Source organism: Ischnura elegans, chromosome X (assembly GCF_921293095.1).
Source record: "Ischnura elegans chromosome X, ioIscEleg1.1, whole genome shotgun sequence".
Taxonomy (NCBI): domain Eukaryota; kingdom Metazoa; phylum Arthropoda; class Insecta; order Odonata; family Coenagrionidae; genus Ischnura; species Ischnura elegans.
The window spans coordinates 117,753,595-117,897,773 of NC_060259.1; positions in this window are offsets into that span (position 1 = coordinate 117,753,595).

Here is a 144,179-nt window from a genome sequence, read left to right on the forward strand (position 1 = left end):
TGCGCGAGTAAGGCGTCTCATGGGTCGCCCCTGGCTTGATATTTGGCCAGAATGTAGGAAAGAGGCTGCTTTCTTGCTGCGTTTCAAATTAGGGGTACCTTGATGTGGATGATAACAATATTTTCAAGTTTGAGTGAAATACAATGTTGGAAGGCAATTGTTGTAAATAGCTGTTGAAGGACAGCAAATTGCTATCCAGTTATGCATGCAAATATCCAAATGTTTTCAGCGGAAAAAATTCAAACATGATCAAGCAGTTAAGGCAAATCTTGTGATTAGGGAGAATGCTATCCCAATTTTTCATAGGCCATACTCAGTACCTTTTGCCTTAAAAGGGGAAGTTTGTAAGCGATTGGAATAAATGGTAACCGGTGAGGTTCTAAGACCTGTGAGACACTCAGAATGGGCATCCCCAATAGTGTGTGTTCCAAAAGCAGACAGAGGTGTTAGGATTTGCGTTGACTTTAAGGTGACCTTAAATAGGGTTTTGGTCACAGATTTCTATCCCTGGCCCAAATTAGATTATGTGTTTGGATCATTGGCCGGGGGGACTGTATTTTGTACGCTAGACCTCCAAAATGCATATTTGCAGTTAGGCGTTGGACTAGAATCTCTGAAGTACCTTACCATCAACACTGATGATGTACTTTATCAATTTACCCGCCTACCCTTTGGCATCTCTAGTGCTCCAGGTATTTTTCATTCTGTAATGCAGGAAATTGTCAAGGGTTTGCCCATGGTTACATGCTATTTGGATGACTTATTAGTTTCAGGGAAAGATTTCAGAGATTGCCAAGAAAGGGTGGAAATGGTGCTGAACAGGCTAAATGAATATAATGCGAGGGTTAATATGAATAAATGTAAATGGTTTTGTGAGTCTGTGGATTATTTAGGTCATACAATAAGTGCAAAAGGTGTTTGTCCAATATCACACAAAATGAAGGCCATACTGGAGGCTAAGGTTCCCCAAGAAGTATCACAAGTGAGATCCTTTGTGGGAATGTTAAATATTTATCATCGCTTCCTGCCTAACCTTTCAAGCCTACTAAAACTAAAATCATCTGGTAAAAGAGATACAACTAGACTTTTGAATGTATCCAAGCCTTTGGTAAATGTGAAGAACTCTTATTGGGCCATCCATTGGTGGTGCATTACGATCCTAAGTATCCCATAGTGTTCGGTATCAGCTGATGCATCACCATATGGTTGGCGTTGGAGCCGTGCTGATTCACCTGATTGATGGTGTTGAGAAACCAGTGATTTTTGCATCCAGTATATTATCCAGTGCTCAACAAAATTACTCCCAGTTAGAAAGAGAGGCATTGGCATTGATTTTTGCTGTGAAGCATTTCCATAAATATTTGTATGGGCAACACTTCACCCTAGTGAGTGACCACCAACCCCTGCGGCACATTTTTGCACCAGACAAAGGGGTGCCTACAGTTGCTGCGGCTAGGTTGCAGAGATGGTCCATTGTACTATCAGCATAAATGTATTAAATTGAATACCGTAAGTTAACCCTGCTATGCCCTGCAGATGCATTATCTCGATTGCCAGTACCTGAGGAGAATATAGTGGAAAATGTGTTTAGTGTATTGCCTGCAAATTTTCCCTTGATTTATGTAGAGGTGGCCAAGAAACTAGAAAGGATGTGGCATTGTCTAAGGTATTGGATTCTACAAAGCGCGGATTGCCAAATTTGGTCAGAGAGCCAGCAATTGTCCCATTATTCAGACATAGGTATGGTATCTCCATAGAAAATGGATGTTTGTTAATGGGGTCAAAGTTGATCATACCCCTCAAATTGCAGAACGACATGCTGAATTTATTGCATGGGTCACACCCAGGAATTGTGAGAATGAAGTCTCTTGCTCGTTCATTATGCTGGTGGCCAAATGTTAACAGGGATATTGAGGAGACGGTGAAAAATTCTGAAGCATGCCAAATTGTAAATTTTCAACCACACTGTTCGCAAAAGGCATCATGGCCCTGAGTTGATATTTGGGGCAGATTACATGTTGATTTTTTTGTTATACAAAAGAAATATTTCCTGGTTATTGTTGATAGTGAGAGCAAGTGGACTGAAGTGTACCCTATGGCAAATGGAACTGATGCTAAGAAAGTATGTGAAAACTTGAGTACATTATTTAGCACTTTTATATATGTGGAGTTTAAGTTAGGCATATATAATATATTTTCAAAAATAAGATATGTTTTGTATCTGACACCCAGAGACAAGAATTAGATTTTAAATTCAACATTGGGGCGTGATAACCGTAATTCTTATCTGATTTTGATGGGTCAAGTTTCAGAACGTTTAGAAACTTAATAAAAAATACATGTATGAAGTTTCAGTACGGCCAAATTAATAGTTTCAAAAATATGATATGTTTGGCACCTGACACCTAAGCCAAGTATTAGATTTTAAATTCAACATTTAGGCGAAGCAAACGTAATTCTTATCGGATTTTGATAGGTCAAGTTTTGAAATGTGCAGCAAAATTAATAACAATTTTTATGTGGAGTTTCATTTCGGTACATTAAATAGTTTCAAAAATATATTTTTTTACCAGGCAACCAAGGCCAATTAGAATTGCGATTCAACATTTGGGTGTAGTAACTGTATTTCTTATATGATACTGATGACTCAAGTTTTAAAACGTTCAAATATTTAATAAAAAATTACATATATAGTTTAAGCTCGGGAAAATTTATATTTAAAAAAGTATGATATACTTTGTTTAGGACACCCAGAGCCAAGAATTCGATTTCCAATTAAACATTTGGTCATGGTAACCGTAATTCTTATCGGATTTCGATACGTCAAGTTTTAAAACGTTTAAAAAATTAATGAAAATATATAATAAAATATATATTCATATTCATACGCGTAGTAAATTAGAGTTAATGACAAAGATAATAATATCCAAAACACCTATTTATTTATTTCACTCCGCGTAGTGAAATCGAATTCAAAACAAAGATTTTCATATCAAAATCGCGGAGTAAAATAATTAAAAAAGTGATATGCATATGACAATTCTTTACCCGTCATAGGGTCGATTTTACTGCGCAGAGTGAAAATATTAAATATGTGATATGGATATGAAAATCCTCGTTATAAAGTCTATTTTATTACGCGCCGTGAAAAAATTAAATATTTGAATTGGGTATTAAAATCCTAGTTTTAGAGTCAGTTTTACTACATTTATAGAGTCGATTTTATTACCGGGGATGAATTAATTAAAAATTTGATTTGGATATGAAAATCCTTGTTATAATATAGATTTTACTACAGTAGTTAAAAAATTTAAAAAGTGATTTGGATATGAAAATCGTTGTTAAAAAGTAGAATTTACTACGAGGAGTAAAAAAATTAAAATAAGATTTGGATATGAAAGTATTTGTTATGAAGTCGATTTTACTACGCGGGGTGAAAAAAGAAAAAATGTGATTTGAACATGAATTCTATGTATATATGAATATGTATATGGATATGTTAATTCTTGTCAAAAATTCGATTTTACTACGAGGAGTGAAATAAGTAAAAATGTGATATGGTTATGAAAATCCTCATTATAAAGTCGATTATACTACCAGGAGTGAAATAAGTAAGAATGTGATTTGGATATGACAATACTTGTTATAAAGTCGATTTTACTACACAGATAGAAAGTATAAGAAAAATGTTATGGATATGAAAATCCTTGTTATAAAGTCAATTTTATTACGCGAGGTGAAAAAATTCAAAATTTGAATAGGGTATTAATATCCTGGCGGTACTCTGTTTTACTACTATTATAAAGTCGATTTTACTACCAGGAGTGAAATAAGTAAGAATGTGATTTGGATATGACAATACTTGTTATAAAGTCGATTTTACTACACAGATGGAAAATATAAGAAATGTGTTATGGATATGAAAATCCTTGTTATAAAGTCTATTTTATTACGCGAGGTGAAAATATTAAAATTTTGAACAGGGTATTAATATCCTAGTTGTACTTTGTTTTACTACTATTATAAAGTCGATTTTACCAAAAGGAGTGAAATAAGCCAAATGTTATGGATATGTTAATTCTTGTTATAAATTCGGTTTTACTACGAGGAGTGAAATAAGTAAAAATGTGATTTTGAAAAGAATATCATTGTTATAAAGTCGATTTTACTACACGCAGTGAAAAAAGTTAAAATGTGATTTGGATATGTAAATCCTTGCTATAAAGTCGATTTTACTACGCGGAGTGAAAAAATTAAAAAGTTTGTACGGTTATGAAAATACTTCTAATAAAGTCGGTTTTAGTACGCAAGGTGTAGAAATAAAAATGTGATTTGGATATGAAAATCAATATAATAGAGAAGATTTCACTATGCGGAATAAAAAATTAAAAATTTGATTTAGATATGAACATTTTTGTTATGAGGTCAATTTTACTACGCGGATTGAAAAATTAAAAATGTGATTTGGATATGAAAATCCTTGTTATAAATTAGATTTTACTACGCGCGTTGAAAACAGTGAAACCATGATTTGGATATGAAAACCCTTGTTATTAAATCCATTTTAATAGGCGAAGTGAAAAAATTATACATGTGATTTGGATATGAAAATCCATATTATAAATACGTTTCTTTTCGCGGAGTGATAAAATTAAAGATCCTTGTAATAATCTTGAATTCACTGCGAATAGTTGAAAAAATTAAGACAGTTATTTGGAGTATAATATCCTTGCAATAAACGCGATTTACTGCGATGAGAGAAAATTGAAAAAATGTGATTTGACGGTTAAATCCTTAAAAAATTTTGAATTCACTGCTGACGAATTACAAATGAAGACAGTTTTATGGAATATAATATCCATGTTATAAACGCATTTTACTGCGAGGAGAGAAAAATTGAAAAAATGTAATTAGACGATTATAAATCCTTGTTATAAACTTGAATTCACTGCGAAGAGTTTAAAAATTAAAACAGTTACTTGGAGTATAATGTCCTTGTTATAATCGAAAGCGATTTTAATGCGAGGAGAGAAATTGAAAGAATGTGATTTGACGATTATTATCCTTGTTATAATCATGAATTCATTGGAAAGAGCAATGAAATTAAGACAGTCATCGTGGATTCACTGCGAAGAGTTTAAAAATTAAGACAGCTATTTGGAGTATAATATGATTGTGTTATCGCGATTTTACTGCGAGTAGAGGAAAATTAAAAATGTGATTTGACGGTTTAACTCCATGTTATAATCTCGAATTCACTGCTAAGAGTAAAAACATTAAGACAGTTATTTAGAGTATAATATCCTTCTTACAATTGCGATTTTACTGCGAGGAGACAAAAAATTTAAATGTAATTTGACGATCAAGTTCCTTGTTATAATCTTGAATTCACTGCGGAAAGATAAAAAATTAATAATGTTATTTGGAGTATAATATCCTTCTTACAATCGCGATTTTACTGCGAAGTGAGAAAAATTCAGAAATGTGATTTGACGATCAAAATCCTTGTTATAATCTTGAATTCACACCGAAGAGTAAAATGGAGGAGACAAAAATTTTAAATGTAATTTGACGATCAAATTCCTTGTTATAATCTTGAATTCACTGCGAAGAGATAAAAAATTAATAATGTTATTTGGAGTATAATATCCTTCTTACAATCGCGATTTTACTGCGAAGTGAGAAAAATTCAGAAATGTGATTTGACGATCAAATGAAAGTTAATCACAACCAAGTTGATTTTGATCAATCAATTAGATTGTAACCGAAGAATATTTGATTATTTCCAAAGCAGAAAAAAGGAACAGTGTGCTAATCCGTAATAAGGTCTCATGCATCGCCAAATGTGATGATGTGTTGGAGGATACCTCATTCGTGATTCTCCCCCGTGATCCAACGGAAACATTCCAAAAAAGTGCTAAAAAAGCTTTATCTTCCTGCTCTAATTTTATAAATTAGCCCCTAAATTAAATATCATCTTTAGGCAATTGCCTGGTTTTTCACCAAAATATAATATTAATAGCCCCATCATTTTGCCACAGAAACTTCAACACCTCATACGTTACCATCCAACTCCAAGCTAGTTTCATTTGACGTTAAAAATCTATTTACTTCTGTACCTGTACAAACAACTTCGTTACTTATGAGAGACTTACTGAGATACCACAACATTAAAAACAGTCTTGTGTGTCTTGTAAACTTCATTGTCTAATGGAACAGCGTGCCAGCCAAAATTATTTTTTGTACAATAAGAATATTTATCACCAAACAGACGGCCTTGAGATGTGGTATTCCCTTTCACCTGTAATAGCCGAAATATTTACGGACAATTCAAATCGCCAATTATTTGATTCGGGCATTCTATCTCATCTAACATCTTCTGGTACCGTTATGTTGACTACATCATTTGCCGCTGGACCGGAATTGTCATACAATTAGATAATTTTCTGAATCTTTTAAATCCTCGACATCCTAATATTACCTTCGTAGTAGAAATAGAATCCAAAAAGCAACTAAACTTTCTCGATCTCTCCATATCCACAGTTGGTGACAAACATGAATTTGGTGTATACAGAAACCCTTGTTATGGTGATACAATCATTCCGAGTTACTGATGCCATCCAACCTCCCAAAATGTATCCTCCTTTCATTCTATGTTACATAGATTGGTCAATCTACCTCAAAATACAGTCAATTTCAATTGTGAACTTTCCACAATGAAATAAATTGCTATTTCAAATGGCTACAGCTTAAATACTTAAACTAAAATCCTTCAGAGAAAGTTGAAAACGCGATCTATTTCACAGCTTTGCTCCCTTCCCCCATCATAGAGAATTCTAAAAATTGGTGCCGGTCATTTTTTGTGGGAGACGTTTCCAACAGGCTTGCAAACAAATTCCCCAAAAATAAATTCAATGTTTCTTTTTACAACCCTTGCACTCTCGGTGAAGTTCTGTGTCGTAACAAAGACAAAATAGAACCCATCCATAAATCCGGCATTTACAAAGTTAATTGTGAATCATGCAACTTGAGTTTCATTGGTCAAACATGCAGAAGTTTTATTATCAGAATGAAAGAACATAGAAGGTGCAGGAAATTGGGATGAAACGTCACCTCTCGCCAAACATTTGGTACAGACTTTTCATTCTTGTCATTTTCCACCAGAATTTTCTCCACCCCTTCAGTAAGGGCACAAGGCTTGATGCTTTAGAGAAATTTTAAATAGTAAAAATTTAAACAAATATTCTTATTAGATCTTAGATGTTCCCGTGGACATACCCCGTTGAGACGGTCTAAGGCTCCGCACCGCGGTGTCATAAAACGTCCGTTTTCGCAGTAAAATCCTGGGGGTGAGGGATTGGAGAGTAAAGAAGGTATAAGTCTCAGCTCGTATCTTTCTGGTAGGTCTTTTGTATGATTCCCGGGAAAACAATTCACTTTTTCGAAGTTTGAACACTCTTAATAGAAGCATGGTCTTCGATCGTATCCAAAGAAAACGAAATGAACTTCCATGAAACGTGCACTCAACTCGGCTAAAATACTTCCAAAGTCTTCACCACAGACCATTTGAGAATCGGTGTCTTGAAGCAAAACATAAAAACGGTGAATGCTGTGCGTTAAAACCCATACAGTTTCAATAACATTACCGCGTCGCGGCTAATCCAACTCCCGACGCGCGCAGACGAACCCTGCCGCGCGATCGATAAAACAATGTAATTTTCGGCGTTGCAAACTTATTTCCAAGATAACTGCATAAACACCTCAAGAAATCTTCAAAAAATGCTCTCATATAACTTACTTTGCGTGACTTTGCCGAAAAATCATTTGAAACTCTACCTCAATGTAGAACTTTGTCGCAAAACAGTATCCGCCATTTTGTAACTGCACGGTAAGAATTTATCGATGATATTCTTAAAGATTACGGAAAACTAAAGAAGGAACACCATTCCAACAGATTATGTGGTTTTTTATTCTGCAAGAATCCACCTACAACTTCACCTTCTACTTTCTTTGAAAGATTTTCAGAGAAAATTGAAGACGGGCGTTTTTATGGAACGTTGCTCACGTTTAAGCCTGTGTATCTCAGAATCGGGTAGGATCTTTGTCAAATGAAGTGCATATCCTTAAATTTCAATCAGTTTTGAGTATACCTGCGAAGTTTCAAGTTTATAACTCAATAAAAGTCATTTTGTAATTTTGTCCGCTTTTTCCGATTTCCGCCCACTGTGCGATATCCCACGGTCAAATTTGCATCAAAATATTTGCATTAAAATTTGATGCAATTAACGCGCACCCTGTCCCACGGTCAAAATTTCATCCAATTGGCTTTTGGTACTGTCATTTGTACAAAACACCGTTTTGTCCAAATGGATAGGGCAGGTTCTAAATTTTCATCCAATAGGATGAAACCAACCATTCACAGGGCCCTTGACGAAAAAGCATCGCCAAGCACTGACACAGAGGCCACATAGGTTAAGCCGGTGTCCCACGGTCAAATTAGCATCAAAATTTTTGTCCAATTTTGATGCACATTGCAAATATTTTGATGCAACTGGACGGGGGTGTCCCACGATGCATATCATTTGGACGAAAAGGAAAAGGAAAAAGACGATATTTATGTAAACAAATTTGGAAGATTATGGACGTGAAGGATTCTGTCTTTTTTAGCAGGCGAAATTGTCTTAACAGGCCTCTTGAACATTAAGGAGGCGAAAAAAAAGAAAACAGAAGAAATGCTGAACTTGGCCTTGGCTGGAAAGGCGGTATGAAAGCGCTGGAATAAGCATGCTAAACATGATGGAGAAGGAGTTGGTCGCCGATGTTTCCGTATATTATCGAAAATAATTGACGATAAGTGAGGATATTTGCATGTCCCTTATCAGCAAGGCTGAGGGCAGAATAAAACGGAAGGATACAAACGTGAGGCAGTTTATTCCCGCGGTGAAAATATTATTAATAATTAGATGGATATTGTGGATGAGAAGATTCATGAATAGTGCTGTAAACGTGCATTTAAATCACATTTTTCCTCTCCTGATCTAGCAGTTGCTAAAATATGGTCCTTATCCTATAATAATAGTGATAGAAACGGGCAGCGGTAGTGTTTCACAGGTATAATCGTCATTTCATATTAGTCATTTCTCCAGCTGCTCGCTCGCTCGGATTGCATGCCGGCCACAAAGATAACCTGTAGAATTCGGTCTCGATACCTTAACCCATTTACGGCCAACGTTGCGAAAACGCAACATTATTGAGAAATGCAAAAAAAATGTTTCAATTGAATTTTATGCATTTAGAATTCACTTTTTTCGATAAAAATAAGTTTAAACTGATTTTTAATGAGATTATAATGACATTTAATAAGTATTTCGATATTTATAAAAATACTCAAAATGTGTCAATTTTCGAGTCTCCTGTTAAGCAAGATAAATAATTTTTCCTAAGAGTAAATATTCCCTTTATTAAGTTTTTTATTCGTCCATGTGGACGTAGAAATTTCAATTAATAGATACTAAGGCTAATATTTCGTCAGGGAGTCAACATTAAGCTAAAATCAGATCCGGAAAATAATGTTGCGTTTTCGCAACGTTGGCCGAATCCGGTATCTATAGGCAGTTATGCAACCCGCATTACTACATATTTCCGTCTCGTAGGAATATGCCGTTTTTACTGTCGGATATAATCCTACGCCTTTTTATGACTCGTATTTGACAGATATCGTCATATTTGATAATTAAAATTCTTAGATATTATATTTCCAATGAGATGCTGCATTATTTAACCAAATCCAATCCAATATAAAATAGAGATGCATTACGGCTTGAAAGAAATGAGTCAAAGTGAATATTTTTACAGAAGATAACGTATTTTCCAGTTTTTAATTGGCATTTTTATCACCACAGATTGAATTACAACAAATAATGACTATTTATGAATTACATGAAAGCATTTCGGGTGCAATGGAACACAAAACTTTGTTCATTCAATCCGAATTAGTCCTTCCTTACTTCACGATTCAGCGACATCACCGACTTCCAGAACAGGATATTGGGTGAATTAAGACGATAAGGCGTAGATTTGGTTCGGAAATGATTGAACCAAAACATCTTTATATAAATAAAAAATAATTTACACTTTTCAGACAATTCCTGTCTGAACAAAAATGACAGATTTGTAAATTATGACCTCAATTTGACGACTTGAATTAAAAATTATTACAATTCGGAATATTTGCGCATAAATTTTGAAATAATGAGCAAATGGTACCTTACTTTGGTCACAACAGTACATAAATGTTCTTTTAAAACAAGCCTTTCAGATTTTGCTTTTAACTTTGGTGCTTATGTTATTCGGACGGTTTTAGGGTTCAACCAGGCGATAGAAAATTACTTCCTTCGAAATTTAGGCTTAAAAGCAAGTGTTATTCTGGAATTTCTCAAGGTTATCCCTGATCCCCGAATCATCGTTTGTTTTTCAATAACTTCTTTTCATCTTGAAGAATATTTACTGTTTTGAAAGAAAAAGGATTATTTGTCACTGGAGGCATCCGTGAAAATATATCGGAGGAGTGCCTGATAGAATATAATGAAACCATCGACGTGAGACCGATAGGAACATAAAAACAAACATTTGATAAAGCCGAAGGTATTGTTCGATGGAATGATAACTAGATTGTCCCTGTAGACAGCAATACAAGTTTTTCGCTTCCATTGGGCACAGGGAAAAGTTTCAGCAGGAAAAAGAAAATACTATTTCACATACTATTCTATGTTAATAAAAGAAAATACTATTCGTGTTATTGGGGAGTATGGTAAATACATGGGAGGTGTGGACCTACTTGATAATGCAAATGCAAATTACCGCACTAGAATTTAGGGGAAAAAAGGTCCTAGCTCATCAACTTACTGGACAGCGTTTGCACTAACGCCAGGAGATTGTACATGTTATGCAACGAAAGTATATTTCACTGGTAGACTTCAAATCGTATCTAGTAGGGACTCATCTAAAAAGTGAAGTAAATCAGTCAGTAGATGACGTACCCCTGTACAATTCGCGTCAATAAATATAGAAAAAGTTAGGCCATGTAATTCATCGCGGATTCGTGAAGCATGAAAGGACGAATTTGGCCAAAGAGTTTTAAAAAAATCCAGTAGTTGCCGAAACAGTGTAAAAGCCAAACCATGTATGAATGTTCGAAATTTTATGTTCCATTGCACCCAAAATGCTTGTGTATTTCATAACTAGCCATTAATTGTTGTAATTCAATCTGCAATGATAGAATTACAATCAATGAAAAAATGTGAAATGCATGCTCTTCTGAGAAAATTTTCGCTTTGACTTATTTCTTTCAAACCGTAAAGCATGTCTATTTTATAGTGGATTTAGGTCAAATAACAACAACACCTCATTGGAAAGATAATATCTATTGATTTTATTTATCCAATATGAGGATATTTGTCATGTACGAGGCATAAAAAGGTATAGGATTATATCCGACAGTAAAAACAGCATATTCCTATGAGACGGCAATTTAATGTAATGCGGGTTGCATAACTGCCTATAGATACCGGATTCGGCCAACGTTGCGAAAACGCAACATTTTTTTTTTGCCATAAGCAAATTTTTTTGAAGGCCCATATTTTCAATTTACCTTATTTAGCATGTTATTAGGGAAATTGAAGAGAAAAAATTATATATTTTCAAGTATTTCTTTACTCGGCCGGTAATGGGTTAAGTAAATCTTCTATTATTTCCAAAACACCCCTCCTTGTATTGCGATTCTAAAGATCTCTTCCTTCTTATTAAAGATCAACTCATTATTACGGATTTCCTAGTTGAGAGTTTCCATCGCCTACCGAGACCAATTTTCGCTCATTTTTACTTTTAGGACCACACCAGGCGATGAAATAGACGATCACGAACGTATATATACACTTGAAATAGCGTTTTGTGAATTCACTTCGCGGTATGGTGACATTATAAATTCAAAACTAAACCATTTAGTATTCAATGCAGTACTAATGAAAAATCTCAACCGGTTTCGATATATTCAGGTTTATCTAGAGGTTTAAGATAACGCTAATGACCTGAACAGAAGGAAACCGGTTGGGTTTTTAATGCATACTGTGTGGAATACAACAAAGTTTGCAAATGAGCATTTTAATTAATAAAATATATATTATGGACACAAAAATAACCTTTGTTGTATTCCACACAGATAACTAATTAAAAATTCGGGAGAGAAGACGTTGAACCAGCTACACAAAATCATTAGTGAAATGTATTAGACAGGTGAGATACGAAAGGACTTCGAGAGGAACATTATAATCCCTATTCTTAAGAAGAAACGAGCGGAGTATGCATTAAAAACCCAACCGGTTTCCTTCTTTTCAGGTCTTTAGCGTTAATTGTATTGTATTCGATCGCTTCTCAGAACGACTTCAATTGCGTTTTGGTAATCTATTGAAGTAAATACGATAGGCTACATGCACTGCTAATGGGAAAATCCACAACCGGCTTCCCTTTCTTTCAATCCGAAGTGGCAAGAGACCCGTTACCCGAAAACATGCCGGACCTTAGGGACGTGGGAAGTGCTCCTTAGTCGGGACCTTTTGTTATCTTAACTTGGTGCACCACCCAACTTGAGTTTATTGCTTTCCTAGGGGCGGTCTGACCTGCAATTGAAGCTACACGTGTTAATAGATGAGGTCTTTACCCTCCACCCGCCTCCTTTTGGACGGGTTGTATTGTAGGTCCGCCGCTAGCATGCATTTTCGCACAAAATCTAAACATTTCACATTCTCTTTACGGGGTCCAACCCTACCCCTGCAAGTTATCTGAGGGAAGGGCCACATTTCCATGGCTCTTCTTTTTAACTCCGTCCAAATAGCGGTCAAAACATTTCGGTACCCTTCAGTTTCTCCTTTTCTGTCGATGTGAACGCATACCCATTACTAATTGAGAAGTCCTATTTTGGCCACAGTTTTTGTGTTTAACAGTGATCTCACAAAGAAGTTATAGGGTTGTGATAACTAAAAAATGTGATTCAGTGATTTATTAGTTCCTGACAACCACATAAATAAGGATTATTGAGCAGGTATACTATGTTTCATTTATTTCCGTTTCTAGTTTCCGTTTTTTTAAATTGGTCTGAGACGAGGCACCGCACTATTTTTTAGATTTTCCCTTCTAATTTATATTTAAACTTTGTAGAAAGAAGACTGTTGTGTAGCTTTTTACAAACCTGTGTAATTATTTTTGACTGTCAAAAATTTCATGGACATTTACGCGGCGAGAACTGCAAGGAAAAAATCCCTTGAGAAAAAAGAGAAAACCATAGTTGCTCGAAAAAGGAATTTGAATGCATATCTAGGGGGTTGTTTCAGATTACACGGAGATGAAAGGCAAAACTTGAGCTTATTAATTTTTTGAACATGAAATTTTTTTATTCCGACGAGAGAACATGGCGAGCTAGTTCACAATCAATCTCTTTATTTAGAGGAATGGCCACTGGTTGAACAAAATTGTTGATTCCCCTGATGTATTTCGCAACCTTCCAAGCACCTCGGGTTCGTATTTTCCTATCATTTTAATGGTGACGTGGGGTCCCCTGGGATATTGTTCTAGTAGTCTTATTTTTTAACAGGTACTTCCGATGTACAAAGGGGTAGGACAAGTAAACAATTCACTGACGTTACTACGTACTCCAAAATTAGGAAAACGAAGTTGCTTGAAGTCAACTAATTTGCCGGAGTAGAAAAAGAGTTAGTCGTTCAATTCTCAACAATTTTGAGATCTCTGTCTTGCGGATTTTTGATTGATCCGGTAAAATTTAAGAAGTTCTGCTTAGATACAGCGGAAAATTTTGTGAGACATTATGGATGGTTTTACATGCCACCCACGGAGCACGAAGTATTTATGCATGGTGCAGATGTTATCGAGTCGGATCTTCTTCCTATTGGAGAACTATCGGAGGAGGCCCAGGAATCTCGCAATAAAGATATTAGAAAATACCGCGAGAATAACGCGAGAAAAATATCTCGAATTCATACGAATGAGGATACTTTTTCGGTGACTGATCCTGACATCGGACCCTTTTATTAGTACATTAGGAACTGACTGAACAAATGTCGGGGCCTTAAAGAACTTTCGCAGGAGGTTCGTGATCTCTTGGTCTTGCAGGAGTCTCATAATTCTGCGAGCGAATAGGAGAGGAGAGGGATGGGTGAGATTGAGAATAATCTGATGATGAATGATTATAATACATAATTCGTAAAGTAATAAATCATTAACCATGCTTATAAGACAATAAAAGAGTCACTTAAATACTATTTTGACATTTATTGAAAAAATAATTTTAGTCCATACAGAAGAACCTCACGAAATCTGGAAATCGCACCCCTTTAACGAATGTCAAGGAACAAAACAACCCTACTTTTAGCCTTTTTTGTTTATTGACTAATTTCAAAGATCATTAACTCATACTTCATAACTAATTATCATTTATTTTCATGTTTTATCATGATTTGCATTCGTCTATGATGTCAGCGTTACCGCGTGACGGAGTATAATATATCCTTGTTATAAAATCGATTTTACTGCGAGGAGAGAAAAAATTATGAATGAATTTTGACAAATAAAATCCTTGTTATAATATTGAACTCACTGCGAAGAGTTAAAAAATTAAGATAGTTATTTGAAGTATAATATCTTTGTTATAATTGCGTTTTAAATGCGAGGAGGAAAAAAAATGTAAATGTGATTTGACGATAAAAATGCTTGTTATAATCTTGAATTCACCGCGAAGAGTTAAAAAATTAATAATGTTATTTGGAGTATAATATCCTTTTTCTAATCGCGATTTTACTGCGAGGAGAGAAAAATTTAAAAATGTGATTTGACGATAAAAATCCTTGGTATAATCTTGAATTCACTGCGAAGATATGAAAAATAAATAATGTTATTTGGAGTATTATATACTTTTTCCAATCGCGATTTTACTGCGTGGAAAAAAATATTTACAAATGTGATTTGACGATTAAAATGCTTTATATAAGCTTGAATTCACTGCGAAGAGATAAAAAATTAATAATGTATTTGGAGTATAATATCCTTTTTCTAATCGCGATTTAACTGCGAGGAGAGAAATATTTTAAAATGTGATTTGACGAATAAATTCCTTGTTAAAATCTTGAAGTCACTGCGAAGAGATAAAAAATTAATAATGTTAATTTGAGTATCATATACTTTTTCCAATCGCAATTTAACTGCGAGGAGACAAAAAATTAAAAATGTGATTTGACGAATAAAATCCTTGTTAATACCTGAATTTACTGCGAAGAGTTAAAAAATTAAGATAGTTATTTGAAGTATAATATTACAGTAAAAAGTATAATAAGACAGTTTTTCAGAGTTCATATATTATCCTTGTTGTAGTCGCGATTTTACTGCGAGGAGAGAAAATTTTAAAAATGTGATTTGACGATTAAAATGCTTGTTATAATTTTGAATTCACTGCGATGAGAAAAAAAATTTATAATGTTATTTGGAGTAAAATATTTTTTTTCTAATCGCGAGTTTTCTTCGAGGAGAGAAAAATTTAAAAAAGTGAATTGACGATTAAAATGCTTGTTATAATCTTGAATTCACTGCGAAGAGATAAAATATTAATAATGTTATTTGGAGTATAATATCTTTTATTAATCGCGATTATACTGCGAGGAGAGAAAAATTTAAAAATTTGTTTTGACGAATAAATTCCTTGTTATAATCTTGAATTCACTGCGAAGAGATAAAAAATTTATAATGTTATTTGGAATAAAATATTTTTTTTCTAATCACGATTTTTCTTTGAGGAGAGAAAAATTTAAAAATGTGAATTGACGATTAAAATGCCTGTTGTAATCTTGATTTCACTTCGAAGAGATAAAAAATTAATAATGTTATTTGGAGTATAATATACTTTTTCTAATCCTGATTTTCCTACGAGGAGAGAAAACTTTATAAATTTGATTTGACGAAAAAAATCCTTGTTATAATCTTGAATTTACTGCGAAGAGTTGAAAATATAAGACAGTTTTTGGAGTATATTATCCGATTCATAGTCGCAATTTTCCTTCCAGGAGAGAAAAATTTAAAAATGTGAATTGACGATTAAAATGCTTGCTATAATCTTGAATTCACTGCGAAGAGATAAAAAATTAATAATGTTATTTAGAGTATAATATACTTTTTCTAATCCTGATTTTCTTACGAGGAGAGAAAACTTTAAAAATTTGATTTGACGAATAAAATCCTTGTTATAATCTTGAATTTACTACGAGGAGTTAAAAATATGAGACAGTTTTTTGGAGTATATTATCCGATTCATAGTCGCAATTTTCCTTCGATGAGAGAAAAATTTAAAAATGTGAATTGACGATTAAAATGCTTGCTATAATCTTGAATACACTGCGAAGAGATAAAAAATTAATAATGTTATTTGGAGTATAATATCTTTTTTCTAATCGCGATTTTACTGCGAGGAGAGAAAAATTTAAAAATCGGATTCGACGAATAAAATCCTGGATATAATCTTGAATTTACTTCGAAGAGTTAAAAATATAAGACAGTTTTTTGGAGCATATTATCCTTGTTATAGTCGCGATTTTTCTTCGAGGAGAGAAAAATTTAAAAATTTCATTTGACGATTAAAATCCTTGTTATAATCTTGAATTTACTGCGAACAGTTAAAAATATAAGACAGTTTTTTGGAGTATAATATCTTTTTTCTATACGCGATTTTTCTTTGAGGAGAGAAAAATTGAAAAATATGATTTGACGAATAAAATCCTTGTTATAATCTTGAATTAACTGCGAAGAGTTAAAAATATAAGACAGTTTATTGGAGTATATTATCTTTTTTCTAATCGCGATTTTTCTTCTAGGACATAAAAATTAAAAAAGTTGATTTGAAAAATAAAATCCTTGTTTTAATCTTGAATTTACTGTGAACAGTTAAATAAATAATACAGTTTTTTGAGTATATTATCCTTGTTATAGTCGCAATTTTTCTTCGAGGAGAGGTAAATTTAAAAATGTGAATTGACGATTAAAATGCTTGTTATAATCTTGAATTCGCTGCGAAGAGATAAAAATTTAATAATGTTATTTGGAGTATAATATCTTTTTTCTAATCGCGATTTTACTGCGAGGAGAGAAAAATCTAAAAATTTGATTTGACGAATAAAATCCTTGTTAAAATCTTGAATTTACTGCGAAGAGTTAAAAATATAAGACAGTTTTTTGGATTATATTATCTTTTTTCTAATCGCGATTTTACTGCGAGAGAAAAATATAAAAATATGATTTGACGAATAAAATCCTTGTTGTAATCTTTAATTTACTGCGAAGAGTTAAAAATATAAGACAGTTTTTTGGAGTATATTATCTTTTTTCTAATCGCGATTTTTCTTCGAGGAGAGAAAAATTTGATTTGACGAATAAAATCCTTGTTGTAATCTTGAATTTACTGTGAACAGTTAAATAAATAAGACAGTTTTTTGAGTATATTATCCTTGTTATAGTCGCAATTTTTCTTCGAGGAGAAATAAATTTAAAAATGTGAATTGACGACTAAAATGCTTGTTATAATCTTGAATTAACTGCGAAGAGATAAAAAATTAATAATGTTTTTTGGAGTATAATATCTTTTTTCTAATCGCGATTTTACTGCGAGGAGAGAAAAATATAAAAATATGATTTGACGAATAAAATCCTTGTTATAATTTTGAATTTACAACGAAGAGTTAAAAATATAAGACAGTTTTTTGGAGTGTATTATCTTTTTTCTAATAGCGATTTTTCTTCGAGGAGAGAAAAATTTTCAAAATATGATTTGACGAATAAAATCCTTGTTGTAATCGTGAATTTACTGTGAACAGTTAAATAAATAAGACAGTTTTTTGAGTATATTATTCTTGTTATAGTCGCCATTTTTCTTCGAGGAGAGAAAAATTTAAAAATGTGAATTGACGATTAAAATGCTTGTTATAATCTTGAATTCACTGCGAAGAGTTAAAAATATAAGACAGTTTTTTGGAGTATATTATCCTTTTTGTAATCGCGATTTTTCTTCGAGGAGATAAAAATTTAAAAATTTGATTTGACGAATAAAATCCTTGTTTTAATCTTGAATTTACTGTGAACAGTTAAATAAATAAGACAGTTTTGGAGTATATTATCCTTGTCATAGTCGCGATTTTCCTTCGAGGAGAGATAAATTTAAAAATGTGAATTGACGAATAAAATGCTTGTTATAATCTTGAATTCACATCGAAGAGATAAAAAATTATTAATGTTGTTTGGAGTATAATATCTTTTTTCTAATCGCGATTTTACTGCGGGGAGAGAAAAATTTAAAAATTTGATTTGACGAATAAAATCCTTGTATTAATCTTGAAATTACTGCGAAGAGTTAAAAATATAAGTCAGTTTTTTGGAGCATATTATATTTTTTCTAATCGGGATTTTTCTTCAAGGAGTGAAAAATTAAAAAATTTCATTTGACGAATAAAATCCTTGTTGTAATCTTGAATTTACTGTGAACAGTTAAATAAATAAAACAGTTTATTGGAGTATATTATCTTTTTTCTAATCGCGATTTTTCTTCGAGGAGATTAAAATTAAAAAAGTTGATTTGAAAAATAAAATCCTTGTTTTAATCTTGAATTTACTGTGAACAGTTAAATAAATAAGACAGTTTTGGAGTATATTATCCTTGTTATAGTCGCAATTTTTCTTCGAGGAGAAATAAATTTAAAAATGTGAATTGACGACTAAAATGCTTGTTATAATCTTGAATTCACTGCGAAGAGATAAAAAATTAATAATGTTATTTGAAGTATAATATCTTTTTTCTAATCACGATTTTAATGCGAGGAGAGAAAAATTTTAAAATTTGATTTGACGAATAAAATCCTTGTTATAATCTTGAATTTACTGCGAAGAGTTAAAAACATAAGACAGTTTTTTGTAGTATATTATCTTTTTTCTAATCGCGATTTTATTGCGAGGTGAGAAAAAATTTAAAAATTTGATTTGACGAATAAAATCCTAGTTGTAATCTTAAATTTACAACGATGAGTTAAAACAAATATGACAGTTTTTTGGAGTATATTATCCATGTCATAGTCGCGATTTTCCTTCGAGGAGAGAAAAGTTTAAAAATGTGAATTGACGATTAAAATGCTTGTTATAATCTTGAATTCACTGCGAAGAGATAAAAAATTAATAATGTTATTTGGAGTATAATATCTTTTTTCTAATCGCGATTTTACTGCGAGGAGAGAAAAATTTAAAAATTTGATTTGACGAATAAAATCCGTGTTATTATCTTGAATTTACTGCGAAGAGTTAAAAATATAAGACAGTTTTTTGGAGTATATTATCTTTTTTCTAATCGTGATTTTTCTTTGAGGAGAGAAAAATTTGATTTGACGAATAAAATCCTTGTTGTAATCTTGAATTTACTGTGAACAGTTAAATAAATAAGACAGTTTTTGGAGTATATTATCCTTGTTATAGTCGTAATTTTTCTTCGAGGAGAGAAAAATTTTAAAATGTGAATTAACGATTAAAATGCTTGTTATAATCTTGAATTCACATCGAAGAGATAAAAAATTAATAATGTTGTTTGGAATATAATATCTTTTTTCTAATCGCGATTTTACTGCGGGGAGAGAAAAATTTAAAAATTTGATTTGACGAATAAAATCCTTGTTATTATCTTGAATTTACTGCGAAGAGTTAAAAATATAAGACAGTTTTTTGGAGTATATTATCTTTTTTCTAATCGCGATTTTTCTTCGAGGAGAGAAAAATTTGATTTGACGAATAAAATCCTTGTTGTAATCTTGAATTTACTGTGAACAGTTAAATAAATAAGACAGTTTTTGGAGTATATTATCCTTGTTATAGTCGCAATTTTTCTTCGAGGAGAGATAAATTTAAAAATGTGAATTGACGATTAAAATGCTTGTTATAATCTTGAATTCACATCGAAGAGATAAAAAATTAATAATGTTCTTTTGAGTATAATATCTTTTTTTCTAATCGCGATTTTACTGCGAGGAGAGAAAAATTTAAAAATTTTATTTCAGGAATAAAATCCTTGTTATAATCTTGAATTTACTGCGAAGAGTTAAAAATATAAGACAGTTTTTTGGAGTATATTATCCTTGTTTAAGTCGCGATTTTTCTTCGACGAGAGAAAAATTTTAAATTTTGATTTGACGAATAAACTCCTTGTTGTAATCTTGAATTTAATGCGATGAGTTAAAAATATTAGACAGTTTTATGGAGTGAATTATCTTTTTTCTAATCGCGATTTTTCTTCGAGGAGATATAAATTTAAAAATTTGATTTGTCGAATAAAATCCTTGTTATAATCTTGAATTTACTGCGAAACGTTAAAAATATAAGACAGTTTTCTGGAGTATATTATGTTTTTTCTAGTCGCGATTTTTCTTCAAGGAGAGAAAAATTTAAAAATTTGATTTGACGAATAAAATCCTCGTTGTAATCTTAAATTTACTACGTAGAGTTAAAAAAAATTATGACAGTTTTTTGTAGTATATTATCCTTGTCATAGTCGCGATTTTCCTTCGAGGAGAGAAAAATTTAAAAATGTGAATTGACGATTAAAATGCTTGTTATAATCTTGAATTCACTGCGAAGAGATAAAAAATTAATAATGTTACTTGGAGTATAATATCTTTTTTCTAATAGCGATTTTACTGCGAGGAGAGAAAAATTTAAAAATGCGATTTGACGAATAAAATCCTTGTATTAATCTTGAATTTACTGCGAAGAGTTAAAAATATAAGTTTTTTGGAGCATATTATATTTTTTCTAATCTGGATTTTTCTTCAAGGAGTGAAAAATTAAAAAATTTCATTTGACGAATAAAATCCTTGTTGTAATCTTGAATTTACTGTGAACAGTTAAATAAATAAAACAGTTTTTGGAGTTTTTTATTCATGTTATAGTCGCAATTTTTCTTCGAGGAGAGAAAAATGTAAGAATGTGATTTGACGATTAAAATGCTTGTTATAATCTTGAATTCACATCGAAGAGATATAAAATTAATAATGTTATTTGGAGTATAATATCTTTTTTCTAATCGCGATTTTACTGCGAGGAGGGAAAAATTTAAAAATTCGATTTGACGAATAAAATCCTTGTTATAATCTTGAATTTACTGCTAAGATTTCAAAATATAAGACAGTTTTTTGGAGTATATTATCCTTGATAAAGTCGCGATTTTTCTTCGACGAGAGAAAAATTTAGAAATTTGATTTGAGGAATAAAATCCTTGCTGTAATCATGAATTTAATGCGAAGAGTTAAAAATGTAAGACAGTTTTTTGGCGTGTATTATCTTTTTTCTAATAGCGATTTTTCTTCGAGGAGAGAAAAATTTTCAAAATTTGATTTGACGAATAAAATCCTTGTTGTAACTTTGAATTTACTGTGAACAGTAAAATAAATAAGATAGTTTGTGGAGTATATTATTGTTGTTATAGTCGCAATTTTTCTTCGAGGAGAGAAAAATTAAAAAATGTGAATTGACGATTAAAATGCTTGCTATAATCTTGAATACACTGCGAAGAGATTAAGAATTAATAATGTTATTTGGAGTATAATATCTTTTTTCTACTCGCGATTTTCCTTCGAGGAGAGAAAAATTTAAAAATGTGAATTGACGATTAAAATGCTTGTTATAATCTTGAATTCACTGCGAAGAGATAAAAAATTAATAATGTTTTTTGGAGTATAATATCTTTTTTCTAATCGCGATTTTACTGCGAGGAGAGAAAAATTTAAAAATTTGATTTGACGAATAAAATCCGTGTTATAATCTTGAATTTAATGCGAAAAGTTTTAAAATATGACAGCTTTTTGGAGTATATTATCGTTTTTCTAATCGCGATTTTTCTTGGAGGAGAGAAAAATTTAAAAATTTGATTTTCGAATACAATCCTTGTCTTGAATTGAATTTAATGTGAACAGTTAAATAAGACAGTTTTTTGGAGTATATTATCCTTGTTATAGTCGAAATTTTTCTTCGAGGAGAGAAAAATTTAAAAATGAGAATTGACGATTAAAATGCTTGTTATAATCTTGAATTTATTGCGAAGAGATAAAAAATTAATAATGTTATTTGGATTTTAATATTTTTTTTCTAATCGCGATTTTACTGCGAGAGAAAAATTTAAAAATGTGAATTGACGATTAAAATACTTGTTATAATCTTGAATTTACTGTTAGGAGTTAAAAACATAAGACAGTTTTTTGGAGTATATTTTCCTTGTTATAGACGCGATTTTTCTTCGTGGAGAAAAAAATTTAAAACTGTGAATCGACGATTAAAATGCTTATTATAATCTTGAATTCATTGCGAAGAGATACAAAATAAATAATGTTATTTGGAGTATAATATCTTTTTTGTAATCGCGATTTTACTGCGAGGAGAAAAAAATTTAAAAATTTGATTTGACGAGTAAAATCCTTGTTATAATCTTGAATTCACAGCGAAGAGATAAATAATTAATAATGTTATTTGGAGTATAATATCTTTTTTCTAATCGTGATTTTACTGCGAGTAGAGAAAAATTTAAAAATTTGATTTGACGAATAAAATACTTGTTATAATCTTGAATTTACTGCGAAGAGTTAAGAATATAAGACAGTTTTTTGGAATATATTATCCGTGTCATAATCTTGATTTTCCTTCGAGGAGAGAAAAATTTAAAAATGTGAATTGACGATTAAAATGCTTGTTATAATCTTGAATTCACTGCGAAGAGATAAAAAATTAATAATGTTATTTGGAGTATAATATTCTTTTTCTAATCGCGATTTTACTGCGAGGAGACAAAAATTTTAAAATGTGATTTGACGAATAAAATCCTTGTTATAATCTAGAATTAACTGTGAAGTGTTAAAAAAATATGACAGTTTTTTGGAGTATATTATCCTTGTTATAGTCGCGATTTTTCTTCGAGTAGAAAAAAATTTAAAAATGTGAAATGACGATTAAAATGCTTGTTAAAATTTTGAATTCACTGCGAAGAGATAAAAAATTAACAATGTTATTTGGAGTATAATATCCTTATATAATCACGGTTATAATCACGATTTTACTGCGAGGAGAGAAATATTTAAAAATGTTATTTGACGATTAAAATGCTTGTTATAATTTTGAATTCACTGCGAAAAGATAAGAAATTAATAAGTTTTCAACTTTCTAATAAATAATTTTCATGATGTGTTTGCACTCCCAGGAGTTGATTTTTTGTGATGGTGGATATAAAATTCCACATGCCTAGTAAGCAAAATGTTTGCACAGATATGCGTATAATAATCGTGATGGGGGAGAAGAAAAAAGTTGCATTAAAGGATATTCTTGGCGAATAGGCCAACCAGTTTCACAAGCTCAAATTTGGTTACTTAAAAATAACATTAACCCATACCCCAAAGGCTCTAAGTACTGAGGGCCCAAATTAAATATTAATTAAAATGAGAGCTAACATTGAATGGCCGTCCAAATAAAAAAACTAAATACAAAATTAACTGAAATGAGGCCCTTCAAACAAAGAAGCACCTCGATTTATTTTGGAAAAGAACTCCTTCAAACATAACCATAACCCTGATCATTCCTGTGTTAAGAAATCTGTCACGGTCTCCGCCGCGACTTCTGCGTACGCCCACCAGCTGACGGAAAATTTTAGTTACGGGGACTCTTCGCGATCCGACTTGCGTCCGAGAAAACAGGTTCTGTCGGACCTGGAAATACAGGGTGGTATCCAGGAGTAGTAGGACTGTTTATTTTTCCGCACGGGCAGGAAGATTGAGGGGGGTCTGCAAGACCGAATGTTGTAGGGGGGAGCCTTAGGAACAGATTTTGATGTGTGGCACTCGCCTGTGTGCATTAATTGAGTGTGGACTACTGTTTTCGTGACCTCCCGTCCCGCACCCCTCTCCCCCCCCCCTACTCCCCCTCCACGCCTCCCCTCCCGGGAGCCCTTCCAACCCTGCGACGTGCGCAGTCTGAACAGACACGCTCCGAGGCAGTCCTCTCCGCCACGCCTCCTGCTTCGCCCGCATCGGGTCCCATTTAAGTGCAAAGAGCTGTTTCTCTCGATGGCGTACATCGCCATGTGGCTTCAGAGTGGATTTTCTTTTCCTCTCCCAAGTTTGAGGGTGCAAGCAGCAGAATATTTACTTTGGAATAACAGGAGTCATATTTTTGTTTTATTTTATTTTATCTTACAAAGTGTGGTAAGATAAAGAGTAAATGTTTTCGGGGAGTGTGACCAGAGTGAGTTTGTGTTAACTTAAACTTCCTGATTGGAGGCATAATTGTGAATTGGGGAAACTCCTTACTATTCCCAGAATGTTGGTGAAAGGTGAATTTATATTAAATCCTGGTGAAAATAAAACTTGCATCTGTTATACTTCATTTCGTCATAAAAGGTGGTGACTTATCTTCCTTGGTGGTGCATCCAATGCATGCACCTGGCGCCCTATTAATAAAAATATAAATATAAATTGTCCACCTCTCAACCAAGGTTTTGGTGAACCGCCCCATCTCTACCAGCGGCGGTTCGTTCACTGGGTCTGAGCTATGCCTGGGTAACATAAAAGTTCAATTCCGTAACTCGCATAACTTGAAATTGTGGGATTTTGCGTCGCAAATCCACTCATCTATACGCACTTTAATTTAGAGTATTAAGCTATTTTATAGAATACTTTTAAGGGGACACCGCTTGCGTTAAACGAGCAATACGCCGGGATAACAAACTAACCACGTCAGACTGATAACAAACAAACCACGACAGAGTCCTCTGGATGGCAGTTCTCTGCACTACTCCCTCATAGGGTCCCTCAACTTTGTAGTGTGTTATCAACAATCCGGAGGACTCTGAGACTGAGAGCCACCGACGCGCCCTCTTAACTGAGTTCCAAAACTATCCTAAAAACGAACTTCGTCACTCAGCTGAATGAAACACATTGCTCTCTCAGCACTATTGAAATTATAGTTTGAACAGTTTGAGAACTTCTAAAGAAACTTTCAGTACGAATTTTTGATCGGAAGCAAAATCTTGGAAAAATTCTTTGTGTGATTCAGGAACAAACTTTTAAAAATGTTATCCAGCTCACATAAAAACAGCTTGCCACACTAATAATTTCCTTAATTTTCTGAGGCACCTGCAGCTCGATTCTGTAAATGTGATATCTGCGTTTCGCGTGCTTTGAACCACAGTGGAGTTCTCACGCCTCTTACCGTGAAAGACGTTCGAGCGATTCTGAAAGCCAGAGTCGTGAGATGTTTGACAGATTGCGAACGATCACATGAGTTTCCTATGTTGGTAGCAGTGCGGATCCGAAGAACGAATCAGAATCTCCGACACAAACTTACTTCAGCGGCCAACTGCAACTTCAGTTAGGTACCATAGAGGAACATATACAATGCTGTGGTAGATTCATTCTCAAAGGAGATAAGACTTCTTTACTCAAATTTGAGAGAAGTCTTTTCTTTTAAAAGTACCTATTAATGATAAGTTACGGTTGCTTAGTTACTTAACGTATTCGTTAGCTGTTCTCATTATTTCAGTACATAATTTTAAATGCGCTGCGGTGCATTTTATATGTCTGATAGTGCAAGCACATGCCACTATTCATGATTTATACTGGTGAAAATGTTTCTGGCGCGAATACGAGTTGATTATTAACAGTTTCTATTACAGGACGAGATGTTTACATGTCTTAGTATTTCTATTATGTCAACTGAAAAAAGTATCATGCTGGTCTTGTTACTGAACGGCGGCAATAATGCATGGAAGAGATGGAATGGATGATTAATGTTTACCTTAACGTACTAAAGAATGCCCCGGCAAGCCATCTAAACGTCTACGAATGAATCGTGGTGTGAGCTCAGTGACAATATCCATCGCATATCCTCGAGATACGTCTTAAATACGAGACACCTCTTAAATACTCTTCCCGCATCTCGAAGGGATTGTTGATATCGCGTATCTGCCGCCGAAGTATGTGCATCTACTGCCTCCGTCGACATTGATGCTCATGCAACACTAGCGGAGCTATGTAAAGAGCCTCCACTCTCCTTAATAAAAACAAATCGAAGGCTTGAACTTACGAAACAAATATCAAATAAATCTGTTAACATTCAATACCGCACAATACTTTTACAATTGGTTCTACTCCAAATTATTATGAGCATTATAAGTTGTGAGTATTTGACTTCTACATTCTAGCAGATGCACAAATATAAGTTAATTGTCAAACCCTCAGCGCAAGGTTTAACTTCTCTCCAACTTCAATCCCAATAAAAGCCAATGAATTTAAATACTACGCGGATGTAAATTTAACTTTACGCATTTCTTTATTTGTTTTTAATACATATTATTAATGGGAAGTGACAATATAAAATAGCCACCATCGTAATTAATGAATAATGTGCTATTAATTATCAATCACAGCGTAAATTCACAATGAAAAATTAGAGCGCATTGACGCGACGAAGCTACCACGGGCCCTCTTGGCGTGAATACTTTCAGGGATGCGGCAGTGAGAGTGACGTCACTAAAAAGTTTCAGATTCGCTCCAGCGTCAAAGCCGTGAATACATTAACAAAATCCGCTTGTGACGGTCATATCACATTTACAGAATCGAGCTGCAGGTCTATGAGAAAATAACTGTACATCACAATTAGCTGTTTCAGAATCGATTCATGCATAAAATAAAAGAAAAAAAATAGTATTCCTAACAAATGAATTCTGTGCGGGCCGGCGATAGTATGGAGACAGAGGAGTGTAACAATATCGTCAACAAAAGGGAAAGATCATACTGTGACGTAACAGAAACCATTTCACATTACACGTAATAAAGAAAATAAACGTCCGTCAGTGTTTTAACAGAGAATGAACTCAACCAGCCATTAATTGACATGTATCACAAATAAATAATAATTAACTTGCATTAAAAATAATAAAAAATCACTATAGGTTCCAAAAAAACAATACATTTTTTGATGTTTTATTTAAAACGCTAATTTAAATTTAAATATGGCAACTAACTGTGCGGACGATTTTTTTAATTTTACCCCAAAGTAAAACTGAATGTTTTTATTTCCTGTCGACATTGCGTTGACGATGGGCGATGTGGTCGATTTGGTTAGACGCGGGAAAATGAGAGGAAATTTGACACGCCCTATTTTCGAGATGTTGGTGAAGGACCATGGGGCAGGAAGATGAGATTTGAGGACGAGAGGGAAAGGACACGTAAGGAAGTATCATGATCGCCTCAATCCCTCGACTCGTTATCCGCGCGACAAGCGAAGAGTCGTCCGCGGATGGGAAATCGATGTGGAGTCTTGTCTCTCGTGAAGGCAGCCTCCACACCCCTTTCCCTTCTATCGGACATATCTTCAAAGAGAGAATACCAAAGAGGATGAAAGACGGACCTCTTAACCCACGAATGCCAACCACCTCCTGCCCCACAGTCTCCTTCTCTGTATCCTGATAAAGTCCGTCGAGTCAACCAACCCCGGGATAACAAGATGGGTATGGGAAAGAGTGCTGAATATGCTTATGTAGGCGCACAGTGACTACCGTCTAAAAAAGAAAATCAAGACCCCCGATTTTTTAGGAGCTTTATCGTCTTAAACGAGGCTGTCAATTTCAATGCAGCAAAAAGCATACGAAAGAGAATTTATTTCTACGTTGAATGATTTACTTAAAAAATCTTTGGCTCCATATTATTTCCTGTACAATTTTTTTTCTCAAAAAAAGTACTCGTTTTTATGCGCAAAATCTAGTTGTCGGAATTTCAACGCTGGGTTTTCCCGTAGTTTCCGTTCCAATACCTTTTATTTTAGATGTATGAAGCCAAATATGGTATTTACAGTTTGTGTAAATTGAGTTGTTTACACCACTGAAATTGATGGACTTCATGCAAGCAACGCAAACATCTACTAACTTCTGAGCCAATGGGCCAATTGAATTTTGATTGGCACTGTTGTATGCCGCACTATGAATGTAATGCTAGTACTTATAATATTTACATTAAATATCACTATTAACTTCAATATATCTTATTAATTATATAGATAATCCACTTTACAACAAATCATTTATCGTTACAGCATGTAGGGAATGTAATAATCTTAACGTTTCAACTAGAAACTCATCATCAACGGCATCCTATAAGAGGAGGCTACACAAAGCACTTTTCACTTCACAACTAGCTGGTAAATATAATTGACACTGAGCCGCGCCTACGACAAAGTGATATGTAGTAGTTTTTCGCGGGGTTTTCACGCCCCCCTTATTGTGTGGGCGTATTCCTGCAGTGGGGGTTTTCGCTGAAGGATACTACACCCTTATTCTTATGTTTTTCCCACAAACAGAAATCTTTTTTACACAAAAATTTCACACATACTTGTTTATCTGTTTTGGCATTTCACTAATAGTGTATGTAGTATATCTTTTGTATTGTAAAGGTTTTTTTTACCATGTTTGAATGTGTTTCCAATAACGCTATCGAGGGGTTAGGTGGAAGAGGGGACATTTTAGTCTCATCCTCGCCCGAAATAAGGCATATTATTATTATTACTATCCGTACCGGCAGCTCTGTCGTGGGAGAGGGAGGAGAAAAGAGGCGCGCGTTCATAGTTGGCTGCAGGGGCGTGGACGCCGGAATCGAATAAAAAAGTGATTCGCCTTTGTCTAAGAACAGGCATGAAAACATCACAAAGCTATATGAGGATCAACGGTTTTCAATGGAATTGGAATCTTTCAATGTCATCACAAAAGTTATCATCCGTCAATATGATACATTTTATTCACTTTACGTTGGTTCTAGACATGCTAATGTGAGTTTAAGTACCCGTACAATCCAAACTGGGTGATGTTAGTTTTATGAGATTTTAGACATAAAATGGAACAAAAACGGCGTTCAAAATATAAGTCATATTAGAATCAATAGGGATCATACGGACTACATTTAAAGCAGAAGGCGAGCATCACAGAACCAAGGATACAGGATTTAAACGAATTTCAAGAAGCAACTAATTGAAAACTAAACTTCCTTAAACGTCGTTACAGGAAGAAATATTATTTAAATTTGTGATTTTGGGACAGATGGAAGGCAGGAGACTACACAAGGATTAAAAGACAAAAAGTTTTCGGCGCGATTTGGTGGACATATATATAACATAATAAAAGAAATTGCGCAATTCCAGACTTATTTCTTTCTACCGACACAGGTTTCGGCACATAATGCCATTTTCTGGGCAATTTATCGGTGGTAAAACTCGATACGATCGCTCCATTACGCCTTTCACCCTGACGGCGGCCTGGCGAAAAGGAAAGGGTCACCGTGAAATGCATGCGAAGTGGTATTGGTCCTTATGCGACTAAAACAGAACTTTCGGCGCATCATACCATTTTCTTGGAGACAAAAACTTGTTCAAAAGCTCATTCTCACTTGCTCACTTGATTGTTCAACTAGAAGGGCTCTTTAGAGATTGAAAATACGTATATATTTTATTATTCGAGTTTTTTATCTATCTTTTTCTATCCATATATATCTTTAGTAAATAAAGTTATCCATCCATAAGTATCTGCCATCACAACAAACACACTACGCACACAGCTCAAACAGATACGCTCCATAAATATTGAAATGTAAACTGGCTAGTTGTGTTGAACTTTGTTTGCCGGTCCAGCTAAAATGCATTATCATTAGCTTCAGCATTTTACCATTCTGTGCGCGGTAGGGTACAACGTTAGGGCGTTTAAAAAAATCAATTCTGATTTATTTAAAATGACTTCATTATTAAAATGGTGACTCTATACATCTAAGTTAACATATTAATTTATGAACGGATTTATTCACGGTGAAGAAATAAGCTAGGGAGGTGGCGGTGGTTGTGTCTTCGTGTCCTTTCGGGTAATTACTGCCAAATCCCGGTTGAATAAAATTCCTACTCTTAGTAACTACCATTTTCACTAAATAACCAAGTACACTCGTAGTTGAAATCGTTTTGAGAATCCAAGAGTAAAACAAATAATCGCAATTCGATTGATTATTATAGTTTTCAAATTTCTACTAATCGATTACAAAAAAAGAGGGAAGATAGAAGAATGAAAGCGCAAACGCTTTCCTACTAGTGGGTGTGCGTGTGAGAGGGTTTTTTTGATCGGCAAGAGGAACCCAACACCCGTGGCGTATAAATTACGCCGCGCGACCCGCCGCGTACCAGCAGTACCATCTGTGCACCTTTATATCTGCACCACCTATAAATGTACAAGTTTGAAATAATTTCTAAAAATAAAGATAAATTTTTAAAAAAATCGACAGTTATCATATCAGTTATCATAGCATGTATCGTGGACAAAGCGCGCCACGCGCCCGGTCGTGTAAAAATATCAGGCGCGCCCTCTCGAGTGTTTACTGTTAGGATCACCGCTTGGAACAATTTAGATTCACTGAATTTTCTGAAAAATATAAGATTATTGTTATGCCTTCTCGAAGATCGAGGGCGTGCCTTTCCAATTTTACCGGCCTCAGAGAAAAGTGTTATAAAAATGGAACGGATTACGCTATCATAGGCCGGTATTGACGCTGCTGAGATGAGTCTAAACGATCAAGATCGAAGTTTAAAGAACCAAGTTTGGATCGCAAATCAAAGATAATGGCTCGATCACGATTACCTTGATTTTCACTATTAAAAATCGATTTTCTTTTTTAATCTAATTAGATTTTCTATCCCCATGTAGAGCGATCGTATTTCTTTCATAGAAATAAGTCTTTTTCCTTGAAAGAACATAAGATTTGGAGTAATTGACCTGCCTTTATCTTTGGAAAACTTTAACAATAACCCTAATTAATTCATTTTAATTATGCTATTGAATTAGTACCGTTTCTCCCAAGTCATAATATTTTATCGTAATAATACTTAATGAGAGCATGGCTGGTAAAGAGCACATTAACTTTCACTGAAATCGAAAATGGCTTTACTGCTGATTGCTATTATTCAATTTAGATTACATTCCTTGATTTTGGATTGCGAACTTAAGGGCACATTGTTCGAGGATATTCTGATTCATATATTCTAAAATTTTTGTGGAAATAAGTTCCCTTCTATGAAGGAGAAAAGATTCGACGTACCTGACCTATCTTCCATAATCGTAAGAATACTCTAATAATACCCCAATTCATCCATTTTAATTTTGCTTACGAAAAATCCTCGTATCACACAAATCATGGCTTTAAAACATAATTACACTCAATGAGAATATTCCAGGAGAATGTAAACCAATTTTTAAAAGATAAAAACACATTTTTATCGACAGAATTTCTAATAACCATCGGGTCAACAATGTGAAATGTCGTGGTATAAATACTTTGTTCATCCAAATATAATTTACCCTTAATCCCATTCCTTTAATTTCTTACAAGTCCCTAAAGCTATGCACAAACCTAATTAGCATGCTTGCCATATTCTCATTCAGCGCACTTAAGAGAAAATTTCTGACTTAAAATAAGCAAGACAAATTCTATACCATATTTAAACCGGATGAATTGCTATAGTTATTAAAGCATTCTACCGATTAAGGTAAGTTCTGAAGTTGGATTATTGAAGATATATTCTGACAGTTTCCCCTCCCTTCATAAACTTCCCTCTCCAATTCACAAAAAGGCCTACACCCTTGCATTCTATCCAAAATAAATCCTACTCTTTTCCTTCCTCTACCTCGTTTACCCAACATTCTTCCCATCTAACACTGTTTTCAACATTCCTTCCCAGCTAAGCACTAACTCCATCCATACATTGTCTCCTCCGTATCTCATCTAAAAGCTGACTCTCATCACCCACCATCTCCAGCACTTCGTCGTTTTTCCTCCTCTCCGTCCAGTTCACCTTCTCCATTCTTCGCCACACCCACATCTCGAATGCCTCCAATCTTCTCTCGTCTTCTTTTCTCAGTTTCAACGTTTCCACACCGTAAAGCGCTACACTTCAGAACAAACTCTTCACTAACCTTTTCTTTAAACTCTTACATAACGATCCTTTCTGAAGCTCCTTCCTGTTCATGAACGCCTCCTTTGCTAATGGAATTCTCTTTCTGATGTCCTTACTGCTGTATCCGTTTTTCGCCATGTGTGCAGGCCAAAAAGTTGAATTAGAGTGATAATGAAAAAACATCAAGTTCCCTCTGAATATAAAAAGAGAGTCGATAACATACGAATTGTATCGGAAAAGAATGAGGCAAGCTGAAGATGAGGGAGGGGGGGAGGAAGGGTTTTGGATGGCATTGCTGGGCGAACGGAAATTCGGATGGCTTTCCATAGAGTTTCAGCATTGGTTTTGGTTTGAATGATGCCTAATATTCATTTCTTTACTTTGAATAAATTTCTGCTCTCACGGAAAACCCAATTCCATGTATCACTGTAAATTATAATTCATCAACAATTTTCATGCAACTTTCGCATTGCTCCTCAAAAAGAGAAAACTACTATCTTTTGCTCTCATGGCGGTACTTAAGGGGGCGCCCTAGCGTTTGAATTTCCCAATTTAACGGCTCACAAAGGCCTCTAGCCGCAGCGCCGGGATATGGAGACGGAAGCAGAAGCGCCTCGAGGGAGAGAAGGGGGGGGGGGAAGAGCAACTCCCGTCCCAACTTCACCCGCGACGACTCCGAGGAGAAATTTGATACTCAGGATAAACTTGATACGGGTCGTTGGAACAGGGTTCGCAGTCGGAGTTGATATGTGACACCTAAGTGGCGGCGAGCCAATTAAAAATATTAGAAGCCAACTTCTGGTTCCTCTTTCATGCGCTAAAAAAATAGGCCTGTGAATGCGAAGGTCCTTTTGAGTTTACACCTTTTCCGAAATTGTTGGCGATGATATCTTCATTACGTAAACATGCATGTCGTCAACATAACATCTCCGACCTCGGTGTCGGCTGCGTAATGTCCTCGCCTGCCAAACAAGAAATCGCGGGTTCGAGTCCCACCTGGGTAGGTTTCCCCTATCCAGGGCTTGGTTGTTCGTGTGAATAATTGTTAAAATTTTTGAATACTCAATACAAAATGGCTCAATTTGAACTGTATTCGGTGGTTTTGGAATAAAAATAAATTTAAAAAATTAAATTTCAGCATTGAATTGTGGTTTATGATGTTATTTTAACGGAATGTAGAGTCATTTTACGTAACGAAGACATCATCGCTCGCAGTTTTCGAAACGGAAGGGAAAAACGGGTGGCAAACGAAAAGTGGAGAGGATTCTCATTTGATATATACTTACGTGAAATATATTCAACTATAATAATTAATTATTAATAAAATGTAACAATATATGTCAGCTAGCCTGCTTGAAAATCACACTTGGATGCGAAAAGCAACAGTTACTTAAGTTAGAGCTAGAAATGTTTTTTTATTTACACCGATGAAAAGAAGCAATAAAACAGAACATTATGAAAAAAAACTCCGTGGGAGAGCCGAAACCTGCATTTAAAGACAAAAGTAGTACTTAATTAATAGTTGAACTTTGTGTCATCATTTTTTCTGATATAGCATTCATCAGAAATCACCTCGCAAACATTTTATATTTTGAAAATGCAATGGAAAGCATGAAATTATGTATGAACCATTATAAATTAACAAAAGTATTCAAATCTAGGAAGAAGCATTTGTGAAGCAATCAATTGGGAAGAAGCATTTGTGGGAAACTCCGTGCGAGCCACCTCGTAGAAATCACCTGTATCGAAGATAAGCGATCCTCAAAATGGCAAAAACCCTTCATATAACGAGGCAATAAAGCAGTTAGCGGCATTTATACAAACGGACAGGTATGCTTTTAGTAGAAAACTTTTTAAACGCTAAATAAAAATCGTAAGACTGAGGTAGGGTTAACGGTCACAATAGGGGTTACCGCGGTGGGCCTGCCGCCACTCTTGAGCCCTTTCCAATGTTTGAGCTGATGGGAGCTATGAAAGACCTAGGAGAATGTGGTTAGCAAAATGCGGGTACATTGCGGTAAGATATGGGTTCTCCAAGAATAAGAAACTATTTCCTTGCAGCCGCGCTCTTTCCGAGACAAGCTTCTGACTTGCCAGCGCAATCGTCGAGTTCGTAACATATATCTCATGCATATAATCGTAATTTGTACATTTAAAAAATAAAAAAATAACACATATGGAATTTATAATGTATGCAAGTGTAGAAAACTGTAATGTCGTCTCATCTTTAGCGAAATATCCTCAACTATAACTAATGCTGAACAAATTTCCGCATCTAATCATCGCGTCGGGTGGTTGGACACTCAGGCACATAGCTTGATAGGAGAGGTGGGGTGGCAGGTCGGTGCAAGATTTCTCTTTTGAGAATCAAAGTTGATAATTTTTTTGTTATGCGGTGTAAGATCTTATGCGTAGCAATGTGAATAAACATGAAGTTTTTCTCTCACCATGTTATCACGACGTGAAAAATAAAACATTTTCATCGTTTCATAAAAAATAATAGAAACTATCAATAGAACAGAAATTTTCACTACTGCGGAATCTATTCATATTCATTCTTGCTATGGCATCCTTAAAAATTACTCATTTTAAAAGAAAACGCAACTGTAGACATGCACTTCTGATAATTTTATCAAAAGATAAGAAAACATTATTGAGATCAATTAATGTTAACCCTAGAAGTGCACACTTATTTTTTCAATCATAAAGTGCACACTGGGGTCCAGCGGACCCCATAACTTTAAATTTTTTTAATTTCAACCCCCTGAAATTTTTTTACTATTAATATAGTAAATATCAATAATAGAAGTGTTTCTTACACAAATATGTAAATATAAGTTATTTAAACATATTAAAATGAAAGTAAAAAAATATTTTTCATTCTAAAGACATAAAAATTCTTTAAGAAAGTCACCAATCCTACTTTTATTTACTCTTACGAATGTTTTAGATGTACAAACAAATAGTTTTAACAGCTTAAGTATTACATTGTGTAGTTCAAGTAAAAAAATGTTTCATATTTTTTCTTTCCATAAAACGTATTAATTTTAACAATTGAAAACAACAAAATTTTCCAGTGTATTTTTTTAAATTTTTTTTCACAAATTTCATTAGGACTTCCTATTGCTCCAAAATGTACATTACTATTATTTATTTTACAGGTAAAATATAAATTTTTAGAAAAAAATGCTTTGTTGTTAATTTCTCACTCCAGTACAGGTAGTACACAGATAACTTCGGTGCTCGTCACACATCGGAGCGCGGCACGATGAGCATATAATTCTTATTTTTCTGTCTCTATTCCTTGGGCATGAGCTGCATCGTATTTTGCTGTGAAGGATTTCAGGTTTATCAATTGCTGATATTTCAATTTTTCAAATTTCTGCAGAAGTATTCCTGATTGAAGAACGCAGGTTTTTTTTTCAAAATCCGTTGATGCAAATGAGGTTTGATGAGTGACAAAGCCAAGTTTTTCAAAAATGTTCTCCGATTTATTTTTTCATTACTATCAATATGAGAGTAAAGAACCATTCCGTTTATACCAGCTTGGTCTAGCATGCCATAGAAAATCCGCATTGGCCATCGAAGGGTTTTTCTGGCTGTTGTATATTCATGACACAGTTGATCAAATGTGTCTGTTCCTCCTTTAGTGGCATTATACATGCAAATAATCTCGGGCTTTCCATTGCCTTCATTTATAGCTCCATCCAAATGAAAAGATGACAACAAAAGCACTATTTTATTTCTTTTCGGTGTGAAAGACACCAGGGTCATGTCAGGGTCAAAGGCAATTCGTGAAGATTGAACAACAGCTTCTTGTAAAATCCACTGGAATTTGACGCTTGTTTTTACGAATGGTGCCCACCATCATTATTGAATAATCTTTTAGCATCTTCTTTACAAGCTCAACAGAAGTGAACCAATTGTCGCACGTAATATTTCTATTCGTGCCATGAATTGGTGCTGACAATATCCGTACATAATATGTCGGAACAGTTTCATCTGGATTGGTAACTACTTTTCCTATGTAAGGATAGGGATTTACCATGTAAAACGTTTTTGCATCATTTATCCTTACAATTTTTATGCCATACTTATCTGGCTTTCCTTTCATATATATCCGAAAGGGGCAACGGCCTCAAAAACCGAGAAGTTGTTCATCTACTGTACTATACTCATGAGGAGTGCAACATTTCTTACAATTATCTACAAACCCTTCCCAAATTTTACGAAGTGGCGCAAATTTATCGATCGTTCTGCGCTGCATTCTCGTGTTTTTATCATCAAAACGCAAGGTTGACAGCAAAAACAGGAATTGGTGAAGAGACATAGTGCATTGATACAACGTAGATCCAAACTCAGTTGACCACAGTTCATACAAATTTGTGTGGCACGTCTTCTGCACCCCAGAAAAATATGGAAGTCCAAAAAAAGGCCTCAATCTCCTCAACATCTACATCACCGTGGTACGATTGAGGAATTGTGACATTTTGACGCTGCCGTTGTATTTCCTCATTTGTGTGCGTCATTATTTTATTTCGTAAAGTGCTATCCAACAGTAATTCCCAAGCTTGCCGGGGAGTTTTGACGTCGTGCGCTGCTCCTTTTGATCCAGGCAGATCCGAAACCAAATTTCGCTCTCTCTTTCGATCTCCAAATGATTTCAAACGTCAATGTTTGATGAATAGTTTACTATTATGAGTAATGTATGTTCAAAACTATTGCTCTACAATCAATTCCATTGAAGTATGTTCGTACGTCTTTCACTCCGAAGTTCCTTAATTATTTGCAAAAAGGAAACCAAGATATTTGACAAAAAAAGTTGATGTCCTCAAATATCCCAAAGTGATAAAAAATGATAAATGACATTTTAATTACTATAAACATATAAATACCATTATAACAAATGTATTTGCAGCAAAAAAGGCAATAAACAAATGTGTTAATTTTTTTTGCAATTTCAAAAAAGTTTCATGAAGTGCACACTGGGGTCCAATGGACCCCAGACCATTTTCAACATTAAATTATAAAGCAATAAGCACGTTGAAAAAATCACCACACACATGAACCTTTTACTAAGATATAAAAGGAAATTTACATTGGTATGAGCTTTCAATATTTTGTGCATTACAAAAGTTACAGCAAAGAAAAAAACTCCTGGGGTCCACTGGACCCCAGTGTGCCCTTCTAGGGTTAATTTGACAGAAGTCTCTGTTTGTTACACGTCCTCCTTTTCCAAGGCTTTCATTCTTTTCGACGGCGTCGTTTCCCTTGGGGCTTGCTAGACACTTCCATCGCTCTACAAAAAGAAATACGCCAAACGAAAGAACGTCGATGCGACCTCAAAATCAAGCAGCTAAGAAAACCGCCTGCCGGTGTTGCTGTTGAGGGGAGGGCCTGCGCGCCTCGGAAGGGAGGGCCAGGAGGGGAGGCAAAGAAGTGAAGGATGACTCGCGGAAGGAGGAAAGGTGTTTAGGATGACTCGAAACGACTGCGCGTTATCGAAAAACTGGCTGCAAAGTCTCACAATTTCCCAAATTGTAGCGTTGATCTACGACGTGTGGCATACGTGCAGCCTTTGCTTGAAGTTGAAGGATTATATTATGCTTTGGCTGGTTGGATTTTCTTTACGCGATTTAGCGACGTGGTGATAGTCATTGAAAAAAATCGAAAATCGTGAAATTGAGCGTCAAGTATCTCCAGTGGGAAACCTGGTAAAAGACCCGTCTTTGTCTCAAGGCACAGATTTAAGCCTTGAAATATTCTGAGTCAAGAAACCGCTATGTACCTATAATGAGCGAAGCACAAACTGGTTAATAGAAAGGGTCTGCATCGTCTTCCGCGACCGTGCTAGGGCGCCCCCTTAAAAATCTCGCGTGAAGTTTTTCTTGGTATAGAATCGAAAACTCTAAAAATAGGTATCAGCAATGACAATAAATGAAACCATTACATTCAAATTTATAAGAGTATAATACATGCAGATATAGTGCTAGAGTACTAGTATATTACTCTAATATTTGTATCTAGTAGAATGTATCGTACTTGACAACAATGCAACCGTCGCATTGCCCGACAAAAAAACGAAAACTATCACGCTCAGCCAAAATCAGAAAGTTTGAAAACTCGCACGATATTTATATCGGAAAGAGAAGTTACATACTTCACGAGACATATAAACAATACCCTTCACCATAAGTTACTGCAAATTGCTCCTTTATGGATGCAAGGACGCGACGTTGGTACATAAATTCCTGTGGTACCTCGTGCTGTGGCAAATAAAGAAACTGGACTTAGGAATATAAGGTCATGGAATTCAAAGATAATAAAGATCCCTTCTGTACGGCAGCAATGAAGAGGCTCGAAGGAAATAATACGTGGTGGACATCATAATGAGGGTATGGGAGACTGCAATATATTTTAAGACCCTTGGGACTTCGGGCTAAGTGGAAATCTGTTCAAAAATAACCGTCCAATGATGTCACTCCAACCGGAGTTTATCATCTGAAATCCATTTGAGAGGACTCATTATCGGATGCAATACTCTAAGAGCTCTTATTGGATCAGGAATCAAAGTGGAAGTCCTTCTCGTGGATTAAATTGCCAGAGCTCCACCAAATGTAGTACTAGCTAGCTCTGCGGCATGGTCGCTAACAATATCATAATCAAGGATCGAAGTTCTACGCATTAAGACAGTGGGTTGAACTCGATTTATTATAAAGAAATGCATTGAGGTCATAGCAAAAATGCAAACCGATATAGCTTGCTACAAGCGATCACCATACAAGATTAAGCGCACACATTATTGTGATGAGATCCAAGTGATCTGTTCTACAAGTGCTTCTTATAAAAAAATTCAGGAAAATGTAAAATTTAAAATATTAAGGCCCATAGGACATAAAATGTAGTAGGTATCGCCAATTGTAACTACGCAAATCTTTTCGATTGAGAAAAAGGTCATCACGACTTACCAAGAAACCATTTAGATACCAAAAATCCATCGTTATTGCAATGCCTTAAACGCATTGAGACCATAGGTTCTTTCAGTCACTCAAACAAACTTTTATAGTACCTGTGCTTCCACAGGACAAATGGAAGATATTAACAGCATTACATTGGACATATACTCCAAGAACTATTTAACCATTAAAAATTATTGCCTCCGCAGCCTCCGTCTTATCAGTCGCATCATTTCAATACACATTCGAGGAAATAATCCAAGTCACTTATTTAACACAATGAAATGCTTCCCAAGCTTTCATAGATTAGACAACACTGACTAGTTTGCTTGAAAAAGGTTGAACAGATTTTCGCAAGACTAGTATTTTTTTTAAACGTATAAACAATAAGGTTTTACGACGACTTTCTTATGTCACTCGCATGCCGTCTACACTATGTACATAATTAATCTTTCACTCATCCCGCACAATACACTTTTGCTTGTCTCCACGGATGGTACAAAAATCGAGAGAAGTAAGAACATCTGCCTTAAGTAGCTGCCAGAAAAAAAGTCAGCCTTTTAAAGAAACATTAACATTTTCTCCTAAGAGAGAGCTTCGTTATGTTGGCATCGAATAGAAAAATGATGGAGTTAGTCAAAATATCAAAGTTTTTCCATAATTAAACCTTGCGTTGGTCATTGTTCTCAGGATTATAATCCTAATCTTCATCGGTATCACACCCTTCCATCAATAGACTTAACAGTTCTTCACCATTGGGTTTCACTATGAAATGTTGTTCACCATGCAATGGGAGGTAATTATGCAATGTTATTCAGCAATAAGTGGCAGCTGCATGGATATACAATGGTGTAAGTCAGACTCGCTTCACTACGGTTCGCAAAGATGTGGGAACTGTTCTGAGGGCTCTCCGTATTGGCTGCTACCTGTCCATCCGAAGTGTAAGTACGTCTCATGCCATTGCGTTTCCAGACTATTGGCTATTATGGAGTCGGTTGCCTTGGATAGCTCAAAATCAATAACAATTGATATGTTTCTAAGCAGTGGCGGCTGGTGGTAATTTATCTAGGGTGTGCATTAGAGCAGATATAGGATGATTTAATTATATTATGTTAATCCTAATCCATGAGCGTCATATTTCGTCGTAATAGAATACATAGCAAGCAAAACATATCACTGGTACACTCTACCCTTAAAATTGCATGAACAGAAATAATATTAGCATGTATGAAAATAATTATTCTCAACACACCTTTACAAGTGACGGTAGTTGAAATTCATTCTCTTTTCCTTACACCCTATGAGGAAGTAGTGAAGAAAACGGCTATACAGATGGCTCTGTAGACGGACTAGGATCCTGGGCGCAGGTAGTGTAGGTGGCGGCTACACCACTACACTACCTGCTAGTCAGTCACAAAACATGCGTGTGCGCATTCGCATGGTTTTGAGTCTGCTCCCATCACCTCTTTGAACAGCACATACCCCCCCCCGCTTACCACGTCCCGCCAGAGCTCCCAAAAGCGATCGCACAGACCGAAAATGCGCCCGGCATGATGCCACGGGATCGCACACTTGTAGAGCGGTGAATTCGAAAAGGAGATAGCTGTAGCGTTCGGAGGCTCATGTTTCTTGCATATGCAGACAGTACTTTTATCCTTCGCGTTGCAAAGGAATGGTTTTCTTTTATAATTTATTCATCTTTGGGTGTGCACTAGCTAACATGCGTATACGCACGCGCCGCCACTGTTTCTAAGGCATCCAAATGTGACGTAACACGGTGTGGCATTTTTTAGTGTTCCCCCCCCAGAAGTTTGAGGGGAGAATTCTGGCTGGTATGCTGTTGACTCAAACCCAGGGGATGATGTTTTGCGGAGCAGCCGGTCAACAGGAGCAGTGGCGCAGTAGTTGAATTCGCCTTGAGTACCCCCTCCGCCGCTTGGAAAAACCCCTCCCCTCAAAATCCTGTCTCGTCTTGCAATAGTCAAGCGCTCTTCTGCTCGTGCCCTGGTCGAGGACGCATATCTAGTGAGACATGGCAAATTTTGAGCAATTATTCGGCTGGTATTTAGCTGGCAATGTTTCCTTTGGCATCATGAATTACTATCATTGTTTTCTGTAATACTTCTGATTTTTGAATACTCTACTTTGAATAGATATCCAACGGTATTAACTCGTAAATTGTTTTTGGCTACCTTTTTCTTGTGAGCTGTTTTTCTTGTTTGTGGAGTCTTTCCCTGATCCAGCTTGTGACCGACGGTTGGAGTATTTCCCTTGTCTGGGCCTACGTGAAAAATCAACTAGATTTACGACGTAACGTCACAACGGAGTGAGGAAGGGGTGGGGGAAGGGGTGATGAATGGCCCTCATCACTTTTACACATGATTTTAATATACGCTATCATTCTGATTCATTTTCTGAAGTTCATTTGTTGTTTGTTTTAGTTGTCTTTTTGATTCCTCAGCGCCATTTGGGTCGTCACCTTGGTGACAGAAAAAATAAAGGCTTGTTATGCCAGAAGCCATATTGAGCGCAAATTTGAAAATTTCGCATTGAGGCAGGAGAAACCGCAGACTGAACTACCAAGTGCGGTTTATAATCTATCGAAGAAGAATTTGGCCCAAGAGACAGTCTCAGTTCTTTCAAAAGGGTTGAACTTTGCAATTGCGCCTAAATACCTACCAGCGGAAGACATCATTGCAGGAGCAGAGGCTGCAATACGTCTACTTTCTCCAGACAAGGCTGACAGCATGAGACATGAAATTGTGCGAGTGCTTCGACGTTCAAAAATGCCTAACTTAAATTTACCAGCAGCTGAACTACGTTACTTGAACGAATTGAAGTGTGATAACAACATCCTCGTACTTCCAGCTGACAAAGGCAATGCAACGGTCATCATGGATAAGGAAGAATATGGCAAGAAAGTTGTCTCCCTTTTGGATGACGATACTTACGAGAGACTAAATAAAGACCCGACAGCCAGAATCGAGCGCAAAGTGAGAGAATTGATCAAGAGGTTTTCAATTCCCGAGGAAAATCATTGGAAATTAATGCCCTCCGCATCCAGAGCTCCACGCATATATGGTCTACCAAAAATCCATAAGGAAGGTACACCTTTGAGACCTATTGTAAATACCATTGGTTCGTCGACCTATAAGTTAGCCCGTTATCTCTCAAGAGGCATCCAGGATTTCGTTGGTAGAACGGATTCCTTCATAAAAAATTCGGCGCATTTTATAGAGATCCTGAAAGACCTTCGAGTGACCGAAAGAGATATTTTAGTCAGCTTTGATGTCAAGTCGCTGTTCACCAAAGTTCCTGTCCCCGATTCAGTGGAAATTTTAAGAACTCTTACAGGTGATGGACTACCAGAAGACTACCCAAAATTGGTAGAATTCTGCCTTAGAAACAATTACTTCGTTAACAACGGGCAAATAAATGAACAAAAAAAGTGGCGCGGCAATGGGTTCCCCACTTTCAACTGTGATTGCCAATTTATATATGGAGTTTTTCGAGAAGAAGGCACTTGAGACGAGCGAGAAGAAACCATCATGCTGGTTGAGATATGTGGATGATACTTTTGTGATCTGGCCACATGGAAAAGAAAAACTTGAGGAATTCCACGTACATCTAAATACAGTACATCCAGACATTAAATTCACAAAAGAACTCGAAGAAGGAGGTTGTCTCCCTTTCTTAGATGTACTGGTCAAAAGAAAAATGGATGGAAGCCTAGGCCATTCAGTGTACAGAAAGAAGACCCACACAGACAGGTATCTGAATTCAACATCGCATCACCACCCACAACAAAAGGCCTGCGTCATTAAAACGCTAACCCACAGAGCCAAAATCGTGTGTGATGCTGAGCATATCAGTGATGAAATGCAACACCTTATGTGGGCACTGAAAGGTAATGGTTATAGTGTCTCTTTCATTAAAAGAGCAATGAAAGAAAAACACCCTCCTCAAGATGACGGCCACAAGGGGAAGAAGCCACTTACATACGCTAAAATTCCATACATCTCCGGGGTCACCGATAGAATCGCCAGAATCCTCCATAAAGGCAACATTAAGACTCGCTTCTGCACCGTGAAGAAGATTCAGAATATCCTACCTTCACCGAAGGATAGCCATCCTCCCCTTCAATCTATGGGAGTGTATGAGGTTCCCTGCTGCTGCGGCAGAAGCTACGTGGGACAGAGCAGGCGTTCAATCTCCCAAAGGCTTAAGGAGCACGAAAGGGCGTTAAAATTACATCAGTGGGACGCATAAGCTGTTGCTGAACATTTTGCCTCCAGCCCTGGGCATAGAATAATGTTTGACGCTACATGGGTATTGGCGAAGACGGAAGAATATCATCCGCGTCTTATACGTGAATCCATCGAGATAGCGAAAAGGCCTAATAACTTTAATAGGGAGGATGGGTATAACCTCAGCCGTATATGGAGAGGGTTCCTAGCACAATATAATGACCAACACCTATCGCCTAAAATTCAAATCCGGCACAACAATGGGTAGCGAAATACATATATAAGCTCGGGACGAGAATACATTCCTTCCATTCTCTTGATAACGCTCCCAGTAGGAGGAGTGAAACGTTGAGTGAAAATGTTTTCTACACAGCAATACCCGAAAGCCACCACCAATATAGATAAAAGAAGCTGTGAAAATCTTCAGACGAAATTTTATATTCACATGTTAAAATTTGGATACTATGAAATAACGGCAACCCGTGCCCCATGGGCCCTAAGTACTGAGGACCCTGTATTGAGTTTTTTGGAGCAGAAAAAGTGCTAATTCTATGTAAAACGTAAAAGTAAAGTTCTCTACAGCCGATTTTCTATTTGTTTTGACCTATCTCTAATCGTTTAGGAGATATCGTCCGTCGTAATACACTCCATCCCCGGGGCGGCACCCCGCACCGCGGCGCCGCTGAGGTACGGCCCGCACCACTTACTAGACACTTCCCCTCACCCCCTCCCCTCCCTCGCCAAAGACTGTCCTCATGATGACAATATTTACATGCTAGTGGTACAGAATTGAATAGGTTGTTCCTCTTGTGTCATGATTAATGTTGTTTAAGCCTACAGTTTCAATTTTAACTTTGAAGTACCATCCTAGGCACTGGGTACCGACCCCTTAAACCCTAATTTTTTGCCACCATACGGCCGCTAACAATTATTCCTAAGGAAAATTTGATGTAGATACCTTAGTCATGTCTTTATGTTTGTAGAATGCTTTCTTAGGTGGATCATTTTTTCCCTCACATGTCCGCGTTTTCAGAATGAATTTCATTATGTTTTCTGGATGCTAGTGCAAGTAATAGCCATGAACGCTATGTGAGCCGGAATTGCCGTCTTTCTAGCTAAAATAGCATAGGCCAACATTAAATTGAAAGGTTCATAAAAAAGAGACCGCATTTCCCATAAGATATTTACCACACGTAGGTACCCTTAGCAACGCTTAGAATGAGGCAAATAAGATGAGCAGCAATAAATATATGACTACTTGTCTTTGATAAAAACCTATGTTACACCTACGAAGAGTAAAAAAAAGTCACCCATAACCGCTAGGAACGACCAAATGAGCGTGAAAACGAAACGTAATAACCCCCAATTACTTCCATCGCCACTTAATTTGGCCATTGGTAGCTCAAACGTCACCCGAGAACATAGGCAACGACTTCATTAGATACGCGGAGTTCTTGAAGGTCAAGGACAGATTGAAAGCGTAAGAGGATGGGCTCAATGGGAGGCTATTTCTCGGACAAGACGACCGTATGTGAGCTGTTCAATTCTCATAAAGCCACGAGTATACGTCTACATGTTATGAGTACAACATTGACCAACATATGCGTTTCATTGATTTCCAGCAAGCTTTTGATAGTGTTAATAGAAGAAAAATGTTGAAGGCATTGGAGGGATTTGGAATACCAAAAAAACTAATTAAGTTGGTAAATATGACTATGAAAGGATCTCAAGCCAAGGCCTACATCGGGGGTAAGACTAGCGAATCCTTTAAGATAAGAACTGGAGTAAGACAAGGAGATTCTCTATCAGCAGTACTATTTACTCTGTGTCTACATGAAGCCATGAAAGAACTGGGGTTAGAGGGGACAATTTTTCATAAATCTACTCAGGCATGTGCCTACGCCGACGACATAGTTCTAATGGCACGGAATATGGATTCTTCGAAAAAAAATATTCAAAATCTTGGAGCAGAAGAGTAAGAATATAGGGCTCAGAATCAATGAGAGAAAAACGAAATACATGAAAATGTCGACCACGAAAGACTGAAGATGGACTCAAAACGTTACATTTGGGCAGTACAACTTTGAAAATGTAAAATATTTCAGCTACCTAGGTACTAATTTAAACTGTAAGAATTCAATGATAGAAGAGATAAACAAGAGGATAATTGTTGGAAATAGGGCTTACTTTGCTAATATTAAGCTCCTGAAGTCAACTCTTCTATCCAAGGAGATGAAATTCAAGATCTATAAGACACTTATCAGACCGGTCGTGACATATGGAGCAGAAAAGTGGAGCATATCCGCTGGAAACGAGCAAGCTATGCGGATATTTGAACGAAAGGTTTTGCGAAAGATATATGGTCCCGTGACAGATGGGGTAACTTGGAGGATAAGAACAAACAAGGAAATAGAAAATATTATCCGAGGCGAAGACATAGTGAGATTTGTGAAGACCCAACGGCTAGCTTGGCTAGGTCATGTAAAAAGAATGAGTGAAGAAAGGATGCCTAAGCAGATTCTACATGGAAATATGGATGGAAAGAGAAAAAGAGGAAGACCTAGGAAAAGATGGATGCAGGATGTGGAAGAAGACATAAAGGCTATGAGGGTTGTCAGATAGTGGGAGAAAGTACAGAACAGGAGAGAATGGACAGGCGTCTTGAGGGAGGCCAAAGCCCTTACCGGGCCGTAGTGCCGAGGAAGTAAGTATAGTCTACATGTTCCAGCAAAAGAGAGTTAAATCGTTCCTTCACGTTAAATCGCTCAAACACAAAGAACGCAATTGCTTATTCTACCGTCCTTATCCAGTGGGTGCTTATAATGCCCTAAAGATTCTCATCGTAGGCATTGACCTATACAAACGGAAGATTAGAAAATATTCTGCGATGTAAAGTTAGTTTTTTCGGGAGGATTGGGGAATGGGGTTTATTTCGCTGGCAATGAGGTAAATGTTGAAGGCGTGAGATTGAACAGGAAATAAAAGGCAGAGTGTGGGTGGGAAGAAGCATATGGTGGGGTAAGTCGTAAGCGAAGGTAGAATTAAAAAGACGATTGGATTGGATCGAAAAACCAGTGCATTTCGATGGAAGAAACATTTTTTTATCCCCCTCTAAATCATAAATTATTTTTAAAACGAAAATACGCAAAAAATGCTATACAAGAGGTCTGGCGGTTTTATGGTAGGCGACAGCATGAGAAATGTGTGAATTTGAGAAATTTAAAATTTTCCTAACGATCACTATAAGGTGAGGAGAGAAACGAACTGAATGAATATGCAACAGAAGGGGTTACAAGCAAGGGCGTACTCACGATCAAAACAACAGAGAAGGGGGGCAAGCCATGGTCGTTCAAGTTAATAATAATTATTATTATTTTATTTACCCCTGCATTTTGATTTTACAGCAGAATAACAAAGATAACAGAGAGAAGGAATTTTAGGTGTAAAATTTTAGCAATGAAAAAGGTGAATAAAATCAACATTTAAAGAAAATTATGACAGCGCTTTATTTGTTTTTAAAATTATTTGCTTGAATAAATGCTATTTTTATTTTAGTAACATGTCTAACATCGAGAATCATCGAGAATCCAGACAAGGGAGACGCCAACTATCGGCCGAATTCGAAAGTAGAGCTTCGAGGGAACCTTTGGTGGCTAGGCATTTACCGCAGTAAGCCACGTTGATCAAGCATTGGTATTGTTCGGTATTCTCTGATTTCTGTAGTTATTTTGACATGAAGCTATCATTACGTCGTAAGCAATATATTTTATCCATTGATATTGTGCTTGAGGCTTTTTTCGTTGTTGCCCCTAGGTATCTATATACCTCTTCATAACCAAGAAAAATCTTCCTCGACATATTTCAATTGATACAGAGGGATGCCTCGACGATACTTAATACCACAGAGTTGTGCTCCTACTACGCCTATGCTATTATCAGAACCCTAACCTCGCTGCGTCGGCCATATTGTCAGCGCCTGCAGCCCCGCCATCGGTGATTTGAGTCTCGAATACTACTATCATTATTCGTGGGGTTACAGAAAATTTGTTCAAAACTTTCATTTCAATCCAGTCTTGATTTTCCTTGTGTAACTTTGCGATTTTTAGTTCTGGGGGGTGGGCAATTGCCCCCCCCACTGGGTACGCCCATGGTTGCAAGGATATTAGGCTAAACTTCTTCGAGGAACTTGATGTCTGAAAGAAAATGCGAGGCTAGTCTCCGGGTTTCAGCATTTGCATTGATTTTGATGATGAATATAATTTATTTCTTTACTTTTAAGACATTTCTGCTGGCATGGAAACTATCGAGACTATTTGTCACCATCACTTTTCACTATCACTATTAATCATTTATTGAAACTGTTCATACAGCTTTCGCATTGCATGAAAATATCGTTGTAAGCAAGTATTTTAAAACTCATACCATATTTTTACCGGCAAAATAAGGTAAATAATTAATAAGAGATAACCGCAATAAAATCCACTAAAATAAAATTGCTAACTGGTAAATTGGTAACTTTTGCTTTGTTTAGACGCAAGATCGTGACGTTAGTGCGCATGTAAATCGTATAATAAAGTAGCAAAATATGTATGCGAGCAGTAGCAGAAAAATATTTTTCCCAAATTCTCGGTCACTTAAGACACATAGTGTACAGAAAGGAGAGGGAACTCTTTCAAAAATGTATGCAACTACTTAAATTATGAACGGGTAATGAAAGAATTTTTTTTAATTCATCAAGAGTTTTGAAGTTTTTTCAAGTACTTCGAAGAGGACTTTTTTGTACCGAATAAATAACTCGGTACAAGCTTATAAAAATAGCAGCACAAAAGAAGCGACTAGAGAGGTATTTTCATTGCTGTATGTGGATGTAGGAGATAGGTAATGCGGATAAAAGAATGGCGCTAATTTATTTCTTGACAGTGCCATAGAAAAATAATCAGCGAAAATTAATCATTTTACTTTGAATGACGTTGTACTAAAAATATATAGTTATTATATATCGTTATAGTACAATCTCAATTATCAGTGAGGATATCGAGAGAATTAGCAGTTGGTCGCAGACTAATCATTTACTTCTGGATGAAAGGAAAACAAAAGGATTAATTATTGGGATTACAGAACAAGACTTTACGATAATCCAGGCGCGGGAAGACTAGTGTCTTTACTAGAGAAATGCGTGTAGCGGGGGTGAGTATTTCTCTAGCTCTGATGAGTCGATGTAGAGATCTTAAGAATTAACGCCTCGCATAATGGGTTTAAGGCATACAGCTAAGGGTTCCATGAAACATAACACCGACGTTTTTTTTACAGTTTTCTCATGTGGAAAATCGATAACCCCACTGAAAAAAAAGCTCAACAATCAGCCACCGAATCAAATCCGCTCATCTAGTACGTAGTTGATTCGGTGGGTGATTCTTGAGCGTTGATGCAGTGGAGGTTGCACCCTCGGTTCACCGTGTTGTGGCAAATAAATAAAAGGGACTCGTGAATATAAGAGCTAGAAATTTCAAGGGGAATAAAGAATCCTTCTGAACGGCAACAATTAAGAGGGTCGTGGAAAATTATATCTGGGGACATCATAACGAGGGTAGGTGGCGTGAAGACCGCCACACATTTTACGACCGTCGGGACTTGGGTCTAAGTGGGACTCCATTCAGAAACAACGGTCCAATAACGTCACTCCAACTGGAGTTTATCATTTGAATTATCGCCCACTGTGTCTCCTCAGGGGCCCACACTTGGACCACAGTTTGTCAAAGCTTATCCGAAGCAACCCATTCGTAAAGTATAAAATCCCAAGATCAAATCCTGATGGAGTGGAATTGTTCCATATTGAAATAAACATTTGAAATTTTCCGCAATTATGAAATTTATTCCGACCTAGGTTTCGTTGTTACTACCAGTGGCGCAGCAAGGGAGGTGGTTTTTGGGGGATAAACCACCCCCATAACTCAGAGAAATTTTAAAATTTAATCCGTTTTACTTAATTGGATAAATATCACTTAAAGAATAGTGTAAGGATTAATAAAATATCCCTCAGAAAGCCGTGAAACTCACCATTTTGAACCATTCATCTTATTAAATTTCTGGTGGAAGGCACCCGCACCTCCCGTATTCCACAACCCCAGTATTAGTTGCTCCTAAAACCCTCCATAACCTTAATTCCTACCTGCGTGCCTGGTTACTACATCGTCTTCAAGATAAAAAATGTTTTGTACCTTTCCACCATTTTGTACCTTGAAGATGATATAGTAATATTGAAACCTAGGTTGGCATATATATATTACAATCGTGAAAAATCGCAAGTGTTTATTTAAACTATTCTGGTAGCGCAAGACCAATCAAACATCACCATCTCGGAGGTTAAGTAGTATTGCTGATTGTGCGTGCGACATTCAATGTCCCACGATGGGCAATGATACGAGATCCCTACCCTCTATCCTAAACAACCTTTGCGTTGATTCGCTGAGTTAATGAGCGAGGAAACGGAATAATACTGCATTTTTATGAATCCATAGCGACCTCAAAATGATAAAAAAGAAGATATTTGGCAGTGAAGAATAGTCTCGGGTTTAAAAACGGGTAAGATTTTCCAAAAATATTGCCCTTAATCGGATACATTGGATCAAAAGTCGCGGAAGACATCGGATCTGGATCCAAAATTATAAATAATAGCTTCAGTGAATGCAACGCCCCATAAGGGTGGAAAGAGTTCCGATTCTATCTTCGAATGCGCCGTCCTACTCATGAACCGTTTTGTTTGAAAGCTATCGCAGAGGTTGTCATTACACTTTTTTTTAAGATATTCGTCTCGAATCGGCCAAATTTTGAGATACGTGTTGTTAAAACGTAGCCATCGATATTAAGGATTAATAGAAGGCTATGCAACAAATGCTGGAAAGCGGACATTTTTTTAAAGCAGTTAAAAAGCGAGCCTAGGGGCAGCACAGATAGAGCGTACCAGTGACGCACTACGTCTACATAATACCCTGCGAGCCACCTCTAGGGTGTGTGGAAGGGGGTGATCAATCTCTGGCATGCAGTATGCAAGAGGATTCCCAGATTCACACCACACGGTCATAAAAACGTTGCGCTTACGAACTAATTATGCATCCACATTCATGCGAAAGACAACACTTGCCGACCTCTCATCAAGTCAATATTTCTATGAAGCTAAAAATGCTAAACATGCTGTTAGGAATACTGGGAAAATTCATAGACATGCATTAAGTTATGCGTAGGTTAGTAGGGCCACCTTAATGTATTGGCTATATACGCTCTTTTTATATACTCTCTTATACGGCCCGGGATTAGGGATTATTTCGGATAAACGCCGAAAGCAAAACTCTAAAAAGTTTGTCTCCATGCTTCTGGGTTTCACCGCGTGGATTTTCTTTGCGACGACAGGTCGACCTGAAGACGACGGTTGGAATACCGGAGAAACTGTCGTCGCAAAGAAAATCCACGCGGTGAAACCCAAAAGCATGGAGACATCGTCTAGACAACGCCGCGGAAAACTACGCATCAACCCTAAAAAGGTATAACTCCGTGGGAAAGAGGGCATAAACGCCCGCAGGAGACGTGGCGTATCCGTGACGGTCAACAAAACCACACATCGCTCACCGCACGGAACGTTTCCAAGAATGCAGGCCGCATCGGAAAATAAGCTACGCGCCGTGTGATTCTCGATCGAGCAGTCATTTGACGTCCACCGCTGCCGGTCACTAGCATGACGCGTCCGCCCATGACATCCGACGCCACTCCGAGGACGCCTGTTGACATTAGACGACAGAGATGCGAAAAAGAGTGCTCGAGTGTCAAGTAGAGAATTTGAAACGCGCAACTTCAGTACTATAGTGATAAACGGGAACGGATACCAAATGAAGCATTTGCTGATTAATTAATAATAAATAACCTGACTAGCCCCCCAGTGCTGCCTGCTCCGTAGTCAGGTCTGGCTTATTGGACATAGCCAGTATTGCAGCATTACAACCATATGACATAGAGAACAACCCAACAGAGCAGGGCGGAACCACCCATATGTCATCGGAGGACAATTGTTTACATGCCTTGGTGTTACAGTACCTTAATATGAAATGTATTTTGACTCACATCTGTCCCGCGTTTTTTGCTTTTCCTTGTTTACGGCCACGACTCCATGAAATGTAAACGAATTTTTGCAAGCAGCTAGCCCTCACGGAGAGCTGCATAATGAGCTTTTTTCGACGATATTCACACAAAAAACATCTAAGCCGATGTTAATTTTATTGCGAAAAAAATCATATTTTACGTCGATTTTTATTCAAACAAAACATACATATCGACATATTTTCACCCCGTAGCCGCGAAAAATGGATTATTTTCATCGTTTGTACAGTTTTCAAGGTGAAACAGATGATTTGGCGACTTGTGCGGAAGTGTTTTGAATTTTTCCCATTCCATCGGTTTTCCTATTACCTCGGTGTTAGGACCAACTTAGGTCCCCGGGTGTTTTTTTTTAGCATTTGCCATCAGATTACCGTGAATTTAAAATGACGGTTTTCAAGAATACGTATCCCGAAATAAACGAATTCTCAGAAACGGAAACCGATTTAACCGTTAAAGGCACCCATGCCTGACCGAAATAAGGCTCTCCTAACTCCCACGGCACTGGTAGAGAGCAACTTAAAAGAAAGAATGCGAAATATGTACGAATGGACACCACTGCAAACTTCATACCTATTCATTTCCATGATTCTACTTTAATTTATGTTGCACTGAAATAATAAAATTTTAAAATCGCAAAAATACACGAAAAGAAACGCTCTCGTCATACTTTATCAACTATGCGATTTGTGATTTTTCCGTTTCTTTCCCCGTTTCATGCACAAAAGCCAAAAATCGCTCGTTTCTCTTTAATTTCAATAGTCTGTAAAGAGGCGACCAACACAGCAAATCCATTTGAAGCTACAAATGCATAGTGGCATTGAAATAAAAGTAGCATATGAACTTAGAAAAGAAAGGTCATTGACAACGAAAAGCAGTAGAAAGTCAAACTGAATAAAATGCACTCTATTAAAAATCGAGTTATTCTGGGCCACGAATCAAAACTAGACGCAAGGAAATATTACAATTCTAGTATTTACTAGAATATTTATAATTCATACGAATTATGCTTGGTGCTGCATTTACATTGGTGAGTCTTCTACAGCAAGCGTTAAGGCCTGTTTACACGATACATTAACACATACGAGTTAATGTACGTTTGCGTGAATGATTTTTGTGGACCGGAACGGAACATGTACGAATGCATGAACCAAATTAGAACAGATTCTATTTTCTGTGCATGCATTCGCACAAGTTGGGTGGTTACACGGTGAATTTTGGCGTTCATTCTCGCGTTCATACATTTAGACATTAACCCGTACGTGATATTGTACCGTTTAAACAGGCCTTTAGACAGGGTAGGTTATGCCAACAGAACTGTTCCTGATGACTTTCATGAGTAATGATAAGTTTTGACCTTACTCAACCCTTTACAATAAGGAGTCAACAATAGTTTTCGTACAAATATAGGGCATACAATAGAGCGAAAAGAAAATCGGTAATTCAGCCCCATGCCTTCTTGCTGCTGGAATTTCCGTGACGGAGGACCGCAATACCCTCACATTTCAAAGCACTGATTGCTTTTCATGTTTTAGCAGATGAGATAAATTGGCAGTTTGATGACTTTTTTGCGAATTTTATCTAAGTATTCTACCGGTTAAGGTGGAGTGCTCTCCAGAACACTCCCCTTGTCCTTCCTCCCAACTTTGACTTTCTTCTTCAGTTCGGAGTAAGACCCATTCATTTTTTCCATTTTCCAAATTCCTATTCTGTCCCTCGCTTACCCTACAATCTCCCCCCAAACACGGTTTTTAAATTCCCCTATCCATTCAGTATTCCCTTGCCTTGAAACTTAGGTTATGAGTATTTAAATCTTTTTCTCTAACTCTCTCGCAATAATTTTCACGCTATTATATTTGGTGCAGTCAGATAACCCTATGGCTCTTCGGTTAAAACCTTCTCAAGTTTTCACCGGGTGAGTTGATTGTAGGCTGGCTCTGACCAGAATCAAGAAGAAAATTTCACCAGTGTCATGCGTCGGAAAAGAGCAAAATCCATGCCTCTCGTCACGCGTTCCTTATGCGAACCGGTGGGGGCATAAATGGGGGCGCATTCACGTAGGAGTCCCCAGAGAGAGCGCTGAAGGGCAGTGTTTCCCTGGTCTCCTGCACAGCGACACACACTGCCCGAGCACTCTGAGAGCGACTCCTTTTATGGAGGAATCACCCGAACATTTGGCTGCTAATGGGTCGCTATGAGAGGGTTGGGGTGAGATCACTATGGTATGGATGTGGTGGCCACCGCTGCGACTGATGGGGAGGAAGGGGGTGGAGAGACGGTCAACCACCTTATAGGAAGCAGCTTTTCGAAGGGAGAGGTTAGGTCGCTAGTAGCTAGCGATTCTCTCTCTCTCTACCCAATTTTGAATTTTGACCACCAATTTTTTCCCTGCGATGACCACGTGATATATATTTTGTTGTAGGTTTGAAATTGTTGTTAGAGATTGCTGTCCTCGATTTTCAAATGAACTGGAGATCAAGGTAACTTGATAATTGGCAATTTCGGAAACGGCATCAGGGTATCCTACGCTTCCCATTTTATCAGCATGAAATTATTGCAATACTTCTCATATAGCAAACAAGCAAACAAACAAACTTGCAAAAAGCAAGTTGTTGATAAGTAATATACTAAAAAAGTTGCAGTACAATAAGTTTTTTCGGGCTCAAGGATATAATTAGATATAACCTTATGTTCCCCCTTTGTAATTCAACCACGCAAATTAACTTAGTTCGAAGTCAAACATTCTCAACATGGCATCCAAAGCCTATCAGCTACTTTTATTCGGAGTTCGTCAACGAATTTTCCCGGAACTCTTCTCGCAAACTAAATCGTAGAAATGTCCTGTGACGAGTGGCAAGGGAATCCTCCATTCGCACCCGGGGACAAAACCAGTGTGATGTAACGACGAGGAAGTTGCGGAGAGGAGCGACGGATGTAAAGGTGGAAAAGGGGAAGGGGGCGTGGTCTCAGCGGGTGTGTATGTAGCGGAGACAGAACTATCTCTTCGGGTGACACTCACTTTGCTTCGCTGTTTCGGCAACCTCATTTTAAATTCGAAGAGGGCGACACCCGGAGTGAAATTCAACGAGGAAATAAAGATGGAGGAAAAGGGGGTGGAAGGGTATATGGGGTGGGGGAGAAAAACCTCGGGAAAAGCCTCTCCCTCCCCCCCCTACCTCAGTGCGTGAATGTATGTACCTTTTGCACTCTTCATCTTTGAACTTCGACCCTTCCTTCAACTACCATGTCACTCTCGTTTAACCCGTAACGTTTACTTCAACTTCGCATTCAAATCATTGTGAAACTAGTTATTCGTGATTATCTGCGTTTTTTTCATGGCAACGTTAAAATAAACATGTTTCTTTACCACCGTGTTATAATAATGTACACAATATTACATGTACTACATTTCATCTTATTGCATTTTCGTTTTCGTATTCAAAGAGAAAAAATTTTCCCAATGCTTCACATTACTGTTTTAAATGATTTCTCTCCAACTCCATATTGCACCTCAACCTACCACCATTGCCCCTTCTTAGCGTATAATTAAAAAGCTTTCTTTTTCCTCAATAGTATTCCAGTCAAATCGCACTAAATAAGCACTCTAGCCACTACAACAACCCGATCGCCCATTATATGGAGCTTAAAAGTTTTGGGCCGGAGCTGATATGGTTCGTTTCCAAGTAAAAATACAAATCGAACGAGTGAATTCATTGAGAAGTACAATTTTCAATAGGAACCGGAGTTTTTTCGCGATACTGAATTAATACGAAGGAAATCGTTTATCGTATATCACTCAAAGGACATTCTTGATTCTAAGATTTAAAATGACGTAAGAAATATTTTCTTACTTTTCAATAAAGTGAAAAAAAAACGTTATGAAAATATAACATCGATTTATTATATATTTTTTTCAAATAGGAGCACAATGAATAAATTCCTCCAATTTAGAAAATCTTTCCGCGAAACATAAAAAGTGGGACATAGAGAATACTTAGTGAGAAAGGACTACATCATCACACAAAGTGAAATGGAGAGTTACAGATATGTCAGCGAGAACAATTACACGGAATCTCTGGGAAGAAGAAACGTTTATCGAGCGATGGAAATATCGCAAGCGTTAGGATCTATTAACCATAGGAGGACTGCATATAATTTGGAATATCGCCATGAAAAGTAAGCATGACAATAGAACTAAAAAATTCACATGCTGAGCTCATTAACGAGATAATTTTCAGTTCAGTCCAATTATATTTATACCAATGAGACAAAATGAAATCAAAGTAAAATATGAACGGATGTCCATGAATATATGAATGTAAGGGGTACGAAAGGGAAAGTGTTGCATTACTTATATTAGCCACTAAATCAACCGGAATCGGAGAATTACAACGAAAAATACAAGCATATCATTGCACCGGATAAAACTGCACCGATCCAGTTCTGGTTACGTAAATTCTCTTTGCTCTTCGTCCTTCGCAAAGGAACCTCGTCTGCAATACAACACTAACGCCCTCTGCTTAATACCCAGCGTTGTAAAAAATTTGAAAGTCCCATCAATGACTAGTATCACAATGACTGAAAAATACAAAAAGTTAAAAACTGCATCGGTGAAGCCATTTACTCACCCATATCCTTATTTGAGATTGCCACGATTGGAGATTAAACCACAAAATACTATTCAAGATTCGCACAAACATGTTAACTAAATGCATATTTAAAATGGTAGCGAAAATGCCGTATGATTCCTGCTTAATCTCCCAGAATCGAGGTATTGTCATAACAAAATACGAGAATCGCAATAGTACACCTCTTCAACTGTATCGGTCAAGCGCCAGTTTCATACAAACCCTCATCAACCTTCACAAAGGACTCGAGAGATGAAAGAAATGCCTCGAAAAATAAAAAAATAAAAACGTCGAGGCTCTGCTTACCTACACAAGGAGTATTTCCAATCTATATCGTCATAAATAATAAGTACATGATGTAACTGAAAATAGTCCATCGGTCAAGACCTATTTTACACAGCATATATGAGAGACTACTTTACTACTAGTACATACAAAGGATTTTATGATGGCTATGAAGAACAATAGACAATTTGGCGTTTATATAGGAATATAGTTATTCAAATGCGACGGTGGAGCAAAATATTCCTTGCAGCAAAGCTTCCCATGTGATAATGTAGTTAACTGCTACACATTTAAACTTAAAACATGGATTTGCACAGTAGCTGAGATAGTGCCTCTATCGATTGAGACTACTTTGATTTAGAGCGTTCGTAACTCGATGAAACTGGAATGAGTGCGTAATGGTGCCTAAGTAATATGGTAAATACGTTCAAGGAAGAGTATAACGAAAATATTATAACGTTTGCTAAATTCGACGTGTGCTTATGAACGTGCCGGAGATAAACGCGAAGTTGTCACCATATTTCCCCCCCCCCCAAGCTATCAGTATCGTCATTTAAAACACGAACATCGCAATGCACTCCTCATAAAACTGCATCGGTTCAGTCCCTGTCTCACATTAAAGCTTCTATCTGCACCTCGCCTATGCATAGGACTAATGAGAGACAATATTTAACGAAGATAATGACGCAACAGCCATGGGTAGTCTGTTTGCCGATGCATGATGAAAACTCTCTCACTCTCTGATTCAACCCAAAGGTTAGCTGGGATGGATAACGGTAGAGCTCATCTCAAACTAACTAAGAATTTCGCACATTCAGGGTAGGAGGCCCTATTCCTTTCACTGGGTCGCCTCTCACTTGGAGGATTTTTTGGGGCATCCAAATACTCCACCCCTTTCCCTTGGGCTACAGCCTTGTCGCGGTGGAAAGGCTTGCGCGTTCCTATGACCCCTAGAGCTGCACTGGCGGGATTAATTCTAAATTATTCCCGGTAGGGCCACCCATGCCAGATAGGTCAAAGGGTAGGAGCCAGACGAAAGGTAGTCCACGTGATGGTGTCACGTAAAAAAAACTGTTGGAATGGAAGTGGGAAACCCTACCAACTATCTCTTCCCTGAACACATGGAGTACAACCAAATGAGCCTCGGAATCTCATCGCCCGGGACCCGTCCGCATAGGGCGGGTGTCGGGCACGGTAGCGAGGTCGGCCAGGTCCTCGGGGTCGCCAACATGCGAAATCCTTGCAGAGACGTATCATCATCACCATCAGCAGCAGCAATGAAGAAAGAAGAAAAGAAGACCAAGAAGATGGAGAAGAAGAAGTCGGCTATAAATGTGGGGACGTGGAATGTGAGGACTATGATGAGGCCGAGAAAGTTAGAAAATATCAAAAGGGAAATGGATAAAGGGAGGATAGATATCTTAGGATTATGCGAGGTGAGGTGGAGGGATGGAGGGGACTATTGGAGTGATGGGTATAGGGTTATATATAGTGGAGGGGAAGAAAGCCAGCGAGGGGTAGCTTTAGTATTAAACGGGAAGATGGGTAAGCGTGTGGTAGGTATAGACCAGGTAAACGATAGGATTCTGGTGGTAGAAATTGAGGCGCGGCCCACCAACCTTGTGGTGGTCCAAGTTTACATGCCCACCAGCAATCATAGGAAGGAAGAAGTAGATGAGGTTTACGAACAGCTTGAGGAAATAATTAGAAACACACCGGGTAAGAAAAATCTGGTAGTGATGGGGGACTGGAATGCTTCAGTCGGGGAAGGGAGGGATGGAAACGAAATAGGAGAATTTGGATTAGGATTTCGAAACGACAGGGGCGAGAAAATAGCAGAATTTTGCAAGAGAAACAAGTTATTCATCACAAACACGTGGTTCAAACATCATAAATGGCGAAGGTACACATGGAAAAGTCCAGGGGATGTAGACAGATATCAATTAGACCACATTATGGTAAGACAGAGGTTTAGGAATAGTGTGAAAAACTCGCGCAACTTCCCAGCAGCAGATGCGGATTCAGACCACAATTTAGTACTTATGAAATGCAATGTAAGATTCAAAAGGCTCATGAAAGGCAGGAGGGTGCGGAAATGGAATGTAGAAGCACTGAAGGGGAGTATGAGGAGAGAATATCGGGCACTAGTGGACATCAGTGTACGGGAGATTGCAGGTACGAAGTCTGTTGAGGAAAGATGGGATAATATTAAAACTGGAATAGCTAATGCGGCGGAGAAGTCAATTGGCTACGTTGACAGCAGAAGGATAAAAAAACCTTGGGTTACGGAGGCGATGGCAAAAGAAATGGAGGAGAGAAGGAAGTGGAAGAGCGTGGACACAGAGGAGGGAAAAAATGTATAGGGAACTAAATAATCGATTACGTCGTGAAACTAAGAGGGCAAGGGAGGCATGGTGGAAAATACAGTGTGAGGAAATGGAAAAGTTCCAGAAGGTTGGAGAAGTAGGCGCGTTGTACGCCAAAGTTAAGTCGCTACAGCGCGGCAAAAGAGGACAAGCCATGTTAAAAATTAAGGCTAAAGATGGAAGAGTGCTAACCGAGCGAGAAGAGGTACAGAGTAGATGGAAGGAATACGTGGAGGATCTGTATGACGGAAGGAACAGGCCAGAGAGATTGAGTTTAGAGGATGAAAGTGCAGTGGAGGAGGACAATCTTGGGCCGGGGATATTAGATTCGGAAATAGAGAGAGAACTTCGTGATATGAAGGCTAAGAAAGCAGTAGGAGTTGACAATATCCCGTGTGAGCTTCTGAAGAATCTAGGGAAGGATAGTAAGAAAAGGTTTTTCGAACTAGTCCGCAGCATCTACGAAGAGGGGTGTTGGCCGGAAGATTTCGTGAAGACGGTTTTAATTCCGCTTCCGAAAAAGAAGAAAGCTGTGGAATGCGGATATTATAGGACTATCAGCCTAATATCGCATGCGGCGAAAGTGGTACTGAGGATATTGAACAGACGAATGGAGGCGAGGGCAAACAAATATTTGGGCGAAGATCAGTTTGGTTTCAGAAAAGGGAAGTCAACTCGTGATGCAATAGCAATAATGAGGTCCCTCGTGGAGAGGAGGCTAGAATATGACCAGGACGTATATGCGTGTTTCGTGGATTTTGAGAAAGCGTTTGATAGGGTGAACTGGGTGAAGCTAATGGATATTCTCAAGAGAATGGGTGTAGATTGGAGGGATAGACGACTGATTCGTAATCTGTATATGACCCAGACTGCGCAGGTGAGGATAGCGGACGGAGAATCTGGGTGGGCAAGCATTGGCCGAGGTGTGAGGCAAGGCTGTCCTCTATCGCCGCTGCTCTTTAAAGTGTACGCTGAAGAGATGGTAAGGGAAGCGTGGGATGAGTTAGAAGCTGGGATAAAAGTGGGAGGAATGATGTTCAAATCAGTGAGATTCGCGGATGACCAAGCGTTGATCAGCCAGTCAGCGAGGGGGCTTCAGGCTCTAGTGGATGCGTTATACGAACGTTGCGAGGAGTATGGGATGAGGATTAATCACAAGAAGACTAAGGTAATACGGTTTTTTAAAGTATCGCGAGCGAGGAATGTGAGACTCAAGATCAAAGTAGGTGGGGAAAAACTTGAACAGGTAGAGCAGTTTAACTATTTGGGCAGCACATTAGAGGAAAACGGACACAGTAGCAAAGACATCAGGAAGCGAATTGCACTAGCAAAGGAGGCGTTCATGAACAGGAAGGAGCTTCTTAGAGGATCGTTATGTAAGAGTTTAAAGAAAAGGTTAGTGAAGAGTTTGATTTGGAGTGTAGCTCTCTATGGTGCCGAAACATGGACACTGAGGAAAGAAGACGAGAGAAGATTGGAGGCATTCGAGATGTGGGTATGGAGAAGAATGGAGAGGGTGAAATGGACGGAGAGGATAAGGAAGGACGAAGTGCTGGATATGGTGGATGAGGAGAGGCAGCTTTTGGATGAGATACGGAGGAGACAGAAGGTATGGATGGTGGGAGTACTCGGCGGGGAGGGGATGTTGAAGAAGGTGTTAGAGGGTAGAATGTTAGTGGAAACGAGGGAGGGGAAGGAAAAGAGTAGGATTTTTGGACAGATTGAAAGGGAGTAGGCCTTATAGTGAATTGAAGAAGGCGGTAATGGAAGGAAAGGAAGGCTCCCAGATCACTTCTTTAGTACTCCATGCAAACCTACCTTAATCGGTAGAATACTCTAATAATAATAAATACTTCACCCGGGACCCCTTAATCAGTAGGCATTTGCACTAGCCACTGGACTACCACGCTCATCAATACATAACATCACATAATATATCAAGTATCATTGATGATATCATCACAATGGTGCTTAAAATCCTATCGGTGTAACACAATTTCAGTCACCTACCCTGAAAGACCAGGTATTACAGAGAGGACTGATGGTATCCTCGATAAATTCTTAATAACTTTGCTCAGAAAAAAACTTTGAAATTTAAATGAGATGTCAAATTCGCAATTTTTCTGTGTATTGACTGCCACAAATATTTGTATCAGGAAATGCCTATGGCTACAGAAAACTGACATGCAATAGCATAATTTTGATGCTAATTTGGTTTCTAATGACTAAAACACGGTATATTTGAACTTTTATTCCTAAATAAATGGACTACTAACGACGGACAGCGAAAGTATAACAGCACACATCCCAGTGGAGATTCGCACGTAAATATACATTGGTTGGAAGAAAATTACTTTGCTTTTCTACAAAACACACACTTTATTGCCGACTAGTTTCGGTACACTGTACCATTTTCAAGACTAGTGCAGAGATAAAAGCATATTGCAGAGATAAAAGCGCAAGTATCATCATATATTTTTAACGCTCAAGCTTCGAGAATCGGAGCATCACCATCAAAGAAATACTAGCATCGCAATTCACTCCCCATAAAACTGCATCGGCCCAGCCCCAGTTTCACATAAACGCTCCTCGCCCTTCAACAAAGCACTCGAGAGAAAGGGAGAGAGAAAAGTCTCGTCTCCAACGCGCCCTCCTCTCAAATCCCTCCCCTCCCCCTCCCCCATGGAAATGTCCCTCGGATGTCGTTGGCTTAGCTGTTTGTTTTCCCCGACAGTTCATTCCCGTTTTTGTTTCGTCCGCTCAATGGAAATTCGGTCGCCTTTTATTTACCTCCTCCCACCCTCATCGCTCCCCCAACTAAATGACCTTTTTATGCTTTGGATTGCTTCATTATTCCATGCGATCATTTCATACGTAATGTCGACCTGGAAAGCGGAGGTCCCTCATCTTTCCCGGCATTCCCTTTCCCCGACTGCCCCCGCTTTGATTTCGCCTTCAGCCATTCTTCTTCGCAAACGCTCGCACCAACTCCTGCACCATATTTCATACACACACACGCATCCCAACATGAGCGTCCACTCCGCCATACGTTCGCACGCGTGACATCATGAAACATTCCGTGGGTGCGTTTGAAACGTCCACATGCGCGTGGAGGTCACTTTGAGAGGGAGGGCGTCACAGCTATTCCTCCTCCTTCTGGCAAGTGGAGGCGCGCAGTGGCACTGAATGCTGTAAAGTGCAGTATGGTTGCTCATCGACACCAAAGAAGAGTATTCAAAGGTTTTTTGAGGTCAGCATCACACTGAAACTTAAAAGTCCACTGATCTGACACAATTTGATTCGCCTTGCCTGAAAGACCAATTAACTAACATAGATAGGACTGACGAAGGACTCGAGAATGTTTACACAGTTTTGCACAGAAAAATGCAATATGAAAATGCAAAAAACCGCAGTATTGCAGAAACTGAAAATAATATTTGCTGGAACAAATATTTACACTAGAAATATCTTTGACTATAGAAAATTAACATGCAATATACAATGATGCCACTGAGACGGTATATTTTTTAAAGGCTAATTTGGTTTTGAATGATTAAAAAACAGTAAAAATAAATTTGAGCTCTGAGCTTTAAGAAGCCCAAATATCGTAAACACTACAAATATGAACTTGTGTTTGGGGAATCTTGGCACCTGTGTCATGTCCCGACAACTCGGTACACACGACTGAAACGGAGAGATTGATCCGAGTGGCTAGATCAACTCTCTGAGAGGGTTGCTGGTACTTAAGAATTGAAATTCAGAGTGATGCTAGTGGGAAAGAGACATTTATTTCAGAAAATCTTACAGACTCCAGAACCCTGGAGTAGCGTAGCCTTTGGCAGCGAGCGAGGTCTCTTCCCGCGAGGTCCATGGATGCAAGGGTTTATATACTCTTATTCCTAGATAAGGGAGGGGGGAGATCAGTATACGTTTCTGAGGCAGGGGAAGGAGAGTGGGAGAGCTTCTCCCAAAATGGGCCTTTTAAGTTGTTCCTGAGGGTTCCAGCTGCCACAATCCCTTTAAGCTGCACTCGTCTATCCCCCTCTAAAAGCAGTGAAAATATCTATGACCCTTTTTAAAACAGGATGCGTCTATTACCCCTTTAAAAGTAATGAGGGTATCTAGAACCCTTTTAATAGTTTCTGTCTTGACAGGCAAATGATCCGTCCAGGCATGCACGTGGTCGGCCGTCGCGACGAACCCTTTTAAAGAAGTGAGAGTGATACATTTAACTGTCACTCTTCCCAGAACAGCTGAGGGTGGCCCTTAGTGTTTTCGTCTAGGCATGCACGTGCTGCAATTCATTACACCTCCCCTCATACCGAGAGAAAGCAACAAATACCTAGTTGCTTTCTCGACATCTTAAGCTTAACGCTTAGAGACAGCGCCTCTCGACCCTGGGCGACGGCCTGGTCCTGGAGAAGACATTATTTCATTTAAACAAACCCCCTCTTCACATTGGTCCTTATTATCTGCCATGACCTCGTTGGAAGTGTGTACCTTATTAACAATTTTTGGTCTGAATATAATAGTAGTGCACGAGTCACCGTTTTCACAAGACCTAAGAAACCTTGGGAAATAGACCTTACAACATTTACAGCAATAGCAACAGAAAATTAATACAATTACAATTAATCCAACAATTGACATAAATGAGAGATTATATACTCTCTCGGTCTGTTTTTGCTTCCATTCTTCTTCAGACAATAAGTTCTCTACCTCTTGCACCTTATGACTTGCGTATTTTAAGTCCTCTATATTATTCACAATATGATTCAGGTGAGTATCAATTTTCATAGAATTCACCGTTTCTACAACGTTCCCATCGAGACAACAGTCATATGACAAACTCAACGGCGGAATCACATCCTTGTTGCTATAGTTAGAGTTGAACACAAACTGTGATTGGATTAAAACTTTCGGTCCGTAGCCTTTACACTTCTTAAACAACCTTAGCTTTCCAGTTCCGTTAATAAGTACGTCCACTGGGTCTTGTTTCTCACACAAAATGGTAATGGATTCTGGTCTCCCGGACACATATAACCATTCATTATTGTCCAATTGAGTCCAAAGTGTTTGGTTCAGTATGGCTACTCTTACAGAACAATCAGATGGAATTTTTCTAATTGGCTGAAGCATCTTGGCTTCGCATTCTTCATGCAAGTGCGTAGACAGAATAGGATACACTTGTTTACATACCCTCCAATACATATTAATTTTCTTACATTTAGATAAATCACTCTCAGTAAGCTTAGAATAATATCTTTTTGCAATATCCATAAAAATGTATGGTTTCTCTGGTTGAATAAATAAAAATTTAAAAGCATTCAATTCAGTTCTTATAGGAAATGGAAACACTTGATAAACATTAAATTTTATGTGATCCGTTAATGGTACCTTAATCACATACACAAGAACATTGTGGTTAATAAACACATCAAATTCAATAACATTTAATAAGGCACTATTGTATGCCACACTCATAGGGAATGGAAGGGATAAGTCATTAGGTATCTCATCCCTGCTCCTTTTCATCATCTCAATTATTTGTACCGGAGTAATTACGTGTGGTTGCAATATGCCCTGTTGAGCATTCACTATAGCGCTGACTATCAAATCGTAATCCTGTTCGATTTCATGAATGATGCGGTTCAGTTGCATCATGTGTTTTTCAAGAATTAAGGTGACTGACAATAGACGGATTTTGCCCTTTAACTCTCCATCCTTTTGATCTAAGTGATCCTCTACAAGTTTTAAGTTTCTTAACAGCGCGTCTTCGTTCTCTTGTACCTCCCTAATGGTTGAGTTTACCGTCTTCAATGTGGCTTTAACTACGGTCATTTGTTCCCTGGTTAGTTTTAATATACCAGTCTGTTCCGTTTCCAATCTATTAATCTTTTCAGTGTAATATTTTGCATCTGCCTCGTCCATCGTTCCGAACAAAACCTTGCTTAATTCCCCTATAAAATTAAGAGCACCTCTTTTCATTCTCAGAGGGCTTTCTTGATTACGTGCTAATTGATAAAGTAATTGTTTTTTATTACTAATGTCCTTAATCTTAATTGGTACATAATGCAACATCTGGGTGCAATCTGTGACATTAGTCCACGTATTATTAACATAAGTTTGGCAAAAACCTATCGTAAAATTAGCGTACTTAAGTAGACTTTCGTACTTAACATCTATATCTGACAAATTCACATATGTAACAACTTTCCATTCAGAGCTATATAATTGTGCCTCCCCTTTGTGTTCGTAGTACAGCCCGGGTGAGTCCTCTATTTTCTCAATTGAAAAATCAATCTCCTTGGCGCTATCAATGCTGGTAAACAGCAGCAGGAGTCCTAGCGCTACCTCCATTTTCATTCCTGCAATGGATTAATAGAATAATTTCAGCCTATTTGCATGAACCTTCATGAGTTTTCTTTTCATTTTAATAGTCACATTGACTCCATTTACGCTAATTATTTCATAAGGTCCCACCCATTGAGTTGATAGCTTCCTCGACCTCCCTCTTCTAACAGATTCGTCATAGAGGAGTACTTTGTCCCCTTCTTGAAATAATTCTGCCTTACTTGTCCTATCGTAATACTCTTTTGATTTGACTTTTGATTCCAAGAGACCTTCTCTTGCCTTCTTATAGCAGGTTTGCATCCTTAATTTGAGGTCGGCCAGGTAGTCGTCGTATGTGTAACACCTGTCCTTTGGCTCCACCTGAAAGCATCCAGGTATATTCGGTTTCCTACCGAACATCACTTCATGAGGGGTGAGCTTCGTACATGTATGCGGCGTTGTATTAAAGACAAATACCGCGAATTTGACCCATTCATCCCAATTGGATTGATCACTAGCGATGTAGTGACGGAGGTATTCGGTAAGCGTTCTGTGGCTCCTTTCCAGAGCGCCATTGCTCTGCGGGTGAAAAGCTGTCGTTTGTATCTTTCTTATTTTCAAAATTTTGCACGTTTCTTTAAATACTTCGCTAAGGAAATTTGCTCCCTGATCAGTTAGTACGGTTAATGGCGTACCATACACGAGGACGATTTTTTCTACAAAAGCTTTTGCAATTGACGTGGCGTCCTGCCTTTCCAACGGAATAGCCAACGTGAACTTTGAGAGTTCATCCTGGAAGGTGAGAAGATATTTAAATCCACGCTGCGTTACAGGTAGCGGGCCCACGATGTCCAAACTGCATTTCTCGAAGACAAACTCGGGTGTTGAAGTTATTTGCATCGGCATTTTGGTCTTCCTTCTCGTGAGTTTATTCTTCTGGCATGCCACGCACCTGCGGATGTATTCTTCCACATCTTCTTTCATTCCCGGCCATGAGAAGAATAATTTCATCCTCTCATACGTCCTCTTCATGCCTTGGTGGCCTCCCACCGGCGAATCATGGAATTCTTTCAATATTCTCTTCTTTCTCTCTTCCGAAATCCCGTCCTCTTCTTTTCTTCCTTCTTCCCCCTCGGGCAGCTGCATAGGTCCTTCAGATTCCTCCCTTGACTTCTCCCCTTCATCCTCCGTGACGTCATCTTCACTCGTGCCGTCTTCCTCCTCCCTTTCATCGAGGAGCGACATCTGGTGCACTCTGCTGAGGGCGTCGGCGTTGGAGTTTAATTTTCCTTTCTTGTACACCACTTTGTACTCGTACTCCTCCAACTTGAGTCGCCAACGCATCAATCTTGACGTAGGGTCTCGGATGTTAAAAATCCAAGTGAGGGGCTTGTGGTCTGTTACAATCGTAAATTTCCGACCGTAGAGGTAAGGTCGAAAATATTTTGTCCCCCATATTATAGCCAACAACTCCTTCTCTATTGTCGAATAGTTCTTCTCTGCCTTATTGAGGGATCTGCTTGCATAAGCCACAGGCAAATCCTTCCCAATTTCACCTTGCGACAATACGCAACCCAATGCTTCATTACTCGCATCGGTCGTCAGGATGAATTCTTTTGAGAAATCTGGATATTTGAGGATCGGCTCCGTGGTCAGAAGAAATTTCAATTTTTCAAAACTCGCCTGTTGATTACGGCCCCATTCAAATTTAACATTTTTCTTGAGCAGCTCATGTAGTGGCTTCGCTATCTTACTGAATTCGGGGATAAATCTGCGGTAATATCCCGCTAATCCAAGAAATCCCTTCAATTGCTTAGTGGTTTTAGGCAATGGGAATTCTTTTACCTTCCTGACCTTTTCTGGGTCAGGTTTGACCCCATCTTCTGATATTACATGCCCCAGATAATTCACCTCTTTTCTCAGGAACTCACACTTATCCGGGTGTAATTTCAGGTTATTTTCTCTCAATCTATCTAAAATCTCCTTGAGCTTTTCGTTGTGATTCTGCAACGAATTTCCATGAATCACTATATCATCTAAATAGATGAAACATTTGATGCCCTGTAGCCCTGATAAAACAGTATTCATCAAGCGCTGGAATGTCGGCGGCGCCCCTTTTAAACCGAACGGGGTTCGAACGAATTCGAAGTGCCCGTAAGGACAGCTGAAGGCAGTCTTCTCCCTGTCTTCTCTTTTCAAGGGGATTTGATGGAATCCGCTTGCCAAATCTAGCGTGGAAAAGTAGCGTGCCTTTCCCAGCTGGTCAAGAATCTCATTAATGTTCGGAAGCGGATACGCATCCCCCACCGAGACGTCATTCAGCTTTCTGTAGTCCACGACAATCCTCCACTTTTTCTCTCCGGAGGTATCCAATTTCTTTGGGACGACTAAAATGGGCGAATTCCACGCGCTTTTGCTCGGGACGATAATTCCATCTTGAAGCATTTTCTTCACTTGCTTGTCAACTTCCTCCTTATGTGCCTCAGGTAATCTGTATGGCTTCACGTTGATTGGTTTGGCGGGATCAATCAGAGGAGTCGGTATTGCATGCTCTATAGCGTTGGTGCACGAAAGGGTATCACCTGGCAGGTAAAATACGTCTTGGTATTTTTCCAATATATTAATGAGCTCATTCTTTTCTTCCTTATTTAAATGTCCAATCCTCAAGGAATCCATCAAGAGTTGCTCCCTTTCCAATTCTGAGCCAGCTTGATATCCTTCGAGTGCGTTTACCTCTCTAGGATTAATTTTCTCATTGTCAACCCTTGAACTAAAGGTATTACTCTCACAATTAATTTCATCACCATTAATTGGCATCAATTTCACGCTTGGCACTTCTATCTGTAGGTCCTCCTCATTCGAATTTACGAGGCTCGTGATGCACTCGTTTGCTACACTGACGGTAAGTGATGCCGCCATGTGTACCCCTGGATAAATCTCCCTCTTTTCTACTATGCCCTCGCCGTCTTTCTCTGAATGACACTTGACTATCACTTCACTTCTAGCGGGTAGTGTTATGTGGGTCATTCTTCTTGCTGGCGGGCAAATTTTCTCATCTGGTCGGGAGTCAAACTTGACGATAACGTCCTGCATGGTTATCATCCTTTTCTCATAATCAATTTTTGCCTGCATTTCGCACCAAAAGTCCTTACCCAAGATCCCATCATGCTTAAGGGTAAGATTATCATCTGCGATTTGAAATTTATGGGAAGTCTCTCGGTCCTCCGTCATTAGGGTGAGACTCACGGAACCTAGAGTGCTCACTACCTCCCCCGTCACTCCCATAACTTTCATCTTTTCCCTCGGGAAGTAGTCTGTTCCTCTTCTCAATAACGATGCCTTTACTATGCTGACATCTGCTCCCGAATCCACAAGGAAGGCAAGGCATTCCCCCTCACATTCCTTGACGAAAAACGACACCGTGTCAACGGCGTCGGCCTGAAGGGCGTTCACCCTCTTCACTGAGGCAACATTTTTACCCTGCCCGTTTTCCCATTTTTTCTTCCACCCCCTAGGTCCCTCGTTTCGACTCTTGGGGCGATTATCTGGGTCACTCTTGAGCATTGGGCAGTCCCTCTTCAAGTGGCCTGGGCGATTGCAACTGAAACATCGCATTTCGTTCAACGCCCTCACACCCCTTGGTTCATCTACGCTTTTCATCAAATAGCACTTGGACAAGGTGTGGCCTACCTTATTGCAGTTTTCGCACCTAATTTTCGGGCCTGTGATTAACCCTTTGCTGCCCCTTTCTTTCTGCGATAATATTGCACTTTCCTCTTCCAGCGCAATTTCAATAGCAGTTGAGAGAAGAATTTTCTCTCCGCGGCTTCTGACAATGGTTTGTATCCTATCATTACTCAGCCCCTGTATAAAACACGCCTTAGCCAAATGATTGACGAGAGCAATTGCTCCATTTATTTCTTCATTTGTCAAATCCCTCCTAGCCGCGTCTCTCAATTCAGTTTGCATCGTGTCGATGCGACTTCCCCACGAAGCTATTGACTCAGCTACGCCCTGTTTCGAGTTAAACATCTTACATGCGTAGTAGTCTAATGTTCTTTTAGTGGAGTAATTTTCCTCCAAAACACTTTTCACTCTATCCCAAGTGTCTGTTAGATCCCTTACGATCAATTTCGACCTGGCCTCGCCAGTTACTTTAGCCTTTACAAATTTTAACAGTTTTTCGTGGTTATCGGGATGGACGAGTTCAAATGCCACATCGACATTATCTATAAATTCCCGTAACTTCCTTTTATCCCCATCGAAAGGCTGGGAAATCAATTTAATTGCCTCCATAATTCCGCAGTATTCACTTGAACCTGCTCTATTGCTACTCTCGGCCATTTTCTTGGATTTGAGATACCGAACGACAAAATAACTAGGGTGAGGAGAAAGGAATGAGTGTGACTCACCAGTAGTCTATGGGTCAGCGATCCTGCGACAGCTGTTCTCACAGCTGATTCCCCTCTGCGGCGTCTGCGGCGCTCCTCCTCCTCGAATCCTCTTGTCGTCTCTGGCTCCTGCCTCTCTCTCTGCGGCGATCCGGCCTCCCTGGCGGTGCGGCGTCTAGGCAGTCCTTACTCGTCGGCGGCAGCGTCTCAGCTCCCCGGCGAATCTCGGCTCCTCTCAGTGACGGCAGCGGGCCTGCTCTCCGTCGTATCTCGGCGACCCACGGCAGCAGCAGCGTCTCTGCTCCCCGTGCAACCTCTGGCGTCTCACGGCGACGTCAGCTCTCCTCCGCTCGCTTTTTCTATTCGAATCTACGTCAGTCTTCTGAACGCAGAATCTACCTAGCAATCACTGTACCACACCCAAGCACCTGACACCAATAACGTTTCTATGTCATGTCCCGACAACTCGGTACACACGACTGAAACGGAGAGATTGATCCGAGTGGCTAGATCAACTCTCTGAGAGGGTTGCTGGTACTTAAGAATTGAAATTCAGAGTGATGCTAGTGGGAAAGAGACATTTATTTCAGAAAATCTTACAGACTCCAGAACCCTGGAGTAGCGTAGCCTTTGGCAGCGAGCGAGGTCTCTTCCCGCGAGGTCCATGGATGCAAGGGTTTATATACTCTTATTCCTAGATAAGGGAGGGGGGAGATCAGTATACGTTTCTGAGGCAGGGGAAGGAGAGTGGGAGAGCTTCTCCCAAAATGGGCCTTTTAAGTTGTTCCTGAGGGTTCCAGCTGCCACAATCCCTTTAAGCTGCACTCGTCTATCCCCCTCTAAAAGCAGTGAAAATATCTATGACCCTTTTTAAAACAGGATGCGTCTATTACCCCTTTAAAAGTAATGAGGGTATCTAGAACCCTTTTAATAGTTTCTGTCTTGACAGGCAAATGATCCGTCCAGGCATGCACGTGGTCGGCCGTCGCGACGAACCCTTTTAAAGAAGTGAGAGTGATACATTTAACTGTCACTCTTCCCAGAACAGCTGAGGGTGGCCCTTAGTGTTTTCGTCTAGGCATGCACGTGCTGCAATTCATTACACCTGAAATGTCTGCTCTGTAGAAGAGATGTTTTAATAAATTTTCGTTCAGCCAACAAATTACGCTTTGTCAATGTCAAGTGCGATATTATTTATTTCCCGAAAAGGATATATCAGCATTAAACTGGCACATTCCTTGCCCCAAGTTACTTGGAATGGCTTTCAGCAAGATACAGAAAGGTAAATTTACGACGCAGAAAGATTTCATCCGTGAAATTAATAAAATGCAAAGGAAAGCCCCGTGATTCGACGAAAAGCGCCACGGAAGTACAGAAAGCGTAAAACAAGTTTGGCTGGGAGCCGCTAGATGCTTGGAGGATTCCTGCTAGGCGAAGAACTCTGGAGCAATTGAGAATAGATATCCTCAGAGCGACAAGTAGAACATATTAGAACCTCACTATATTCCCAGGTCCTAAAGAAGTGATAAATTAAGAGAAATATTTTTTCCGAACGGATAGATATGCGAGTTCGTTATTGCCCCGAGCCATGAAGGACTATAAATTGTAGTCTTAATTTTGTTTGAGCATTTTCTTTTAATATATTGATGTCAAACACCCCCAGCCACACGCCTATTGAGTAGGCTAGCGGGGTAGTATGTAGATGTACCATTCATGCGCATCTGCGAGAACACGAAACACTGCGAGGTCATAGCCAATATATTGCTTCTAAGGGAGTAGGGGTGCTGAAGTGGGATCCGGGTTGTCTATACTGGAATTTGACCTCACAGTCTAATAAAGCAACTCAGCAGTTACGTTAATGCTATGAGAGAATAATTTTAACCAGTTAGTAGTCGATTTAAGGTTTCACTTTTACGTTACACATAGTTGTGACTTATGGAGTATACAATTAGACATGAACACTGTCAAGGGGAAGAAACAATGATTAAACCACAAGAAAATTTGAAAGAAATGTCATACGGAAAATGAAAGCCGAATTAGAGAAGGGCAGAAATGGAGAAATAGCATGAAAATGGAGATATATAAGACATTGAAAGAGAAGGGTGTAATTTGATTTGCCAAATCACCTCGGTTGACACGGTTGGGTCATGTAGGAAGAATGGTGAAGGACAAAAAGCCAAAGCCCACACCGGGCTCTGGAGCTGCAGATGAAGATGATGCGTTATAAAGGGTATAGCCGAGTAAGAGATTGAAAAGTCCCCCCTCACGGATTTTTCCCAGACTTAGGGCATAGGATTTGGGATCAAATAGGACTAACCTCCCCACACTTCCAGCCCGCTAGAGGCCCACCAGGGCCGGCTAGCTCGGAATTTCGATTTCCACTCTTTTTTAAATATCTCGAGATAGAAAGCATATTTTTCAATGCAATTTGTGCCATTTGATGGCTCTCTTAATGGAGCATAATTTTTTTCACAACTTTTCAGGGGCATTAGGAGAAATGGCGGCGATTTGAAAATTTCAAACGCTAGTTTTCATAAAATATTTTTGAGAGCGCCACAATTAAAAAATGTGTTTCGAAGGAGTATTTAAATACCTTTCAGCTAATGCAATGAAAAAAGAACATTTAGGTGGTGGAACACCCCGAAAAAAATAAAATATGCCATTTTGGCCATTTTTTGCTGTTTTTCCCATGACCTTTATCCCCAAAACACCCGTTTCATACCATCTTGCACATATTTAGTCCTCTCACTAACGCTCAAACTCATACCGATTGTAATTCCAACCTCAAGCTTCCACACACCCAAACCCCTTCCCCACTCCTTCATAGCTGAGAATAATTTTATTTGTAAGTGTACGAGATTTATCCTGCGTCCTCGAGGAGCTACTAGTCAGATATTCCAAAATGAAAAAACTTGAGACTACCCCAACTACGCTAAACCCTTGGGATTTTATCATAGGTTAATGTTAGGCACGTGCTAAAATGAAGAGTACAAAATGTTCAATTTTTCAACTTTTTTACTGTTTGGCATACAAATAACAAAAAAAACTTATAAAAAATAAACAATACCTGGTCAAACATCGATTTCTGGTGAATTTTCTCTAAAGAATTTTATTCGTCATCCTCTGAATCTTCATTGATGCATGTTATAATATTTTCATTCAAAAATGATCTAGATATAAAAAATTTGAAAAATTGACATTTTGTACACTTCATTTTAGCACGTGCCTAACATAAACCTATGATAAATTCCCAAGGGTTATCGTAGTTGGGGTAGTCTCAAGGAGTTTTTCCGTTTTGGAATATCTGACTAGTAAGTCCTCGAGGACGCAGGACGCCATTCCTTTTCCTCTCCGTCCATTTCACCCTCTCCATTCTTCTCCATGCCCACATCTCGAAAGCCAACAATCTTCTCTCGTCTTCTTTCCTCAGTGTCCACGTTTCCGCACCGTAGAGAGCTACACTCCAGATCAAACTCTTCACTAACCTTTTCTTTAAACTCTTACACAACGATCCTCTTAGAAGCTTCTTCCTGTTCATGAACGCCTCCTTCGCTAATGCAATTCTCTTCCTTGCTACTGTATCCGTTTTCCTCTAACGTACTGCCTAAATAGTTGAATTGCTCAACCTGCTCAAGTTTTTCATCGCCCACCTTTATCTTGAGTCTCACATTCCTCGCTCGTGATGCTTTACAAAACCGCATAACCTTAGTTTTCTTGTGATTAATCCTCATCCCATACTCCTCGCACCGCTCGTATAACGCGTCCACTAGAGCCTGAAGCCCCCTCGCTGACTGGCTAATCAGCGCCCGATCATCCGCGAACCTTACCGATTTCAACATCATTCCTCCAACTTTCACTCCAGCTTCTAACTCATCCCACGCTTCCCTTATCATCTCTTCAGCGTACACGTTAAAGAGCAGCGGCGATAGAGGACAGCCTTGCCTCACACCTCGGCCAATGCTTGCCCACCCAGATTTTCCGTCCGCTACCTTCACTTGCGCAGTCTGGGCCATATAAAGATTACGAATCAGTCGTCTATCCCTCCAATCTACACCTATTCTCTTCAGAATATCCATTAACTTTACCCAGTTCACCCTATCAAACGCTTTCTCAAAATCCACGAAACACGCATATACGTCCTGGTCATATTCTACGTTCCTCTCGACGAGGGACCTCATTATTTCTATTGCATCACGAGATGACTTCCCTTTTCTGAAACCAAATTGATCTTTCCCAAATATTCGTTTGCCCTCGCCTCCTTTCGTCTGTTCAATATCCTCAGCACCACTTTCGCCGCATGCGATATTAAGCTGATAGTCCTATAATCTCCGCATTCCACAGCTTTCTTCTTTTTCGGAAGCGGAATTAAAACCGTCTTCACGAAATCTTCCGGAACGGCAGCGATAGAACTCATAAATAGATTGCATGACATGTGGTGTAGCAAACTAACGTACGTAAAACTGAATGCATGTTTCCTAAATTCATTATTATTTCTAACAGCATATAGTAGTATAATTGGTTAGTATGCGTGACGTTTTTTGTACTGTGTGGTGTGCATGTTGGAGTCCAATTGAATGCTGCATGCTGGTGATTGATCACCCCATGCCAAGCACCCTGGAGGTGACTCGCAGGGTATTATGTAGATCTAGATGTAGATGAGAAGACGCTTTGCTACGACGGATATGTAGAGAGATGGTCGGTACCAACCTATGTTATGACTACAAAAAATTCAATATTTCTGTATTAAAAATTCTAGTTATAAGATTCTATGTCACACGAACAACACAATACACCCACAACAGAACACGTGCGCTATTTTTAATTTTTCATTGTAAACTGGCTGGGTTGATCGAGCCAACGCACACTGTTACAGCTTTAAATCGCGGTATACATAGGAAATTGTGTAGGCCACGTAGAGACCTTCTTTTTCCCTAAATTTCCGTTTGGATCTTTAGAGGCTTCCCCTCCATTGCCCATCACCCAGCGCTGGCGATGGAGGGGAGGGAACGGCCAAATGCAAATGTGTGTGAGTGTCATAAATACTCTACACAGGATTCTACACTCCCTTAGTTTCAGTGATTCCCACCCGTCGCATCAAATAGCGGCGCTGATGTAGCGAGCCCCGGTTGTCACGCCCACAAGAGGCACGCTACGCGGCGAATTTGAATCCACGTTTCGCAACGCAGAGCTGTGAAGGGCAAAATTTGCTGGCGGAGCGGGAGCTCTCGTGGCGTCGACGCAACGCGGAGCTGTGAAGGCACCCTAATATGGCCGCGAGAGGCACGCTTTGCGGCGAATTTGAATCCATGTCTCAATCGTTCATTGCTAAGAAATAAAGTTCGTGTCAACTGTCCACGAAAATATAACTATCACCGTGAGTTTATGTAGTTTCCTGGTGGTGAAAATGTACGTAATCACAAAATCGGTACGCTAATTCACGTTGAGAGAAGGGAAGAATAAGTGGGTAAGGAAACGCTGTTAACTTTCCCTAGCCTGAATTAAGTTTGAGGGCCCATAGATATCAACCATGTCTTTAAACTTCCGACACCTATGTTTTAGAGAATTAAGAATGATTCCTGCGCAGCTCATAAAGAAGAGCACTCGTAGACATCATTACCAGACCACCTAGGCACACTTGGGGAAGGGTCAGATCCGGTATTAGGACCATAGCAAGAATTTTTATCATACAGACTGTCCCAAGGGTCGTGTGTCATTTTTGACCTGTAATTTTAGTAACTTTGCATTTGACAAATTCATGAAAATTGTCACACTTATGGGGAAAGGTCCTAAGTTTTGTTGAGTGTAAGCAAAATTTTACAATTTTGACCTTTTGACCTCACAAAGTGGGTCCAAACCAAAAATTTGAATTTGCCTTATGGGGTTTCAATGTTAAAAAAATCAAGATAGACAAAAGTGTGAATTTCATTGACCAATATGTCAATTCTTAGGTTTTCGGACACGAGAGAACCGAAAATAACACTTTTATTTACGAATATTCAACCGTTGACCCAGTAAGGCCACCGTCAAGGTCATAAGGGTGGCAAAAGGAATAGCATACCAACAAAGGTGTCGATCCATGGGTTTTGTAGGGTGCCCAAGTCATTGGTATTGTCCAAATACCCTCATTATTCACTAATTGACCTCCGAGGGTCACCACGGGGGTCAAAGGTCATAGAGTTAAAAGTGGGGCAATCATAAAAACCAAGGGGTCAAACCATAGGTTTTGAAGGGTGCCAAAGTCGGTTAGGCTGTTCGTAGATCCGTATTGTTGATATTTTGACCTCCGAAGGTCACAATTGGGGTCAAAGGTCATAGAGTCAAACGTCGAGCCATCATGACAACCAAGGTGTCAAACCATAGGTTTTCAAGGGTGCCAAAGTCGGTTAGGCTGTTCGTAGATCCGTATTGTTGATTTTTTGACCTCCGAAGGTCACAATTGGGGTCAAAGGTCATAGAGTCAAACGTCGAGCAATCATGACAACCAAGGTGTCAAACCATAGGTTTTGAAGGGTGCCAAAGTCGGTTAGGCTGTTCGTAGATCCGTATTGTTGATTTTTTGACCTCCGAAGGTCACAATTGGGGTCAAAGGTCATAGAGTCAAACGTCGAGCCATCATGTCAACCAAGGTGTCAAACCATAGGTTTTGAAGGGTGCCAAAGTCGGTTAGGCTGTTCGTACATCCGTATTGTTGATATTTTGACCTCCGAAGGTCATAATGGGGGTCAAGGGTCATAGAGTTAAATCGGCCCACCATGACAGCAAAAGAGTGTAACAATGTGTTTTAAAGGGTGCCCAAGTCAGTTTTGCTGTTTTCAAATCCATATTGTCGACTTTTTATTACCAGCGAGGGTCACAATGGGGTCAGAGGTCATAGAGGTATGTTTTGAAATAATAGGAAAACTAATATCCCCAACCAAAGGTTGTTTTGTTGTCGTCAGCCAAGTCAACAAGGCAACAAGGCCGTCTTCCAGTCAGCTACATCCACACTCAGTTACTGCTAGTTTAAGTAATGTCAGTTCCGAGCCATTGAAAACCATGCTCAATTACGTGAAAACTTACCGATAATGATTTATGCCGTCACAAAAATGATGAGTTAAAGTTTAAGGGAAGGGTCGATGGAAATGGCATGTTGCTTTCTTGGTCCGCTTTCAATAGCACATGATATTCATCTCATAATGAATGTCACGTATACCTTTGGTCATTAAAATACTATACATGTACCTATTACAATACTGCAATGTCTAATATATCCAACTACACCAATACGATCGACAGTTGTACGAGTATATTTGTCAACCACAATGACGAATTGCGCTAGTGACACCAAGGATTATTCAGCAATAAATACCATCACAAGAATTACTGAGTTCACAAACTTTTATTTATTAACGTCGTAAAACTCACTTTCGATTCAACAAATAAAATGATCACACTTTACAAGAACACTTGTCCAAGAAAAGTACTCACGAAGAAAATCAATATCAACATGACACGTACTGTTACTTCACAAATCTAATTAACACTAATTGCAAATAAAATTGTCCAGGAAATGTTCACACGAAGAAAATCGGGAGCGAAAACATTAACTTTAAATTCACAAATCAAATTACACACACATTGCGAACACAAGAAGTAAGTAATTAGAGCGAAACATCGGCAGCAACGACCCGTACAACTTAATGACGGCACTATTAAAAAAAATGCTCACTTTCCTTCCATTTCGCATTGTCAACAATAATTGTAACAGATGAAAACATTTTATTTAAAAAATGATCAAATAAGTCAGCACCGAAACTTGGGTATCCTGAACAAAACTTGATAAGGTTACTCTTTTCCACCCAGCTTGGTACATTTTCGGCGTGCGGGGCCTGGGGCATCGGCCGGCTTTCCCCGGCGGCAGAGCCGAGGCCAGCCGGCAATCATCGGCGATCGACACTGTCGAGACACTTGGTACACGTCGGGGGATTTCTGAGCACCCAGATTCATCAGCATGTACCAGCAGGTTCTCAATTATAACTTTGCCGATTTAGAGGAACTCTTTTCACACAATGAACGGAACCACATTCACAGAAGAAACTTGAAGGACCAGGAAAATCCCATGGAACGGAGAATAAATTCCGTGTGAGATACCGCATCTCCTAAGACACCATATTTCCATGAACACCACTAAAAAAGAGAAATTTTATCATTAATTTCCATTCAGATTTTAAGAACAAGACAAAAGAGTTTCTGCTGAAATTTCACAAATCACGGCCTAATAATGTGCTTACCTTCGTTACGCCATCGTGCCGATTAAATTCAACCTCCACCTTCTTCCATGCCATAACCTTTAAAGAAAGACTCACAGCATCGGTTTTCTTGCACTCCAATACAACTTTCCTATCAATAATTAGTTTTAAAATCAAACTCTTCTCCTACGCCGAGATTCTACTTCCAACCCGTTTCCATTTTGCTTGCAAACAAAGTCGCGTTGCGATATTCGTTATTCAATTGTCGCCCTTAGTTCCTCCCAAAGCCCGCATATTAGGGACTCAAAATGTCGCTAAATTCGTCTACGTCATCAATCCAGCCCAAAATAAATGTGGCAACACTGCCCCCACCCATTTGGAGCGTTTAGGAGTAGTGAGGTTTCTGGATACAGCATTCAGCGGAGCGCGCCGCTACAAGCTGAAGCATGGTTTCTGGATACGGGCCTAAATGAGGGGTTACGAAATAATTGTAATAAAGCCAATGCATATTACTAGGGCGGCCCACACTTTGTGGGTCGCCCTATTAGTATAACAAAGCCCTAGAGAAGGGGAATGTAACATAGAATGGTCTTCTGAACTTTTGTACATAGCAACTTAATAAATAGAGACTTTTTATCTGTTTTATTTCTTTTACTTCTTTCTTTATCTCTCGCCTGACCGCGCGCTAAATAAAAATAAAGCACAGAACGAAGGGTGCCGTGAAATGTCTCCTGTGCCAGTCGCCTCGTAAAATCCTTTATCTTGATTTTTTTTATACAAGCATGCGGTGGCGGAGGATACACTGCCGCGCCGTGGGAGATCCCAGAGTGAGGGTGAGGGAGGGCGAGAGGGCTCCACTCCGGGGTAGCGGCGGGAAGGATTGTTTTTTTACGGCCTGGAATATTGTAATCAGCGGAACGATGATAACCTCCTTTGCATAATTTGAAAGCTACATGGCATCTCAATGACGCACTCCTCCGCCCAGTCCCTTCCTGACTGTCATGGAGAACATATTTAATCTATCGCCAAGAACCCTCTCTCTCTCTCTCTCCTTTGCCTAACGCGGTGCGAATTCCAACGGAATAATCCTCGTAACTGTGAATGATTTAATTTCAATGCACGATGCACTATTATTCTTCACGTCCTCCGTGAAGAGCCCAGAATATGTGCTATGGCTTGAGAGTCTCCTTAAATATCCTCTGTTTACTACCTTTTCAATTTACAGCGCAAATGCATATACAAGGAAGTAACTTTTGATCTCTGCATTTCTCCAGGGTTTTCTTCCGCGTCAGACTGTTGGTTGACAACAGTTTCGCTGGCTATCCTGCCAGCGTCTTCAGGTCGAAGGTGTCGGCTGTTGGTTTCTGCCTCGCTTATATACTGTAGGCTGGATGGGAGCTGCACTGTGATCGGCTGTCTGACTGGGTGCTTCTCTCTGGTTGGCTCTCTCTTTGATCACTCTTTTCCAGGCGCTGTGAAGGAAGTATCCATCTTCTCTATTGAAATTCAAAGGTGTTTTTTGAATTTCTATTGCTTCCCTGATTTCTCTAGGGAAGTATCGGCACTCCTTAACTAAAAGTTTCTTCTCCTCAAATTTAATGTCATGGCCGGGTTCCGAGGACCACGGGGTTAAAAGGACCACGAAGGAGGAGGAAAAGCGACGCAAGGCCACCATTGAAAACCAGAGTGATGACGTTGGAGAAGAAGAATCGTCAAGGAAGCTATACGTCACCATCCCTTTCATTGCTGGAACGTCAGAGAGGATCGCCAGAATATTAAAAAAGCACGACGTGATCACCAGATATAACTGTGTGACCAAGATAAGAGACTTCCTCCCCGGGCCCAAGGATATCATTCCTCAAGAACTGCATGAGGAGGTATACAAGGTGCCCTGCTCCTGCCGAAAATCCTACATAGGGGAAACTTGCCGCTCCATGCATATAGAACATCAGAGGGTAGGGTGTCCCAAAAAAACCGAAAGTTTGAAAGTTGAGGGGGCATTTCTATTTTCCTATGCGAATGCATGAAAAAACATCCCATAAAAATTTTCAGCTCAATCAGACAATATTTGACCCTGCCGAAACTCATTCAAAGTTTGAATTTTTGAGTTTTCCAAATTTCATGCAATGTTGCCTAGCTCTAAGGGTCTTGGGGGATTTAAAATTAGAAACCTCTGAAATAAAATGCTCTCTTATTATTATACTGTCACAATGCGGATACAAAAGCACTGGGAACAACAAGCAATATGAAAAACTAGAGTTTTTTTCCACTTTTTCCATACATTTCCCTATGCAGCTTAACAACTAGTAACAGATGTTGCCTCTGAGCCTCATCATTTGTCAATTTTTTCTTGACTAGAAAATCTTTCATTAATTGAACTCCTCTCTCTGCAGTATCATTAACAACCTTAACTATAGATAGGCCCTTCTGATAGTCTACGTCACTTTTCCATGTACAAAAATGTCGGCGAAATACCAATAATTTTTAAAAACTTCACAGAATATTTTGAAGCGAAGTCAGCGAGAGTCAGCTCACTAATAAGGCGATTAGGCAGAAGAGCAGCCCGAGGTGCGTCATCATCAGACCCCTCATTGTCTCTGATTGCTTTCGCAATGTCTCTTTTCTCGTCGTCGGAAACCATTTCATCGAAGAGGGCCATACAAATCAAGTTTTCGTAAAGATACCATAGATGGTTACAAAACTTGGCCAAAGCTGCTGCGTAGTGAGGGTCTTTCTTCTGAGCAAGGACTTTAAGTAGCTCAAGATCCATTCTCGGAGCCCTCACTGCCACGGGACAGGCGTACCAATGTTTTATAAATGTACTTGCAATGAAGCTACACAATTAGAATAAATTTCCATATTGTTCACCCTTCCCGCAACCGGAAAAAAATACCTTCTTCCGAATCCAACGAGCTTGTCGTGCTCTCCGCAGACATCTGTCGAACGAGGTCCACTTTCGCATCCAATATTTCCTTTTCTTTCTCATGCCGTTTTTCCCTTAAAAAATCCTCTTCTTGAAGTCTCTTACGGTTTTCTAAACGCTTACACCACTTTATATCAATACCCGCCATATATCCTTTTCGATCAGATTTCATAGATATGTAAAACAACTTATCCTCCTCCACAGTAATTTTTGAAAGGGCTTCTTTGCAGCTGATGTCAAACAGACGGTCGAGCATTTTGCTGAATTCCTCTCTTGCGGACACTGACTTCTCACTAGTTTTATTTTTGTCTTTCCGAAGGGAACGGTAGTTCTTGTAAGCTGTCAGGAGCTTCTTAATGGCTGATCGGACCTCCTGCGTAGGGATATTAGACTTTCCCCACACAACAAGTAACTCTTTGATTGTAATCCTTGCTGCATCTGCCGCTGATATCGATCCTGGAGAACAGTGTAGGTTGGAAAAGAAAACTTTGAGAACTTCACGCAGCGTTGGGAGTTTACCATTGCCGGGCAAATGTTTGGACTCATTACCCACCAACCACGCACTTGTCGCACTTCGCATAACCGGCGCACCCTTCCACTTCACGCTCATTCTGGCCACCGCCGAAACAGCCTCGACCTCGGAACACACGACAATACCTCACGTTCTCAGTTAGTGCACAACACTAAACTCCACGAGTGACTGATAGACTAAGCCGGGATACTTTTTACATAAACAGAGCGATGTTCCGAAAGGGCATAACTCGAATCTCAACGCGACACGGCGGGGCAATATGCACTCGACTGGCGCCTGGCGGCCGCAACGGCGAGCGGGACTTGTAAACACACCGAGTTGTGGCTATTAAGCTCATTTTGACTCAAGTGTTGCTGTCAACGACTATAGAGCTAGAGGAGATGGTTTAAACTTAAAATTGGTTGTTTTTTAACACTCGAACCTCCTTCAGGGTAGGCAACATTGCATGAAATTTGTAAAACTCAAAAATTCAAACTTTGAATGCGTTTCGGCAGGGTCAAATATTGTCCGATTGAGCTGAAAATAATTGTGGTATGTTTTTTCATGCATTCGCATAGGAAAATGGAAATGCCCCCTCAACTTTCAAACTTTCGGTTTTTTTGGGACACCCTAATCAGAGGGCGACCAAGAACAAGCAGTTTCAACTCTCTGCCATCGCCGAACATGCATGGTCGGAACCCGGCCATGACATTAAATTTTAGGAGAAGAAACTTTTAGTTAAGGAGTGCCGATACTTCCCTAGACAAATCAGGGAAGCAATAGAAATTCAAAAAACACCTTTAAATTTCAATAGAGAAGATGGATACTTCCTTCACATTGCCTGGAAAAGAGTGATCAAAGAGAGAGCCAACCAGAGAGAAGCACCCAGTCAGACAGCCGATCACAGTGCAGCTCCCATCCAGCCTACAGTATATAAGCGAGGCAGAAACCAACAGCCGACACCTTCGACCTGAAGACGCTGGCAGGATAGCCAGCGAAACTGTTGTCAACCAACAATCTGACGCGGAAGAAAACCCTGGAGAAATGCAGAGATCAAACCATCGCCGCGGAAACCTACGCTCGAAGTAACTTTTGTTTGAAAGAGAATTGATCACTTATCCAATGAGTATTTTCAATCTTCAAGACACTAGGTTATTAAAGGAGAAAAATATTGAATTATTACCAATCATCTAAAATGTTGGAAAAAAAACAATATATTTTACTAAAACAATCAATCATAGATTATGTGCATGTATTGTAAAATAAATTAAGCTAAAAAAATCAATGATTTGTGACCAGTGATTCAAATTAAAAATTAATTAAAAAATTGATAAATTACCTCCCGTAGTAAGTAATTAGAGAGTACTTTTTTACGGAACTGCCACAAATAAATTATTCTGAAAGTAAAACATTCTTAAAGGCTGGAGGGGTGAGTTAGGGTACCAATCCTTTTCAAGGAAAATTAACTATATTCTATTACGACGAAAGTGCATTGTAAATAAAGGTATTTTGAAAGGTATTTTGTTGGCGAATATAACAGTGATTTATTCAAATGTTCATCAAGTAAGCAAAATTAGAAAATGCGCAGGATGTGTTGTCATTCAAGTGACATCTCTGGTTAATTGCAACTAGCTGCAAGCCGGTCGTTCAATTTCGAGCGGTCAACGGGCGAGGGCAGCAATGGTGGGTTATGTACAAAACTGGAAAAGGAACGAAATAAATTGGACCAAGAGAATTCTGTGGTAGGAAGGCAAGGCCGTCGGACGGCCGTAAAAAAGATTCTTATACCAATATCAGACGCTAATATACTTCGACTTAGTTTCACCGATCACCATGTTAGTTGGCTTATGTAATGGGTCAATTATCTTTAAGTTCAACCATAGCAAAAATAATTTTCCAAGCAGAAGCCTTAAGGCCCTCCCTCGTGGTCCAATTATTGAGCATTGTGTAGCGGATCAATATCTTGATTTTCAATAAAAATTTCAATCCTAAAATAGGGCTGAGTTTCATGTGATGGTTAATAGCGGAGGTTTAAAATTCTTCGCATCGATTTTCCACAAGGTCTCATACTTCGCCTAAAATTATTTTGTTTGGTTGAATAATCTCATATTGTTCTCAAAAATCATTCTTGTATTCATTGGCAACCAATAAAAACTACAATCGTAGCAATAACAGTATTTATTATTTATAGGAATTTTGACAATGGTTGGACTATATCCTGTAAATATACAATAATAAGTATGGAATAAGGGGGGATAAAGGTTTTTTTAAATTAATTTCTGATCTTAAAAACTAAAAACTGATCTCCAATTTTATTTATCCTTGCCAATGGTGATATTAGTGACAAATGCATGTAATACTATCTCGATTAGTATTACGATGAGCGTTGAATGTTTGCATGAAATAAAATTACCCGTATGGTTAATTTGTGCACAAATATAGGGAGGTAAATAAACATGACAGAGCAAACCATTTATTAATTGAAATATTGACCAAAAATGACTGATTTTTCTGCATCGTCCTGCGATTCTGGCTCAGTTAAATGTGGGCGTAATACATGAGCAGAGTGTTCAGGGGACAATGGTGCAGGAGAAGTGTACGGGGTTATTTCGTCGTCTGAGAAAGGAATGAAATAGTGAGGAGCAACAGAATTGAAGAGCAGGAGGATGCTGGAGCACGATGGTGGGGATGCCGGCCGTCCGGTTATGCAGAGAGGCACAAAAGATCCCTTCGCCTTATGAAGTGCGCGGACGGAGTGGAATTCTGCGTGGGAAGAGGCTCACGATATAAATATCTACGCAGAGGGAGGCACTATACGGGGGCCAGAATGGTAGAAAGAGGAGCTCAGTGAATTATCACAGCTAATGAAAGCCTTAATTGGGTCCCCGATAATAAATATACTTGATCGCCTTGGAGGGGAAGGGGGCAGTGGAATTGTTTGCTGGCAAGTTTGTATTACCTTGAGTCGCGATCGCACCATACAATGGATGATCTTTAAATGATGGCCTCGTATGGATAACAGCAAGACTTTTGTAAGGGATTGCCAGCCCGGCTATTTACTTATTTCATCACCAACGCAAATGACTCTAATGCAATCGCTTCATGTTAAGGCGAAGATTGCCCAAAAATTGAATTTAATTTAGACAAATAACGCGTGCAACAATTTTTAAATGTTCATCACTCTAAAGTCTCTGTAGGTGGCTATCAATATAATTTTCAACTTTTTATGTTCAATACCCGTAAATAAAAAAGTCATTCTTATGGCTTTTTTACTTAAAAGGCACTCTTATGAATGAGAAACTCAACCAAAATTAAATCAATCGGCTAAAATGCTTTATCTCGACAATACCTCACGTTACTCGTTACAAAATTACCTGTCTTCCATAAATTTTTTCAAAGCTGTCACACTTATGGAATTATTGTCAAAAAATCAAAATGGACATGAAGATATGAAAGAAATAGAAGGCGGTGAGATAAAATTTTCGTCAACTTAACCAAAACTTTGGCAACAAGTCCTTCCACGGTAACAAATAAAATCTCAATCATCATTGCTAAGATCATTCACTAAATAATAAATAATTTATTTTGCCTATTCGGTACAAGTATTAACATTAGAAATACAATTTTATCCTCAGTCAACGCCGTTTAAAGTAATGCGCAGTCCTGTTCAACTGCAGCTTCGAGTGGACAAAAAAAGCGCTTAAATGGGACCTACGCCGAGAGCAACCTTCTCCACGGGAATTGCTTTTTCATTAAATACCACAGATTTGCTGAAATTCAATCGATCTGGGGTAGATCATCAGCGTATTCAAACTTAAATATTTTACGAATGCTAAAAATTGACACTGATGAGCGTATTTATTTCTCTACTAAATACCATGAAGGTCGTATTTAATTGCTGAACTCTCCTGATTAATAAACTGCATAAAAAATGAAGCCGGTTAAAAATAATGAGCTCAACCAATTCTTAGTTAAAGGAGGTAGTTATCCATAAGTTGAATAATATTAATAAGACACTGTTACATTTATATGTATTTTTCAATGTGATTATAATGCACTTAAAGATGAGAAAGAAAAACAGACCAGCTTTGGTGCTTTTGGGGGAGAATTTTCATTTTCTAAATCGGAATCTGCGACTTGTGTACTGTCAGGGTACGTAATTCACTCTTACTTGAGCATGGATGTACACGTAAACTCATTTACGAGGTGTCTTCAGAAACTAACGGGAATTTTTAAATTTCTCGCATGCTTGGAGAGTCTGACTGTCAATTACTTTTAATGTGTTTATAAACATTCCCCCGAAATATGATTAAGTTCCCCGTTGTATTCATTGTTTACTTTTTTAGTGGCAGCCACAAACGTTAGACACATTTTTTTAATAGCTCAGGGATTTCCGTTTGCTAAAACAGTGTGGCAATAGTGAAACATGAATTTATGAGTGGCGTAAGAGCTTCCAAGATAGACGTGAAGACGTTGAATTTGACGAATACCTCGGCACACCAAAAACCGATGAAAATGCAGGGAAATTTAAAGAAGCGGTTATGAACATATGACCTCATTAATATCAAATGGAGACTATTCCGAGGCGACCACATAAACGTTAACGAATAAACAAATACTTTTTCAAAGAACTAATTACTAAGAAAATTCCCATTGTTCTTTTTTTAGCACTTCTCGTACAAAATACCTGGCTCGGGCTATTTGTAATTGAAAGGACAATCTCAACTATAGTCAACATCGTATGGTGTAACTCCTAGAGCTACAAGGTCAACAGCGGCCTCGAACGGATAGAACCAGATCTTGAATGTGACCTCGCCCGCCGCCGTGTCGAAGACCATCTTCGCCAGGCTATTTATTTTAACGAAACGCATTATCATAACTATTAATTTCTTTGAATAATCAATAATTGGCCAATAATTTAATTTTTCACTGCTTACAATTCATTTCATGCTGTGCATAAAAAAGCAATCTGATGAATATAACTACTTGTAAAAATATATTCTCCTGACCAATACTCAGTTACTCATCTAAAAGGTGATGAAATTACGAGGTAAAACTATTATATTACTTACTAACTATTATAATGAGCTGTAGTAGGTAATAGTTAATTTTTCTAATACGTCCCATTTTCACACTTATGGAATTATTTTTGACAAAGGCGCTTAATAATTGGATATTAACACTAGAACCGCGGACGGGAATTTTTTGTCCCATCGCCCTTTGCAAACGTTTGCCATTCATGTACTAGTGGTTTGATCCCTTTGAAATTTACTGTCATAACGAAAATATTGAACGATGTTTGGTTCGCGAGAAAAACGACGATTTACCTAGAACCGCGGGATGGGACTTTTTCCCATATGGGGAAAGCATACTATTTCAGTTTTTTTTTGGTACACTTGTTTTGTATTTAGCATAATAACAGTTTATTGGAAGGGTATCGATGCACAGATACCTTTATTCTGCCAGCTAGAAGCGCAGAAAGGAATAATCTGTCCACTGCGCCGCACAGTGGTCGGAAATCGAAAAACGCCGGACAAAAGTCCGAAATGGCTTTTTTTGAGGTAGACAATTGAAATTTGGCACAAATACGGGGAAATAGTTGCTGATTTTGAAATAGCAAGTCATTTTTATTAAGTCTCAGCCGTTATGGAGTTACGGAGGCTTAAACATGACGAAATTTCGAAAAACTTGCCATTTATCATTTTTCTTCGAAAATGTAAAAAGTTACGCAGATGGTAGAGCAGTGGATGGATTTTGATGAAATGTTTAACATGTTCATCTGTCATTATAGTTTCTTGCCTGTACTTTGCATAAGTTGCAGACATTTTGGTTGATATTTGTGTGCTGTAATGTATAAAATGGCGGAAGATTTTTTCAGGCAAAATTTCACTTAAAGCAGTCATTATCTTTTTTATAAGAAATATGTATGTCGAGATATTTCGCAATAATACTAAGAAAACATATTTAAACGTTTGTTTGCAAAAGGGTTGGGAAAAAGGCTGCGGCCCTGAGAGAAAATTCGAATTTTCGACCGCGCGTCGCGGTCCGGCTCCACGCGGCGGACCCCGGTAATATCTATTGCGTGTGATGGTTGAAGTGGTTTGCACCTAAATTCCTCAAATTTACCTTTTTCAAGCAAAAAACACTTTTGTGGATTCCCTAAGGTCCTCTATCGAAGATATTTTGAAAGCAGTATTGGTCATTAGGTCATAAAATGGCGGACATTTTGTTAGGCAAAAGTTAACATAAAGTAGTCAATATCTCTGGTTTTAGAAAAATGTATATCATAATTTTTTGTCAGGATATTAAGTAAACATAATTTTAAAGTATTCTACAAAAATCTGTGGAAAAAGTTTGCGACCCTGAGAAAAAATTCCAATTTTCGATCGCGTTTCGCGGCCCGGCTCGGCTCAGCGCGGCCTCGAAACTCCGACTCCCCACACTGACGAATTTCTGAGGACCTTAATGTCCTGTATTCGCCTTACTCAAGACATCCATGCTGTCAATGATAACCAAATGCCATATATTTATTATCATAGAGGGATACTATATCCAGCGCATGTGTTTGTAGACTGTGATGCCTAACTGTGATGAATATGCTTTTCTTCGGTTACTCCACGGAATTTTCCGAGTAATAGAAGGGATTACACTACCAAATATTATTCTTGATTTATAAAGCAATGGGTGTAAGAAAGCCTCTCACCAAATTTTACCACTGAGCGCAGAATAATTTCGCCCCTAGAGGAGTTTGAAGTTTCAACTTGAATTCCGCGCCAAAAACGTATTTCTAGGGCGACGCCATGTTGATGACGTGTGAACCTCATTATGTCTGCATTGCTTGCATAAGGAGTGCATTATCGCAGGCGTTTTTTCGAGTATAAATAAATGGTAGATGAAACGGAGAATTTTAAATGAGTGGGAGGAAACCTTACGTGTACTGTTGTGTGCTTAATGTGAATCTACCTCTCGTTAAACACAAGGAAAGTATTTTTTTTGCAGTGCCAAACGACCCAGACCGAGGAAGGCGGTGGTACGACGTCGCATGGAGACAGCATATTCCTTCAGAGATGGGCTGTTATAGAATTAGTGAGGGCCATTTTAATGTAAGTCTCTTCTGCTTCTCAATGGGATTTAGTTTCCATTACTCCTTTTGTTGTCTTTGGCTACACATAGCAAAATTTCGTATAAGCTAAAATACGTACGCGCTTAACGGGAAATTTGACTTTTTAATTGCAAATACATCATTATGTTTCAATTAATGTTGGATTTAATGATTATTTCGTGTGCATTTACTACATATTTTCCCCGGTTTTCACTCTTTGTATCTATCTTGCGCATTAAAAGCTAACTAGTGTAACGGAAAGTGTCTTCGACGCTAACCTGGTGATGTGCCAAATAGTACAAAGTAATACATCATAATCACAAATTTGTACTCTAGGAAATACTACGATATCGTATTACTCAAAGCAAGCAGAACTAAGCACATTTGAGTCACCGTGCCGCCAGATTTATTAATGGAAGCAGAAATAGTAAATAATAACTTTTATTTCTTTTTTAATTTTTCTAATCTTACAACAAAACAGAGAAACCAAAGGAAAATGCGTACTGAATGAATACTAGCAAATAGTTTGAACTATCATCAATCGAAAAAGAATAAGTGTCCAATTATACAATGTAATGTGCGACTACTCTTGCCAGACTTATTTATTTATCACATCCCCCGTAAACAGCACATAACGGCCTTTTACAACGAGGGTTTCCAATAATAACAAGGTAATATCCATGCCCTGGTTAGGGATCACCTACCCAGGCGGGATTCGAACCCACGACCTACGGTTTGGCAGGCGAGGACTTTACCCCACCGCCACCGAGGCCGGCAAACTGTAGGTACGTTAACGCCGACCTCAGGTTTTTATCCACCATATTTTTTATTAATTTAAAAAAATTGCATTAGCTTCAATTAAATCATATTGGCATTGACAGCGAAATTACGAATACAAAAAACCTGTAAATAAGAAAGAAAACGAGAGAAAAAGCTGAAAAATTATGAAAAACAGTCCCGATCCTTCAACCTTCACAAGCACAGCTCAAATCGATGGTCACTTGGCCGCCTCGGTCACATAAAATTACTCAAAAAATAAGTATTATAAAAAGTAAAGGTGAAAACCGGTTCAAGTATGCAGTAAATACATACGAAATAATCATTACATCCTGCATAAATAGAAGCGGAATGATACATTTGCAGTATAAAATAATTTATCCCTTTGAGTGCATACATGTAATTTCACTCACAAGCGGAATGCTAGTGGAGCACAGCAGAAAACTACGAAAGGAGTATAGGATACTAAATTTCCTTTAGAAGCATAAGTGGTGCCACAAACTTTGTCCTAAAACTTTTGAAAGAGGCTGTATGTGTAACTCAGATGTAAATATAAGGGAACTAACGGATATTTTCACGTAAAAATCCCGATCTCCGAGTTCCTCTATCATTTTGATGACAACTGTTTACCATGCTTTATAGTATGAAACTGACTTGAAGAATTATCAGGAGCACAGTTGACCAAAGCGAGGTTTCTCTTTTAAAAATGCTGTTCCAACGAAATTTTAACATTAATCCTAAAAGAAACGAAGAGAACCCCGAACTTCCTCACTTCAGAGAGCAAGAAAACAGCTATAACCTTAGCACATTTTTAAATTTACTTCATTATTTAAATCCGGAAACTAAAAACCATTAATAAGTGAAGGATTTTACGATGGTATGTCAACAAATTAAAGCATCCACTATAATTGCCGTGATTACTGTCTCTCTGAAAACTGTAAAAATTTCATCTTACGAAGTTTCATTTCAATGAAATGATTCGTTTTGGGAAAAAAGAATTGTTCAGAGCCTCGGTTGATAATGTCAGTACATTTCGAGAATCAGCCAGAACAAAATTAACGTTTTGTTTCACCATGATGATAAACTTTTGGCCACTATTTCCACGAACCTAATGTGTTTACGGCTTCTTCAAGAGTTTCTCCCGCGGCATTCATGAGGTTCACACGTCACACGGCGTCAGCCAATAGAAATACGTTTCGCGTCGTGGGCGTGGCCAAAGCTCCTAGCGGACTTTTAAAGCTACGTATCTCGGTTAAAAATCGAATTTGAGCTCTAAAATTTGGCGTGTGTGTTTTTCATTCATATCTTTTTGGTTTAAAATAACTAAATCCAATTTCTAATTTTGAGTGTTCCCTCCTATTATGAACTCCTTCAATTCCTGAGTGCACATGAGGGTGTTTTGTCCCTCATACCCTCTTTTGTGGAAGAGTGTGGGGTTGGCTGTTTTCCCTTTCCACTCTCTTTGCATTTTCAAACTGCAAGCCGCCAAATCCCTCCGCCTTCACAGCACCATACGACTCGGTCCCTGAGGGAGTTTTTATGACACCACGCACCCTTTAACAGTTATGATGGGTTTTCCCTGGGTGGACCTTCCCTATACAAAATGCATGTTGAGCAGTAGTTCTATCTTGGTATTTGTGGTGAAGTGATGTGGTGAAGTGAATTGGGAGAAATCTGTTCTGATGAAATATTTTTTTACTCGCGATATTGAGTGTGAGTGATAGCAATCCTTACCAAGTTTTTTTTTTCTAAGGTTTACATCTGTGTTTTTTTCTGCCGGGCGAAATATCTCGACATACATATTTCTTATAAAAAAGATAATGACTGCTTTAGGTGAAATTTTGCTTGAAAAAAGCTTCCGCCATTTTGATACATTACAGCACACAAATATCAACCAAAATGTCTGAAACTTATGCAAAGTACAGGCAAGAAACTATAATGACAGATAAACATGTTAAAAATTTCATGAAAATCCATCCACTGCTCTACCTTCTGCGTAACTTTTTACATTTTCGAAGAAAAATGATAAATGGCAAGTTTTTCGAAATTTCGTCATGTTTAAGCCTCCGTAACTCCATAACGGCTGAGACTTAATAAAAATGACTTGCTATTTCAAAATCAGCAACTATATCCCCGTATTTGTGCCAAATTTCAATTGTCTACCTCAAAAAAAGCCATTTCGGACTTTGGTCCGGCGTTTTTCGATTTCCGACCACTGCGCCGGCCGCGTCACCTCTGCCCGGCGCGTCTGCAGGTCTGAGCTTGCAACCAACACGTCAAAATAAGTTTACTGTTTTCCTAGTTAAACTTAATAAAACGTTTTAAGCATTACCTATACACGTGTTTTGTTCACACAAACCACAAAAAACGTCAATTATACTTAAACGTGACAGGATCAACGGGACAATGGGACAAAAAAGTCCCATGCCGCGGTTTTGGTGGAGTTGGAAATTTCAGCGGTTCTAGTGTTAAATAATTAGAGAAAAAATGTGCCAGCCCCTGTGACGGTGGGATAAAGTTCTCGCCTCCAAAACCGAAGGCAAAGGTTTTCAGTCCCATTAGGTCAGAATATCCAGATCTCCCTCAATGTGGTTGTGTAAGTTAACAGTCAAATTTTCAAGGAAAAAGCTTCGGCGATTACGTATGAATAACTCATAAAAAATAAAGCCTTAATTTCATTCAACATCGCACTGTGAAATGTGCAGTCTTGTATGTCCTCTAAAGACTGCGTGCGGATTAAACAAATGCTTAAATATGACCTCACCCGCGGTACTGACGGTCAACTTTGCAAAGCAATTATTTATTCGCGCGCACACCAAAACTGCAGTTATGCTATCGCTCCACGAGGGATTAAAGCGAGTGTATGCCCGTAAATTAGTGTTTAACGCTGCATAAAAAAATGGTAACCATTTTCAATTAAAATTTCTCCTTAAATGGCTATCTATAGCCTTAAAGAGTTATTGAGAATCGCTGCGAAGCGCTGGCTATATAACACGCTCGTTAATGAGCGATACTAAACTAAAAGAAATTAACAAGTAAAAATATAATTATCTAGACGTCGAGTTCTTGCTCGTTGATGAGGAGTATAAGGAACCCTCAGTAACTCGCTCGCCGTAGTCTTAGTAAAAATCCTATGACATGAATTTGCATTTTTTTTCAACGGTAGCAGCGTCAGGATAAAACCAATGGTAAATATTTAGCATCCTGCTTTCCTTGCAGATGCTCAACTTCGCATGGCCATGACTTTTTCCGAGCAGAATCATCAGTGAAGTTAATAAAATTGCGAGTGAAATGCGTGCGAACACGCACATTGAGATATTTTCATTTTTTCTAAGTACAGGGATAAGAGGAGCTATATGTATTTCAACCTCATAAACACGGGAATGGCACTCAAAAAATCGAATCACACACGTTTTTGAAAAAAAATTGCACATATTTGCAATTCATAATGATGCATTAGATTAATAGGATAACATACTGCACACTGTATTTGTAGAACATGGTGAATGGTTTCATATATGGAAGTAGAGCTATGGAGCCAGAAAATTTGAGATATTTGGATGATGATTGGCGTATGCTTCACCATGAGCATACAGTAATGCTTTAGGAGGCCACGCCATTATAGCCGAGAAACTCCAGGGAGGAAGATTATGTTTTAGTTAAGGAGGCCAAACTTCACTGAGAACACCTACTATCGTGAACAAAGTTTTCCACGTCTACAAATTGTGATTTACTTAATCAGATTCGGCTTAATATACACTTCATAGTCGAAGGAGTTTTTCCCAACGGCACAGTAGCTTCTCACCAATTTTATTTTAACGTGAGAAGTTCATTCATGACATTGTATTATTGTAATTGTTTGGGGCTGCTCTACCGCATTAGAACTCATTGCAACATCTACGTTAGTGTTCCAGGAAAAATCCTCAGGACTCCGCGTGAAAACTTTCTGGTGCTGGAACCAATATCGGGTACAAACAAAACATCTACGCGAGTTAAAATATTTCAGTTTTAAATTAACCGGTAATGGCTACGAATTTCGTTTTAAATCACTGCGGTTATGTACGGAACGTAGATGAAAATTCACACTATTTCATTTGATCAGTTTATTTAATAACAGAAAATTTACTCTATCCACAAATATTCACTGACTCACTTCTAAAGTGACAATATAACATTTTCCCAAGTAATTAATCTTAATTTTCACATTTACGTAATAATATTCAAGAGTGTTTAAGAGAAAAAATATTACTATCGTTTCTAGATTGATGAATCCTAACTTTAAAATGTGCCACAATTATCTTTTGCATGTATTCTACACATGGGATGTCACTGAGACTCTATAATATTATACTTCATTGTACGCCACAAAATTATCCCTGCCAAAAACGCATGCAATAGCTATAAGTAAGAGGTTTTCCAAAAAAGTACGTTTTATTCCCACAATATTACAACTTGTCATTTAATTTTCTGTCAATTATTGCCATTTCCCTTTCCCTTGGGCTACAACCTAGTCGCGGTGGAAAGGCTTGCGCGTTCCTATGACCCCTAGAGCTGCACTGGCGGGATTAATTCTAAATTATTCCCGGTAGGGCCACCCATGCCAGATAGGTCGAAGGGTAGGAGCCAGACGAAAGGTAGTCCACGTGATGGTGTCACGTAAAAAACACTGTTGGAATGGAAGTGGGAAACCCTACCAACTATCTCTTCCCTGAACACATGGAGTACAACCAAATGAGCCTCGGAATCTCATCGCCCGGGACCCGTCCGCAAAGTGCGGGTGTCGGGCACGGCAGCGAGGTCGGCAAGGTCCTCGGGGTCGCCAACATGCGAAATCCTTGCAGAGACTTATCATCATCACCATCAGCAGCAGCAGCAGCAATGAAGAAAGAAGAAATGAAGACCAAGAAGATGGAGAAGAAGACGTCGGCTGTAAATGTAGGGACGTGGAATGTGAGGACTATGATGAGGGCGGGGAAATTAGAAAATATCAAAAGGGAAATGGATAAAGGGAGGATAGATATCTTAGGATTATGCGAGGTGAGGTGGAGGGATGGGGGGGACTATTGGAGTGATGGGTATAGGGTTATATATAGTGGAGGGTAAGAGAGCCAGCGGGGGGTAGCTTTAGTACTAAACGGGAAGATGGGTAAGCGTGTGGTAGGTATAGACCAGGTAAGCGATAGGATTCTGGTGGTAGAAATTGAGGCGCGGCCCACCAACCTTGTGGTGGTCCAAGTTTACATGCCCACTTGTAATCATAGGGAGGAAGAAGTAGATGAGGTGTATGAACAGCTCGAGGAAATAATTAGAGACACACCGGGTACGAAAAATCTGGTAGTAATGGGGGACTGGAACGCCTCAGTCGGGGAAGGCAGGGCTGGAAACGAAATAGGAGATTTTGGTCTAGGAAAACGGAACGACAGGGGAGAGAAAGCAGCAGAATTTTGTAGGAGAAACAAATTATTCATCACAAACACGTGGTTCAATCATTATAAAGGGCGAAGGTACACGTGGAAAAGTCCAGGGGATGCGGGGAGATATCAAATAGACTACATTATGGTAAGACAGAGGTTTAGGAATAGTGTGAAAAACTCGCGCAGCTTCACTGCAGCGGATGCGGATTCGGACCACAATCTAGTGCTCATGAAATGCAACGTAAGATTCAAAAGACTTATAAGAGTTAGGAAGACGAAGAAATGGAACGTAGAAGCCCTGAAACGGAGCATGAGGAGAGAATATCAGGAACTAGTGGACAATAGTATGCGGGACATTGACAGCACCAAGACTGTTGAGGAAAGATGGGATAATATTAAAACGGGAATAGTCAAAGCGGCGGAGAAGTCAATTGGCTACGTGGACAGTAGAAGGATAAAGAAGCCGTGGATAACGGAGGCAATGGTAAAAGAAATGGAGGAGAGAAGGAAGTGGAAAAACGTGGACACAGAACAGGGCAAAAGAATGTATAGGGAATTGAATAATCGAATACGACTTGAAACTAAGAGGGCAAGGGAGGCTTGGTGGAAAGGACAGTGCGAGGAAATGGAAAAGTTCCAGAAGGATGGAGAAGTAGGCGCGTTGTACGCCAAAGTTAAGTCGCTATTGGGCGGCAAAAGAGGACAAACCATGTCTAAAATTAAGGCTAAGGATGGGAGGATGCTAACCGAGCGAGCAGAGGTACAGGGTAGGTGGAAGGAATACGTGGAGGACCTGTATGACGGAAGGAACAGGCCTGAGAGATTGAGTTTAGAGGATGAAAGTGCAGTGGAGGAGGACAATCTTGGGCCGGGGATATTAGATTCGGAAATAGAGAGAGAACTTCGTGATATGAAGGCTAAGAAAGCAGTAGGAGTTGACAATATCCCGTGTGAGCTTCTGAAGAATCTAGGGAAGGATAGTAAGAAAAGGTTTTTCGAACTAGTCCGCAGCATCTACGAAGAGGGGTGTTGGCCGGAAGATTTCGTGAAGACGGTTTTAATTCCGCTTCCGAAAAAGAAGAAAGCTGTGGAATGCGGAGATTATAGGACTATCAGCCTAATATCGCATGCGGCGAAAGTGGTACTGAGGATATTGAACAGACGAATGGAGGCGAGGGCAAACAAATATTTGGGCGAAGATCAGTTTGGTTTCAGAAAAGGAAAGTCAACTCGTGATGCAATAGCAATAATGAGGTCCCTCGTGGAGAGGAGGCTAGAATATGACCAGGACGTATATGCGTGTTTCGTGGATTTTGAGAAAGCGTTTGATAGGGTGAACTGGGTGAAGCTAATGGATATTCTCAAGAGAATGGGTGTAGATTGGAGGGATAGACGACTGATTCGTAATATGTATATGGCCCAGACTGCGCAGGTGAGGATAGCGGACGGAGAATCTGGGTGGGCAAGCATTGGCCGAGGTGTGAGGCAAGGCTGTCCTCTATCGCCGCTGCTCTTTAACGTGTACGTTGAAGAGATGGTAAGGGACGCGTGGGATGAGTTAGAAGCTGGTATAAAAGTGGGAGGAATGATGTTCAAATCAGTGAGATTCGCGGATGACCAAGCGTTGATCAGCCAGACAGCGAGGGGGCTTCAGGCCCTAGTGGATGCGTTATACGAACGTTGCGAGGAGTATGGGATGAGGATTAATCACAAGAAAACTAAGGTTATGCGGTTTTGTAAAGCATCACGAGCGAGGAATGTGAGACTCAAGATAAAGGTGGGCGATGAAAAACTTGAGCAGGTTGAGCAATTCAACTATTTAGGCAGTACGTTAGAGGAAAATGGATACAGTAGTAAGGACATCAGGAAGAGAATAGCATTAGCGAAGGAGGCGTTCATGAACAGGAAGGAGCTTCTGAGAGGATCGTTGTGTAAGAGTTCAAAGAAAAGGCTGGTGAAGAGTTTGATTTGGAGTGTAGCTCTCTACGGTGCGGAAACGTGGACACCGAGGAAAGAAGACGAGAGAAGATTGGAGGCATTCGAGATGTGGGCATGGAGAACAATGGAGAGGGTGAAATGGACGGAGAGGAAAAGGAACGACCAAGTGCTGGATATGGTTGGCGAGGGGAGGCAGCTTTTAGATGAGATACGCAGGAGATAGAAGGTTTGGATGGAGTTAGTGCTTAGCGGGGAGGGGATGCTGAAAATGGTGTTGGAGGGTAGAATGTTAGGTAAACGAGGGAGGGGAAGGAAAAGAATAGGTTTTTTAGATGAATTGAAAGAGAGTAGGCCTTACAGTGAATTAAAGAAGGCAGTGCTGGAAGGAAAGGGAGGCTCCCAGATCGCTTCTCGAATACTCCATGGAAACCTACCTTAATCGGTAGAATACTATAATAATAATAAATAATAATATCAATTACCAGTACCAAGCCAAGTACCAGTAGGCTTATAGCTTGAGTGTAGAATACAATTGCGTTATTTGATTACCGTTTCTGGGAAATATCCACATTAGGGTAGTTTCCTATTATTTTTTATTGCCTAAATCGAAAGATTATTACTCCTGGAGTACGTATTTCACGCTTTTAGATTTAAAAATGACGAATACTATTTTTCGCGATCAAATGAAAAGTGAAAATTTTCAAGCGCGCGAAAACGCGACGGGTATGTAGGAATGCCAGGAAAAACTCCGAGTGGCGTCGTTCAGGTTCCCGCTGCCGCATCTGAGGTGACCTTGAGGCGAGTCTCTGAACGCTGATACGACGAAGGGTGCTAGCAGGTAGCAGAGTACCATGCTAGCTGGTAGTGCTTGGCTTAAATAAGGATTATTAATACCTTATCAAACTAAGAAAACTTTCCGACCTTAGCCAGTTTTAATAGGTGATTATTAAGACATGCTTTCCTGAGCTCTGTGCCCCATGCATGCATTGGTATTCTCAGACGATGTAAAACTCCTATCTAGCGGTCCGTTTATTTTGTGTTTTTGACACATAGACCTGTACAGCTAGAATTATTTTAATAATAGTATAACTTTATTCCATTTATATTCAAATATATTACATCAGAAAACACGTTAATAATTGTGGAATATAGGTATGGACACCCCTTATTGAATAGTTTTGGGGTTACAATCTTACACCTTTTGTACAGGTCTGGTGTAAAAACATTTTGTGAAAAGTAAATTTCTTTCTTTGTATTCAGTGATTTGTTATCTTACCGATTGCATTCACTTGTGATATTTCAAAAATCTACGCACGGAAAACAAACTTTCCAACATAAACGCATAAGAGTTACATACATACAATATACAATATAAATTCGGCAAAAATATTGCTCAAAGTCATCACCGAATCACGGGTGTCATACCTATGTGCTATTTTTTCCTACTTGAAAAAAGGGCGCATGTACGCGGTGTGCCGTTATCCAAGTGGACTCTTAAGTGGTAATTAAAGAAAAGATGCACCCTAGAATACGTTTTTTTGAGAAGAGTACATGATACACTGTTTCATAAATACTATCGGTACAACGTACACAGCATAAGGAGCTTTGATAATACATGGTATCCAAGCTGTGGCATATTTTTAGCGAAAAATCATCAATGTATTTCGTTCTGCCGCAGTGTTAAGCTAAGCTTCAAACAATAAAATTGGAGGAATTCTAAGATATTCTAGACAGAAGAACCAGTTCGGCTCAAATAAACCCAAATTATTCACAACTCTAATCCAGCTCCATGTATATAACTTTAAAGCAGTTCTGAATTCAAACATGTACAATATTGCGGAAAATATAGCAACCCTTAATAAATATGGAATAAAACAAAAACCTCTAGATAACAGCAATTATTATTTATTTATCATAGATAAGAATCTTGAAAAATACTATATGATTTCGATATTATAACACTTATTATGGTGAGGCTCCACATACGAGTGGTGGTCTTGTAATCGGAAAATCGCTTATTATTACGGCGGCAACATAAAAAACGATGAAATTCAAACTGACGAACTTTTACAATGCCCGCAGTTTACGAAGTTTCGCGAGAACGTAATATTACGTCATTAGCCCTCAAAGTGATTACAATCATATATATTTCTTTTCGCCTTTTACCACAGTGAACTCAATCTAAACATTTATCAACTTCTTACAGTGTTAAGAATAGTTGACGTAACATTAGAGAAGGGATGAGACTCACATCCACGTTGACGCCGAGCTGCGGGAAGACCTTTGAGGATGGGGACTCCTTGGGCACGTATCTGTAGAACTCCTCGTCGCCGCAGTATCACTTCATGGAGTAGAGGGGCGAGCCCTCGAGGTCGGAGTGGCAGCTGAGTTTCGCCCGGTCGCCGCGACGCACCGCCTCTGGCACTTGGATGCGAACGTCGCGCAGACCACTAGCCCCCGGAAACAGAGCTAGACAAAAAAAAGGAGACAGTCCATTGAATACGTACGTCAGAAACAAGCAATCAATATGCCATATATAAATTTGGCAGGAAATAATCTCCGAAACAGATGTTTTCCATTGCAGAACACTATAAGGACCAGGGTCGTATGGCTGCCCACAAGGACCATTAGGGTGCATCCACTAATTATGTGGGGCGTATAGGGGTCAACCCGATTCTAAACCAATCTCCTGGGGGGGGTGGGAACATGGCAAGTTTTTTTCCGCAAGAAACAGGGTAAAATTGTGAGAAAACTTGGTTAAATGGAGAAAAACCTGTTCTTCTCATAAAAATGATTTAAAATTTTCCTTCTTAATAAATCCAACACAATGAAGCATACATTAACGTATTTACACTGAAAATACGTTAATGAAGCATACATTAACGTATTTACACTGAAAATACGCATTTTGAATAATCTTTCGTGAGACTAGAGGGAGGGGGTGAGGGGGTCGAGCCAAATCTCACGATATGTCACTAACGGGGAGGGAGGTTTCAAAATCACCAAAATCACTTCACGTAATTAATGGACGCTTATTACCCAACATTTTGACAAACAGTAATTGCTTTTAATATTTTTTCGTTTACGTTAAAATCAAATGATTACGTCATTTAATGTAACCTTTTCCTTTATTAATGAATACAAGTGAGTAGTATTTCACTTATCAATTTACAAAATACATTAATAATGAAGAGCGCTTACGTCGCCCCTGCTTCCCCTTGCCTGGCCTACCGCATGGCAGATATACTTATTACTTCCATTCATAATGTAGTAAGGAATGTTAAATGCATAAATGTACTAAAAAATACATAAACATTGCCTGATTCAATACAGTGTTGCAATTTCCTGAAAAAACACGCGTTACGCTAAAAATAAGTCTAAACCCATCATTTATACTGGTGTTGGTCTTTTAAGGCTAATTTAACTTATTCTTCCATTTTGTTGTATAATTACAGTCAACTAATTAGCTAGTTCTTTTATGTACGAATTATGCTTTGATCCAATGGAGATTCGGAGGCTACTTGCTTGTCTTAGATTTCTCGAGAAAGTAAGTTTATACAAGTCTAAGAGCGACAAGGAAAACACTTTTGAACCCCACCATATTTCTCAGACAGACAGAAACGAATAATTACGAAAGATGTTTTTCGAAGGAATGTCTGTAGTCATTCTTAGACATTATCCGAACAAAGAGGACTTCAATAAATGCTAGGTGGAGCTCAATAGGCTCATCTCCTCCTCTGTTTTGCTTTGTAAACGGCTGTCATGCTGACACCCCCGCCACGAGCTTAATGAGGTGGCTTGCGGGGTAGCACGTAGATAAAATGATCAATCATGCAATCACGGGACGAGTTGCTAAAAAATAAACCTCCATATTAAATTTGTTCTCAATGTTTGTAGAGGAGATGGCCCTGAGGAGCTGGGGTCGCACCGCTTTGTTTGTGGTCAGCAAGCTCCCTGCTAGAATTCGTGTTGAAAAACGGAAAGTATTCTTAAAATAACTTCATCCACAGGCTCCTACGACGTGTACCACATCACTGGCCAGGTTGATACTGGAACCAATTGCTTTGGTTGCCAAGGTGAAGGGGCTGATGTGATTATGTGCGAGATCCATCATTTACTCTAAACCTAATTGTGCGATGTGACAATCAATTTCTCCTGTAACAGTTGTTAATAGTAGAAAAGTGAACTTTGATCTTGATATTCCAATGAATCACTTCAGAAAATGTTATCCGGTGTACAAAAGGCAATACGTCATTATCACCATTTAATTAATAGCCTTATTTAATTTTACTAATTGGTATCATGCATAATGTTTGAGGTGCAAATTTTTCTCTTCCCAAATCATTTTTTAACTCCTTTATTTCTTTGAAGTTTTCAATCAGACCGATATTTCGGTCCGTGCCAGCACAGCATTGCTTTCATTTCCATGGTTAATTAGATTTAATATTCAAGCTCTTTATGGAACCCTTCCCCATTGTTGGATCAGGTCGACTCGGGTATCAAAATTCTTCTCTTCTGCCGGAGCACCGAATAAGACCTACCACACGGAAAAATTTTTACTTTTACTTTTTTGTCCCGCTCTTACGTTTCATCTGCGATAACTTGGCCGTCGCGTGACAGTTGTCTGCTGCACACGTGGGTCAACTTCAACCTAGGCCTTAAGGTAACATTAATATCAGATGGGTCACTTGTTTGAAGATCCACTCGAAGGAGTCAAGAACATTAGTTGAAATGCGAACCGTACTCGCCCATTGCGAACACAGCAGGGTCACAAGATACTCATCGAATATTACCATCCACCCTTCAACTTGTTCTCATGTGAAACGGTTCTCCCGTGAACAGTCAAGGGGGAACGCTCAGGTTAGCGTCAATGAGCTGTGCCAGAACTCCACTGCGTACGTGGCCGAATTGTCATTGAGCCTAAGTAATCTACGATTCCAAGAGCTCAACTTTCGTCAGCACTACCATCGTTGTCTCTCGTAATAACCTCGTATTGCTTTGCTAACTAAATGGCTATTGAAATGGTATGTATAATTGCGTTTTGCGAATGACTCCCTTTTCATCCCCGTATTATTCGTCGTTAAAATATAAATATGCATGGATGGCCCAAACCATTAGACCCGGTCAAATTAAAAAAGTTTTCTTGAACAATAAATTAGCGTTTCGGGCTTAAAAATAAATTCGGTTTATTTAGAGTAGAGATCATTCGGGGATAGGCCTTCTTAGATCACATTGTGTACATTCTCATTGTGAAATATTTTATCTTTAAATATTCAAAAAATCAAAATTCAACATTTCTTTTACCACAAACTTTTCATCTAATGCCAATTCTATACCCATTGCCAGTCTTATTCGTGTGCAATGTAACTTTTCACGCAGCCAATTAATAGCCTCTCCAATTTTCCTGCATTGTGACTATTGCTGTGCATACTTAATAATAAAGTCAATGCAATTTTTGACATATTTTCTGAAAGTGCTAAAAACTATTCCCGCCATTAAAGTCCTTATAAGATTCTGGTACCTTCCCTGCCTGCCTCAATTTCATCCCATGACGAAGCATAACCATTGACGCTTTCCTCTCTTCCATTGTGTTTTCTTCTACACTTCTCCTAAAGCCCGATTCGCTCTTCGCCAAATTCCCTCCACTCTTGCCCCCCCTCCCACTTCCATCCCCCTCGTTCTCCTCCCCGCTACCCATTCCTCGCATTTCCTTCCATTCTTCTTGAATCTCCGAAGGATGTCATCGCAAATACGCTTGGCGTCCAAGGAATGCCATGTCAGAGGACCACACAAAGAGGAGACGGAGAAAGGGAGACAGACCTCTGCGGATAAAAATATGCGCCACATTACGTCTACACACATTTTTCCGCACGCGCACGCGCTTTACCAAAAATGCTTGAGGGTGGGAAACGTGAAGGTCTGAGGTAAAATGGGATGAAACCACTTTCTCATCTTCACCGTTGGCTGAGTAGACAATACTAAAAAGTAACTAGAATTTTTTAAAGGAAAATGAAACTACAGTTGACCACTATTTTAATAAATTCAACCATTGGATTGAAACACAGAGTAAATATATTAAAAATGTCTCCTCAGCACATACTTTTCAGTCGGCTAACAGTAACAATAATTTCTTTCCATTACATCAGCTTTATTCGTGCACCTCCGTTACTAATTATTATTTTAAAGACCAAGTAATGATATGCAATTAATTCCGAATGCAAACATGTTGAGGTTATTATTATGAATGCATTTGAATACGTTGGCGAAAGGAAACTAGCGTTGGTTGACCAGAAAGTGTAACCCAATTTTAAGAAAAAATATTAAAAAATCATTTAATTAGCCGCATGGATAGCTATTTGTATGATTTCAGCGAGAAACAAATGTAAAATCGTTTAAGACATGTAATAGTTTAACACTATCAATGACTTGTCATCATCTGGAATATTCAATGCTAATTATTGCATATTTTTTAATACATGAAGGTCGAAAAATATCATTCATATTTTTTCCTAATAAGGCTGCAAAAAGCCTGATGTCCTCATTTGAGCCTACACAAAATTATTCAGTGAAATACAGACTAGCTATTTCTTCCTGGAAGTGACTTGAACATTGTTAAAAATTAAGACGCTTTAAACATGCCAGAGAAGTCAGAAAATTAAATTGGATTTGAACTTCTTCGAGAGAGTTCATTTTCCCTTTCAATAACACGATACTCAACATTTTAACGTAAAATACAGCATTATTCGATGAATCCCGCCATTTTGCATAATTTTATCCCTCCGAAGAAATAAAGGGATAAAAAACTCAAGAACGAACGTAGGTCAGGTAGATTAAGAATTTAGTCAGCGTGTAATCCCGTGGATTAAGTTTTCCTCAGCCTCAAAAAAGTTACTCGGAAAACCCTGAGGGATCTCTTGTGTTCGCTTCTCAACGATTAAAGGGATCAATAGGGGCCAAAGACATCGCCCGGATTAGCGATTTGCCAAAGTACGTCCGTCAAGGGAAACAAGGTAGGCGCGGGGAGCCCTCGGGGGGCAAAAGGGAAATGATTACTACAGCCCCCCCTTCCACTCACCCACCCCCCACCCTCACACCAACGACTAGTAGAGAAGAAAAGGGTGGAGGAAAAAGAGGGGGGAAGGGGTGGCTGGCCAAAGAGACAGGGGAAAGAGGGATTAGACTGAAGGGGTTAGCCACGGGTGACTGAGAAATCGCACGCAGCTCTGAAGAATATCAAATGGAATCGTGTATGGGAACAAAGAAAAAGGTACACGAATCCATAGAAATGCCCCCTTTGAGGAACGCCGATATTGCAGAGACTTTCCCATGCAACAATAATGTCTCTATGACACGTTCCTTCGCGGATAGTATGCATGCACGATGCAACACAAATTACACATCCCACATCGCTATTACTGTGATTCACGGGTAACCAGTCCTTGGTTTAGACGCCGAGCAAAGATTAGAAGAAGCAACTATGCAATGGCAAAGAACGAGTAACATCCCCCTGGTTTCCCAAAATGTCAACTGATGAGATGATTTCTATGTGATCAGAGAGTGCCGAAAGTGTATTAAGCATTCCACATTATCCATGTATATAAAAAGATGTAGATCATTCCGTGATGAAGGAGAAACCAAAACATTTCTAGACCAAATATACAAAATTTTCAGAAAGAAAATGCGGGTCCGAAAAACTATCTTGAGGATGCTAGGTGAGATTTTGCATCTTCCAAACAACCGTCTAGTAAAAGGAAAGGATTGCGAAAGATAAGGCTTGGAGAGGAGGCTTAAAATCTGAAATGCGGGGAATATAGTGGATGATGTGGGCCCGGGGGCGATCGGGGAATATTAACGGTAAGGCAATTCGTTTGAGCCATTTTGCTATATATCTATGGGTATTGATGAAACAAAATCTTTAAAAACCCTTCAAATGAAAGAAAAAGAAGTGTCAATTAAGATCGTATAACAGTTTGTCGATAAAACTATTCATAAAACCAGTGCACGAGGATAAAGTTGGCAATTTTCAGAAAAAATCGAGGGTCGTCGTTTTTCGCTAAATTTGTTCAACTTTGACCTCACATATATTGTTAACGTGAAAACACAGGAAATAAATAATCTGGAAAGGTACGTACAATTTATTTGAGAATATGTATGCGAAGTTTCAATTTCCCAGCTCAAAAAAATCGATTTTGAGGTTTTGGCCAGCTTTTTTCGATTCTAGCCCACTGTGCGACGTTTCGGGTACCGACTCGCTACCCATTCTCACGGCTACTTATTCGCATTCTTTAAAATAGTTTAACACTTGGTTTTTAATGTAAAAAGTAAATGAAAATGGTGCAGTCTCACTCTTGGGTCCAAATACTTTATTACGCTACGCACGGGTTCATATTTACTCAACTTATTCCCAGATTCACTTGGTGATTTAGGTAGTAACATGACTGACCGGAAATTGCGAGATCCAGGTTTGAATTTCTTACTGAGCCAAATGTTTTTTCATAGCACCTTTCATCATTGGTGTAAATAATTCCTCTTTTATTTCAATATATGATAAAGAAAAAAATACGCGTAGTGTTTTTTCACGGCACAAGTTATTTGCCTGCTTTGTATGATATGGTCTCATTTGAAAGTTAAATAATAAAATGCAAAATATTGACTCAGGTCTTCCCCAAAACTTTTTTTAATGATGGTGGAGAAGAGAGATATTTGAGATTTTTTTTACCATGACGGTAGGTAGATACTTCTAAAGTAACTATCCACAATTTTATGAAAAATCACCAACCCAGGCTTCGAGAGGTAACCATTAATCTTAATTCCTTTAATATGACGGTAATAGGGTAGTTTCCTTCATCCAAGAAAACGAAAGGCATTGATTGCGATTCGTTACCCACCATTAGTGTATTCATAATACACAAATTATTTGGTTTTTGAAATACCGGTTTAGACGAATGGCAAGGGTCAAATTTTATCCTCATTTGAAAAAGGCCAGATTGGCGCCCATGCGATTCCACTCCACGTGACGTCACAGGGACCTAGTTTCTACACGAGAGGATAGGAGTTATACATCGTCTGAGGTTACCAATGCATGCATGAGGCACAGAGCTCAGGGAAACATGTCTTAATAATCACCTACTAAAACTGGCTAAGGTCAGAAAGTTTTCTTCGTTTGATAAGGTATTAATAAACCTTTTTTAAGCCAAGCGCTACCTTTCAGCAAGGTACTCAGCTACCCGCTGGCAGCCTGCGACGTATCAGCGCTAAGCCTCGCCTCAAGGTCACCTCACCGGGCGGGAGGGGGAACCAAAAATACGACGTACGGAGATATTTCCCAGCATTCATACTTGAGCGTCGCGTTTTCGCGCGCTTGAAAATATTCAATTTTCATTTAATCGCGAAAAATAGATATTGTCATTTAAAAATCTAAAAGCGTGAAATACGTACTCCAGGAGTAATAATCTTTCGATTAAGGCAATAAAAAAATAATAGGAAACCACCCTATTATCCACACCTATGGAAGCATGGATCCATGTATGAAACTTTGAACGGAGAATGCCTGTTAACGAAGGTCTCTACCATAATTGGGATTCGATTTATAAGTTAAATTTTGATTCTAAATTTATTATTACAACCATGATTTGTTACTATCTTGGAGTTACCAAACCCAAGTCACCATTTTTGTTCAAAAGTTTTATTTGAAGAAAAAAAATTATGAATCATAGTACACCATGCCAGTGACTACAGCCGGAAGTCAATGCGTGGATAGGTGTGGGTGGTGGACATCTCGGATCAAGCTAAAGGTGTATGAATATGACACATTCAGGGAGATGATTAACATGTTCCTTTTCCAAGGAACATCTGGAAAAGTAAGTAATATATACGAGTTGTTCGAAGGAAATGTCAAGTATTGCGGGAGTAACTCATCAAGTATCAAGTGTCGCATGAATGTCAGTCGAAAACATCTGAACCAAAAGAATTTTTAGGTCAATGTGCTAATGATGATTACCAATTAGTTTTACCATCGCCTAAGAACACACACTTCCTATGTCAGGTACCACATTCTATAAGACTGAAGCCAAATATTTTCATTAGTTCAATCACATGAATAAAAATGCATTTTAAAATTGAACTTTATCATAGTTATTCATGCTTTATGAAGATAAAAATTTTCTAGAATGAGTGGTCAAAAAAATCTTTAGTTCCTTTTGGGCAGAAAACACCATAAATGGCACAAATCGTTTCTCTAACCAATTGAAAATAGTTCTATGCTACGAAATTATTGAATTTTCATAATATTAAAAGACTGGTATGCTTTCATGTGAATAAAAACGAAATACCCCGCCAACGGTGATCCAGCACCAAATTCTATAGACGCCGATTGATCAGTAAACCTTCATTGTTATTTTACTTATAATTTCGGTTTTTATATAATCTGTGAGAAATACTTTTTTAAGCCTTCAAAAAAAATTATTTGAAATATTGAATCCTACCAGTCAGTCTCACAATTGACGCAAAACCACATGTCATAAAGAAGTATTAAAGTAGAAAAAAGGACAGTGGATCTAATGAGGGTACATAAGACTAAACGCTTCTTCACTTCGCTCTCGTGTGGCCATACGCATTAATCCAATAATTCACATCCACAAACTGCTCTCGCGTTCCGATACACTGAACTATTTTCAATTCGCATAGAATTAGTCTCTCTAAAGAGCATTTGATTAACACTTGATTAGCTATTGCTTTTTTAAATGAGCAATGCTCAATTTTCCTCAATCCCAACGGATTGCAATGAAGAAGCTATTTCTTATCCTATAAACTATGGAAAGCTTACAAATATGATCATCTTGACTGCTGGCGGTCAAAAAACTGACTATAGAACATTCCCAATCAGGATTGAAATGAAACAGACACAAAGGGAGGGGTCTACAAACTCGGCGGAAACCATACCAAAGACCATCACAATAGCAATTCTCTTAGCTTTACGCTGGTGAAGGGGCGACTTCAATTTAAGAAAAATTCTTGGAAAAAAATTAGTACGTGCACTCATAAATAGACACTGGAAATATACTTTCTGAACAATTAATCCAAGAGATAGTTTCTCTGATAAGACTTTTCCCAAATTCACCTAGTTACCGTGCTCGGTGATTTTGGGTTGAATAGCCTCACAGCAATTCCTATGAGGAGCAGTATGAAAATAAAATACTCGCCTGTGGAAGAACGCGAAATAGTTGTTCGTTTTTGCCTTGTTTCAAAACCAATTAAGTTATCCATTTCATTCTTGACTCCAATAAGAATGAATGAATGGATGGAAATTTGAAATTAAATCCGGAAACAGCAAAAAAATATTCCTTTGTGCTTTGATACGTGAAATATGTATTCTATGCTGACTAGTGACTCTACTGTCGGCGTCAGAATGATGTGCCGTTGTACTTTGCAAATTTATAAATGGGCTCGTACGGAAAAAAATTAAACGCCATTCTAAAGATAATTTTTTCTTAATCCTTTTTTTATTTTTTATGAAAAATTCAAAAATGTAGACACGCCAGTGCAATAAATAACTCCGCGCACCGTAAACTTAATCGTTTTGTCAACTTCATGAAGTTTGTAACTCAACCTAGGGATAACTACTACGTCAAGAGCATTCATCTAGCACAATAAGTAACAGAAATTAATGCAGATAAAGAAAATGGATTTTTTTTACTTTTATAACGTATGTTTTCTTGTTAATTTAAGAAAATGTTTAAACGTTATCGAGTCCTCCAATTACCCTGAAAGAAAAATAAAACTGAGAGAGACAATTTGTTATTTATTTGCAATTTTTCAATGAGCGATAACGAGCATATAAAAATAAAGATATTTGAGAATTTTAATAAATTCTATCGACTCCATGTTGCTTTCTATATTAAATTGACAGTATAACAATAATCTATCTCTTATTAGTTCTCCATCTTTCCTAGTGCCCACGTTGCGTGTTTTTGGGGTCAAAAACTCCTCATAGCGCTATCCATCAGGGGACCAAGCGAAATACTCTACATCCAATTGAAAAACACATTCCAGCTTGCAGGAGCGAAGCAAAAGGGCTCTTGAGGAATGCGTGCCTGTGGAATGCATTCGCAGGAGTGACTGTGTGGCCACCACCGCTCGCCCTGACATATGAAGGAGGAGAAGCAGGGCGCTCTCTAATGGCCCCGTTAATGCCCGCTAGTCGGCGAAGACTCACTGCATTCAGAGAGAGGCGCACTGTGGCCCGTGTTGCCCTTTGGGGCATGTTCCCTTCACTGCAGAGAGGTAAGCGGCGAGTGGCCACGCGTTCGTTTGGATTCGGTGGGCGGTTGAAGCGGGCAGCACGAAGGCGGAGCTGAATGCTCGAAAGGAAGTTCATTGCATCGCCGTCGTAACGGAATCACCGATGACCGCATCCAAAAGAATAGCCATCGCATGTTGACCGACCCGAGTCCGATTCTCAAAAGTGATTTATATGGAAAAGGAGATAATTGCCAAGAGAGGGTCCCGCAGTGGCGTAGCCAGGGTAGAAGGGGTCCGGAACCCCCCCCCCCCCCCGAAATATAAAAGCACAATTATTTTTCATAATAAAAGGAAAGGATATTTCCTTAAAAATTATTGAAAAATCATGAATTTACAAAGTATTCTATTAACAAATGATGTTTTTTCGATTGTGATAAGTGTTAAAATTAGTTTAAAACCCATTACTTAGTAATAAGTATCCTGTTTCAAAAAATATTTCCCCCCTGGTTTTGGACCCCCCCCCCCGGAACGAATTTTCTGGCTACATCACTGCCATACCGCATTCTGTCAGCTTGAAACTTGTTTAATTAATGGACAAAGGCAAAAGGCATTGTGGATATTACAACCATTTCATCTGCCCACCCTAATGAATTCGTAGTCATATGGTCGGAGTATTGTAATACATTTTAATGCAATTGATTCGAGCGAACATTTTGTTGCAAGAATATTTAGCAGTTCCTTGTCTTTATTAATATTTTCCTGGGACAATTAGATACTGCACAGCAAAACTGGTAATAATAAAATCTATCTGTGGTCATATTTGAAAACCAATTAATAACCTGGGAGCCGTGGCAGAGTAAATTAAGTTTATTGGAACATTAAAAATGGTAAACGGAAAGAATTTTGCACATTCCACACATATTTGCATGCCTTCTCTCCGATCGAATTCAAGGGGGCTGAAAATGACGTCTATTTATGAAAATTAATTGAAGAATATACAAAACTGTGTGAAATGTTCAAATATTGTTTCATAAGCCATTGTTTATGGTGCTAGCAACTTGATTTAATTTGCCGATGCGCTCAGCAGAGGGTTTGTCTTATCCATATGTTTAAAAAAGAATACCTAATTGTTCCCATGAGAAAAAGCACTTAAAATGTACGAATTGGAGAGAATGCGTCTCATGGATAATAAATGTTGATTAATGCCCATGATTATACACTGAAGTCCCTTGAAATTGCGATCACTGTCTCATCAGAATTACAAGAGGTAACTTTTGCAAATCCATTTAAACGCCCGACGTGTAACAAGGTATAGTATTTAAATAATGCTTCACCAGAATAAGAGAATTATGATGATAAAGTAACAATGTACTAGGTAAAATAATAATATATCAATTAAGAAGCTGGTATCTAACCCTCGAGCGGGCGCGCCTGATATTTTTACACGATCGGGCACGTGGCGTACTTTGTCCACGATACATGCATTTATATGATAACACTCGATTTTTGTTGAAATTTATCTTTATTTGTAGAAATTAGTCCAAGCTTGAACATTTATAGGTTATGCAGTTATAAAAGTATCCAGGCGGTACTTGGCTGGTCGCGCGGCGTAATTTGTAAACCACGGGTGTCGGGTTCCTCTTGCCGATCTAAAAAAATTGCCACAGTACCTCATGCTTTAAAAAATCACACTATAGACATTGAAAATATGACAATGTAAGAATACACGAGGCCATTCAAGAAAAGCGAAGCACGAGGTACACGGCCGGTCGCGCGCCTTACTTTGTAAGCCACCGGCGTTCCACGTGCCGATCTAAAAATAAATTAGCTACAATACTTTGAGCTTTGAAAACACGCACAATAGATATTCGAAGTACATTTTAAGAATACATGAGGCAATTGTGGACAAGAATGTGCGTTAAATGTCAAAATCCTTGGGTTTCGAAGACTGGCGTACTTTATACGCCAGCGCGCCCGCTCGAGGGTTAAAGCAAATATAGGTAACCTCGGGCAAAAGAAAACAGTGTTGCTCCAAACTTGACGCATTGTTATGGATTACTCGAATAGTTTCCTGCTAGAGACAACCAGCTGAGAATGTCTGATAATTCGTGACAATGATAATAATTCTAGAATTGTCTTATTATGTTCAGAAGTAATATTCTTGATATAATTTTCCCTCACCACTTGACAGAGCCGCTACTATCGCAGCCGAGGGGAAGTGCTAGACGTGGGTGAGGAGGCTTGAAACATTATCAAGAGATGAAACAATGCAGAGGAGCAAACGTGGTTCATAGGCACTAATGAGGTAGCTCAAAACAGAATGTTAGGATTATATGGTCATGCATTGCTCTTTCTGTAGTACAAGAGAGGATACAGTAGAAAGGACATTCGAGAAATTAATTGCATTGTGATAGGAGGCGGTCATGAACATGAAGGAGATGATGAGACGATCATTACGAATAATTTTTTAAGGCCGTTTTACACGGTACACGGAATTGCGCAGGTTAGAGCTGCATTAATTTCTAAAATGGCGTGGAATTGCGCGAATGCATGAACGAAATTAGAACAGGGGCTATTATGCCGTCTCGCATCCACGCATTCTCGCATGTGTTCTAGCAATTCACCGCTTTACACGACGCAATTTTGATTGCGCCTTCACACGTACGTCAGACTGCGCAATTCCGTGTACCGTGTAAAACGGCCTTTAGATAAGGCTCTCGAGTTTCATTTAGAGTGAAGCACTTAACGACGCGAAAAACATGGATGTTGAGAAAGAGGACGAGAAAAGACTAGAAGGGATGAAAAAGCAGGAGCAATTTCCACAATTTTAAATTTCAAACTTTTTAAATATTTAAAATTAAAAATAAGATTTTAAAAAAATAAAATTTAAAATTGTGGAAATTGCTTCTGCTACTTCGTTGTGTACCGTTTCCACTCCATCTCGCTTGAAACCTCAGAATATAGACTATGAGAGTTTGAAATGCGCGATTGGATGAGAACTGGGGAGTGGACGAAGAGGTGGAGGTACGACGAAGTGCTGAAAATGGTGGGTGAGAAGAGGCAGCTTCTAAATGAGAGACGGAGGAGACATAAGGTATGTATATTACTGTATGTAGTAGGTAAGTACTGAGCAGGGAGGGGATGCTAAAAACAGTGCAATAGGGTAGAATGCTTTGTAAACGAGGGAGAGGAAGGTGGAGACTAGAATTTTTGGATAGGATGAAAGGGAATAGGTATCATTGTTAACTGAACAGGGATCTCAATGATGGGAATGGTGACGCCCGGAAAAATTAGCGAACGCTCTATGCAAACATACTTTAATCGGAATAAAACCATTATGAAAATTATTCGTTCAAAACTCCGCTATCCACTTAAAACTTTTACTGCTTAGAGATAACACCGTTTTCAAAATTTGCTTGCAATTTAAATGCAAAAAACATTAACTGAGGCAATGTGGAGACAAGATTTTTCAGTTTGAGATAGAAAAAACAGCATGCTATACTGCCTAAGAATATATAGTTACCGCATTTAATTTAAAAATGAAAAAAACTTGAAATATACGTCTAAATTATTCTGTGAAAATTCAGAATTCACAAGCACCTAAAAGACGTATATTTGATATTATTTTCCGAGCGTAACGCTAAGGTGGTGATCTTCCTTAGAAGGAATCGTTACTCCGTCTCAGTCGGTCTTTTTCAGTGACTGATCACCAACGACAAGCTTACGCTATCACCTTGAAAGTATCGCAAGTCGACTTGCGTGCGGCGAATCGGCTTTGAGGGACTTCCATCCCGGAGCTCTACGCTGATTCAGTGCATTGAATGTAGTCCTTTCATCAAATAGATTCAATAAGTGAAAATTTTCAATTTTATTCACCGCCGTATGCCCTAAGCAACATTTGGCGTTTATGTTTTAAATTAAATAATTTGGAAAGTATGAATGATATTAATCAGACAAATGTTAGAGGTATACTCAGAGGACGCAAAAGGCAGTTATTTAGGATGAACGGGGAAAGAAATTAAAGAATGTCGTACGACGAATAAGACTTGGTGGAGGCAAAAAATGCATCGCTGAACAGCTATCGACCACATTATTTGGACATATTTTTATATTTTACAACTATACAATTTCCGAAATATAGATGATTTTTATCAGGGAAATATTACAGGAATACTAAGTAGTTGATGGTTTGAGACGTTACTGAGTGGAACTTACTCATGATGAATAAAAAAATTTAAACTTTGTTTTTCCATAGAATATTAGAACATATTCTGTGGAAAAACGAAGTTTAAATTTTTTTATTCTTCATACTAAGTAGTCCCAAAAGGCATTTAATCTTGCGTGGAAGGGTAAAAGAAATTAAATGTCGAATGGTGACTCTGAATGAGGAGAGGCAATCGATAAATCGCTGAATAGCTAGCTATCGATCACAATATTGGAAAGGGAAACTCAACTGACACGGCGCAGGGCTATCGTTTCACCCGACTGATGCAACAACAACGACGACGGCCTCTTCATTTCCAACCCGAGAGATGCGGATTGCAGCGCCAACTATCGAGTGGGATATTGCACAGATTCCCCTGGAAGCCGCGAGCCAATTCCCATCTCCTAATTGCCACGATGCTGCCGCTTCGACTTCTGCTGTTTTACGGACCGACGTATTCTCTTCCTGCTCATCAGCCATTGTCCACCCATCGCAATTTGAATGCTTTTCCTGATTCCAGTAATCCCACAATGCACCGCGCTCCAAGCGCAATGGTGGGGGCAACGAGCAAGAGGTTAACAGACAGGAGGGAGCGTAAGGTCATGAAGCGGTGAGATCTCATTAAAAGCTATCGCCAAATGACTAAAGACCGACAGTAATCAATTTCACATTGCTTTAAGAAATTCAACTCGGCTCCATGGATGGGAAAACGGATAAAATCAGCAACGTCGACATTGTAAAAATGATAGCAGCGGCACAAAGATTCGCGAAACGAGATCAATTTATGAAACGCATTTCATGGCCTTCAACTTCGTCTCTGAAGCGTCTGCTTCTTTCGCCGATGCTACAGTTGCAGGTGAAATAGTGGAAAATTTACTGTTTAAAATGTGGAATAAATGAAAAATCATAAATCAAGTGACCAACAAACAAGACTTGACGAAATAAAAATACGGTAACGAGGCATGTGATATTGCTAGGGAACTGAAGATGACCATAATAATAAATTATGCTCTCACCGGTTTCCTGGCTGAAGTTTTCCAAGTGTCTAATGGCTGGCCAACAATCACAGCATCGTCCATGCACTCCAGCGGTATGCAGACTTCCGGAAAGAAGCAAAATGCATTAACTCTCACGTGGATAAGTTAAGCACGTAGATAGCCGCAATATGGTTCACAGTGGAATCACCAGCAAAGGATATAAGTAAATCCGAATTGCGATGCTGGTTGAAGGGTAACCTCGCTAAACCGAGTAACACTATCCGGAAACATTCACTGGCCTGGTAATTTCACGTTTAATTTAAATTATAAGCAACACTACCACCAAAATAGTATCATACTGCAACCAAATCAATGGCCGGCAACGAAAATACAAAATGTTGAACTTGAAAAGTAGCCCATCACTGCACGCGAACAGATACAAGATCTTAAGCGAGCATATCTGCATAGCGACACATGGAAAGCATTTTGTTCCACGCAAAAATTAAATATCCACAAAAAACAATGTCCAGGTAAGTTACGGGTATTCTTCTTAGGTTCTCCATCGCGTCAGGATATCCGTGACCCACGTTTAGATACACGAGGCGAGCACCGAAAGCTAAGAGGTAAGAAAAACCTGACCCGGAGGGGAACCAGAAGAGAATTCATGGGACGAGATCGTCGGGGAAGCTTTTTATCTTACATCTAAGTGAATACTATTTTATTAACGGCTTTAAAAGTAAACGTCGTCCGTTCCACTATTCTGCCGTTGTTGGACTGCAAAGAACACGTATCGCTTATTGTGAACCGTGCAAAACTTGGCAAAAATAGCACGGCTATGCACGAGATACCAAAGCACCGGATTGAAATTGCTACGGAGGCGACCGCGGTGCGAGAGTCTTGTCTCCGTGACAGCGAATCCAACACTGGCGGTCGGTGGAGTCGACTCCCGAAATACGCGTGGCCCATTGAACTCCAAGGCCCTCCCCCCCCCCAAACGACCTGCAGCATAAACAAAACCAGCGGGAGCCGTGGGCTTCCTGGCTTCACGAGTCCACAATGTAGGAGTGACGATAACTTCTTTGGGATCATTAGGTAGTTGTAGGATTGCTCCGGATTTTGAAAAGTTAGCTGGAACCCCCTCGATCAGCAGCCAAGCCAATTACCCTTTAGACTACCACACTCAAGTGGCGTAGACATGAATTTCGTAGTCGGGGAGGGTCCAAAACGAGGTGGGAACTTAGTTGAAAAACAGGGTACCAAGAAATGGGTTTTAAACTAATTTTATCACCTTTCATCAACGAAAAATTTTGTAAATTCATGATTTTTCAATAATTTGTTTTCTTTTAAGTAAGAAAACAACTTTATTTCAGGGGGGTCCGAACCACCCCCCCCCCCCGCCCCGGCTACGCTACTGCCTCATTTCCCTCACTAATACTACCTATCCTATTCTTTTACGACATTCCTTGGAAAGAAATTAATTTCCTTGGGTCTATTTATTTATTTCATCCTTTTTTTAATGAGCCAACACCCACAGTGAAATGTTTCACTCCAAATGTGAACTCTGATATCTGATAGTTGAGGGTAGGGCTCAACCTGGAGTAAGCCTGAGGAGTGCGATTCTCTGGTATCCGGAGAAGGCAGTTTACTTCCTTAAGTCGCTTCTAACCGAGAGGATTTTCGTTTGGTTTGTCCAAAGGTAATATCAGGGATTTAAACTATCAGACATTCTTCCGACAACAAAACGATCTGCCCGTAGTGTAAATACGCCAACCAAATCTTCTGCGTCAAATATTTCACATGATATTCCTGTATGACCAACATTATAAAAGAAATTAAAAGAAATTATTTTTGTACTCTTTAAACAACTCTTAAACCTTTAGAGATAGGTTAGTGCATAGTAAAGCTTTAAAATTGAAGTCATAATCTCAAAGTGATAAAGTTTCACCAGCACACGATGAGTGGAGCTAAATTTAATTTCGAGTCTTCCATTTTGCAAGAGTTGGCACAAAGACGCAATGAACGAGCCGCCATGTCAGGATAGTCAGACAGAAGTCTGCTTCTGCGTTCGCCGTTTGTAATCTCTTGCAGCAATTAACGGGCAGGAATTAACGGCACGAAAAATTTTCCTTTCCCGGAATCTGCAACATGAGCCATCGCATGATCATTCACAAGTCATTGAAGAGAAAGAGTTTGTCTCTGCGTGTGGCGTGCCTCTGATCCCATGGCTAGCACGGCACGCGAACGCATCCACGGAGGTCAAGGAGAGGTTGAAACGTGAATCCCTCTCTTCCGATTTTGACTTCAATGCTATGAATTATCTTTTCACAGGCAAAGCTATTTATATTTTACAGGTATATTGTTGTTCGAGTCATTTAAGCACTTCAAGAGCACCTCGAGTGCGTTGGAATTTGAATTAATAACACAACGCTGAATGAAATTTTCAATTTAGGAATACAATGGAGGAGAAAAATCCCATCAAGGTCCTGAAAGAAGACGGTTTCCTTTTTCGGAAGATATGAACATAAGCCATTTTCAGTTCAGTCGGTTAACTGCGCTTTAAAAAAATTAAATTCACGCAGTTATCGTTCAGGCAATATGGAAGATTACCATCTCTCAAAGAATTAAGTTGCAGCTACATTTCTGCCATTTTTACGTTGCCTTCGAATTCAGCCGGGCGGCCAGAGAGGTCGAAATATCCTTTCATTAATTCGCATAGCAATCTCGAGCCTTTCTTTCAGCTACAGCACCCACTCCATACATAGAAAACATGTTACAAAAATCTTCTGTGGCCTTTTAATTTCGATAAAAATAAAAAAGAATGGGTTAAAAATGCTCATTTTACTGAACTTAACATCCCATTTTATCGATCTGAAAAGTAAAGGAAATTTATCTTCAAAAATCTTAGTTAGCATTCTGGGAAAATTTTTTCCTTTCAAATTACTTAATACATTGAACAAAAATTATTTAATGACACGCGGAATGCAACAATCTAAAAAAGCGGCGGGATTTTAGTTGACAAACTAATAGTAAACTTTCTTTTGTTTTTATCGCATTAAAATTTTGATAAAAGCCTACATTTGCTTTCGCAACAATATCTTGTTTTCGGAGGAGTATGTTTGAGTCCATTCATTTCGTATGTTTAAAGATGTCAGTGAATCTTATCCCATGGAGTTGAGCAGATTAATAACATCAAGATCTCGTCTTCTGCGGTAGGAAGGTATGTCACCGCAAATCCTGCAGATCCACGTTCTGATCCGTGGCTTAGAAATGCGCGGTCTCCGCTATCAGTGGATCAAAATTGAGCCGAAGGAATCAATATGGAGGGAGGGAGAGGGATGGACAACGAGACGAGGACGCATCGCCTCCCCAACTCTACCCCCAATCATCCCCGCCCATCCCACCCCCAACAAAAGACCCTCCCTCGACTCCTCCTTGCCATCCCCTATTTATTTCCATTTCCACCTTCCTCCCACCCCCTCCCCCGCATTGTCGTCAACCACTTTTCAAAACTATTCTTCCCTTTATTCGTGTGGCAATCCTTCCCTTTCTTTTTTTCGGGCGCGGGAAATTTTTCATTTCGGGTTACAACAGACTCCCTCTCTCTCCCCGATTCATTTTCATCGACTGACCCAAAAAATATCCAAGCCAGCATCCACCATCCGGCCACCGTTATCGCCTCTTCCTACTTCTCTGGCACTCTTTCGGCTAAAGGGATGAGAAGGCTTAGGCATGGAGGAAAACAACAAGGAGGTGAACAACCTCTTAATACTAACAAAAAATCAAAAAAATCCGCAAAATTTTAAAACATTGCATGGGGCAGTTTTAAGATAAAAATTAAATTCCTCACCATATAGATAGCCAAGTTGAGGCAACATTACTGTTTTAGTTACGGGCTATGAGTGGCCCATGCGATCTACAAGTGCTACGCAGGGATACTGCTCCTGATGCACTCAAATCCGGTACCCACAAGACCGTAAGCATGGAAAAGCACTATTTTAAGAGGAGAGTATTCGATATTTAACTCGGGGCATTTTATTACAAACAGAATTTTTCCTACTGACTGGAACTAAACTATTTTAAAAATTTTATTTTTATTTTAGACTGTATGTTAGGCTGTAGCTTAACTATTTTAAATTGAATACCAGGCGGATTTAACTAGTTTTTCAGAGTTGGCAGTGCATTTCATGTGTAAAGTCATTTAAAGTATCGTAAATTGAATGCGTAATTAAAGATTTAACTAGAGTCGGGGGATCGGGCTGCTTTGGTGGCTAGTTTTGTATTTTAATCCCTAAAGTCTAGTCCACTCACAGGCCAAGTTTTACTTTAAGGGCAGTTATTTTCAAATGTTGGTTTCTACTAATCGTGGCTGAGCTTTTGGGAATATACTTCCAATCTGATTTTTCTATTTGGTTATGTTTGTTATGATTTGTGGATATTTTCCTCATTTGTGTCAGCGACAAGTGGAAAAAGTTTTTGTTCTCGACTGGACTAACGCTTGTAATATCCGGTTCCAAAACGTTACGCCGCAAGTAGTGTGCATGTGACACAATAAAAATCCAACGCATAAATTGTAATACTTGGATATATAACAAAGCAAATCAGTGAAATGGTAGCGACACTTTTATAATTATCACCTTAATACAACATACTTCACAGCCTTCGCAGCGCTCTCACGAGGCAGGCATCTTAAACAGAGTTGGAAAGACCGAACTTTCGAAATCCATCAGATGATGAGCTCTTGTAACTGCGATGGCGCTCTCACGAACAAATAACTTAGACCCTGATTAGTGGCGAGTCATTCTTTATAAGTGTAGTTCACGTCAGAGGAAAGGTAAGATATCGTCGGAAGGGTTACAGAAACCTAAAGATGAGTTGAAAGAGCTGATATCAACAAAAGAATCTATCCATCATCATGGATAACAAGACGAAATAACATGTTTTAATTTCCTTTACAGTAGTTAGGTATCTATACTATCTTGTTCCCTTGCTATGTCTCCTATTATGAACATGTCGCACATGGTTTTGTAGAGCTGAATTATTATATTTTGTGCATTTACAATGACATATGCATGAACATTGACAATTACAGACGTATTAATCATCTTCACGTCCTTTATTAAGGCGTCAAATTCGGGTATTAAGTTTGCAGCTTCCGTAGCATCTCTTCCGACTTCAATTTTATCTTTAATTATTTGGGGGCAAGATTATTACCACTTTGTAACTGTTACAGATACTCCTTCCATCTATTCGTCAACATTTTCAGTAACGAGATCTTCGTTCTCGCTCGAAATGACATTGTATCTTGCGCTTTGCTCCTAAAAACGGTTCCTCAGTATTCCATAAGCAGCTTGTACTTTTCCCCGAGAGAGGTCGTTCCGCACATCTTCGCTGATATTCTTCTTCCGCGTTTCTCAAATTACACGTTTTTAAAAACTAATTTCGAACTTCATTGCTATAGTTTAGTTACCCTTCCTCGGTTTAAGCATTCTTGCACGTTATTCTTTATTCAATGAGCCTGCAATTGTTCTTTTAAGAACTTATTTTTCCGTCTCCTGTGGTCGAACTTTAATGATATTCCAGCTTTCTTCTATTGACTTCTCGGTAACATCCTCTTTCATCTTACCCTCAACCTCCTCTTGGAATGTCAGCTGATTTTTTGCTGATGATGAGCCTCCTCCAATTTTTCTACCTGCGATACGTTCTACATAGTTCTCTTCACTTTTTCTTAATATTAGGTGGCATTTCATCGTTATAGAATTATTGCCGCTATTGGTATCAGCCACGGGCTAGCTTTTGAATTTTTCACTTGCCTTTTGAATCAAGTAAATGACTGCTTCGCTAAGTTGCAGTCTATTTAAACACTCCTCACGTTTCGTTGCATTGTGCAACCGTCTCTTTCTCGGTTATGAACTTTAAATTATTTGTTATTAATCACTGGCCTGCAACACGTGCAGAATTTAGGTTTTCTTTCTTCTTTATCATTTCCTATACGTAATCCATAATACCCCGTTATTCTTTCGCCTTGTCCTTCTCCGGCGTCTGCGTCATTCATTAAACATCATTTATTTTCATTTGCGCTAACCGGTATACAAGTGCACGCGTAGCGTGCTGGAAACATACAAGTTAGAAATTAAAATTGCCATCTACCAATTCACAAAAGGAAGTTAAACTAATAAGAACAAATCCAATCTCTACGCCACAAGAGATATCCTGGCAGCTTCTACCAAATGATACATTTTTTGAAGCTCCAATTATGATGATATCCTCACTTTGCAGAATGATTTCTAAAATCATGGTCGTTATTATTTCATTTATATCCCAAAGGGTACGTAAAGCAAAATAAGTTCAACACAAGATGTCGATAGATTAAGGCCAGTCGTGCGTACCGTGAACCGATTTTCAACGCGAGGGGGAGGCCAAGATAGGAGAAAATCTCCGTCAGGCGCTGTGAAATGATCGGAAAGAGGAAAACAGAATTAGCCACACGAATTCAAGTCAATGGAGTGGGCCAAAGATAGCTCGGGGGTCGTTTTGGACAATAAATAAGGGTATCAGAAGGGGGAGTGGGAATTGGGTTAGAGATGGTTGGTGGCACGGAGGCGATACGCGGGTTAGTGAGGGGTGGAAACCCGATTTGCTTCTCCACCCTCGAGCAAATTTGCATATGTAAATCCGTATTTTCATCCCCCGCCTCCGCCTGCTCGGATAAGTTTAATTCCCTCCCATCTAGAAACGACGTGTGAAAAGAAATATTGCGGACACAATTTTATTTTTTTCAGAAATTCAGAATTGGAATTAAGGAAATAAAACTTAGTAAGGTTCACTGATTGTTTAATTAAGGGCACGACCCGGGTTTCGTAACTTAGTCACATCGTCAGGTGACTAAACCTGCATGCATCATACATTTAATTTAATATTAAATTTAGTAAATTTAATATTTCTGTTCTGGGAGTTGATAAATGTGAAGAATCGTTCTAACTGCCTAGTGGTGCCGGTCCAACAGCATAGCACGTCGTCCACATATCTGTACCAATAGTGAACATGTTTAATTAGAACGTGATTCGAATCAAATAATTTTGACTCAAAATTATCCAGAAGCTTTTCTACATCAACTCCCAGAACAGTAATATTAAATTTACTATGGAAGTAGGAAATAATTCAATTAACTATCTAGATTTAAACATTCAACTAAATGAAGGAATACATCTTTTTGATATTTACCGAAAACCCACCTCCACCGACGTTACCATTCCCGCGGACTCATGCCACCCCTTCCAACACAAGACAGCAGCGTTCCATCATTTAATCAATAGACTCATCAATATTCCTCTCAAAAAACAGAATTACAACAAGGAATGGAAAATCATTCAACACATTGCAAAGGTTAATGGCTATCAACAATCAGTAATTGATAACATCCTCAATAGAGTGCGGAAGAAACAGGCCTTATCAATGGTGTTCTCTCTCTCCCCCATCAACACCCCAAAAAATTGGTGCAGGATTCCCTTCCTAGGGAAAATTTCTCATTCCGTTACCTCTTGCTTCCCGAAAGAAAAATACAGAATCGCCTATTACACCCCCTCAACTCTCAAAACATTGCTGCCCAACTGCAAAGATCGTTTCCCACCAGAAAGAAGAAGTGGAATTTACTGCCAGAAGTGTGACGATTGTGACATGAGATACACCGGCAGAAGGGAGAGAAGTGTTAATATCAGAGTGAGTGAGCATCGCAACTGCTTCAAAAAGAAGAAAATTCATTCCAACTTCGCCAATCATTTATTAGAAGGTAAACACAATAGTGATTTTAAGCCGGATATCCTACATTCAGAAAGAAACAGGAGGAGACTCGATGCCCTGGAAACGTTGGAGATTATACAACATTTAAAGAACAACTCCCCCCTTGCCAACGAACAAGTGCTCCCCTCCCACTCCCCTCTCTTTTCCATCCCCATAAATGAACTCTTACAGTGACAACCTTTAAATTCTCAAGTGCCTATCCACATGTGTGCCGTTAAAATTTCCAAGAACAAATACTAAGCAGTGCCTTTACCAAAATTCCCCCAGTGACCCATGTCCTTCGGGGAAATTATTAACCCATACCAGCACCTTCCACAGCCGGACTCAACGACCTTCCATAGACTATTGTCATTTAGAAAACTCAAATGTAACCCGCTAACCCTCTCTTCTTCCCCAACACCGCCACCTTCTATAGCTCTCGTCTCCCCACCCACTTTAACCCCGCCCTCCCCTGGCTGGTAAAAAACCCTCGTCCCAAACCAAGGCTGCCCCTTCTCCCTTCTCCCCCTCCCCTCTCCCTATTTCAGTCCGTGTTTAACCCTCACCCCCGCCTCCCAACTACTCCTTTTCCTTTCCGACAGATGTCCTCACAGTCACTTGTGTACTTTGGGTATAAATAATATATAACTATATGTAACTATAATACATTGCTACAAAATAAACGCCTTAGCAGATAAACAGACGGATACTTCCCATAATTTAAAATACGTAATTTGTGCGATGACCAATAACCCTTACAATTTGCCCCCACCAGCACAACATTAAAAAAGTTACGATTCCTTCTTAATGGCTTATCCCATATACTTCGTGTAATTCATTTTCCATTCAGTCTTGTGTTCACCAATATATTATCCCTCGCATCCTTTAATATATTCATAGAATCTTGTTAAAACTAGAATTTACGCGAAAAAAATGAAGTGATCATCGAGCAGAGGCACATTTTTACATTGTGTTTATCCTAAAAGTAATTGGCTACAAAAACCATACCGTCACATACCAATTAAGAAGTGTGAACCAAAGAGACGATGAGTCAATGCCGGAGTTTAAATGTTCTTACAAAAAGAACTATAAAACTCATGGGTTAGTAATGTGAAATAGTATGAGTTGAAAAAATAATTTCCAAAGGGCTGCCGATAAATCCATTTTGATCACGCTTAACATTTATTTCCAAAGCGATCACCGTTTTAGGCGAATCACCGTTTTTCCTACTTACTGAATTGGATTCAAATATTTGCACTGAATTCAGTGAACTTATATTTTAATAACTACCAAAAATTCGATATTTTCGTAGGATGAATCAGATTTTTAATTGAATGCTCGGATCGGGAACATTCTCTAAATAGATATAATTTATAAATTGCACAGAACATTTCGAATTGGGGTGTGGGCGTGATGCTTTTTCCTGAAATTGGGTACAGGACAATTAAAAATCCATCCATATTCACTCATAAGCCTTGATAATTACGGGTGTTAAACGATTTAAAACTAAATTCCCAAACGTATTCCAAGATATATCATGCGATTGACCACTCTTTGCTCATCCATAAATTGTTTCTAAATTCTCAATGGGTTAGCTTGAAAATTTAAACATGATTCCACCATTATAACAACTAAATACATATATCCCAGTGGAAAACACTCTACAATATATATCAATTCGATTAAAAATCCCTGAAAAAGAATTAAATGTTTTTAAAGCTAGGTAGGTACACTCAATGATTTTTAAACCGCATTTTAAATTCAGGCTTTTTTTCAATTCAATTACCAGTGAAATGATTAGGATGTTTGCTGGTAGGTGATAGCACGTAGATGTCGCCGCTAAATGAGTTGGAAATTTTAGTGAACACTAAAAAAATCATTAAAAATACTCATTCAGAAGACATTAGCTTTTTTGATTTAAAAATAAATACCAGTAAAAAAATAGTCTTATAAAAAAGTGCTGAAAAATGAGGGAAACTTTTTGCACTCTCTAAACAAAGTGAGATGCATAAATATCTTCCTCTCCTTGAGCATGAGAATAACATTTGTTGATGCCAACGGAAAACAAAATAAATTCAGTTTAATACATATTGTTTAAACAAAAATGAAAACGAAATGTAAATAAACGCTACCACAGTATACTTATACACCATACCGGTGTATTGTCTTTTCTACCAAAAAAAAAGTCTACGGAACGAACTAAGTACTTTTACACTACGTCATGCGGTTTCATCTATTCTCAAAGGAGAGAAACCACATTTCATCTTATTAAAGAACTAAATCCCTTACCAAGAATAGGATGAGGTCTTAACTTGACTTTGCATTTATTCAATCTGGTGTGGTGTAAAACTTCATTTAAACGAACTTCCAAAAGTTAAGAAATGAAGTAAAGCTTGGGGGAAAGATGAATCAGCATCGGAAAGCGAAGGAGCTATGCCAAAGGAAGGAATTCTCCAAAAATAACAATTTCAAATTTAAAAAATAAGTCTTTCTGAAGACTGCAATATCTAGCATGACGAATGAAGCAACTCAACCCAAAAACTACTAGCCTAAAACTGTAGCGCTTTGCGGTGCAGAAACGTGGACACTTGAAGGAGGACGAGAGAATACTGGAGGCATTCGAGACGTGGATGTGGCGAATAATGGAGAAGGGGAAGTGGACGGTGAGGAGGATGAACGACGAAGTGCTGGACATGGTGGGTGAGGAGATGTTGCTGGTATATGAGATACGGAGGAGACAGAAGGTATGAATGGAGCGAGTACTAAGCGGGGAGGAGATGTTGAAAACAGTGTTAGAGGGAAGAATGTTAGGTGAAGGAGAGAAAGGAGGGAAGTAAGTAGGGTTTTTAGATAGGATGAAATGGGGTAGGCCTTATTTTGAATTTAAGAGAAGTTAATGAAGGCAGGAGAGACTGCCAGTATAGTTTTTAAGTTATCCAAGGTACCTACCTTAATCGGTAGAATACTTTAATTATAACTCAAAAGCAAATAAAAATGTCGTGTACCTATGCTATACAGGGAAATGTTAACTACGGTCTACAATATATATTTTGAATATTTTGACGATGATGGTGTCAACTTCATACAAGTAATACGTTACGAACGCGTCCCAGTGCTCACGCACAAAAACATCAGAAGTTTAAGAGGCACCTAGTTTTATGAACTTAATGGAACCAAGTTTTTGTCGGAGACCTAAATTCCTCGTAAGAAAATCTAGGTAGCATAGTCTACGGAAAAGGAGCATTCTTTTTTCTTCACCGAACTCCACCGACGTCGCGTCGGCGGGTCTGTCAGCGGCACATGGCTTGAAACATGACGACGAAACATGAAGGCGCGGGAATGAGCCGGGCCATTAATTACGCGACTGAAAAGGATGAGGCGACACCCACGTGGCGAAGAGAGAGTCGCGATTTCGCGGCAAACGCAGAGCAAGTCCTTGCAGAGAGAGAGAGAGAAAAGATGGTAGCGAAAGAAGGGGAACGGCCCACAAACCACCGACACTAAAAAGGAATGGCTAAGGGCGAACACCGCTCTGGGGAAGATTAAGAGGTTTGCCGCCCTCGCAAAAGGTGGGATGGAAAAAAATCTCGGCGATTCATAGTCCAACCGTAAATTGTAGCTATGAGAAATGCGAGCGTGACGCGAGGGAGTTTTAGACAAAGAGACGAAGAGGCTTGGCAGGGGCTGTCTAAACGGAGTGATCGCACTGAAAAACCAACGCTAGATCGAGGCCTAACATGAACGCGACGGGATTTGAAAAACGACCCCCAGCATGAGTGGCTCTAGGAACTCGTCAGAATGTAGGTGAGGAAGTTCAAGGCGCCAGGTCAAACGGTGATCTAAGGTGGAGACAGGTTGGCCCTCAGAAATGAAGAATGCATTGGCAAATTAAGTTTCATCTAGACATATTTTGAATGAGGTGAGGCAAATTGTTTACGCTGAATTTATAACGTGAAGAACACATTTCGTTGAAATGACCTTTGCAATAACCGAATAACGCATGTCATCACAATGGAACGCGTGGTGCGCTAAATAAATTAAGTGGTAAATAATTGAATACGGCAATATTGGGCCACAAACCAAGCATGAAGTCATCTACACCTTCACGTTTTATTATATAATAGCATCCACCCAAAATAAAATTTAAAGCCAACACTCGTTGGACTTCTGCAAACTGTAATTTCTGGCTGAAGGATATCAATTTACACTTTGCAGGCATTTTACAATAATATGACGTCTAATTACTCTCCTCTTCTATTCGTTTTTAGTATTTTTAACCTTCTAATCACAGGTTATGTGTTACCATTATTCATTCATCGAACTTTTAATATTTGTGTGAAAACTTCACAAAAACAGAGACCTCAAAATAAAATTCGTAAAAGAAAGAAAGTAGCTCTTGCCATTCCAAGGAAAACAAAGCATTTTTTTTATTCCTAAGTAAATTACCACATTGGTAATGAGAAAAAATAATATTTTATTCTCAGAATTATGTACAATTTGTTCAATTATATTTAGTAATTGGTTAAAAAAATCATTTATTTGAAGCTTAAATTTCTCAAAAACATCAAATTACACAGTCAACGGAAACACATGCGCCATTAATTTATTCTTTGCTAACAGGCTGGTTATGCTCGAGAGACGATCGAGAGGAAAGCAGTATCTCATAAAATCCTTTGTCCTAGCATGGAGTAATATCCTATGGTAGGGAGATGGGATTAAAACCCTTCTAAACTCCACCATCAGCACTGATACCAGTTCTGAACATAATTCTGGAACACAATCATCAACATATCTCCAATTTTATATTTTGCCTAATTTATTTCTGCCATCATGCAGAACCAAAATTCGTGTAAAAGTTAGATTGCAAAAATACCAAAAAAATACAGGTTTTCCCTAAATGTTGAGTATCAGGTTGAGTACAAAAATTAGAAGCTTAGATATTCTTAAAGTTACTTCATAGATACACAAAAAATGCGCCACTTTTACTACTCTTCCTCTTCATAAAGATGAATTCAAAATTCCCGCTCACTTACTATCAGTAAGAACAAATTCCATAGAGGAATCAGCATATCACAAAAGTTGTGATGACGCAAGTCGAAACGAAACTAAAATTACTGGAATTAAGTCGATACCAAACCAATGAACGAAATGGGTACAAAATACAGGGAAGAACAATATCTACATGTTTTTTACGCATACCTAAGGTTTGAATAGAATTTACGTGAACAATTATCACGAATTTCCTTATTTTTTCCGCATTGGCTGTATATTCAAGTTATTTTTTGGAGACAATAAATTATATTTGCTGAGTGTGTCTTGCAGTAATTTTCAGCATCAATGTCTAAGTTCCTAAGAATTAATCAGGTAGGAAAATACTAATAACAGGTTGAAGTCATCGATGGAAACTTTGCTCACTTAAAACTTTGCTAATGTGATGTAAACTAGTGTGATGATGGATGCCAATATGAGTTGAATTCCTCAAGTACCAACATTCCCACCCAGTAAAATTGTTTTAATTCGAATTAGCAGCTATAAAAAATGTGTGCCTGGAACACATTGTCGGTTATCTGTCCGTGTTAAAAATCTGATACCAAGGTCACAACGAGCAAAATGTCTCCTAGTTTATGTCTTAAAGGTGTAGAATCTGAATTTTCCTTCGTATCCTTTGGTTATGGTACTTGCTATACAAAGAATACTTTTTTAAATATTTATTAGCGTAGATACTCTTGATAAGATATTTTGTCCCACTCAATCATCACAGCTCCGCAGCTTACATTTCCTGCATAATATTTAGATCTGATTCCTTTTCCACCGACGTTGTCTTAAGTGCCTTTCATGACTTTAGGGAAGACTTTTGCGCAAGAATTAGCGCAAATCAACGCCTCTAATCTTACAAAAAGAGCTGTTGATGTCATGATTTAGTGCTTAGCGCCGCGGTGGAAAAGAAACAGAGGAACAGAAGAGCCATGTCTTGTGGCTTGGGGTGGGCGTGACTTGGGGTGAGATGAGGGGAGGGGGTGTTGTTACTACGAGCCGCACGATCACAGAACATTCCCTCCCCCCCCAAAATCGGCTTCGCGTGATCCCCACCCATTGGACTGGTTCCATTTTTTTCCGCCACGTGGCGGCGGCGCTTTCTTTGATCTCCCATCTGACCCCGTCTCCAGTTGCCTCTCGCCTTCCGAACACACTATTCCAACCCACGCACGCTTCACGCTTAAATAACCCCCTAAACCCCTCGGCCCCCTCCACCGCGATTTCTCCCTCGATACTAGTGCACGCCAGCAGGGCACACACACATGCTTCCGTTGCATCCAAGTCCTTACTATTCCATCGGATTTTTAAGGAAAAGACTTTTTACTCCCAATATATATTACGCGATGCATTTGATTTTTTAATTTCACCATCAGTGAATCGTCGGGGATCGTATAGGAGTGGTAACTAGAGTGTTGACTTAACGGCAAAGAAAAATATTTGTGTCAATTAATTTATGAAAAAATGGAGCTCAAATTTTAAATATATTGGCGACTTTCAATTCATTCTTTTGCTAACGACTAGAAAATGAATGCAGCAAGGTAACTCATGGTGATAAGGTTGATATAGGGGCTAGAGAGTCGGCTTCCCTCCCCGTGGTATCTGGTTCAAATTCCGACGGTTGCAGAGAATTTTGCAGACGGTTACAGAGAAAACTACCCCGATTCCTGCTTGATTGTTGTGTGGAGGACAATTCAAGCGCAACATGGGACGTTATTGTGGTCCCCATGTAGTCTTGTTCCCCATCCCATGGAGCATATCGTTAAGAGCAAGCTAATGCCGACGCCGTGTTTTTCTCTCCTCTTCTTTCCTTAACCTTTTTCCATGGTGCAGATGACCTCAGCTGTCGATCACCTCCTTCAAATACCATCACCACCAGGAAATCGCCATAGCTAGGACGTTATTTTACCCCAATTTGAAACCAATAATCCTTATTTCATCATGTCACATGGATCCTAATCACAGATCTTTAACCCAATAGAATACAGGCGGCAGGTGCTTAGATTAAAGTTAAAAGAAAGAACGGTTTCAATATTGACTACATTTTCTCACGTTAAAAGTTCTTAGAAGAACTTAGTAAAAAGTTTATGCATGTTGATAAGCATGTGTTCGCTCTTGAAACTACACCTATCGAAAATGTTTAAGAATTGTAACCAATCCATGGCAACGAGTTGTATAGAGAGCATGTTAATGGCACAAAGGTTCTTTTTCTTCTACTTTTTTTCTCTCGACTTGTAATCATTTAAAAAATGTTTTTTTTGTTCTCATGTACACACTCTCGGATATGTTGGCGGCGAATCTTTCTCATCACTCAAGGCCACTGTAATTTACTTCCCACTTCTCAATTTTCCTCGATACGAGGTTATTAATAATTGGATCTTTGAATTGCTGGTAAATTAAAGGTTTAATGAATACAGAAAATAGCCTATTTTCTAAGTAAACGCGAGAAACTCCAACACTGTATTCAATTGTAATATATCTAATTTTTGGTACCGATTCGTTTCCCAAAAGTTCAACCGAAAATCGTACAATAATCAACTGTCACAGGATACCAAAATCATGGAATTAACTGAAAAATGAAGAGTCTAGTCTTTTCTCTGCATAAAATCAGACTTACCATTCCTTTATTCTATATTGATCTGCAATTTCTGTTCGTTATCTCCCACGGAAAGATCATGACAATAGAAATCCTATTAACGAAGAATCCTATTCTCAGTTAGAAAGTTTCCGGACTTTACATCATGGTCCCAAGTTCTAACAGAAGTAAGAATACATTTTCGAAAGGTAAAAAAAACTACTATCCATGACGGTATCTCCTTGCAAAATGTATGCCTGTAGAGTTTCCCAACACCACTGAAAGACCGACAATATATCCCACGCTTGGAGTTAACACCTCGGTGTATCGGTGACGTACACATTTGAAAGTTCGCAAAACCTTCAGCTTGGCTACCAATCAAAACATAGGCTTAGGAAAGAAAAAATAAGACTGGTAAAATACGGCAATCCAACATATCTAATTAAAAATAAAATGAATGCCCAGTGAACTCAGATAATCTGATATCACGCGTGCAAAATTAATTATACTTATTGAATACAGATTTTCCATATCGGTGTACTCGTAATTTTGTATACTGTTTCATTAGAAACACAATAAATGAAATGAAAAATAAAATTAATTAATATCAAAGGTTTAATCACACACACGGTAAGCAACAGATGACATATGCACTCAAGGCTCTAAATACATTACTATATTCGGTGCTGTGAGCAGGCAAATAATAATGAGCTATTGACTTATGACAAAACACACACTATATTCTTTAAACTAAACCCAGACATATTCGATGATATAATTTTTTTTACCAAAAATTACCAGATTATCAAGATTTTCACACCAAATTAGAGAGGACTTTGAGTAAAACTGTGCCAGAGAAGTCAGGCTAATAGATATAATTTTTCATTAACAATTTGGAACCAAAAAATTATGAAATTTTGATGAGGAATTTTGCACACTATATATCCATGAATTGATACCGGGACCAAATCATATTCTAGAGCTTTATAAGGCCATCAAAATTAATGAGCCAAAGTTTTAGCAAAGCGTTATAGTTACCATTATGGTATCGTAAACTCATTGATAAGAAAAGAAAGGTCTGTACCAAGAGTATATGTTCCATTTTAGCTGTGGCATATATCCACTGCAAGAAATGCGAGACACTCGCGTGACCATGTCTTCACGATGCCAGGAAACGCGAAAAAATTAATTCTGAAATACTCTCAGAGCTGCAGTAACTCGGAAATTCATGCTTCAATTAGCCAATGCAATATTTCATCACTCGAAATTGTGACGTAAAACATAGCGTCACCTGTGTTTACCAAGGAAAAGCATTATACACCAGGTTAATTGGGTCACCGCTATTTATGGTGTCTCAATAGACTTTTGCCCGCACGGCAGTAACAATTGCAAACTTCCTGCACGCGAATAAAACCTCGAGAGGAATAAAAATAAACTTAACGATCACAACACTTGTTGAGAACAGCAGCAATAAGCCCTCAACTTGTTTAATATTGATAAATAACCTAACTACAATAACAGCTGACAGCAGAGAAGAAAAGGCACGAAGTTTGCATACCTAGTTGACATAAAACAAAACTTGGCCTTAAAATGAGGGCTTTCAAACATTAGTAGAATAAATCCAATCGAGCTGGCACAATTTTCTCCAATTGAGCTGGCACAAATTCTCGGAAAAGTTATTACCAATTGAAATATAACACAATGGAAATCCAAAGAACGCAGTGACCACGCAACCATCGACATCGGTCCAAGTCACGTATCGGTCTCCACCCACCTGGCAGCTAACGTATTCACCCAAATCCCACTTGGCAACAAAAACTGTTCTCTGGTAGAATTCCAACATATTTTTCTTGCCTCTCCAAGTCACGAACCTCCTTCCGTGTGTTGGTATCCAACGCTCTCGTCTTCGACAAAAATGCATTTCCATTTCACCACATTGCAACGACAGTGTGCATTTCTCGAATTGAACCCGCCTATAGCCCCCCTTCTCTCGCACCCCAAATGCAGTATAAATTCACGTCGCTCAACCTCAGAAAATATTCACTTCCATCAGACCAGTCACCGAACTGCACGAGAAGACCAAATTCAACATGTGTCTCCAAAACTCACGAGAAGTGCAAGTGTCAAGTGGCAAGCAGCAAGTGTCTCCAATCTGCACGGGGAGATCGAACCCAGCGAGTATCTTCAAACTGCAAGCGAAGTCAACTTTCAGCTATCCTGTTAACAGACTGGACGCGAAGCAGAAATGGTGAGTACTGTTCTCTTTTAAGCTAATTAAACCAATCGGTATTATCCTAAATAGCAGTCGACATTGTTCTCGCATCTTTCAATGTTATTACAAAACAATTTCTAGTAATTTGCCTAAAATATTTTAACTCGAGATCTTCGAATGTTGATATTTTAGTTTAATTATCCTTCTTCAATCGCAATTATATTTTTACATTTTATCGGGAGGTATATCCACCCTGTAGACGAATTATGCTTTCATTGGAAAACGAAAATAAGTAGCAGGTTAATAAAAAGAACAGAAACCCATCGACGTCATTATTTAATTCGAATGGGATTGAATTTAAAAAATGTACTCAAATTATTTAACGAGATTTTTACGCTAAAGTTCCGTAAACTACCTGATCCCCTTCACTAGTTTATCTGGTAGCAAGTTTCAGCATAGTAATTTAACAAAATAGTGAACGTGTTCTTTCCTCGTTCGTTCCCATCTTTAAGTCGGATTACACATCATTGGCGCTTACGAATAATTTTCTCGTGCCTATGAGCCTTGAACTTTCCCTCCCATTTAATAATTTAGTAGTTATTCTGTCCTCGCCCCTACAGAAGACACTTTACACCCTCGGATATGTAATTTTTACTTCATTCACTACTCTTTTTAGCTATTATTATTATCGAATAAATTAATTAAAATATTTTTATTGAGGTAACGAAGATAAACAATCTTTAAAAAAATACAATCAACAAAATCTGTTGGTTTCTTAGAGAACTAAATAATACGATTCTTTCCATGTAATTTTAAAATATATATTATCAACGTCACACGTAACCGCATGACGAATCAACTTAATTACTTACTAGCAATTACAACATCATAAACGAATGTGTAATTGAATTAGGAATGACAAATGAGTATAAAGAATTATAATCGAATCAATACGATAGTGATTACGCAAAGTGATATACCGAAAAAAAGTAACTAGTAAAGTCAACTCATTTCATTTGAGATCAATTAACAAGAGACTCGCTAAAACTCATAAACGATAATACCAAAAAGGTAGAAATACAATTATCACGTTTTCTACATTGGTTTTTCATCTTATAACCACTGTTGTGTTATTCTTTTAACTAAATCTATTGGAATACAACTGTGTTTTGTACCGAGTGGGGTGTGACCTACATCGCTCCGCCCACCTTGTGGGAGGAGTCGAAACGCAACATGGCGCGCGAGGTGGGGGTGACCGGATTCAAAATGGCTGCTGTACGCGTAACAAGGACTTCGAAGGCTTACGTATGAAATCAAACAGATTAAACGATTAAAATGATTGTATTCGATTGGTGGAAGCTGTATTATCCATATTTAATTACCACACATTATTACAAGATACTACATTGATTTCAAATCATCATTCCATTACCTATCATTTAAAAGAGAAATTCAAATCCAAGTATATATTACTCCTTGTTGTTTTTCGAAGTTCCCAACCTTGCAGATGTCTCTTGGACGCTTCGTTTAGCAATGTTGCAGACAGGTTAGCTGATCACGTTTTTACAGATTAAAAGAGTCAAAGCGTAATAATACTGGACAGGGAATTATTAGGATAGGGATATAGGAAATGGGTAATGGCACTTTTTTGGGAGACAGTGTTTGTTGTCGGCGAAGGTTCGTAGTCCCAATGATTTTTCTGATGATTTTATTTTCTACGGTTTATATTTTCTTCAAGTGAGTTGACGCTGCACCCAACCACTGATGCATAGATTAATTATGGTTTTACCGTAGCATTATACAGGAGTAATTACTCCACGAAAACAAAATTAATAGGAAATAGGAGTATAATATTAGGAAAATTAATCAAAGTGGAAAGGTAAATAAGGTGTGTACATTTTTTTAATAATAATAATAATTCATTTACAAAATATGTATACAACACTTTAAATTTTCAATTGAAATTGGCTTATCAGCGGGCACCAAAACTAAACAATACAAGTTATATCTTGTTATAAAATTAACAATTTCATCGTGTCAAAAACGAAACAAAATATACATTTTAAAAAACATTCTTTCAACAAAATAAGCAAACTAGTTTATAAAATACTTTAACACCTCTTTATAAACAAGTCAACAACCATGTATTAATTTTACTTTTAACTTCACTCAACGCTTTTAAATATTTAGATTATTAAACATTTAGATGCAATTTGGATTACATAATAATAATAATTTTTAATAAAGGATAAATATAACAAGATCAAAGAAAGGCATAAATAAAGCAAGAGGATAATATAAGTATATAATATCAAGCAATAATTTTTAAAATAAAGGATTAATAAAGCAAAATTAAAAAAAAAAGGGATAAATATAACAAGATTAAAAAGGGGATAAATATAGGAATAAAAGAGAGTATATAAAGTCATAAATAATTATTTAAAAATCACTCTATTTTTAAATAATTATTTTTATCCCTATAGACCTTTATATTAACCCCTTCATAGTTCAAAAGCATTATCTCTGACGGAGTTAATTTTAACACGCCCGGAAGAATTATTTTTCTGATTCTTCCGGACAATTCCACATATCCTATAAGTTTTAGCCCATAACGCGTCTGAAGGTTTTCCACCCTCGATAGCGTATATCTTTTCTCGATATCCATCTCTTCCTTTTTAACAAATGAGTATGTCTTCTGCGCCTCCAAGAGTTTCTGACGAATCTGTAAAAAAGACGATGAAACAAAAATATTAGTAAAATGTACACGCAGAAAATGCACACCAATGGAAAAACCTCTCCCACCCTGTTAAATACCTTTGAGGAAGCAGAAGATCTTGGCGAGATAGTCGTAGGACTAGCTACAGGTGCTAACCTAAGGGGAAAAAATCAGATACTTGTTAATAACCGGGTCTAATGCTTATAAATGTACATGATTATAATATATAGTAATTACCCAGTCGAGGTAGACGGCCCAGCATCGGTGCTAACGATGGTGGTGTCTTGGGCTGTGGTAGTATATTGCAATCTAAGGGAATAGAAAATAAGTTTAGATATAGCTATGAAACGCTTAAAGATTGTATGAAATCATAATTCACTCACATCAAATAACGTTGCGATAGTCAGAACTGCCAAAACCATCAACGCCTCGGCTACTATTGGTAGTAACGTCATTAGTGACCACCACAAATGAAACATCTGTGGCGATTTTTTCGAAGATGATTTGGCATATTCGCATTCCTCTTCTTACCAAAAAATCCTCATCGCTATGATTATATAGGAGAATTTTTATGTGTCCTTTATAATCAGAATCTATTATACCTGCTCCCAGTTCCACACCATACCTTAGCGACAAGCTAGAGCGGGATGCGAGTCTCCCGTAAAATCCTTTAGGAATATCTAGAGAGATCCCGCTAGGTATTAACACCCGCCCTCGCTTTGGAACTATATCCCACTGGACAGCACTTATATCGTATCCAGCAGGACAATCATACCAAGGTATAGGAACAACTGCAAACGGATGTAATATTCTAATAGCAATGGACATTCTGAAAAATTTTAATAGGAAAAACATAGTAAATCCATCCTATGCAATCATTAATAAATAGATAACATAACAATATAATACTTACCCCGTGGAGGAAGTGGAAGAACCCTCTACCACAACGGGAGAGGTTTCGGAGACCTCGGCAATGCAGGCAGATGTGGTCGGCTTGTTCATTTTTATATCTTCTTCTTCTAAGGATACGTAGAGATGAAGGGAGGAATACGGTGGTGATGACAGGTAGAGATGAAGGGTGGATACGATGGTGATGACACGTAGAGATGAAGTGGGGATACGATGGTGATGACACGTGGAGAAGGGGGATACGATGGTATCAGTAAATGCTGATAACGCAGCGTTGATGATGATGTTGATGTGGTGGTACGATGACAGTGTAGCGCAGAGGTATCGAATACAGCAGCAGTGTAGCGCAGCGGTGACGATGTATCGACGAGTGTGATTTACCCCACAGAAACCACGGCTATTTATACCCGACGATCATGATGGTGTGAGTGGTGTGACGTAGGGAAAAGGGGGTGAGACAACAACGATTTCAGTCCGAAAAGTCGGACGAATCAAAAAAGGTGTCACTTGAATCACGGGAATAAACAGATCTTCTTTTTCTGGCAATTATATACTCGCGAGCATCAATTAAAAATCGTTTTCTTTTATGACTGTTAAAAGCAAACGTGTACGAATGGAATGTACCGTTTTCCTCTAAATCGCTAGACGATGAGAAATTAGATGTTTCCTCACTCGATGACTCAGAGCCATGTTCTCCAAAAGCATACGAACAATCAGGTCTATCATTAATGCAAAATAATGGGGTTCTAATGCAATTGGTGCACCAATTACCCTCATTACGAATTAACTCAGCTAACATATTTAACGAAAGAACAGTGTGATGAGTATAAACGTATACACTTACTGGCTTATACGGACGTATCATTCTAACGCAATTGTTACAAAACCTGGCTCTACTATTATTATGTTGAAATATGTAACCAATAATTACAACATGAAATGAAATACAGTCTTCCAGTCTGAGTAAAAAATCTAGTGTTCTATCAAGAAGGAGTTGATAAGCGTAATATGAAAAACGAATATTATAGTCTAAAAAAAATTTATCAAGTTCGATTTCATAACTTGCCATTGATTCATCCGATAACTTATTTACCCATGACTTCCATAAAGATAACCTATTACATTCAATGTAAAACGTTAAATCGGTTTCAACAGTACGTGGCAAAGATAATTTATATACGTCAGTTTTTTTATCTAGACATGCAGATATTATGGATAAACAGATTTGATAAAGAGATGGAAATCTACAGTGATTACGAGGAGGAATATGAGATGAGGAAGTAATCACCTCCTCAAACTGTGAACGATTCAAGAGAGCGCACATTTTGAAGCTAATAGATGGTTCTACGAGAAAACGTATGCTACTTATATACTCCAACGTGAATCGTTAAAAATTAGGTATCACTCACACTCCTACAATTTGGAAAACAGCTGGATAACCTCGAAACCTTTAGGATGAAATTCAAGCACGTAGACAATGTCTCAAGTCAAACCTTTGGCATGAAAACAAAGCACGTAGACATTTCTCAACTTGCTGCAGGGTTAACACCGAGCAATTTGGTGGAGAGTTGGGAGGGGAAGGTTTGAAGGGAGGGTGGAATTTTTTCATATAAATATATGCTCCGCGAAGAGAGGAATTACCAGTTCCTGCTCAGCTCTTGAAAGCTGAAAGTTCCTACGCTACTCTGCGAACCAGAGATCAAACACATCACCAGTAATTTTGCTGATCTAGCTGTCAACAGCATCGGTAAGTGATATAACTTTTTTCCTAATCTTTCCCCTGGTAGGTTGCGACTTAGGTATTGACATATTTTTTCTATTTTCCAGATTTCACGCATCAATCATGTCAAACATTCGAGACATTATCAACAATTTCAAAAACAACACATATAAAACAAAAGAAGATTTAGAACAGGCTATTATTAATATTCACGAACGTATTACATTTACCAATGATGTCATAGACGATATGGAATCCTTCAGTTTAATGAAAGATGAGCTAGATCATCTAAAAAGGAGGTGTTTTTGTATATATTGTGAAAAATTTTATAGCTTGGACGAAGCCTTACCGCATGAAAATGCTAACGAACATAGACGTAATGTAACTTTGCAACAAGGAAGAGGTTTCAATGAAATTCAATCAGCTATTGCATCACGAGTAAAAACATTTTGGATTACTCCTGCAGAAGACGGGAATAGTGACGTAGTTTCATTTTTAGATGATAATAAGGCACAGACTATTGCCAAAATCAGTGAACAGACTGTGGAAAATAACTCAATAAAGTTTAATTTAGTCCTTATTTGCCAATTTAAAAAAAGTGAGGGAGAGCATTTGGAAACATCATTTAAAACGCAAAATCGACGCGTGCTCATCTCTGATGATATCGAAGAGATAATTAACACAGCTTTTTCAAAACTTTTAATGGAAAAATCAGAGTTCCAAGCCAAAGGATCGGGATGGTCCCTATCCGAAGTCTTTGGCTTGGAATTGCGCATTAACAAGTATACACCATTAAGAGGCTCTAGTTACATTCCACTCCCAACAAAGATCAGTAGGAAAAAGGCTGTAATTAATGTTAGAAACAACGACCATTTTTGCTTCAAGTATTCAATTTGGGCGAAAAATATCCCTAAAAACCCTCAACGTGTTAGCTCATACAACACTAACGAATTTTGTAACGCATATAACTGGAACTGTATTACATACCCAGCTCAATTAAAAGATATATCCAAGTTTGAGCGTATAAATAACATTTCTATAAATGTTTTTGGTCTGACGGGTAAGAACCTTGTGTACCCACTAAAAATTGTAGACGTTGAACTCGAAGATCATACAGACTTACTTTACATAACTAACGTGAACGCTGCCCACTATTGCTGGATTAAAAATTTCGACAAGCTAATTCGTAATCAAATTACAAGTACTAACACTACACATGTCTGTAAACGCTGTCTTAATTACTACTACGATAGAACTAAACTTGAGGCTCACAAAGAATTATGTCGAGGTACGGGTGAACCCACAAAAATTGTAATGCCAAGGGAAGAAGATAAAACTTTGAAATTTACGCATGTCAATCACTCTTTTCACATTCCATACGTTATTTATGCAGACTTTGAATGTCTCCTCGAGAATGTTAGTACGTGTGAACCAAATCCCCACGCCTCTTTCACACTCAATGTACAAAAACACGAACCGTTCAGCTTTTGCTACTTGTTAATGACACCAGAAGGCTGCGAGGAACCTCAGCTCTATCGTGGTCCAAACGCTGCGCGAGTTTTTATTGAATGCATGAAGCAGGAGGCTGAAAAAGTATATTCGATTTACAAAAAAACAATTCCTATAAATCCTCTCACTCGAGAGGAAGAATTAGATTTTGAAACTGTGAGCACGTGTCACATTTGCGAAAAAGAATTGCATGAAGATAGAGTTAAGGATCATGATCATTTGACAGGAAAGTATAGAGGAGCTGCACACAATAATTGTAACATTAATTATAAAATGCCAAACTTTCTTCCCGTCCTTATACATAACCTGAGTGCGTATGATGGACATTTTATAGTACGAGAGCTGGACTATGATGAGAAACAGATATTTGTTATTCCAAATACGGAGGAAAAGTATATTTCCTTCGGAAAATTTATCAATGAAAATTTTAGAATCAGATTTATCGATACCTATCGCTTCATGTCAGCATCTTTAGCCTCATTGGTTGAAAATTTGAAAGAGTTAAAATTCACTCAGAAAATATTTGGTGAAAAAACACCTCTTGTCGCTCGAAAGGGAGTGTACCCCTACGAATACACTGATTCTTTCAAACGTCTCGAAGAAACCTCGCTCCCAAGCAAGGAAAAATTTTTTAGTAGACTTACGCAGGAAAATATATCTGACACTGACTATACGCATGCATGTAATGTTTGGAGAGCTTTCAACTGTAACACATTAGGCGATTACAGCGATGTTTATCTAAAAAGCGATGTGACACTTTTAGCAGACGTGTTTGAAAATTTTCGACAAATATGTTATGATTGTTATAAACTAGATCCTACATGGTATTATACTGCTCCTGCATTAACATTTGACGCAATGTTAAAATTCACGAGAATGGAATTGGAATTGCTGACGGATTATGACATGTTGCTGATGATAGAGAAGGGAATCCGAGGAGGAATATCTCAATGTAGCAAAAGATATTGCGTGGCAAATAATAAATACGTGGAGGCTCATGACAGTAAAAAAGAAATTAATTACTTGACATATTTGGATGCAAATAACTTGTATGGTTGGGCTCTTTCTAAACCCCTCCCTCACTCAAATTTTAGATGGCTATCATCAAAGGAAATTGAAAGCTTAAAAATTCTGGATATTTTAGATGAGGGTGATGTCGGATATGTACTCGAAGTCGATCTATATTACCCACAACACCTTCACGACTTACATTCTGATTTTCCTCTTTGTCCTGAAAATAAGATTCCACCCGGAGGAAAACACAAAAAACTTTTAACTACTCTTTATGACAAGTCAAAATATATAATTCACTACGTAAATCTGAAACAGGCTCTTTCGTTAGGTCTTGTTCTAAAAAAGGTTCATAGAGCCATTGAGTTCAACCAATCCCCTTGGTTGAAACCATACATTGATCTCAATACTGATCGTAGAAAAATGGCGACAAATGATTTTGAAAAGGATTTCTATAAGTTCATATTGAACTCCCTTTTCGGGCGTTGTTGTATGAATGTACGCAAGCATATTAACATGGAATTAGTATCCAGTGAAAAAAGATTAGTGAAACTAATCAATAAATCACAGTTCTTGGACAGGACAATCTTTACAGAGTCTCTTGTCGGTGTTCATTTGAGAAAAACTGCTATCAAAATGAATATCCCCCTTTACATTGGTTTTTGCGTTCTAGACCTCAGCAAAACTTTAATGTATGATTTCCACTACCGGACAATGCTTCCCAAGTACGACAAAAAAATTTCCTTAGCCTATAGTGATACAGATAGTTTTATCTACGATGTTAAAACAGATAACTTTTACAGTGATATGCTAGAGCACCTGGACACATTTGATACATCGAATTATCCAAAACATCACCCCTGTTATTCGGAAAACAACAAGAAAGTGTTGGGAAAATTTAAAGATGAATGTAATGGGCAAACAATGTCTCATTTTGTGGGGTTGCGAAGTAAACTTTACTCGTACAAAGTTCACGGATTTAAAGAAAAAAAGAAGGCAAAGGGCATTTCTAAATCAGTTATTGCAAAAAGCATCAATTTCGATGATTATATCCACTGTTTACAAGAAAATTCTACAGAATTTCGTAAAATGTGCGTTATCCGCAGTAAATTACATCAAATTTACTCTATGGAAATGAATAAGGTTGCTTTGAATGCATTTGATGACAAGCGATACGTTTGTGAAGATGGAATTCACACGCTTCCTTGGGGACATTATAAGATTCCTCGAAAACGCACGCATGATCAGGCATTTGGTGATGATTGAAATTATAAAAGAATGATCTTTTTAATCAAAAATTCCAGTGTTAATCATGACGTTAGCCTGGAAACATCCGTTCACATGCATCTGCGCGGGTCCGTCAGGTTGTGGAAAAACCACATTTGTCACGCAGTTTCTGGAAAAGTTGGATTTTATGATAGATAGTCCTATAGCGCAAATGGTTTGGTGCTGTGCCCCAGGAAGTGAGCCTAACATACGAATACCAGTTCAATTTTACTCCGAAATACCACCTTTCGAAGAATTTGGTGGTGTTCCCACTTTGTATGTTATAGATGATTTAATGAGCGAGGGAGCCTACAGCAAAGATGTGAGCAGACTATTCACCAGAGGTAGCCATCATTTTAACATTTCAGTGTTTTTGATCACGCAGAATATTTTCTATCAGAGTCCACAATCGAGAAATATATCATTGAATTCAAAGTATATTGTAGCGTTCAAAAACCCCAGAGATAAGTTACAATTTGGTCATTTAGCTAGGCAGGTCTATCCGGAAAAATCGGGGGAATTGGAGAGGGTATATAAGCAGGTTACGCAAGAACCATTCGGTTATTTGGTTCTAGATCTTGGCCAGGACACGGACGAGAGATTCCGCTTTAGAACCAAAATTTTTCCCCAAGACGGGGCCACTGTCATTTACATGCCCCAACGCGATGAAAAGATTGAAGAACAATAAACACTTGCTCCACGTCCTAAAATCTGCAAAGCCTAAATTACGTACTGCTATATTGAATAGCTCGGATGAGGAGTTGATTAAAACAATTTGCGATTGCTGCCTCAATACTCTAAACGGAAATCATAAAATCGATAAGCGATTGAAACGAAAATTATCCAAACATCGTAACACACTGAGAAAGTTGGTTGAACGGGGGACGAGTGTAAAAAGAAAACGAGCGCTTCTCGTACAAAAAGGTGGCTTTTTGCCATTACTACTGGGTTCAATTTTAAGCGGTGTGATCGGTAGCCTGCTGGGAAAATGAGTTTGCAGAAAATGCTCGTAGTGAGTCCCGAAGTCTTTGATCGAAGTCATGCAAAGGCTAGGCTGAGTAAATTGGATAAGGAAATGAAACTTGTGTTAGCGAGTAAAAGGCTGAAGGATATTGACAAGTGGCATTTGTATAAAAGAATACTAGATAAATATCTCGACTCAGTGTCAGACTTTAAATCCCCCGTACACGTTCCAATAGTGAAACACTCACCACCAATACGACTAGATGAGGGTAGCGATTCAATGAGAAGACGCTTAGCCGAAATTAAGAGGACAAATTCAGAGTTAGATTCGACATGGACACGAATAAAGGAACAAATCGAAAGCGATTCTCCACCGAAAAAAATGAAGCGGATAATAGCAACTCCAAGAGAGCCAAGCACACCTCCAAGGGAGCAAAGAATATCTCCAAGGGAGCCACGATGGACATCTCCGAGAGTAATTCCAAGGCGAACCAAACGAAAAAGGGTACCAAAAATGTTCGGGGCAGAGTGGGACACGACGTAATAGCTAGCGTGTACAACAATCCCGCACATCCTGCTGGTTTTTCCACAGAACGTAAATTAAATAAAGCGACTGGGATCCCGATAAATACAATTCGCGAGTGGTTGGAATCTCAAGATGCGTACACACGTCACAAGCCGGCGAGAAAAAAGTTTGTTAGAAACCGTTACGAAGTAAACTATATAGATGAGTGTTGGCAATGTGATTTAAATGATTTGAGAAGTTTGAAAAAATACAACAATGGGTTCTGTTACATTTTAACCGTAATAGATATATTTTCCCGCTATGCTTGGGCAAGTCCTCTCAAGTCAAAAAGACCAGAGGAAATTATAGAATTATTTAAGGTTATATTTCGCGAACGCAAACCATTGAAAATTCAGAGCGATAAGGGAGGGGAATTTGTTAATAGCAAGTTTAAAAGTTTTCTCTCGAATCAAGGTGTAAAGTTTTACACTACTAACAATCCTGAAATTAAGGCTAGCCTCGTGGAACGCTTTAATCGAACTCTCAAGACAAAAATGTATAAATATTTTACGAAATACGCAACTTATAAATATATCGATGCACTTCCGAAACTCATTAGTTCTTATAATCGTAGCAGTCATTCAAGCATTGGGATCGCTCCCTCTCAAGTGAATGCTAAAAATGCATTTATCATTGCTAGTCGAAGAAAAAGCTTAAAGAAGACGGATGCAAAATTTAATAAAGGTGATTACGTGAGGATTAGTAAAGAGAAGATTCCATTCACCAAAGGATACACACCAAATTATACTAAGGAAATATTTCAAGTTACAAACATTGATCGAATGAAACTAATTCCAACCTATAAATTGAATGATTTGAACGGGGAGGATATAAAGGGTAGTTTCTATGCGGAAGAATTAGTCAAAGTTAACGTGTCTCCCGACACGGAGTACAAGATCGAGAAAATATTGAGACGTAGAGGTGATGGTCCTAATTTGGAGTATTTTATCAAGTGGGACGGATACCCATCGTCATTTAACTCGTGGATTTCCGCTTCTTCTGTCCGTAAAATATGAATGAATTTTATCTCACACTACCCAGCGATAGCTCGAGGGATTTTTTCCCGAGAAATACGATAGCTCATTATCGTACAAAGTTGAGTCATCGCATCGATTTAGACAATAACGAGTGGTGTGTCGGTCTTGCTGAGATTTCCATTCCATCTATTGAGGTAAATAAAGCCCCCGAAGATACACCTGCTGAAATTTCGATTCCTTCTATTGAGGTAAAAAAAGCTCCCGAAGAAACGCCTACCGTTATCGATAACTTTACCCCAGCTTCTCGCGGAGCAGACAAATTGACTCCTAAGGATAATAGGACCCGGACTGAAGAGGGATTAGTTCGAGGGGATAATGAAGTTATAAATGTGAAACTTCAAGATGATTCATACTTTACAATTCCCATTGGTACTTATGACAGCATTGCGACGGCATTTGCAAGACCATACATTACCTCCAGTACACGAAAACAAACTTACATTTCAAATGAAGTAATGCGCTATATTGATAGATTGAGTGTAAGGATTAATCAGGTTGGAGTTGATGAACGCATATTACCACGGTCTGTGCAAATTTCAGCGAGCGGAGTAAATTACTCATTGTCTCCAGGAACGTATGAATCGTTTACCAGCTTATTCAATAAAACTTTGTCAGGGTTTAGTGGAAAAGGCAAGGAAAAGATAAAAAATGATCTATCGTTATTATTAACTGTTCTTATTAGATTATCATTTAAAGATTCAACGTTGACAGATGATGAGCTAGCTGAAATCGTTGATGGGGCCAAAGCAGAGATTAACGCTAAGGGTAATATAGGAAAAAGAGAAAAAAGAGGTATTACAAACTCCTCAAAAAATCTTTACGTTTACACAGATATAGTGAAACCTCAACTAGTCGGAGACACTGTGAGTCGTTGCATCCGCATCTTGAATTCGAAAATTGGGGAATATCAAACATTCAACCCTATTTACTATTACCCCGTCGAGAAAAACAATATCGAGAGTGTGGAAATTCTATTGAGTGATAAACTTGGTGAAGCGATTTCTTTTCATAGTGGGGAGCAAAGCTCTATAGTGGTGTTGCACTTTATAAAAAAGAATTGATTTGCATTAGTACATCATTTTACGATGAGATGGCACCGGTGATGGATCGATATTACAGCTATTATTCCA